The sequence below is a fragment of the Eumetopias jubatus genome, unplaced genomic scaffold, assembly GCF_037043125.1.
Source record: "Eumetopias jubatus isolate StellerSeaLion01/CBP00866 unplaced genomic scaffold, mEumJub1_p1.0 scaffold_11, whole genome shotgun sequence".
In the NCBI taxonomy this organism is placed as follows: domain Eukaryota; kingdom Metazoa; phylum Chordata; class Mammalia; order Carnivora; family Otariidae; genus Eumetopias; species Eumetopias jubatus.
Window position 1 is genome coordinate 74,372,645 of NW_028274817.1, and position 144,179 is coordinate 74,516,823.

The following is a 144,179-nucleotide window of genomic DNA, read 5'->3' on the forward strand; positions in this document are numbered from 1 at the left end:
GAATGGAAAAATTTAAGCTTTTTCAGGTATGTGCCTTTGTAGGAGTACCCATAAAAGCAGTGGGGCACTTGCCTGGCCTGGTAAAGAGACCATGATTCTTCAGGGAAGAGGAGAAGCACGTCCCACATTCTCGGAATTTAATTAGTAATCTGATACAAAGAAAATTTTTACAGATTACTTTGAGGTGGTCATACTGTTCAGCAGAGTGATTTATTTTCTTCTAAAGGTTGTGCAAAGCAATGCAATGATAGGTTTAGAAAAAAAAATCTTACCAAAAGAAAAAAGCCAAAGTTCAATATTTACTTGGTAAACATTAAGACCTCTCAGTCATTTGGTCTTTTGTTTGAGGCTAATAGCTAAGTATGTTGACTATTTTATTATCTATTTAGTGTGAACTGAGGACTTTGGGAAAACATTTGCTAGACTTATAAGTGTTTGATTCTTAAAACAATCCATACTACAGCCAGATTGTTTATACACCACACCAATTTAATCTCATCTTATTCCTTAGATATTCTCAGTTGCTTCTTTTTTTTAAGATTTTATTTATTTATTTGTCAGAGAGAGAGAGAGAGAGCATGAGCAGGAGGAGGGGTAGAAAGAGAAGCAGGCTCTCTGCTGAGCTAGGAGCCTGATGCAGGACTCGATCCCAGGACCCCAGGATCATGACCTGAGGTGAAGGCAGATGCTTAACCAACTGAGCCACCCAGGTGTCCCTCTCAGTTGCTTATTATCGCTTATCATTTTAAAATTAAACTCCTGGAGTAGCTGGGTGGCTCAGTTGGTTAAGTGTCTGCCTTCAGCTCAGGTCATGATCCCAGAGTCCTGGGATCCAGCCCCACGTTGGGCTCCCTGCTCAGCAATGAGTCTGCTTCTCCCTCTCCCTTTGTCCCTTCCCCCTTCTCATGTGCTCTCCCAAATTAATTAATTAACTAATTAATTAATTAATTAAATCTTTAAAAAATAAAATATAAGGAGATACTGCTTTACTTTGCCTAACTTACTCATTTCTTTGTTCCTATTTGTAGTCTCTGCTCCGGGTACATCATCTTCACCTTCAATTCTCTCTCTTTCTTTTGTTTTTTAACTCAACAGTCTTTACCAGTAGCCTGAAGTCTACTTATCTGGTTAACATAGAAGTGCCTGTCAATCTAACTTACTTTTGTTCATACTGCTTTGTGATACAATATGACATTGTGATGTTTTTACCTTGAATAGAACCACATAATTAGAGGGGCAGATATTTTTATTTTTGTAGCAGAAAAAATGATTCAAACACAAATTCATATATACACATATTTTACACAGTATTTCATACCTTTATGCACACATGTCTAGAAGCTGTGTTGCTTTTTTTATAGGGTCCAGTCTATCCTAAAGGAGAGGACAGTATGAAATGAATGCTAAGTTCTTTATTTTAATGTAATATGTGGAAAACATTATAGTGATGACACATTTTTTTTCAGTTTATGAGGTATTCTAGATTTACTCATACATATCAAAAGCCCAGTCCTGAGTAAAATGAAGTTTGGCCTTTATTAATAATTTTAAAGACTCTGCAAATCATTATATTTAAATTAAATGAACATGCTCTAAGATATGCTGACTGCAAAAAAAGTGACAAAATAATTTATTTCCTTTGAAATTGACTTTATTTGAGAGCTTATGGAAGCACATACAGAACTTTATAAAATAAAAGGAGCATAAAATAAGTAGATATATAAGGGGAGTATAGGGGCACCTGGATGGCTCAGTTGGTTAAGCGTCTGCCTTCAGCTCAGGTTATGATCTCGGGGTCCTGGGATCGAGCCCCACATTGGGCTCTCTGCTCAGCCGGGAGTCTGTTTCTTCTTCTCACTCTATACTCTCTTTCTCTCTCTCAAATAAATAAATAAAATCTTTAAAAAATCTTTAAAAAATAAGGGGAAAATAGATGGGAACAAAGGAGTAAGAAAGTGGTACTAACATATTTCTTAAAAAAATTAGCTTGAAGTTTTCATATTCACATTGTAAAGCTAAAATATTTTAAATGCTCCATTTATCAAATAGATTATCTAAATTCTAAGTGTGGTAGTGCCCACTGATTGGACAAATATGAATGCTGCTGCAGGAAAAGCTTATATAAATACTGTTTCAGGTTAATAAACACCATGATGTTACTTTTTATTTATTTTATTTTATTTTATTATGTTATGTTAGTCACAATACATCATTAGTTTTTGATGTAGTGATCCATGATTCATTGTTTTTGTATAACACCCAGTGCTCCATGTATAACACCATGTGCCCTCCTTAATACCCATCACCTTCCCTTCTAAAGCCCTCAGATTGTTTCTCAGAGTCCACAGTCTCTCATGGTTCATCTCTCCCTCCAATTTCCCCCCCTTCATTTTTCCCTTCTTTCTCCTAATGTCCTCCATGCGATTCCTTATGTTCCACAAATAAGGGAAAACATATGATAATTGACTTTCTCTGCTTGACTTATTTCACTTAGCATAATCTCCTCCAGTCCCATCCATGTTGATGTAAAAGTTGGGTATTCATCCTTTCTGCTGGCTGAGTAATATTCCATTGTATATATGGACCACATTTTCTTTATCCATTCATCTGTTGAAGGGCATCTTGGCTCTTTCCACAGTTTGGCTATTGTGGATATTGTTGCTATGAACATTGGGGTGCATATGGCCCTTCTTTTCACTGCATCTGTGTCTTTGTGGTAAATACCCAGTAGTGCAATTGCTGGGTCAAAAGGTAACTCTATTATTAATTTTTTGAGGCACCTCCACACTATTTTCCAAAGTGGCTGTACCAACTTGCATTCCCACCAACAGTATAAGAAGGTTCCCCTTTCTCCACAACCTCTCTAACATTTGTTGTTTCTTGCCTTGTCAATTTTTGCCATTCTAACTGGTGTAAGGTGGTATCTCAATGTGGTTTTGATTTGAATTCCCCTGATGGCTAATGATGATGAACATGTTTTCATGTGTCTGTTAGCCACTTGTATGTCTTCTTTGGAGAAGTGTCTGTTCATGTCTTCTGCCCATTTTTTGACTTGATTATTTGTTTTTGGTGTATTGAATTTGAGAAGTTCTTTATAGATCTTGGATACCAGCCCTTTATCTGTAGTATCATTTGCAAATATCTTCTCCCATTCTGTAGGTTGCCTCTTTGTTTTGTTGACTGTTTCCTTTGCTGTGAATAAAGAAAATTTGATGAAGTCCCAAAAGTTCATTTTTGCTTTTGTTTCACTAGCCTTTGGAAATGTTTCTGAAACATACTTAATTCTGAAAGAATTGTATATATCTCAGAGTGTACTTGAAGCAACTAGAAAGACTAGGGAGATGGGAGCTATAGTTGAGAAATGATTGACTGTGTATGTGTTCTATAAAACATAATAAGTCACTTGTTCTCAAATTTCCTTTTATCTCAGGGAAGAACTTAGCAAGAGTATGACTCTTGATTTTACACAAAGTTTAGGTGGGATTTAAGGCATTGATTAAAGAGAAAACTCTGGAGCAACAGATGACCACTGGTTTATAATAATAAGATTTTAGGAGGAATTAAGATGTTAAAGAAGTAGGGGGACCCTGGGATTTCCTCAACCCTTGAACACAGCTGTACTGAGGTCAGATCACTTGGAACACCTAAGAAATCAACTGGAGGATTGGAAGAAGGATCTCAATGGTTGGAGGGAGACAGTGTGGCAGGTGTTAGGTGCATGGAAGTGAATGGGGGGGAGAAAAACTGTAATGCTGCAGAGAGGAGGGAGCCCTTTCTTTGGGAAGAGAAAAGGGAGAGCAAAAGAGAGGGGTAGAGACAGTGCTGTGTTGGGTTTGCACAAGAAGAAAACCATTCTAGACCATGGACTGGGGAGCGAGGGTTACTGAGTGTCACAGATTTTTTGCAAACAGTGTGTGGAGCTCAAACTCTGGAGTTTTGGAAGTGTGCAACTTTTGCCAGACTGGTGCTCTGGTGTGAGCTCCTAGGGAAAATGGGGGCACAGGCCCAGGAGCATATAACATGGTGTAGGGAGTTCCTGGGTCGCACTGGAAGAGAATGTTGCCCTTTGTAAAGTGCATTTGGAAGAGGGTATATTGCCTTTCTAAGGACAAAAGACCCTGCAGGCACCAGCAAAAGGCCTTTCATCAGCAGGGGACAGAGGTACACAAAAAAGGATGGATAACCTGGTTGCTTCTTTTCCCTGTGCTACACCACAGATTCTGCACATTGGACAAGTGTGGGACTGTTTTACTTGGAAAAAGGACACCAGACACAGCAGGGCAGGCTCTACTCCAGAGGAGGGGAGCAGGTCCACATGGTTCCGGGTCCTTTAAAATTTGGAGTTTTGAATCTTAACCCTACACCAAAGATAAAATGCAGGACAGCTGTGGAACTGGGTGCACTGATGGCCCTTGCTATTCTGTGAGTTTCCTGAACAGCAAGAAGTGTGAGATCCCCTGTCTGGGGTTGAGATAGTGGGGTAGTGACATTTTACCCCAAGCCACCACCACAGACAGACTTCAGAGAACAACACAGCAGCCCCCAGTGGAGGCAGGAATGACTTATGGCTTACACCCAAACTCACCCCACCCTGCTGTGCCTGGCAAATGCATTTTTACTTGTGCAGGTCTCACTCTGAGCCAATGCAGTGGGCCTCTCCCCTAGAAGACCAGCACAGGCAGCACCTTGCATGCACCACAAGGCTTTACTTCCCCCCCCTTTGGAATCAAGCTTATAGTTTTCTGTTTGTTACCTTGTTTTTTCATTTCCTTTTCTCTCTCTCTCCCCCTTTTGGATCAGGCTCTCCCTCCCTTTTTGTTCCAGGTTTATTTTAACAAACACACAAAAGCACACCTAGCTAAAGGTCCAAGCACTCCTCACTGCAAGGAAGGAAGAACTCCACAAAGGATAGACAGTGGGAAAGAGCAGCCAAAACACAACAGCAGAATACACACAGCATACACCAGAAACATTTCCTGAAGTGCCAGGCTTTGACAGTGTATGACCCCTTTTTAATACAGCATTACTCTCAGGTGCAGGAAACAATAACAAACTTTCAAAACACGCAGAAGACAGAAATTTAGACAAAATAACAAGATGGAGGAAATCTCCCCAAAAGAAAGGTCAGGAAGATACCACAGCCAGGGACTTGCTGAAAACGGATATAAGCAATATATCTGAACAATATTTAGCAGTCCATAAGACTACTAGCTGGACTTGAAAATAAAAATAGAAGACACCAGAGAAACCCTGGCTTCAGTGATAAAAAACCTAAAAACTAGTCAGGCTAAAATAGCAAAAGTTATAACTGAGAAGAAAAACTGATGGGATATAAACACAAGGACTGAAAAAGCAGAGGAGACAAAAGGTGATAAAGAAGATAAAATTATGGAAAATAATGAAGTTGTAGAGAAGAGGGAAAGAAAATTGCTAGATCAAGAAGGTAGATTTAGGGAACCCAATGATTCCATAAAGTGAATTAATATCTGTGTCATAGGAGTCCCAGAAGAATGAGAGAAGTAAAAGGGGGCAGAAGGTTTATTTGAACAAATTATAACTGAAAACTTCCCTAATCTGGGGAAGGAAACAGGCATTCAATTCCTAAGAGGCACAGAGAACTCCCCTCAAAATCAACAAAAACAGGCTAACTCCATAATGTATCAGAGTGAAACTTGCAAAATGCAAAGATAAAGAATTCTGAAAGCAACTAGGGACGAATGTTCCTTAACCTACAATGGTAGACAAAAAAGTTTAGCAAGAAACCAGTCCACTGAAACGTGCGTGACAAGCCAGAAGAGAGTGGCAGGAAATATTCATCATGCTAAATGGGAAAAATATGCAGTCGAGAATACTTTATCCAGCAAGGCTGTAATTCAGAAGAGGAGAGATAAAAAGTTTCCCAGACAAACAAAAACCAAAGGAGTTCATGAACACTAAACCACCTCTACAAGAAATATTAAAAGGGACGCTTTGATTGCAAAAGAGAGACCAAAGCAACAAAGAATAGAAAGGAACAGAGGCAATCTACAGGAACATTGACTTTACAGGTAATACAATGGCACTAAATTGATATCTATAAATAATCACTCTGAATATAAGTGGACTAAATGCTCCAATAAAAAGGCATACAGTATCAGAGTGGTGCCTGGGTGGCTCAGTTCATTAAGCATCCAACTCTTGGTTTTGGCTCAGGTCATGATTTCAGTGTTATGAGATGAAGCCCTGTGTTGGGCTCTGTGCTCAGCAGGGAGTCTGCTGGAGATTCTCTTTCTCCCTCTCACTCTGCCCCTCCCCCCACTCAAGCAATCTCTCTCTTTCTCTAAAATAATCAAATAAATCTTTTTTAAAAGGCATAAGGTATCAGAATGGATAAAAGAGCAAGACCCATCAATATGCTGCTCATTTTAGACACAAAGACACATCGAGATTGAAAGTGAAGGGGTGAAGAACCATTTATCATGCTAATGGACATTAAAAAAAGCTGGAGAATCCATCCTTATACCAGGCAAATTAGATTTTAAACCAAAGACTGTTATGAAAGATGAAGAAGGACACTATATCATAACAAAGGAGTCTATCTAACAAGAATATCTAACAATCGTAAATATTTATGCCCTTAACTTGGGATCAGCCAAATACATAAATCAATAACAAACAAAGAAACTCAGTGACAATAATACAATAATAGTAGGGGATGTTAACACCCCCCTAAAAACAATGGACAGAAAATCAATAAGGAAACAAGGGCTTGGAAGGACACACTGGACCAGATGAACTTAGTAAATATATTCATCCTAAAGCAGCAGAATGTACATTCTTTTTTAAAATATATATATATATTTATTTATTTATTTGACAGAGAGAGAGAATGCATGCGAGAGAGCACAAGCAGAGGAGAAACAGGCAGAGAGAGAAGAAGCAGGTTCCCAGTTGAGCAAAGAGCCTGATGCCATACTCAATCCCAGGATCCTGGGATCATGACCTGAGCCTAAGGCAGACGCTTAACCAACTGAGCCTCCCAGGAGCACCAGAAGGCACATTCTTTCTGAGTGCACATGGGAAATTCTCCAGAATGGATCAAATACTGGGTTACAAATCAGGCTTCAACTGTTACAAAAAGATTGAGATCAACCATGCAAAATTTCAGACCACAATACTATGAAACTTGAAGTCAATCACAAGAAAAAATTTGGAAGAAGCGCAAATACATGAAGGTTAAAGAACATCCTATTAAAGAATGCATGGGTTAACCAGGAAATTAAAGAATATTTTTTTAGAAAGTACATGGAAGCAATGAAAATGAAAACACAACAGTCCAAAACCTTTCAGACATAACAAAGGCAGCCCCAAGAAGGAAGTATATAGCAATGCATGCTTTCCTAAAGAAGCACAAAAAGTGTCAAACACACAAGCTAACCTTACACCTAAAGGAGCTGGAAAAAGAACAACAAAAAAGCCTAAATTCAGCAGGGGAAAATCATAAAGATTAGAGTAGAAATCAATGATATTGGAACAAAAATAAAAAAAAAACAGTAGAACAGATCAGTGAAACTAGGAGCTGGTTCTTTGAAAGTATTAACAAAATTTATAAACCTCTAGAAGACTTATCAAAAAAAAAATGAAAGGACCCAAATAAAAAAAAATAATGAATGAAAGAGGACAGATCACAATGAACACCACAGAAATACAAACAATTATAAAAGAATATTATGAGCAAATATATGCCAAGAAATTAGGCAATCTGGAAGAAATGGATAAATTCCTAGATACATATAGACTACCAAAACTGAAACAGGAAGAAATAGAAAATCTGAACAGACCCATAACCAGCCAAGAAATTGAATCAGTAATAAAAAATTTTCAACAAACAAGAGGTCAGGGCCAATCAATTCCCAGGGGAATTGTACCAAACATTTAAAGAAAAATTAATACCTATTCCTCTGAAAATATTTGGAAGGGAAACTTCAAAACTCATTTTATGAGGCCAAAATTACTTTGATCACAAAACCAAAGACCCCACCAAAAAGGAGAATTATAAACCAACATCCCCAATAACATGTATGTAAAAATTCTCAATAAAACATAAGCAAATCAAATCCAACAGTGCATTAAAAGGATTATTCACCATGACCATTTATTCCTGGGCTTCAGAAGTGGTTCAACATCTGCAAATCAATCAAGCTGATATACCACATTAATAAAAGAAAAGATAAGAACCATATGATCTTCTCAATAAATACAGAAAAAGCATTTGACAAAATACAGCATCCTTTCTTGATAAAAACCCTCCACAAAGTAGGGATAGATGGAACATACTTGAATATTATAAAGGCCATATACAAAAGACTCACAGCGGCTCCTCCTCCCGAATCAAAGGCCCCAGCACAGCCCTCCTCTCACTGAGATTCACTTTCCATTCAGTCGGAAAAGAAAGCTGGGTGGCCCCGGTGGGTGGGAGGGGTCTGAGCCAATGAGGGAGGAGCGGCCTGCAATATAGTGCTAGGCGAGATGACTGGAGGACACAGTCACAGCTCCATGGCCCCTATGCCTTCTCTGCCGAGCTCAGTACCAGCGAGGCTAGAGAAGGTTTTTCTGAGTTTCCCTAGCATGGAACTTCACAGTGAAAGTTTGATGCTTCCATGGAAATTGAGAATATTGCCAGTGGTTGGTTTTGAGGTATGAAGCGGGGAGCTGTGATTCCCTGAGCAGATAACAGAAGATAAACAGAAGGGGGAGAGAACCTCTGGGATCCTGCACCAACAGAGCTCGAAGCCTCACATGATGGAGACCCAGCACAGACTCACAAAATGGTAGCAGTGGGGACGGGAATTTAGGGCAGCCCCCCAGACTGAAACCCGGAGCTGTGGGGGCATGCGTGTGAACTGGGGGTGGCTGGTGGTTTTAGAAGCACAAAGGGCAGATAGGTGCCTGGACCTGGAAGTGAGAGCTAGGAGTGCTGCTGTGGGGCACACAACCCAGGACACTGCACAGACAGAAACGGAGACAGTATGGCCTGGAGAGCTCACTGAAAAAATGCCATCTCTCTGTTCTGAAGAGGAAGGTTAGAAATGGTCACTTCTGCTCTGACTCTCAGAAGAGATGTGGAAAACCAACAGAGAAAGCCACCAGAGAACAAAAGCCCCCCAAAAATTGTTCTCACTGAGCCCAAACCACCCACAGGGGGCAAGGCAACTCTGCCCAAACAGGGTTGTCTGAGTAATGGTGCGGCATGCCCCTTCCCCAGAAGACAGGCTGGAAGAACAAGAGGCCGACAACCCTAAGGTCTCTATAACAGAGGTGCATCTTGCTTGGGTTGTGGTCAATAATTTGGACTCTGTACATACCCTCAACCACCCCTCAACAGAATCACTAAGAGGAGGAAACCCCAAATAGGAAAGACTCAGACTGTGACTTCTGCACAGATTTACAAATGGATATAGACATAAACAAGATGTCAGAAATAGACTTCAGGGTAACAATTATGAAGAAAATAGCTAGGATGGAGAAATTGATTAAGGCAAACTACAGTCTCGAGGGCAGAAATGAGAGGTGATCTGGCAGAATTTTAAAATGCTATCAATGAGATCCAATCTAATCTAGATACACAACAGCTAGGGTAAACGAGGGAGAATAACGAATTAATGATCTAGAAGACAAACTGATAAGAAAGAAGGAAAATGAGGAGGCCTGGGAGAAACAGATTAAAATCCATGAAAACAGAATGAGAGAAATAAGTGAAGCCATGAAACATTCCAATGTCATAATTATTGGGATCCCTGAGGGGGTGGAGAGAGAGAGGGAGGACTAGAAGATATATTTGAGCAAATCATAGCTGAGAACGTCCCTAATCTGGGGAATGAAACAAACATTCGTGTCCTAGAGGCAGAGAAGACCCCTCCCAAGATCAAGAAAAACAAGCCAATGCCCCAGCATGTAATAGTAAAACTCGTAAATCTTAGAACCAAGGAAACCATCTTAAGGGCAGTTAGGGGGAAGAGATTACTTAAAAACAGAGGGAGGAACATCAGCATAATGTAGGACCTATCCACAGAGACCTGGTAAGCCAGAAAGGGCTGGAAAGACATATTCAGGGTACTAAATGAGAAGAACATGCAGCCAAGAATATTTTATATGGCAAGGCTGTCATTTAGAATGGATGGAGCAATGCAGAGCTTCCAAGACCAGCAGAAACTGAAAGAATATGTGACAACTAAGCTGGCCCTTCAAGAAATATTAAGGGGGGTTCTTTAAAAAGAGAAAGACCCCAAGAGTGATATACAACAGAAATTTACAGGGACAATCTATAGAAACAAGGCAACATGATGACAATAAATTTATATTTCAATAATCACTCTCAAAGTGAACAGCCTAAATGCTCCCATAAAATGGCATAGGGTTGCAGATTGGATAAAAATACAGGACCCATCCATATGCTATCTACAAGAGACTCATTTTGAACCTAAAGATATATCCAGACTGAAAGTGAAGGGATGGAGATCCATCTTCCCCATGCCAACAGACCACAAAAGAAAGCTGGGGTAGCAATTCTCATATCATACAAATTAGATTTTAAGCTAAACACTGTAGTTAGAGACAGAGAAGGACACTATATCATTCTTAAAGGGTCTATCCAACAAGAGGATCTAACAACTGTAAATATCTATGCCCCCAACTTGGGAGCACCCAACTCCATAAGCCAACTGTTAACGAAAATAAAAAGTCATATTGATAACAATAAGTTAATTGTAGGAGACCTCAATACTCCACTCTCAGCAATAGATAGAACATCTAAGCAGAAAATCAACAAAGAAACAAGAGCTTTGAATGACACACTAGACCAGATGGACCTCATAAATATATACAGAACATTCCACCCTAAAACAACAGAATACTCATTCTCGAGAGCACATGAAACTTTCTCCAGAATAGTCACATACTGGGTCACAATCAGGTATTAACTGATACCAAAAGATTGAGATTGTTCCCTGCATATTCTCAGACCATAATGCTTTAAAACTGAAACTCAATCACAAGAAAAAAAGTGGAAGAAATTCAAACACTTGGAAGCTAAAGACCACTCTGCTTAAGAATGTTTGGGCCAACCAAGAAATCAAAGAAGAAATTAAACGATTCAGGGAAACCAATGAGAACAACATATTGGTCCAAATCCTATGGGATACTGCAAAGGTGTTCCTAAGGGGGAAAAATAAAGCTATCCATGCATCACTCAAAAAAAAAAAAAAATAGACAAATTCCGAATTCACCAACTTACGTTATGCATTAAAGAATTGGAGAAAAACAAAAAATGATGCCTAAGCCACACATTGGAACAGAAATAATTAAGATTAGAACACAGATCAATAAATTAGAAACCAGAAACACAGTAGATCAGATCAACAAAACTAGAAGCTGATTCACTGAAAGAATTAATAAGACTGATAAACCACTGGCCAGACTTCTCTAAAAGAAAAGAGAAAGGACCCAAATTAATAAAATTATGAACCAAAGGGAAGAGATCACGACTAACACCAAGGAAATAGAAACAATTATTAGAAATTACAGGGGTGCCTGAGTGGCTCATTCAGTTAAGCATCTGCCTTCAGCTCAGGTCATGATCCCAGGGCCCTGGGATTGAGCCCTGAATCGGGTTCCCTGCTCAGTGGAGAGCCTGCTTCTCCCTCTGCCTGCCACTCTCACTATCTGTGCACTCTATCTCTGTGTCAAATAAATAAATAAAAGCTTAAAAAAAAGAAAGAAATTATTATCAACAACTACATGCCAATAAATTAAGCAACGTGGAAGAAATGGATGCCTTCCTGGAAACCTATAAACTACCAAGACTGAAACAGGAAGAAATTGACAACCTGAATAGGCCAATAACCAGGAGTGAGATTGAAGCAGTGATCAAAAACGTCCCAAAAAAACAAGAGTCCAGGGCCTGATGGACTTCCTGGGGAATTCTACTAAAATTTCAAAGAAGAAATAATACCTATTTTCCTGAAGCTGTTTCAAAAAATAGAAACAGAAGGAAAGCTTCCAGACTCATTCTATGAGGCCAACATTACCTTGATTCCCAAAGCAGGCAAAGACCCCATCAAAAAGGAGAATTTCAGACCGATATCCCTGATGAATATGGATGCAAAATTCTCAAAAAAAGCCTAGCTAATAGGATCCAACAATACATTAAAAGGATCATCCACCACAACCAAGTGGAATTTATCCCCGGGATGCAAGGGTGGTTCAATATTTGAAAATCAGTCAATGTGAAAGATCACATTAATAAGAAGAGGGAGAAGAACCATATGGTCCTCTCAATTGATGCAGAAAAAGCATTTGACAAAATACAACATCCTTTCCTGATTAAAACTCTTCAGATTATAGGGATGGAGTGAATATTCCTCAATTTCATAAAATCCATCTATGAAAAACCCACATCGAATATTATTCTCAATGAGGAAAAGCTGAGAGCCTTTCCCTTAAGATCAGTAACATGATAAGGATGCCCTCTCTCGCCACTATTGTTCAAAATGGTAGTAGAAGTCCTAGCAACAGCAATCAGACAACAAAAAGAAATAAAATGTATTTAAATTAGCAAAGAAGAAGTAAAACTCTCTTCGCAGATGACATGATACTTTATGTGGAAAACCCAAAAGACTCCACCCCCAAATTTCTAGAACTCATACAGCAATTCAGTAATGTGGCAAGATACAAAATTAATGCACAGAGATCAGTTGCTTTCTTTTACACTAACAATGTAACTGTACAAAGAGAAATTAGGGAATCGATTCCATTTACACTGGCACCAAAAACGATAAGATAACTTGGAATAAACCTAACCAAAGAGGTAAAGGATCTATACTCTAAGAACTACACAACACTCATGAAAGAAATTGAAGAAGACACAAAAAGATGGAAAAATATTCCATGCTCACGGATCGGAAGAATAAACGTTGTTAAAATGTCTATGCTGCCCAGAGCAATGTGCACTTTCAGCGCCATCCCAATCAAACTACCAATGGCATTTTTCAAAGTGCTGGAACAAACAATCCTAAAATTTGTATGGAATCAGAAAAGACCCCGAATCACCAAGGAAATGTTGAAAAAGAAAAACAAAGCTGGGGGCATCATGTTGCCTGATTTCAAGCTATATTGCAAAGCCATGATCACCAAGACTGCATGGTACTGGCACAAAAACAGACACATAGACCAATAGAAAAAAATAGAGAGCCCAGATATGGGCCATCAACTCTATGTTCAAATAATCTTCAACAAAGTAGGAAAAAATATGCAATGGAAAAAAGACAGTCTCTTCAATAAATGTTGCTCAGAAAATTGGACAGTTATATACAGAAGAATGAAACTCGACCCCTCTCTAACACCATACACAAAGATAAACTCACGATGGATGGAAGACCTCAATGTGAGGCAGGAATCCATCAAAATCCTAGAGGAGAACATAATCAGTAACATCTTTGACATCAGCCACAACAACTTTTTCAAGACACATTTCCAAAGGCCAAGGAAACAAAAAACGAAAATGAACTTTGTGGACTTCATCAAGATAAAAAGCTTCCGCACAGCAAAGGAAACAGTCAACAAAACAAAGAGGTAACCCACGGAATGGGAGAAGATTTTTGCAAATGACATTTCAGACAAAGGGCTGCTATCAAAGTTCTATAAAGAACTTCTCAAACTCAACACCCAAAAAACAAATAATCAAGTCAAAATATGAGAAGACATGAACAGACACTTCTCCAAAGAAGACATACAAATGGCTAACAGACACATGAAAACATGTTCATCATCATTAGCCATCAGGGAAATTCAAATCAAAACCACATTGAGATACCACCTTCCACCAGTTAGAATGGTAAAAATTGACAAGGCAAGAAACAACAAATGTTAGAGAGCTTGTGGAGAAAGGGAACCCTCTTACACTGTTGGTGGGAATGCAATTTGGTACAGCCACTTTGGAAAACAGTGTGGAGCTGCCTCAAAAAATTAAAAATAGAGCTACCTTATGACCCAGGAATTGCACTACTGGCCATTTACCCCAAAGACACAGATGTAGTGAAAAGAAGGACCATATGCACCCCAATGTTCATAACAGCAATTCCCCAATAGCCAAACTGTGGAAAGAGCTGAGATACACTTCAACAGATGAATGGATAAAGAAGATGTGGTCCATATATACAATGGAATATTACTCAGCCAGCAGAAAGGATGAATACCCAACTTTTACATCAACATGGATGGGACTGGAGGAGATTATGTTAAGTGAAATAAGTCAAGCAGAAAAAGTCAATTATCATACGGTTTCACTTATTTGTGGAACATAAGGAATCGCATGGAGGACATTAGGAGAAGGAAGGGAAAAAATGAAGGGAGGGAAATTGGGTGGCTGGGGAGATGAACCATGAGAGACTATGGACTCCGAGTAACAAACTGAAGGTTTTAGGGGGAGGGGAGTGGGGGGTTGGGTTAGCCCAGTGATAGGTATTAAGGAGGGCAAATTTTGCATGGAGCACTGGGTGTTATACACAAACAATGAACCATGGAACACTACATCAAAAATTAATAATGCAGTGTATGGTGACTAACATAACATAACAAAATAAAAAAAATAGAAAAAAAATAAGATGATTTATGGGGATTAAAAACAAGACACACAGCTAATATCCTCAATGGGAAAAAACTGAGAGTTTTCCCTCTAAGGTCAGGAATATGACTATGATGTCCACTCTCACCACTGTTGTTCAACATAGTACTGGAAGTCCTAACCTCAGTAATCAGACAACAAAAGAAATAAATTGCATCCAAATAGGCAAGGAAAAAGTCAGATTTTTACTCTTCATGGACAACATGATTCTCAATGTAGAAAAACAAAAAGAGTCCATCAAAAAATTGATAGAACTGATAGAAGAATTCAGCCAAGTCACAGGATATAAAATGAATGCACAGAAATCTGTTGCATTTCTATGCACCAAAAATGAATCAGCAGAAAGAGAAATCAAGGAATCAATCGCATTTACAATTGTACCCAAAACCATAAGATACCTAGGAATAAATCTACCCAAAGAGGTAAAGGATCCATACTTTGAAAACTATAGAACACTTATGAAAGAAATTGAGGAAGATTTAGAGGATGGAAAAACATTCCATGCTCATGGATTGGAAGAACAAATATTGATAAAATGTCTATACTTACCCAAAAATATCTACATATTCAATGCAATTCTTACCAAAATAACACCAGCATTTTTCAGAGGTGGAACAAAGAATTAAATTTGTATGGAACCAGTAAAGACCCAGAATAGCCAAAGTAATGTTCAAAAGGAAAACCAAAGCTGGAGGCATCACAGTTCTGGACCTCAAGCTGTATTACAAAGCTGTAATCATCAAGGTTAGCATGGTACTGGCACAAAAACAGACACACAGATCAATGAAACAAAATAGAGAACACAGAAATATACCCATGACTATGTGGTCAACTAATCCTTGACAAAGCAGGGAAGAATATCCAATGGAAAAAAGACAGTCTCTTCAAATGGTGTTGGGAAAATTGGATAGTCACATGCAGAAGAACCAAACTGGACCACTTTCTTACACCATGCACAAAAGTAAATTCCACATGAATGAAAGACCTAAATGTGAGACAACATTCCAACAAAAACCTAGGAGAGATCACAGACAGAAACCTCTTTGACCTTGACCACCACAAGTTCTTACTAGACAGGTCTCCAGAGGCAAGGGAAAGAAAAGCAACAATGAGCTATTATCTTCATCAAGATAAAAAGCTTCTGCACAGTAAAGGAAACAAGAAAACTAACACACAACCAATGGAATGAAAGAAGATATTTGCAAATGACATATCACATAAAGGGCTAGTATCCAAAATGTATAAAGAAGTTATCAAATTTAACTCTCCAAAAATAAAAAAAAAAAATCCAGTCAAGAAATGGACAGAAGACATGAACAGATATTTCCCAAAAGAAGGCATACAAATGTCTAACAAACACACAAAAAGATGCTCAACATCACTCATCGTCAGGGAAATACAAATCAAAACCACAATGAAATACCACCTCACACCATCAGAATGACTAAAATTAACAACTCAGGAAACAACAGATGTTAGTGAAGATGTGGAGAAAAGGGGAACTCTATTGCACTGTTGGTGAGAAAGCAAGCTGGTGAAGTCATTCTAGAAAACAGTATGAAGGTTCCTCAAAAAATTAAAAATAGGGAGACATCTGCTTCCGGGGCTGTGGCCATCACATTCCCAGCCTCAGCAGGCCGCTGAGCTGCACCTGGTACCAGAAACAGACACCACCAATCTCTGAGTCCTGGCTGCCCTTGTGCCACTGTCAGCCTTCTCAGCCAGTCATGCTAGATCATCTGAGCTTGATGCCCACACAAATGGATTACAAGGGCCAGAAGCTTGAACAGATGTTTCAGGGAATTATTCTTTTTCCTGCAATAGTTCGATTTATCTATGGGTATGTGGCTCAACAGTTGGGGTGGACTATCTATATAGTTATGACAGGATTTGCTTTTTCATGTTTGTTGACACTTCCTCCATGGCCTATTTATCGTTGACATCCCATCAAGTGGTTACCTGTTCAAGACTCAGGCTCAGAAGACAAGAAACCAGGGGAAAGAAAAATTAAGAGCCATGCTAAAAATAACTAATTAGGGTTTTCATGATTTAGCTTTACTATTGCATCTGCTTTTGTTTTGTGTGAGATGAGGTCAAAACATGAGCTAAAACCCACCTCTGCTCTTTCAGCACAGTTGTGTAGATTTTGTTCCCTTTATATTTCACTTCTAACTCAGTTGGCTTTTTTTTTTTTTTGAAGGGAGACAGGAATTGCTTTTTATTGACTTGGTAGTGCGTTCTGCAGTAGAGCCCCTTCAGGTTTAAGGGCATTTTTTTCTGCTTCCTTTCTCCTTTCTGCAACTTCTCCTGCTGCCTAAGCTGCCATGCCTGTAATCTAGTATCCATTTCCTCTGACAGCAGTATAACTCATCTTCAAAACTTCTCCCTTTGGGCTTTTCTTTGAAGCTAGCCTTTCACTGGAGTGCAGGACAGCCATCTATGTAAGACCAGTTTGGGAACTCTGTAAGAGACCCTTAGCAGAGGAGTTGGCAGCCAGGCCCTGCCTGGGTGGAGAAAAACAGTTCAGTGAGGATTCAGCCCAGCTTCTGTCCCCCATTTCTCCCCAGACTGGTACTCACTGCAATTGTCACTGGTTGCCCACCTGAGCCACCACACTGCTGTGCAGCCTCGGGACACCTAAAGCAACCATGCTGAGGCCACAGAGCCAGAAGTGGGCATCAGTCCATTTATGTTTAAAATAATTATAGAGGGGCGCCTGGGTGGCTCAGTCGTTAAGCATCTGCCCTCAGCTCAGGTGATGATCCCAGTGTCCTGGGATCGAGCCCCGCATCGGGCTCTCTGCTCCACGGGAAGCCTGCTTCTCCCTCTCCCACTCTCCTTGCTTGAGTTCCCTCTCTCGCTGTGTCTCTCTCTTTCCAGTCTTCTCCATGCTTCTGTAACTAGCACTGCAACCAGGTCATAGGCTTCAGTAGCACACTGTTGTGTGATGTACAAGACATTCACCAGAGTATCATCATTCATGATTCCATTTGACTTGTAGCTAAATTATGAAGAGTAAGAAATTGGGGATGGTCTCTGATACATTCAACATTTTTTAAAAAGCTGGTCTTCTGCTTTTGAAACTGCCAAAGTATATTAAATGCACATTCCACTTGCTTTTCTGAAAGTATGGCTTTGTTTTTTTCAATAAGATCAAATACTTGCTCTTCATCTGTACACGTAATCATCTGGCTAATTTTGTGGTTTACAGCTGCAGGTTCGAAATTGAAACACTCTCCAGGAGAAGGGACAAATAGCTCTTAGGCGAAGCATATTTACAAACAATGAGTCTAAAAGGTAATTTTTCATTTACATCACAAATTTTCTTAGGTAATGAAAACCACTTGCAACTAGTAGTCAGGTGCAATACGCTGATAAAAAGGTAACTATTTTTCCTTCACGTATTTTGCTTCCATTACGATAACTCCAAATCCCATTCATTCCAACATGCAGCTTCTATCTTCTGACAATCCAGTCCCCAAACTGGGAAAAAATGCCCTTGATTTATAAATATTTTAGACTTTCTCTTCATAATCTTCCTCTGAGATGAGAACAGAAAACACAAGTATGCAAAGTTTCTTTCAGGTTTACAAACCTAATGATGAATAAATGCCTCATAAATGATAGTACAATTTAACTGTCAAAGTTTTGTAATTCATTAGGAGTGGTTAAATTGTTTTAATATTTTCAATTAAAACTCAATGCAAGCAAAAAAAAAAGTTAAAATAAAACTACCCTATGACCCAGGAATTGCATTGCTAGGTATTTATCCAAAGGATACAAACATAGTGATTTGAAGGGCATATGAACCCCAATGTTTATAGCAGCACTATGCACAATAGCTAAAACGAGGAAAGAACCCAAATGTCCATCGAATGGTGAGTGGATAAAGAAGATGTGGTATATATACAATTGAATATTATTCAGTCATCAAAAGATGAAATTTTGCCATTTGCAATGACATGGATGGAATTAGTGTATTATGCTAAGCAAAGTAAGTCAGTCAGAGAATGACAAATACTGTATGATTTTACTCATATGTGGAATTTAATAAACAAAACAGATAAACATAGGGGAAGGGAAGGAAAAATAAGACAAAAACAGAGAGGGAGGCAAATCATAAGACTCTTAAATATTGGGAACAAACAGAAGATTGCTGGGTGGGAGGGGGTGGGGGATGGAGTAAATGGGTGTTGGGCATTAAGGAGGGCATTTGTTATAATGAGCACTGGGTGTTATATGCAAGTGATGAATCACTAAATTCTACCCTTGAAACTAATACTACACTATATGTTAACTAATTTGATTTTAAATAAAATCTTGAATGAAAAAATATTTTATGTTGAAAATTGAACTCCACAGGAGTTACAAATTTTATAAATAATAAAATTAGATTTAATTTTAGTTTATTTATTTATAAAATTGTAAAATAAATGTACATGAAAATCTAGGAAAAACTTTTGTCCCATATTTTAAATACTAACAAAAATTCCTGCTTTTCAAAAACTGATCAGTTTCAGAAAACCTTGGAATAATAGAAGTCATTTGTTGTATGTAGAATCAACCTACATGCAATTGCAAATTATTTAGAAAACTGCCACACTTTTGGTGTTTAACACAAATTCCTGTTCTAGACATTATTAAGGTCTTAGAATATTGTTTAGAACTTTAAAAAAAACCTTTTTTATTCCCTCCAAATTTGATGTATTCCCCATCCTTTTTGTGTGGTCTTAATTGTCTCCTAGATATTAAATCTTGCTTGGGGGGGGGCGGAGCAAGATGGCGGAGGAGTAGGAGACCTGGATTTTGTCTGGTCTCAGGAATTCAGCTGAATAGGGATCAAACCATTCTGAACACCTACGAACTCAACAGGAGACCGAAGAAGAGAGTAGCAACAACTCTCTGAACAGAGAAGCGACCACTTACTGGAAGGTAGGATGTGTGGAGAAGTGAATCTGAGGCAATATTCGGGAGGATAGACGGTGGGGGAGGGAGCCTCCGTCGGCTGCTTCTGGCAAGTGATAGAGCCGTGGAACACAAAATCGGAACTTTTAGAAACCAGGGTCTGCTGAGAGACGTCATTCCAGTGGCTAAGCTGGGAGTGGAACCCTTGCGGGACAGTGTGGTCTCAGGACCCTCAGGGTCACAGAAAGACCGGGGGTACCTGAGTGCAGCAGAGCTCCCAGGTATCAGAGCAAGGAAGCCAGCTGCAGAGACGGAGACGAGGCGCAGGCTCTCAGCTGGGGGTTGCCATAAACTGTGATCTGCAGCGCAGTCGGGCCACTGCTCCTCCAGCAGGGACCCAACAAGCAGCAGATCCAGGGAGACTCCCCTCCCTCCCCTGGGAGGACTGGCGCGGGAGCACACCACAGGGATCTGCTGGGTTTGGAGACTCCACACAGGGTCGAGTGCCAGAGATAGAAATGCTCGGTCACAGGCCGGGTGAGCACGCAGTGTGGCAGGAGACCAGGGAGACGGGAGTGACTGCTTTTCTCTGGGGGCGCACTGAGGAGCAGGGCCCCAAGTTCTCAGCTCCTCCGAGTGGAGACTGGGAAGCCACCATTTTCACCCTGGTCCTCCAAAGCTGTACCAGAGCTTGCAGGGAAAAAAAGCCCCTGAGAGCAAACCCAGCAGCTTACTTAGCCCGGACCCACAAGGGTGGGGCAATTCTGCCTCCAGCAAAGACATTTGGGAACCACGGCAACAGGCCCCTCCCCCAGAAGATCAGCACGAACAGCCAGCAAGCCAAGACCAGGTTTACCGATCAAGGAGAACGGGAGAACTCCAGTGCTAGGGGAATACTGCACATAGAATTCATGGCTTTTTTTTACCATGATTCATTAGTTTTTCAAAGTTAACTTTTTAACTGTTTTTTTAATTTTTCTTTTTCCCTTTTTCAACCAAAATCTTATCAATCCCTTTTTTAAAAAACACATTTTTTATTTTTCATTTTTAGAGTCATATTTTATCCCTTCATAGTAGTTACCCTTATTTTTGGCATATATATATATATATATATATATATATATATATATATATATAATGTTCTCTCTTTAAAATTTGGAGATACAGTTTCTTCTAACAGATCAAAATATACCCTAAATCACTAGTGTATAGCTTTGTTCTAGTCTCCTGCCTGATCACATTCTCTCCCTTTTTTTTCCTTTTTCTTTATTTTTAAATCTTCTTTCTTTTTTCAAACAACTTTTATCTTATCAATTCCTTTTATAAAATCTTTTATAATTTTCATCTTTACAATCATCTTCCATCCCTTCATTGTATCAACCCTTATTTTGTACATATATAAGTCTTTCTTCCTTTAAAATTTTGGGAGGCACTTTTTTCTAACACACCAAAATATGCCCAAAATCTAGTGTTTGGCACTGATCTATGCACTAGCCTGATCATATTTGATCATATTCTGGTTTTTTATGTATTGTTCTGTTTTTGTTTTTATCTTTTCTTTTTTTTTTTTTTCTTTCTTTTCTCTTTCTTTATTCTTTGTTTCCCTTTCTTTTCCCCTGGTTTCAGGTCTTTTCTGATTTGTATACAGTATAATTGCTGGAGACGTTGTTGACCTGCTAGCATTTTGTTCTTTCATTCATCTATTCTCCTCTGGACAAAATGACAAGACGAAAAAAATCACCTCAGCAAAAAGAACAAGAGAGAGTACCATCAGCCAGGGACCTACTCAATACGGACATTAGTACGATGTCGGACCTACAGTTCAGAATCATGACTTTAAAAGATACTACCTGGGCTTGAAAAAAGCATGGAAGTTATCAGAGAAACCATTTCTGGAGAAATAAAAGAACTAAAATCTAGCCAAGTCAAAATCAAAAAGGCTATTAATCAGGTGCAATCAAAAATGGGGGTACTAACTGCTAGGATAAATGAGGCAGAAGAGAGAATCAGCGATATAGAAGACCAAATGATGGAAAATAAAGAGGCTGAGAAAAAGAGAGATAAACAACTACAGCATCACAAGGGCAGAATTCGAGAGATAAGTCATACGATAAGATGAAACAACATTAGAATAATTGGGATCCCAGAAGAAGAAGAAAGAGAGAGAGGGGCAGAAGGTATATTGGAGCAAATAATAGCAGAGAAATTCCCTAATGTGAGGAAGGAAACAGGTATCAAAATCCAGGAGGCATAGAGAACCCCTCTCAAAATCAATAAAAATAGGTCAACACCCCAACATTTAATAGTAAAACTTACGAGTCTCAGAGACAAAGAGAAAATCCTGAAAGCAACTCGGGAGAAGAGATATGTAACCTAAAATGGTAGAAATATTAGATTGCCAACAGACCTATCCACAGAGACCTGGCAGGCCAGAAAGGACTGGCATGATATCTTCAGAGCACTAAACGAGAAAAATATGCAGCCAAGAATATTATATCCAGCTAGGCTCTCATTGAAAACTGAAGGAGAGATAAAAAGCTTCCAGGACAAACAAAAACGAAAGGAATTTGCAAACACGAAAGCAGCCCTCCAAGAAATCTTGATAGGGGTCCTCTAAGCAAAGAGAGAACCTAAAAGCAGCATAGATCAGAAAGGAACACAGACAATATAGAGTAACAGTCACCTTACAGGCAATACAATGGCACTAAATTCATACCTTTCAATAGTTACCCTGAATGTAAATGGGCTAAATGCCCCAATCAAAAGACACAGGCTATCAGATTGGATTAAAAAACAAGACCCATCAATATGCTGTCTGCAAGAGACTCATTTTAGACCCAGAGACACCCCCAGATTGAAAGTGAGGGGGTGGAAAACCATTTACCATGCTAATGGACACCAAAAGAAAGCTGAGGTGGCAATCCTTATATCAGACAAATTAGATTTTTAAAAGAAAGACTGTAATAAGAGATGAGGAAGGACATTATATCCTACTTAAAGGGTCTATCCAACAAGAAGTTCTAACAATTGTAAATATCTATGCCCCTAACATGGAGCAGCCAATTATATAAGGCAATTAATAACAAAAGCGAAGAAACACATTGACAACAATACAATAATAGTGGGGGACTTTAACACCCCCCTGACTGAAACGGACAGATCATCTAAGCAAAAGATCAACAAGGAAATAAAGACTTTAGATGACACACTGGACCAAATGGACTTCACAGACATATACAGAACATTCCATCCCGAAGCAACGGAATACACATTCTTCTCTAGTGCCCATGGAACATTCTCCAGAATAGATCACATTCTAGGTCACAAATCAGGTCTCAACTGGTAACAAAAGATTGGGATTATTCCCTACATGTTTTCAGACCACAATGCTTTGAAACTAGAACTCAATCACAAGAGGAAAGTCGGAAAGCACTCAAATATATGGAGGCTAAAGAGCATCCTACTAAAGAATGAATGGGTCAACCAGGAAATTAAAGAAGAATTTTAAAAATTCATGGAAACCAAGGAAAATGAAAACACAACTGTTCATAATCTTTGGGATACAGCAAAGGCAGTCCTGAGAGGAAAGTATATAACAATACAAGCCTTTCTCAAGAAACAAGAAAGGTCTCAAATACACAACCTAACCCTACACCAAAAGGAGGTGGAGAAAGAACAGCAAATAAAGCCTAAACCCAGCAGGAGAAGAGAAATAATAGAGATCAGAGCAGAAATCAATGAACTAGAAACTAAAAGAACAGTAGAACAGATCAATGAAACTAGGAGCTGGTTCTTTGAAAAAATTAACAAGATTGATAAATCCTTGGCCAGACTTATCAAAAAGAAAAGAGAAATGATCCAAATCAACAAAATCATGAATGAAAGAGGAGAGATCACAACCAACCCCAAAGAAATACAAACAATTATAAGAACATATTATGAGCAACTCTATGCCCGCAAATTAGATAACCTAGAAGAAATGGATGCATTCCTAGAGATGTATCAACTACCAAAATTAAACCCGGAAGAAATAGAAAACGTGAACAGACCTATAACCACTAAGAAAATTGAAGCAGTCATCAAAAATCTCCCAACAAACAAAAGCCCAGGGCCAGATGGCTTCCCAGGGGAATTCTATCAGACATTTAAAGAATTAATACCTATTCTCCTGAAACTGTTCCAAAAAATAGAAATGGAAGGAAAACTTCCAAACTCACTTCATGAGGACACCATTACCTTGATCCCAAAACCAGACAAAGACCCCATCAAAAAGGAGAATTACAGACCAATATCCTTGATGAACACAGATGCAAAAATTCTCACCAAAATACTAGCCAATAGGATCCAACAGTATATTAAAAGGATTATTCACCATGACCAAGTGGGATTTATCCCTGGGCTGCAAGGCTGGTTCAACATCTACAAATCAATCAACGTGATAAAATACATTAACAAAAGAAAGAACAAGAATCATATGATCCTCTCAGTAGATGCAGAAAAAGCATTTGACAAAGTACAGCATCCTTTCTTGATCAAAACTCTTCAGAGTATAGGAATAGAGGGTACATATCTCAATATCATAAAAGCCATCTATGAAAAACCTACAGAGAATATCATTCTCAATGGGGAAAAGCTGAGAGCTTTTCCCCTAAGGTCAGGAACGCAGCAGGGATGTCCACTATCACCACTGCTATTCAACATAGTATTAGAAGTCCTAGCCACAGCAATCAGACAACAAAAATAATCAAAGGCATCCAAATCGCCAAAGAGGAAGTCATACTCTCACTCTTTGCAGATGATATGATACTGTATGTGGAAAACCCAAAATACTCCACCCCAAAACTGCTAGAACTCATACAGGAATTCAGTAAAGTAGCAGGATATAAAATCAATGCACAGAAAGCAGTGGCATTCCTATACACTAATAGCAAGACTGAAGAGAGACAAATCAAGGAGTCAATCCAATTTACAATTGCACCCAAACCCATAAGATACCTAAGAATAAATTTAACCAAAGAGGCAAAGGATCTCTACTCAGAAAACTATAAAATACTCATGAAAGAAATTGAGGAAGACACAAAGAAATGGAAAAACGTTCCATGCTCATGGATTGGAAGAACAAACATTGTGAAGACGTCAATGCTACCTAGAGCAATCTACACATTCAATGCAATCCCCATCACAATACCATCCACTTTTTTCAAAGAAATGGAACAAATAATCTTAAAATTTGTATGGAACCAGAAGAGACCCCGAACAGCCAGAGGAATATTGATAAAGAAAAGCAAAGCTGGCGGCATCACAATTCCGGACTTCCAGCTCTATTACAAAGCTGTCATCATCAAGACAGTATGGTACTGGCACAAAAACAGACACATAGATCAATGGAACAGAATAGAGAGCCCAGAAATGGACCCTCAACTCTATGGTCAACTCATCTTTGACAAAGCAGGAAAGAATGTCCAATGGAAAAAAGACAGTCTCTTCAACAAATGGTGTTGGGAAATTTGGACAGCCACATGCAGAAAAATGAAACTGGACCATTTCCTTACACCACACACAAAAATAGACTCCAAATGGTTGAAAGGCCTAAACGTGAGACAGGAGTCCATCAAAATCCTAAAGGAGAACACAGGCAGCAACCTCTTCGACCTCAGCCGCCACAACTTCTTCCTAGAAACATCGCCAAAGGCAAGGGAAGCAAGAGCAAAAATGAACTATTGGGATATCATCAAGATAAAAAGCTTTTGCACAGCAAAAGAAACAGTCCACAAAACCAAAAGACAACCGACAGAATGGGAGAAAATATTTGCATATTTGACATATCAGATAAAGGGCTAGTGTCCAAAATCTATAAAGAACTTATCAAACTCAACACCCAAAGAACAAATAATCCAATCAAGAAATGGGCAGAAGACATGAACAGACATTTTTCCAAAGAAGACAACCAAATGTCCAACAGACACGTGAAAAAGTGCTCAACATCGCTCGGCATCAGGGAACTCCAAATCAAAACCTCAATGAGATATCACCTCACACCCGTCAGAATGGCTAAAATTAACAAGTCAGGAAACGACAGATGTTGGCGGGGATGGAGAGAAAGGGGAACCCTCCTACACTGTTGGTGGGAATGCAAGCTGGTGCAACCACTCTGGAAAACAGTATGGAGGTTCCTCAAACAGTTGAAAATAGAGCTACCCTACGATCCAGCTATTGCACTACTGGGTATTTACCGCAACGATACAAATGTAGGGATCCGAAGGGGTACGTGCACCCCAATGTTTATAGCAGCAATGTCCACAATAGCCAAACTGTGGAAAGAGCCAAGATGTCCATCGACACATGAATGGATAAAGAAGAAGTGGTATATATACACAATGGAATATTATGCAGCCATCAAAAGGAATGAGATCATGCCATTTGCAATGACGTGGATGGAACTGGAGGGTGTTATGCTGAGTGAAATAAGTCAATCAGAGAAAGACATGTATCATATGACCTCACTGATATGAGGAATTCTTAATCTCAGGAAACAAACTGAGTGTTGCTGGAGTGGTGGGGGGTGGGAGGGATGAGGTGGCTGGGCGATAGACATTGGGGAGGGTATGTGCTATTGTGAGCGCTGTGAATTGTGCAAGACTGGTGAATCACAGATCTGTACTTCTGAAACAAATAATGCAACATATATTAAGAAAAAAGAAAAAGAAGAAGATACCAGGAGGGGAAGAATGAAGGGTAGTAATTTGGAGGAGGAGTCGAACCATGAGAGACGATGAACTCTGAAAAACAAACTGAGGGTTCTAGAGGGGAGGAGGGTGGGGGGATGGGTTAGCCTGGTGATGGGTATTAAAGAGGGCACAGTCTGCGTGGAGCACTGGGTGTTATGCACAAACAATGAATCATTGAACACTACATCAAGAACTAATGATGTAATGTATGGTGATTAACATAACAATAAAAAATTTAAAAACATCTTGCTTAGGCACTAGGAAGTAACAATTTAAGCCACATTTTTAAGTTATGGCATTTAACAGACAGAAGGAAATTCATCAGACAGCCAAAGGTAGTGGGATCCCTGTCTATTTTCCAGCAGGAGGCTGGATTGAGGGGGAATACAAAAATAAATTCAAGTGGAAATCTCAATTTTAGCACAATCTTCAGTAAAATTGGACACAGTGTTGAGAAACAACAAAGGGAATAGCTTGTACTGCCCAGTGATTTCTGCAGATATCTGGGGTTCAAACATTTCATTAAGATTTGCGACATATTCTGGTGGAGAAGGACCATTCAAGCCTATATAATCATGGTCATTTAAATTTGGTAAAACATTGAATGGGTTCTTCAGATCTTCCAAATTAGGTCATTGGAATCTTGATATCTTTCTCCAAAGTCACTTATCGGCACCTCATCAAACAGGAAATGCAGGGGAATTTTCGTGTATTGTACCATCTTCTTGTATGTAGAGGGATGTTTTTTATATATGATGTGGAAGAAAAAGGAGTTCAAGAGAAATTATATTTAACAAGTCCTACACTTCTAAATGTATCAGGACACAGGATTAGGGTTTTTCTATCACTCTTCTGAGTCACACTCTACAAAATGTCTCCTGGAAGAGTATCTCAACAATGAATAATGTATTCATCTCTGGCCTGAGAAGCTAACATCAGCCTTCCTTAATATAGCCACTATTTCAATCTTCTTATTTCCACAAAAGGATAAAAAAGATTTTTCATGTAAAAAAAAAAAAGATCTTTCATGTAATCACATCAACATCCACTGATTTTGGAATAGAGCTAAACACTATGGCATAGATCCCTGCAAGACCCACTTCTCATAAAATCTAAGGCAGACTGTGGAAGACTAGTCTCAGTAAGCAACAAAGGAGGTTCTTTCTAAGAAAGAACTTATTTGAATGGCATGTGCAAACCCGAATTTATTATAACACATCCCTTTGGTAATTTTTTCATGATTTTTGTCTTAAAATCAGAGACATCATAATATATTCTCTCAAGTTTATGTAACAGTTTTCAGGACTCTTCATATATATTATCTCATTTGATATTCACAATAACTCATGAAGCAAGAAAAGCAGTTATTATTATCCTTAGGCTACATATAAGTGAACTCAGATTCAAAGAGTTTAATTGCCTTGTCAATTAACTAGGTAGTAAGTGGTGTGGCTAGGACTAAGATGGTAAGTGTTCTGATTCTTCTGGAAGTATGCTTTCATACCTTTTTTCCCATCAACTTCAAGTGGATTTACCTCTCATTATTAATTTTTTTAATTAAATTTGTACTCTTGGTAGAAAGAGAGAGCACTGGTATATTTTTTAAATATTTTATGTATTTATTTTCAAAAGAAAGAGAAAGAGAGTATGCACGAGCATGGGGAGGAACAGAGGGGGAGGGCAGGAGAGGGGAGAAGAATCTCAAACAGACTCCATGCTGAGCACAGAGACTGATGTAGGGCTTGATCTCATGACCTGAGCCAAAACCAAGAGTTGGCTGCTCAACTGATTGAGTCACCTAGGGGCCCCAAGAGTACTAGTGTCTTTATCAGCCAATCATTCTTAGAGTTTAGTTAAATACTTTGAGTAAAAACCTATCTCTTGAGAGATTAACAAAATTGACAGAAGAGTATTTTCATTTACTTAATTTTCTAAAGATTGTAGTTTTCTTTACAAACTGTTCTTTATACAGGAAAGAGAAAATGGCACTACAGACAAAGGGCTGATATCCAAGATCTATAAAGAACTTCTCAAACTCAACACCCAAAAAACAAATAATCAAGTCAAAAAATGGGCAGAAGACATGAACAGACACTTCTCTAAAGAAGACATACAAATGGCTAACAGACACAAGAAAACATGTTCATCATCATTAACTATCAGGGAAATTCATATCAAAACTACATTGAGATATCACCTTACACCAGTTAGAATGCAAAAATTGGACAAGGCAAGAAACAACAAATGTTGGAGACATTGTGGAGAAAGGGGAACCCTCTTACACTGTTGGTGGGAATGCAAGTTGGTACAGCCACTTTGGAAAACAGTGTGGAGGTGCCTCAAAAAATTAAAAATAGAGCTATCCTATGACTCAGCAATTGCACTGCTGGGTATTTACCCCAAAGACACAGATGTAGTGAAAAGAAGGACCATATGCACCCCAATGTTCATAGCAGCAATGTCCACAATAGCCAAACTGTGGAAAGAGCCAAGATGCCCTTCAACAGATGAATGGATAAAGAAGATGTGGTCCATATATACGATGGAATATTACTCAGCCATCAGAAAGGATGAATACCCAACTTTTACATCAACATGGATGGGACTGGAGGAGATTATGCTAAGTGAAATAAGTCAAGCAGAGAAAGTCAATTATCATATGGTTTCACTTATTTGTGGAACATAAGGAATAGCATGGAGGACATTAGGAGAAGGAAGGGAAAAATGAAGGGGGGGAAATCGGAGTGGGAGATGAACCATGAGAGACTGTGTACTCCGAGTAACAAACTGAGGGTTTTAGAGGGGAGGGGAGTGGGGGGATGGGTTAGCCCAGTGATGGGTATTAAGGAGGGCAAATATTGCATGGAGCACTGGGTGTTATACACAAACAATGAATCATGGAACACTACATCAAAAACTAATGATGTACGATATGGTGACTAACATAACATTTTAAATATATATAAAACTTTAAAGCTCAACACCCTCTAAAAAAATTAAACTCCCAAAAAACAATCCTATAAAAAAATGGGCAGAAGACCTGAATAGACATTTTTTCAAATATGTACAGATGACTATCAGACACATGAAAAGATGCTCAAAAGCACTCATCATCAGGGAAATTCAAATCAAAACTACAATAAGCTACCACCTCACACCTTTGAGAATGGCTAAAATCAACAACAGCTGTTGGTGAGGATGTGGAGGAAGTAGGATTGCATTGCAATCCTCTTGCATTTTTGGTGGGAGTGCAAACTGGTGCAGCCATTCTAGAAAACAGTATGGAGTTCCCTCAAAAAGTTAAAAACGGAACTACCCTATGATCCAACTATTGCACTACTAGGTATTTAGCCAAATAATACCAAAACACTAATTCAAACAGATACATGCACTCTTATTTTTCTAGAGTATCATTTACAATAACCAAGATATGGAATCAGCCTGTGTCCATCAACTGATTAATAGGTAAAAGAAGATGTGGTATTTACATACAGTGGAATACTATTCAGCCATAAAAAATAATGAAATCTTGCCAGTTACAGTGATGTGGATGCAGCTAGAGACTATTATGCTCAGTGAAATAAGTCAGTCAGAGAAAGATAATACCATATGATTTCTCTCATATGTGGAATTTAAGAAACAAAACAGATGAACATAAGGGAAGAAAAGAAAGATCGGCAAACCAAGAAACAGACTCTTAACTATAGAGAGCAAATTGATTTACCAGATGAGAGGTGAGTGAGAGGATGCATTAAGTAAGTGATGGGGATTAAGGAGTCCACTTGTCATGATGATCACAGGGTGATGTATAGAACTGTTGAATTAGTATAGTGTACACCTGAAACTAATGTAACATTGTAAGTTAGCTAACTGGAATTAAAACAACAACTTAAAAAAAGTGATAATATTTAAAAAGTTAGGAATAGAACAACCTTATGATCCAGTAATTGCACTACTAGGTATTTACCCAAAGAATATTAAAACACTAATTTGAAGGGATACAGGCACCCCTATGTTTATAGCAGCATTATTTACAATAGCCAAGATATAGAAGCAGCCTAAGTGTTCACTGATTGAAGAATGATTAAGAGGATTATATATAAATATATAATATATAAATATTACATATTTAACCATATTCAGCCATAAAAAAGAATGAAATCTTGCCATTTGCAACAACATGGCTGGAGCTAGAGAGTATAATGCTAAATGAAATAAATCAGTCAAAGAAAGACAAATATAATATGATTTGCTTGTATGTGGAATTTAAGAAACAAAATAAGTGAGCAAAGGGAAGAATTTAAGAAACAAAATAAGTGAGCAAAGTGAGAGATAGAAGTCAAAAGCAGACTCTTAATTATAAAGAACAAACTGATGGTTACTAGAAGGGAGTTGGGTGGGTCAGGGTTAAATATGTGATGAAGATTAAGGAATGTACTTGCTGTGATGAGCACCAGGTTTGTATGGAAATGTTGAATAACCTTATTATGTACCTGAAACTAATTAACACTATATGTTAACTAATTGGAATTAAAATAAAAACTGCAAAAAAAGAAAGAGTACAATACTCACCATGAAAGATTGTAAGTACCAAATGAATTAATCCATGAAAAGTGCTTAGTGCAGTGCATGGAAGAGTAAAAGATCAAGAGATAGTGACTATCATTTTTATAGTTATTGTATGTATAGTGTAGTTTGATTTTTAAAAATCTTAAATGATGTAAACATCAAATCTAACAGTGCTCATGTTACAATTGGGGAAGCTGAAGTTCAGATTTAACTTGCTCAAATTCTCAGAATGAAGTAGATGCAGAGCTAGGCCCTTCTCTGTTTCCTGACTTCCTCTTCAATGTTCTTCTCAGTGCTACTGATCCCACAGCAGGATTGGAATTCTGCCCCAAAGAAATGTTGTGCATGTTTTCTGGGACACTTATCTTCACATCTAGAAAGTCTTAACAAGAGGCCAGAGGCAGTTCAAAAATACAGTCACCAGGTCAGACAGAAATTGACACTAGTCCAATGAGGTATGGGTTTTCAGCTTTTCATTAGGAAAGACCATAAAGGGGAGGTGTGCATGTGTGTGTGTGTCTGTGTGTGTCTGTGTCTGTGTCTGTTAGGGGTTTAGTTGTAAAATACCAAAAAGGGGGGGCTCTCCAAAGTTCAGGGTTCTTTGTGTGAAGAACCCAATGGAAAACAATGACTAGAAATTCAAATGAGGTGGACTGAATGAAATAACCAAAAATCAAGGACAGCCAGACAAGAGGGCTTGAATCTGGGAAGCAGAGGTGCTTGACAGAATTCCATGTAACAATGTCAGGGCCTGAGATGCTGTAGTCTTTGCTTAACCTTTTTCTAGTCCCAAATCATTTGTATATAACTACCCCTTGGCAAGCATGTGGAGGAGATACTGTCTGTCCTTGGGTCTCACTACCCCTTTCTACACAGCTCACCCCTCCCCTGACCAAGGCCTCTCTTATCCGTCCAATTAAAAAAAGAAGCCAAGCTTAGACTTTACTTACAGTTTGGTATGAATTTGTTGGATGTATTTCTCCTTCTGGAGGTGTTTATATTTTCAATGTTTAGTAGACTGTGAGCAGTGCCAAACCTAGGGGTAGACTGCTGGTGAACTTACGGTCACTCTGGGGCTTGTGAAGTGATGCAATTAAGCTTCTTAGTAAGCCTAATGCCTCTCTCTTGCTGATCACAGATATGTACCAATTAAAAGTCATTGAAAAGTTAACCTAATAGACATACCATTACCTGGTCAATAGACAAGTACACTGGATGTTAAACTTAATTTTCCCTTTAAGAAAAAAAATAATAGACCCCAAATGAGCACTAATGGGAACACTCTCCACCAAAGAGGTGGAGCTATTGGAGAAAGTGATTCAAAGATATGAGATATGGGAATATATATCCCCATAACAACTTCATCCATGGGCTTGCCAATTATTTAAGCTTTGATTTGTAGATAGCTCTTTCATACACTTAATCTCTTATACTCTGAAGCCCAGACACCCACTCCCATCACTCTGTTCATTTGCAAAAGTGTATCAGGCAGGAGTTAACAGTATGACTGCTGAATATTGCACAGGTCAGCAATGTTGATCTCTTCTCCCTAGGCCCACCAGAAAGGAAAATACCACCATACTGGAGTGAGACAACTCATCCCAAAGGTCACCCTCCTACCTCTGAGTCTTGTGGAAGAAGCCTAAAATAAACACAGCTTGGGATATCAAAGACCAGAGAACCCTACTGGCTCCATGGAAAGTCAAGTCAACACCGTGGGGCGGGGGGGATTTCTTCACTCACACTGAATGTCCAATCCCAGGCAGGGGAGGGAGGGGGTACTCACGTGACTTGTGCTGAAATAGGGAAGGAAGGAGAATGTGAGATGGGGCTGGGAATCCAAGTGAGAGATATAGAGAAGGAAGGGAAGTGAGCAAGCACAGACGCTGGCAGCCATCAGAAGTTCAAGCCTCTTTGACAACAGGAGGCGAGAAGAAAGGACAGAAGTGGTTCTGGCTACAATGGGGCTCTTACTGGGCCTCCTGCTCCTAGGCCACCTAACAGTGGTCACCTATGGTAAGGCAGCAAATGGGGGCCTGGTTTCCACCGCTGGCACCAGCAAAAGGCTGGGGGTTTGGGATTGAATGGCTACTGGGGAAAGCCTATTCCTGCTGAATAGGTGAATGTTCTCAGACTGTGCTGCAGACTCTCTAAGCTTTGGGTAGTTGAAGCCTGCTGAAGAAGCCAGGAGGTAAGTTTGGATGGAAATTAAAAAAGATCCTCTCTTGAAAAACATCCACATGATTTTCTAGTACTTGTCATATCTCAGAGACATTGAGGGTCCAATGCCATTCAAATTCCTCCTCCATCTTATTTCACTTGAAATTCTACCATTATACATTAACCCCTCTGTCTCCAGGTCTTGATCCCTGTTAATATATATAACCTTCAAAGAAGGAATGCTGTCTAAAAGCTAGATGGGACCTTAAAAGTAACCTAAACCTTTGCTGTTATGAACAGTGCTCAAAATATCTGTTCACATAACTTCCAGTGACTGAGAGTTGATGACATTTCCAGAGTATCTAGTCTATCCAGGGGTAGCTACAAATGTTAAGATGTTCTTCCTTGTGTTGAACTAAATACACTTCCTTGTGGCTTCCATCCTAAGGCCCTAGCTCTTTTTCTTAGAGACACATAGAACATATCTACTCCCTTGATGCTGTGACAGCCCTTTAGAGTTCTGAGGGCAGACATCATGTCCTCTTGATTCATCTCTTCTCCAAGTTAAACAAGCCCTAAACCAGGTGAAGGAGCTAAACCAGGTGAAGGAGTTAGGGTTTGTTTAACTTGGAGAAGAGATGAATCAAGAGGACATGATGTCTGCCCTCAGAACTCTAAAGGGCTGTCACAGCATCGAGGGAGTAGATATGTTCTATGTGTCACTTGTTTCTTACCATCTCCTGGGGTAACTCAGTTTCCTGTGAACATGGCCCAGTTTGTCCAGGCTACGTGTGGGAAATTAATGCTGAATACGTATCCGAAAAGAGGTCTTACTGTCCCATAGAAGCATTATTTCCTTGAGTATTCTTCCATCCTCTTTTATGTCCCTGAGAATTGAGATAGACTTTTAGGTAACTAAGCCTAAGTAATAACTAAGTGAGACCCAAGATACAGCAAAGGGATTCTTGCTGCATATATACGTGTTCCATATCTTTAGAGGGAGATGCCAGATATATGTTAGCTTGGTGTCCCTTATGTGGTCATAAAGAACTCAGCTTTTCATAGCTTACTCAAATTATGCTACTCTGTCCTGGGGCTCTGTGACCAATCAAATTCTAGAGCCTCAAAGCTAAAAGGGATACTAAATAAGTCACCTGAGAGGGAAAAGAATGTTCTCCAGGCCACAGAGCATTAGTGGCAGAGTTAATACTACTAAATAATAGAGTTTGTTTGTTTGTTTGTTTTACAAATACAATATTTTCATTCTCTAATATGTTATAGAGTGTCCCTTTCTATCTTCTCCAAATCTGTTGGTTTGAGCTGATATTTACAGAGGCAGGACTGGAGCTCAGGATAACATGCTGTACATGTCAAAGCTAAATCGTGTATGTGTACATATGAGTACTCTCATGTATATTGTTCCATCCTCAGCCTGTGAGTTCCCCTAGACCTGGAAACAGGTCTTCCTTTTGTGTGGAGTGTTTAACACTATAGACCTGAAGCTCAGGACATACTGAATGGCCAATGACACATTCCCTCTCCCTGGATCTCAGTGTCTCCAGCCTATTTGTACAGTGAGGAGATCAACTTGGCTGGCCTCAAATGGCCCCGCCAGCTGGACAGCTCTGTAGGACTGTAGCTTCACTTCTAAAAAGCTTCTAGGGGCCAGAATCAGCTGCTATGTCAAAGCACATGTTGAAATAATCATAATAAAATAAATCCTAAACATTTTTATTTTATAAACATTACAAATATTTTATTAACATTTATCATCTAAGCTAATCTATCCAGCACCTACTGAATGCCAGCCATTATTCTAGGTGCTTTCACACCTATAAGCTCATTTGATCTTCAAAATAACCCTCCATGGAAGGTATATTATTACCTCCATTTTATTGGTAATGGCCTAAAGCTCAGACAGGTTTAGCAATTTACTCAGGGTCACATAAAGGCATGGTGACATGGGTCATGTGTTAAGACAGACCTTGGACTTGGATTGGTGTTAATTCTTTTTACTACACCATGTGCTCCTTCACTATTCTCCTGATCTCACTAGGTGCTTCTATTCAGTGTTTCCCTAGGCTCTCTGAGAACCACAAGGATAGTTGGAAGGTATAAGTCAATTCTATTGAGGTTACCTTCACTTTGGAAATCAGAGTACAGAATATACAATGTCTTTTTTATGTGTGTGATGCCTCGTGCCTACCATAAACTGTCTCTTTGTGATACTAATGAAGCAGGAGGAGAAAGAGGAGAAAACAAGAAGGAAGAAGAATAGAAATTAGATGGAAGGATATGCTGAAGGAAGGAAAGAAGAAGGAAGGGGGGAAGTAAAGGGGGCAAAAACATGTAATTCTTTGAAGTCTGGTTACTAACTCTGTCCCATGCCCCTATTCTGGAATGGAGGAATCAAGCCTGACATAATTTTAGAAGTGACTTTCAAGATTGAGAAATTGAGACTGGCTATTCACATAATTGACAGACCAGAGTGGGCTATGTGAGAATCCCCAGGAAGTTCCCAGAGAGGGTAATGCAAACCAAGCTTTGCAGTTCCCCCAAGGCCAGAGGGAAGACATACATACACATAGACAAAGGCATTTTCAGCTGTTCCAGATGTCCTCACAGCAGAATGTTGTTTGTTGTTAGGAAAAGTATATGAGAATGCTTTTCAGAGGAGGGGCAGGAGATTTGTGAGAGCTGGAAGAAGATTAATGGGAAAGAGCACATTAAACTGAAAGGTTCAGATGGTTTTCATGGGGCTTAAGGCTGGTATGTGTGTGCTTGTAAGTGACACATGCATGTTCATGATGATGATAAGCTGCATCTGCATGCATATGGAGGCCTGAACTAGCAATAGTACAGTGACACTCATCACCATCTGGTGAAAGTTCACCACCAGCTAGAAAATGTAATTATTTAACTTCCATTTCCATTATAGCCTATTAGCATTGAATCATCTAGGATTGGAGGGGATCTTAAGGAGTAATGCTGTCCAAGACTTAAACAAAGTTCAGAACTTCTCCCAGACTGCTTAGTTCATCAATAAACAGCTCTAATTAATTATAAAGTTCATTGTTAGGGCAAACCAAAATCTGCCCCTATTGCACTCCCATTCATGGGTCTGAGTTCTGCTCCCTGCCTGATCTGAAACTCTCCAGAGACTATGTGGCGGATTTAGCAACACAGGCTCATGTTTATTTATTCTTTTCTAGTCAAGGCCAAATGTGCTAGTGATGTTCTGATGTTCTAAGAATCCCTAGTGAGGGCACAGGCTAGAGGCCTGACTTTAGTCTCCCCACTGATAGAAGCCCTGGTACTTGGTACTTGGCAATAAATTCTGGGAGCTAGAAGGCATACTCCCTCCCTACCATCTGTTTGATTGAAGCCTGAGAATCCTGGGCTACATAACAGGCTTTTATTCAGTGATATCTCACATTTTGAACCTCCTTCTTCTAGGACAGACATAAATAAATTGTCTACATAGAATCCCTCACTCCTGGCTGGAGTTAAATAAAACACAAAATCCTCAAAATATGAACTTATGAATGAAAATTTCTTTTTTTTAAGATTTTTTTTTTATTTCAGAAAGAAAGAGAGAGCATGAGAAGGGAGAGGGGCAGAGGGAAAGGGAGAAGCACGCTCCTTGCTGAGCAGGGAACCCGACACAGGGCTCAAACCCAGGACCCCAGGATCATGACCTGAGATGAAGGCAGACACTTAACTGACTGAGCCACCCAGGCACCCCGAATGAAAATTTCTAATAGGAAGTGATGCCTCTCTCAACACTCCCAATTCCTCTCCACCATGTTTCCCTCCCCAGCACACCAAGGAACAATCTCTTTTTGGTCCTACTACCATTCTTACCACAGACAGCTTTAGGATTTTATTCAGACCCTTTTCCTTTCCAGACATTTTCCTCTCCATTCCTCCTCAAGATGGAATTTTCCAATGTACCTTTGGTGAAATCTAAGAGAAACCAAAAGGGAAATAAAGATAAATCAGAAAAAAAAGTTCAGGTTTACAAAGTGCAGATTTCAAACTTAATAACTAATGATTTTGTTAAACAGGAGTACATTTCACACAAGTTTCCACCCTCAGAATTGCCCTGTGTCCTTCCTCCCTTCCAGAGAAGGGCTTAGGGTCAGGGACCCAAATACTGAGACTTTCTGAGGGAGCAATAAGGAATAAGTGGGGAATATGGCCCTTTCTTTCCTAGCCCTGCAGCCCCCACATTTCTCCAGGTATATAATTACATAATAAAATAGCCTAAACACAACTGTTCAGCATTTGCTCCTACATTTCTTTTGGAAAATACTGAAAGAAGATCTTTTTCATAGACTTACAGAACTTCAGAATTTAAAGAATCCCTAGAGATCATTCCATTCAAACTCTCTACATATAGATGAAGAAAATGGGTCCTCATGGTGGAAAGTGACTTATCCAGGGTCATCTCACAGCAAGGCAGTGACAGGAAAGGAACTTGAAACAGACAAGAGCCAAACAGTATTAAGAGTTTTCCTTCTGAGGACTGGTTCTGATTGATGGGAAGGCTGGCAGAGAACAAAAGGGCACATGGAATCCAAAAGTATGATGGAAGGAAATTTGAGAGGTGTTTCTCAGAAGTCTCTTGAGGTCTGCCACTGCCATCCTAGCTCCCAAGTGGGTGTGCTATCTATGTCCACTTTCTTCCTCCTTTTCAGGCCATCCCATCCTGGAAGCACCTGAGAGTGTGACAGGGCCTTGGAAAGGAGATGTGAATATACCCTGCACCTATGGTCCTCTGCAAGGCTACACTCAAGTCTTGGTAAAGTGGCTGGTACAACGTGGCTTGGACCCAGTCACCATCTTCCTACATGATTCCTCTGGAGACCATATCCAGCAAGCAAAGTACCGGGGCCGTCTGCAAGTGAACCATGAGGTTCCAGGAGATGTGTCCCTCCAACTGAATACCCTGGAGATGGATGACAGGAGCCACTACACATGTGAAGTCACTTGGCAGACCCCTAATGGCAACCAAGTGGTGAGAGATAAGATCATTGAGCTCCGTGTCCAGAAACGTGAGTGACTGTGATGATAGGAAAGCACTGAGTGACAAAGAACAAATAGAGGACTATAATACTAGAAAAGCTTTAGAAATCCAGAGAATTTTATTTACTTGTACACAGGCTTTCTTCAGTCATATGTGTTAATCAGGGGAAGTGGACAGGCAGAGGATCCTCAAGGTCATCACTCTTACAGTATAATTTAAGAAATGTTGGGAAGGGTTCCTGGCCTTCAAATCTCTACCCTTCAAGCATCCCAGAAATTCTAGCATCCACACCGTGGTTGCCCTCCTTGGGCTATGGGTCTTAAAACTCATAAAAATAAGTATATCCATCTTATCAGGGTATTGGAGAGTAAATAGATACTGACAGAGAAGATCTGGGGAAAGAGATATGGGGGTTAGCCAAGATACATTTTGCTGACTTGACAATTTTGTGAAAACCTGGCCCTGGTAATCCAAAACTGCAGATAATCCAAAATCTCTATCTACTAAAGCCTAAAATAATCTCTCTCTCTATATATATATATATATATTTTAAAATCAGTTGATTTGTAAATCCAGATAATCCAAAACTTTAGATAACACAAAACAGTACCTAATCTTCCAAAGGAAGCTATTTTTATTTACATTATCCTATTTCTTACCCCTCCCAAGTCAGGAGCCCCTTTTAGTTCCCTTTGCAGATATATAATTATCACTATACCCAGCAAGGATGACTCAGCCTTGTCTTCACATATTCTTGTAACTTCCCAGAGCCTCCTCTCTTGTCTTCCCTTTGCAGTCTCTGTTTCCAAGCCCACGGTGACAACTGGCAGTGGCTATGGCTTCACAGTACCCCAGGGAATGAGGATTAGCCTTCAATGCCAGGCTTGGGGTTCTCCTCCCATCAGTTATGTTTGGTACAAGGAACAGACCAACAATCAAGAACCCATCAAAGTAGCAGTCTTGAGTACCTTACTCTTCAAGCCTGCCACGGTGGCTGACTCAGGCTCCTATTTCTGTACTGCCAAGGGCCGGGTAGGCTCTGAGCAGCAAAGCAACATTGTGAAGTTTGTGGTCAAAGGTAAGCAACCCTTTCTCTTGGTGATCCTAGCAATGGACCACCTTGTACTGGAGATAACTCAGTAAAGTAGTGCCTTTATTCCAGAGAAGAGAGTTTGTGTGTGTGGAGAGAGGGGGTGTCCTGGGTTGTAATATCACAAAGAAAAATTCCAGACTGATTGTAATAAGGCTGGAGACAATACCTGTCATGTTATAGGTTAAGAAGATAAAGATGGTAAAGGGGAAAGTGACATTCACTAAGCAAATCATATTTGCCAGATACAATTCACAAGAACTCAACACACAGTCTGTAATTGAAACCCACATTTAACTCATGAGATAGCTATCATTACCCTCATTTTACAGAAGAAGAAACTGAAAATCAGAAAGGGAAGTTTTTTTTTGCCCAGGGGTTAACAGTTAGGAAGTTCAAGTTGGAACTTGCACACAGATCACATACTCTTTCCATTATGTCTGATTGCTTCTATGATTGAATCTTTATTAGCTCCTGGACACCATTTGGAATCTTTTTTGTTATTTTTTGAGTATAGTTGACACACAATGTTACATTAGTTTCAGGTACACCACATAGTGATTTGACAAGTTTATACATTATGCTATGTTCACCACAAGTGTAGCTACCATTATATCACTATTATAATATCATTGACTATACTCTTTTTTTACTGTGCCTTTTATCCCCTTTTATTCCCTAACTAGAAACCTATATCTCCCACATCTCCATACACATTTTGCCCATATCCCCACTCTCCTCCCCATCAGTTTGTTCTTTGAATTTATAGGTCTGATTCTACTTTTTGTTTATTCATTTACTTAGGTCCCACATAGGAGTGGAATCACATGGTATTTGACTTTATTTATTTATTTATTTATTTATTTATTTATTTACTTATTTGAGAGAAAGAACAAGAAAGCACAAGCAGGGGAGGGGCGGGGACAGAGGCAGAGGGACAAACAGATTCCCTGCTAAATGGGGAGTCTGACCTGGGGCTTGATCCCAGGACCCCAAGACCATGATCTGAGCCGAAGTCAGACACTCAACCAACTGAGCCACCCAGGTGTCACAATATTTGTCTTTCTTAGTCTGACATATATCACTTAACATAATGCCCTCTAGGTCTATCCATGTTTTCTCAAATGGCATGATTTTTTACTCCTGTATGGCTGTGTAATACTCCATTGTGTGTGTGTGTATATGTGTGTGTGATTTTTTACTCCTGTATGGCTGTGTAATACTCCATTGTGTGTGTGTGTATATGTGTATGTGTGTGTGTGTATATATATATATATATATATATATATATATATATATATAATCACATATTCTTATCCATTTGTCTATTGATGGACACTTAGGTTGCTTCCACATCTTGACTACTGTAAACAATGCTGCAATAAACATAGGGATGCATATATCTTTTTAAATTAGTGTTTTCATTTTTTTTAAATTTTATTAAGTTGTGTTAGTCACCATACAATACATCATTAGTTTTTGATGGAGTGATCCACCATCCACTGTTTTCATATAACACCCAGTGCTCCATGTAATACGTGCCCTCCTTAATACCCATCACCAGGCTAACGTATCCCCCCTCCTCCCTCCCCTCTAAAACCCTGTTTGTTGCTCAGAGTCCATAGTCCCTCATAGTTCATCTCTCCCTCCGATTTTCCCCCCTTCATTTTTCCCTTCCTTCTCCTAATGTCCTCCGTGCTATTCCTTATGTTCCACAAATAAGTGAAACCATATGATAATTGACTTTTTCTGCTTGACTTATTTCACTTAGCATAATCTCCTCCAGTCCCATCCATGTTGATGTAAAAGTAGTGTATCCACCCTTCCTGATGGCTGAGTAATATTCCATTGAATATATGGACCACATCTTCTTGATCCATTTACCTGTTGAAGGGAATCTCGGCTCTTTCCACAGTTTGGCTATTGCAGACATTGCAATATTGGGGTGCATATGGCCCTTCTCTTCACTACATCTGTGTCATTGGGGTAAATACCCAGTAGTGCAATTGCTGGGTCATAGGGTAGCTCAATTTTTAACTTTTTGAGGCACCTCCACACTGTTTTCCAAAGTGGCTGTACCAACTTGCATTCCCACCACCAGTGTAAGAGGGTTCCCCTTGCTCCACAACCTCTCCAACATTTGTTGTTTCTTTCCCTGTCCATTTTTGCAATTCTAACTGGTGTAAGGTGGTATCTCAATGTGGTTTTGATTTGAATTTCCCTGATGGCTAATGATGATGAACATTTTTTCATGTGTCTGTTAGCCATCTGTATGCCTTCTTCGGAGAAGTGTCTTTACATACCTTCTTCCCATTTTTTGACTTGATTATTTGTTTTTTTGGGTGTTGAGTTTGAGAACTTTATAGATCTTGGATACCAGCCCTTTATCTGTAGTATCATTTGCAAATATCTTCTCCCATTCTGTGGGTTGCCTCTTTGTTTTTTTGACTGTTTCCTTTGCTGTACAGAAGCTTTTTATCTTGATGAAGTCCCAAAAGTTCAATTTTACTTTTGTTTCACTAGCTTTTGGAGATGTATCTTGAAAGAAGTTCCTGTGGGCAATGTCCAAGAGGTTACTGCCTATGTTCTTCTCTAGGATTTTGATGGATTCCTGTCTCACATTGAGGTTGTTCATCCATTTTGAGTTTATCTTTGTGTATGGTGTTAGAGAATGGTCGAGTTTCATTCTTCTGCATGTGGCTGTCCAATTTTCCCAGCACCATATATTGAAGAGACTGTCTTTTTCCCATTGCATGTTTTTTCCTGCTTTGTCAAAGATTATTTGACCATAGAGTTGAGGGTCCATATCTGGGTTCTCTATTCTGTTCCATTGGTCTATATGTCTGTTTTTGTGCCAGTACCATGCTGTCTTGGTGATCACAGCTTTGTAATATAGCTTGAAATTGGGCAACATGATGTCCCCAGCTTTGCTTTCCTTTTTCAACATTTCCTTGGTTATTTGGGGTCTTTTCTGATTCCATACAAATTTTAGATTGTTTGTTCCTGCACTTTGAAAAATGTCACTGGAATCTTGATCGGGATGGCGTTGAAGGTATAGATTACTCTGGGTAGCATAGACATTTTAATGATGTTTATTCTTCTGATCCATGAGCATGGAATATTTTTCCATCTTTTTGTGTCTTCCTCAATTTCTTTCATGAGTGTTTTGTAGTTCCTAGAGTATAGATCCTTTACCTCTTTGGTTAGGTTTATTCCGAGGTATATTATGGTTTTTGGTGCTATTGTAAATGGAATGATTTCTCTAATTTCTCTTTCTACAGTTGTGTTGTTAGTGTATAAGAAAGCAACTGATTCTTTTGCATTGATTTTGTATCCTGCCACATTACTGAATTGCTGTATGAGTTCTAGAAATTTGGGGGTGGAGTTTTTTGGGTTTTCCAAATAAAGAATTATGTTGTCTGTGAAAAGAGAGAGTTTGAATTCTTCTTTGCTAATTTGAGTATCTTTTATTTCTTTTTGTTCTCTGATTGCTGTTTCTAGGACTTCTAGTACTATGTTGAACAATAGTGGCGAGAGTGGGCATCCTTGACGTGTTCCTGATCTGAAGGGAAAGGCTTTCAGCTTTTTCCCATTGAGGATGATATTCGCTGTGGGTATTTCATAGATGGATTTTATGAACTTGAGGAATGTTCCCTCTATCCCTATACTCTGAAGAGTTTTAACCAGGAAAAAATGTTGTATTTTCTCAAATGCTTTTTCTGCATCAATTGAGAGGACCATGTTTCTCCCTCCTCTTATTAATGATTGATTTGCAAAAGTTGAACCACCCTTACATCCCAGGGATAAATCCCACTTGGTCATGGTGGATGATCCTTTTAATGTATTGTTGGATCCTATTAGCTAGGATTTTGTTGAGGATTTTGGAATCCATATTCATCAGGGATATCAGTCTGAAATTCTCCTTTTTGATTGGGTCTTTGCCTGCTTTGGGGATTAAAGTAATGCTGGCCTTATAGAATGAGTTTGGAAGTTTTCTTTCTGTTTCTATTTTTTGAAACAGCTTCAGGAGAATAGGCATTATTCCTTCTTTGAATATTTGTTAGAATTCCCCAGGGAATCCATCAGGCCCTGGACTCTTGTTTTTTGGAGGTTTTTGGTCACTGCTTCGATCTCGTTACTGGTTATTGGCCTATTCAGGTTGTCAATTTCCTCCTGTTTCAGTCTTGGCAGCTTATAGGTTTCCAGGAAGGCCTCCATTTCATCCAGATAGCTGTTTATTGGCATATAGTTTTTGATAATAATTTCTAATAATTGTTTCTATTTCCTTGGTGTTAGTAATGAACTCTCCCCTTTCATTCATAATTTTATTAATTTGGGTCCTTTCTCTTTTCTTTTGGATAAGTCTGGCCAGTGGTTTATCGATCTTATTAATTCTTTCAAAGAACCAACTTCTAGTTTCGTTGATCTAATCTACTGTGTTTCTGGTTTCTAATTAATTGATCTCTGCTCTAATTTTAATTAGTTCTCTTCTAATGTGTGGCTTAGGCATCATTTTTTGTTTTTCTCCAATTCTTTAATGTGTAAGGTTAGTTGGTGAATTCGGAATTTGTCTATGTTTTTTTTTTTTTTTTGAATGATGCATGGATAGTTTTATTTTTCCCCCTTAGGAACACCTTTGCAGTACCCCATAGGATTTGGACCAATATGTTTTTCTCACTGGTTTCCCTGAATTGTTTAATTTCTTCTTTGATTTCCTGGTTGACCCAAACATTCTTAAGCAGAGTGGTCTTTAGCTTTCAAGTGTTTGAATTTCTTCCAAATTTTTTCTGGTGATTGAGTTCCAGTTTTAAAGCATTATGGTCTGAGAATATGCAGGGAACAATCTCGTTCTTTTGGTATCGGTTAATACCTGATTTGTGACCCAGTATGTGGTCTATTCTGGAGAAAGTTCATGTGTGCTCAAGAAGAATGAGTATTCTGTTGTTTTAGGGTGGAATGTTCTGTATATATCTATGAGGTCCATCTGGTCCAGCGTGTCATTCAAAGCTCTTGTTTCTTTGTTGATTTTCTGCTTAGATGATTCATCTATTGCTGAGAGTGGAGTATTGAGGTCTCCAACAGTTAATGTATTGTTATCAATATGACTCTATTTTGGTGAACAGTTGGCCTATGTAGATGGCTGCTCCCATGTTGGGGGGCATAGATATTTACAATTGTTAGATCTTCTTGTTGGATAGACCCTTTAAGAATGATATAGGGTCCTTCTGTGTCTCTAATTACAGACTTTTATTTAAAATCTAATTTGTCTGATATAAGAATTGCTACCCCAGCTTTCTTTTGAGGTCCGTTGGCATGGAAGATGGCTCTCCACCCCTTAACTTTCAGTATGGATGTATCCTTAGGTTCAAAATGAGTCTCTTGTAGGCAGCATATGGATGAGTCCTGTCTTTTTATCCAATCTGCAACCCTGTGCCATTTTATGGGAGTATTTAGGCCATTCACGTTGAGAGTGATCGCTGAAAGATATGAATTATTTGTCATCATGTTGCCTGTGAAGATGTTGTTTTTATAGATTGTCCTTGTAAATTTCTGTTGTATATCACTTTTGGGGTCTTTCTCCTCTTAAGAAAAACCCCTTAATATTTCTTGCAGGGCTGGCTTAGTGGTCACATATTCTTTCAGTTTCTGCCAGTCGTGGAAGCTCGGCATCTCTCCATCCATTCTAAATGACAGCCTTGCTGGATAAAGTATTCTCGGCTCCATGTTCTTCTCATTTAGTACCCTGAATATGTCTTGCCAGGTCTCTGTGGATAGGTCTGATGTTATTTTGATGTTCTTTCCTCTGTACGTAAGGAATCTCTTCCCCCTAACTGCCCTTAAGATGGTTTCCTTGATTCTAAGATTTGCAAGTTTTACTATTACATGCCAGGGCATTGGTTTGTTTTCCTTGATCTTGGGAGGGTTCCTCTCTGCCTCTAGGATGCAAGTGTTTGTTTCATTCCCCAGATTAGGGAAGTTCTCAGCTACAATTTGCTCAAATACATCTAGTCCTCTCTCTCTCTCCTCTCCCTCCAGGATTTCAATTATTCTGACATTGGAATGCTTCATGGTGTCACCTATTTCTCTGATTCTATTTTCTTGGATTCTGAGTTGTTTTCCCATGGCCTCCTCTTTTCCCTTTTTATCTATTATATTGTCTTCCAGGTCGCTTATTCATTCTTCTGCCTCACTTACCCTAGCTGTTAGATTATCTAGATTGGATTGGATCTCATTGATAGCATTTTAAGTTCTGCCAATTCAGCTTTCATTTCTGCCCTTAGAGACTCTATGTTGCCAGTAATTGATTTCTCCATTCTAGCTATTGTCTTCACAATTGCTAGCCTGAATTCCATCTCTGACACTTGGTTATATCTTCATCCATTTGTAAATCTGCACCATAAGTCATAATCACTGAGTCTTTTCTATTTGGGGGGTTTCTCCTCCTAGTCATTCTGTTGATTGGTGGTTGAAGGAATGTATAGAGTCCAAATTATTGACCAGAACCCAAGCAAGATGCACCTGTTTCTAGGGACCTTAGGATTGCTGGCCTCTTGTTTTCTCAGCCTGTCTTCTGGGGGATGGACCTGCCGCGCTGTTACTTAGGCAAACCTGTTTGGCCAGAGTTGCCCTGCCCCCCTGTGATGGGGGATGGGCTTAGTGGGTATCAGTTTTGTGGGCTTTTGTTCTCTGGCGGCTTTCCACGTCTCTTCCGAGAGTCAGAGCAGAAGAGAACATTTCCAACTCTCTGCCTCAGAGCAGAGAGTTCACAGTCTGTTCTTCAGTGAGCTCTCCAGGCCACACTGTCTCCGTTTCTGTCTGTGCTGCTATAAACTCTAGCGTCCTGGGTTGTGCGCCCCTCCACAGTGCTCCCAGTCTTGCCTCCAGATCGGGCACGTCTCTGCCCTTTGTGATTCTAAAACCTCCAGCCATTCCCAGTTCACACGTGTGACCCCACCACTCTGGGTTTCTGCCCTGGGGGCTGCCCTAAAGTCTTTCCCCGTCGCTACTGGTCTGCGAGTCTGTGCCCCGTCCCCAGCGAGCGAGGCTGTCACTCACTGGCAGTGTGGGATCCCCATCATGTTTTCATTTTCTATGAGTAAATTCCCAATAGCAGAATTATTGGATCATATAGTATTTCTATTTTTAATTTTTTTGAAAAACCTCCATACTGTTTTCCACAGTGGCTGTACCAGTTTACATTTTCACCAATAATCTATGAGGGTACCTTTTTCTCCACATATTCACCAACACTTATTACATCTTGTATTTTTTATTTTAGCCATTCTGACAGGTGTAAGGTGATATCTCGTTGCTCTTTTTGTCTGTTTTGTTTTGTTCAGCGAGGATTTTTTACTGTTATTTTATTGTTTGTGTTTGGTTTTGTTTCATGAAATAAAGCTCAGATATCTACATAGTTTCTTTAAATACCACCCCCAATCTTGTTCCTAAAGTCAAATGCAAGTTCTTATTGAGGTGTCAATGAAGATTGACTCTGGTTAATCAAGGTCTGGCTGTTTCTTACAGCATTATCCTGGGAGCACTACAAACTATGTATATGAAGACTGCAGGCTGGGGTTTTAATGAACAGCCCAACAGTGATACATCTAAGTGAATCTTGTTGGGGAGCCTGGGTGGCTCAGTCGTTAAGCATCTGCCTTCAGCTCAGGTCACGATCCCAGGGTCCTGGGTTCGAGCCCCATATCGGGCTCCCTGCTCAGCAGGAAGCCTGCTTCTCCCTCTTTCACTCTCCGAGCTTGTGTTTTCTCTCTCGCTGTGTCTCTCTCTGTCAAATAAATAAAATCTTAAAAAAAAAAAAAAAACCTAAGTGAATCTTGTTGCCTTCCAAGAGATTTCCTTGGAAGGGAAGACACTTATTCCAACAAGGTCACCATTGCCCAAAACATGTTGGGAACTAACTGCTTTTAGGGACTTATCCTCAGAGCCACCTGAAAATTACTATCCTCAGAATATAGTGCTGTATAAAGAAAATGAGCAAACTGGCTCTCACTATTTGGATTAGGAGGCTAATGTTGTTTTGAGACTCCTGTGTTTGCCTGGAAGCATTTGTTTCCCAAAGCTGAGCTGTAATGAGTATATGTGTGCTGTAGGTTCTGGTCTGCTAGTTGTTAAGGGAACAAGGGCAATCTCACTCTTAGAGAATTATATGGTTCAGTTCTCTGTAAGTTGACAATATGGTCAGGCAGAGGGGATATAGCATGGCCAGAAAGTTCAAGAATGTATACTTTATAAAGACGTAAGTTGAACATTCCCACCTTTCTGTGAGTTGGTTCTTAGCCCATCTGGGAAAGACCTTGCTTACAACCAATCAACCTGTCTATTCCTTATCAAAATTTAAGTTTACAGGCAACAAAGCTGTTAGGCAGTGCTTACCATTGCCCCTTACTGATGAAAAAGGAAACAGGCTCAGAGAAGTTACTCTCAGCTTTGTACCCTTCCCTGCTCTCTGAGCCTTCTCTTCCTTCTGTTATCTCAACCTGGTTCCATGATTCTGGTTCCCTGTTTCATCTCTGACCTACATAGCTCTCAATTGTCATCCTTTTGCCTTACCCTCTATGCTGTTCCTCAGTTCTGGGATGGCCCTGTATGCTTTGCCCTTCTTCACACTCTTGGACTGCTAAGTTTTCATAAAACAAACAAAAACAAACAGCAGCGATGTTTTGGTCTCAGTTTAGTTTCATGCTCTGTGATGTCAACTGATTATCTTCATGCTGCTTACCAACTTGCTTATTTTTGTCCCATTCCTGATAGCAGCTGTTCAGAACACTTTCACTTTATTTTAGGCCTCCACACCTGCTCTCAGAACATGAGGTCAATCTCCTCCTTCTTTGAGAACATCCAGAGCCCCTTCAGTTGTGAAGTCTATCAACTACCCTCTCTGCCTTGACATTTCTGTACCTATTCCTTCTTGCCTCAGAGTAAGATGTGCTTTTCTTCTCTCCACAGCAAACCCTCCACCTTTGTTTTTAACTTCAGCTAATCTAATTCCCTGACCCACCTATTATTCTATGGCTAAGCCTAATATGTATGTATGCATGTATTATAATATGTATGTGTTTAAATCTAATATACATATCTGTAAATAACATCTGCCACTCCATCTCTCTCCTATGACCACTACCAACCTTCTGAAAAAGAGTTTCCACCAGATGTCCCTCTTGATTCACTATAACATAACTTTATAAACTGGAGTCATCACTGACCTCCAAATTACCAACGCCCAAGACCCCTTCATTCACACCCATCTTCCTTAACATCAAGGTAACAGTTGACATTCCTTCCTCCTCAAAGCTCTTTCAATTTACACTATCAACACCAGCATTCTCTCTTGGTTTTCCTAAGACCTATCTGACTGATCCTTCTCAGGCCTCTTTGCTGGCTTTTCCCTAATTTATCTCTTGATCATAAGTGTCAAAGACTCAGTTTGAAGATTTGGCAATATCTAAGGCTCCCCCCCCCACTTTACCTCTCAAATAATCATCAATATCACCAAGTGCTGTGAATTCAACTACTAAATCAAGCTCTTATTAAGCTCTGTCTTTATTTTCCCATACCCTCATAGTTCCATTATCTTTTTTGCTGAACAATTTCAATAGCCTTTTAAATGACTTCTCTGTGTCCATCCATCCTCACCAAACCATCAACTTATTGAACATTTATTAAGTATCTATTTTATGTCACAAGTTATAAAATCCATCACTGGTTCTTGGTGGTCTTGAAAAGTACTTGGCACATAGGATGCACCTAATGAATATTTGTAAGTGAATGGACAAAATATGTCACTCCCTCCCCTTCAAAAACCTCACCACACTTGTCAGAATTATTTTCCCAAAACTTAGATTGGGCAATTTTTATTTCTTCTTCAGAAAACTTCTGTTACTCCCCATGGATTTTTCTACCAAAAAACAATGCCTAAGCTCCCTTAGTGTGTCCTCAACCTACCTATCTATCTTTATATCTCCACATCTGTAACATAAAATGCTGTTCTCCCTGCCTGCAATGTTCTTCCTCTTTCTTAGCCTAAAGAAATTACATAAACCTTTCATTGACATCTTTTTTAAATGAGATATACTTTCAATAATATAAAATTCAACATTTTAATATATATAATTCAGTGGTTAGGTTGGTTGTGCAACCATCACCATTATCTAATTCCAGAGCATTCTAACCACAAATAATCAAGTCAAAAAATGGGCAGAAGACATGAACAGACACTTCTCCAAAGAAGACATACAAATGGCTAACAGACACATGAAAAATGTTCATCATCATTAGCCATCAGGGAAATTCAAATCAAAACCACATTTAGATACCACCTTAACCCAGTTAGAATGGCAAAAATTGACAAGGCAAGAAACAACAAATGTTGGAGCGGTTGTGGAGAAAGGGGAACCCTCTTACACTGTTGGTGGGAATGCAAGTTGGTACAGCCACTTTGGAAAACAGTGTGGAGATGCCTCAAAAAATTAAAAATAGAGCTACCCTATGACCCAGCAATTGCAAAATTCTTCTGGTATTTACCTGGGTATTTACCCAAAGACACAAATGTAGTGAAAAGAAGAGCCATATACACCCCAATGTTCATAACAGCAATGTCTGCAATAGCCAACTGTGGAAAGAGCCAAGATGCCCTTCAACAGATGAATGGATAAAGAAGATGTGGTCCATATATACAATATTACTCAGCCATCAAAAGGATGAATACCCAACTTTTATATCAACATGGATGGGACTGGAGGAGATTATGCTAAGTGAAATAAGTCAAGCAGAGAAAGTCGATTATCATATGGTTTCACTTATTTGTGGAACATAAGGAATAGCATGGAGGACATTAGGAGAAGGAAGGGAAAATGAAGGGGGAGAAATCAGAGGGGGAAACAAACCATGAGACACTATGGACTCTGAGAAACAAACTGAGGTTCTTAGAGGGGAGGTAGGTGGGGGGATGGGTTAGCCCAGTGATGTGTATTAAGGAGAGCACATACTGCATGGAACACTGGGTATTATACGAAAACAATGAATCATGGAACACTACATCAAAAACTAATGACGTACTGTATGGTGACTAACATAAAATAAAATAAAATAAAATAAAATAATAAAGTAAAAAAATAAAAACAAAAGTAAAACCCATGTCTATTAAGCAGTCATTCTCATCCCCCATTCCTGCAGCCTCTAGGAATCACTAATCTACTTTCTGTCTCTGGATTTATCTATTGTGGGTGTTTGAAATTAATTGAACCATACAATATGTGACTTCTTGTATGTGGTTGTTTTATTTAGCATAATGTTTTTAAAGTTCATCCATGCTGTAGCATGCATCAGCATTTCATTCTTTTTATTGCCAAATAATATTCCATTGCATGGATATAACACATGTTATCATTCATTCATCAGTTGATGGGAATTTGAATTATATCTACTTTTTAGCTATTATGAATAATGCTGCTGTTAACAATCATGTAAATTTTTTCATGTGAATTTTTTTTCCAATTCTCTTAGGTACATGACTAAGAATGGAATTGCTGGGTCATACAGTCACTCTATGTTTAACTATTTGAGTAACTGCCAAACTCTTCTCCAAAGTGGCTGCATTATTTTACATTCTTATCAGCAATGTGTAAGGGTTGCAATTTCTCCCCACTCTCATCAATTTACTTTCTATTTTATTTATTAAATTATAGTAAACTAAGTGGGTGTGAAGTAGTATCACATTGTGGTTGCAGTTTGCATGGCCCTAATGACTAATGATGTTGAGTATCTTATCATGTGCTTAGTGGCCATTTGTATGCCTTCTTCAGAGAAGAAGTATTATTCAAATACTTTGCACATTATTTTTTATTGAAGTGTAGTTGACATACAATATTAGTTTTGGGTGTACAACATGGTAATTCAACATCTATAAACATTATGAAGTGATCGCCATGATAAATCTAGCTATCATCTGTTACCATACAAAGTTGTTGCATATTATTGCATGTTATTAACTATATCTCCCATGTTGTACATTGTATACCCATTCTTATTTTATAATTGGAAGTTTGCTCATTTTAAAATTTGATTGTTTACCTTTGTAAATGTTGAGTTGTAAGAGTTTGTTATATATTCTGAATGCTAGATTCTTTTCATATATATTGTTTGCAAATATTTTATCCCATTCAGTAGGTTGCCTTTCACTTTCTTGATAGTGTCCTTGGATGCACAAAAGTTTTTAATTTTGATGACGTCCAACTGATCTATTTTTTTTCTTTTTATGCTTGTACTTTTGGTGTCATATCTAAGAATCCATTACCAAACTCCAGGTCATACATATATACTCCTATGCTTTCTTTAAAGAGTTTTATAGTTTTAGCTCATATGTTTAGGTATTTGATTCATTTTGAATTAATTTTTTGTATATAGCATGAGATAGGGGCCCATTTCCATTATTTTATTGTCTGGTTGTCCCAGCATTATTATTTGAAGGAACTATGCTTTCCCACTGAATGGGAGCCTTTTCAAATATCAATGACCAGAGATATACAGATTTATTTCTGGACTCTCAATTGTTTTACATGATCTATGTATCTATATTTATACCAGTACCACATTGCTTGATTTCCATAGCTTTGTAGTAAATTTTGAAATTGTTGAGTCTTCAAATTTTGTTTTTCTTTTTCAAGATTGTTTTGGCTATTTAGGATTTGTGGCAATTACATATGGGTCTATACTGATCCATTCAGGATCAGCTTTTCCTTTCTGCAAATAGGTAATTGAGATTTTCATATGATTGAATTGATTCTGCAGATTTGGACAGTGTTACCACCTTAACAATATTAAATCTTTTAATCCATGAACATGAGATGTTTTTCCAGTTATCTGAATCTGCACTAAACAGTGTCTTGTAGTTTTCAGTATATTAAATTTGTTTCTTAGTAATTTATTATTTTTGATGCTAGTATAATAGAATTGTTTTCTTAACATAATTTTTGGACAGTTTGTTGCTTGTGTACAGAAGTACAACTAATATTTGTATATTGTTCCTAAATCCTTCAACCTTGCTAAACTTATTTATTAGCTCTAATCATCGTTTTATGAATTCTTTAGGATTTTCTATATATGATTATGTAATCTGAAAATATAAATATTTGTATTCTTCTTCTTCAATATGGATGTTTGTTATTTCTCATATAATTTCCCTGGCAAGTACCTACAGTACAATTGTAAATAAGGATGGTGATAGTAGACATAATTGTCTTGTTTTGGATCTTACACGAAAAGCATTCAGTCTTTTACCATTAAGTATACTATTCGTTGTGTGTTTTTTTAATTTAAATTCAATTAGCCAACATAGAGTACATCATTATTTTGAGATGTAGTGTTCAAGGATTCATCAGTTGCATATAACATCCAGTGCTCATCACATCATTTGCCCTCCTTAAGGCCCAACGCCCAGTTACCCCATTGCCCCACCCACCTCCCCTTCCAGAATCCTCAATTTGTTTCCCAGAGTCAAGAGTCTCTCATGGTTTGTCACCCCTTCTGATTTCTTCCCATTCAGTTTTACCTCCCTTCCGCTATGATCCTCTGCACTATTTCTTATATTCCACATATGAGTGAAACCATATGATGTGTCTTTCTCTGCCTGACTTATTTCACTTGGCATAATCCCCTCCAGTTCCATCCATGTCAATGTAAATGGTAGATATTCATCCTTTCTCATGGCTGAGTAATATGTCATTGTGGGTATGAACTACATCTTCTTTATCCATTCATCTGTTGAAGGGCATCTCAGTTTCTTCCACAGTTTGGCTATTGGGGACATTGCTGCTATGAACATTAGGGTGCATGTGCCCCTTCTTTTCACTACATCTGTATTTTTGGGGAAAATACTTAGTGCAATTGCTGGGTCCTAGGGTAGCTCTATTTTTAACGTCTTGAGGAACCTCAATACTGTTTTCCAGAGTGGCTGTACCAACTTGCATTCCCACCAACATTGTAAGAGGGTTCCCCTTTCTACACATCTTCACCAACATTTGTTGTTCCCTGTCGTGTTAATTTTAGCCATTCTAACTGGTGTAAAGTGTTATCTCATTGTGGTTTTGATTTGTATTTCCTTGATGGCTAGTGATGTAGAGCAGTTTTTCATGTGTCTGTTGGCCATTTATATGTCTTCTTTGGAGAACTGTTTTTTCATGTCTTCTGCCCATTTCTTGACTGGATTATTTGTTTTTTGGGTGTTGAGTTTGAGAAGTTTTTATAGATCTTGGATATCAGCCCTTTATCTGATATGTTATTTGAAAATATCTTCTCCCGTTCCATGGGTTGCCTCTTAGTTTTGTTGACTGTTTCCTCTGTTGTGCAGAGGCTTTTTAACTTGATGAAGTCCCAGAAGTTCATTTTTGCTTTTGTTTCCCTTGATTTAAAGATGTGTCTTACAAGAGGTTGCTGCAGCCAAGGTCAAAGAGGTTACTGCTTGTGTTCTCCCCTAGGATTTTGATGAATTCCTGTCCCACATGTAGGTCTTTCACCCATTTTGAGTGTATGGTGTAGGTCCAGCTTCATTCTTCTTCAGGTAGTGGTCCAATATTCCTAGCACCATTTATTGAAATGACTCTCTTTTTTCCATTGGATATTCTTTTCTGCTTTGTCGATTATTAGTTGACCATAGAGTTGAGGGTCCTTTTCTGGGGTCTCTGTTCTGTTGCATTGATCCATGGGTCTGTTTTTGTGCTGGTACCATGCTGTCTTAATGATCACAGCTTTGTAATAGAGGTTGAAGTCAGGCATTGTGATGCCCCCAGCTTTGGTTTTCTTTTCAACATTCCCCTGGTGATTCAGGGTCTTTTCTGGTTCCATACAAATTTTAGGATTGTTTGTTCCAGCTCTGTGAAAAAAAATGCCCATGGTATTTTGATAAGATTGCGTTGAATGTGTAGATTCCTCTGGGCAACACAAACATTTTAACAATATTTATTCTTCCAATCCAGGAGCATGGGCTGTTTTTCCATCTCTTTGTGTCTTCCTCAATTTCTTTCATAAGTGTTCTGTAGTATTTAGAGTACAGATCATTTACCACTTTCATTAGATTTATTCCTAGGCATCTTATGGTTTTGGGTACAATTGTAAATGGAATCGATTCCCTAAATCTGTATCTTCAGTCACATTGTTAGTGTATAGAAATGCAACTGATTTCTGTGCATTGATATTGTATCCTGCCACCTTGTTGAATTGCTGTATGAGTTGTAGCAATTTGGGGGTGGAGCTTTTTGGGTTTTTCACATAAACTATCATGTCATCTGCAAAGACAGAGTTTGGTTTCTTCTTTGCCAATTTGAATGCCATTTATTTCTTTTTGTTCTCTGATATGTGAGTCTAGGACTTCTAGTATTATACTGAACAACAGTGGTGAGAGTGGGCATTTCTGTCATAATTCTGACCTTAAGGGAAATTTCTCAGTTTTTACCCATTGAGAATGATATTTGCTTGGGGTTTCCATAGATGGCTTTTATGATATTGAGATATGTTCCCTCTATCTCTACACTTTGAAGAGTTTTAATCAAGAAAAGATGCTGTATTTTGTCAAATGCTTTTTCTGCATCAATTGAGAGGATCATATGGTTCTTGTCCTTTTTTTATTAATGTGATGTATCACGTTGATTGATTTGTGAATGTTGAACCACGCTTGCATCCCAGGAATAAATCCCACTTGGTTGTAGTGAATAATCCTTCTCCTGTACTGTTGGATCCTATTGGCTAGTATCTTGGTGAGTATTTTGGCATCCATGTTCATCAGGGATATTAGTCTGTAATTCTCCTTTTTGATGGGGTCTTTGTCTGATTTTTGGATCAAGGTAATGCTGGCCTCATAGGATGAGTTTGGAAGTTTTCCTTCCATTTCTATTTTTTGAAACAGCTTCAGTAGAATAGATATTATTTCTTCTTTAAATGTTTGGTAGAATTCCTCTGGGAAGCCATCTGGCCAAGGACTCTTGTTTTTTGGGAGGTTTTGATTACTGCTTCAATTTCCTTGCTGGTTATGGGTCTGTTCAGATTTTCTATTTCTTCCTGCCTCAGTTCAGGTAGTTTATAAGTTTTCAGGAATGCATCTATTTTTTTTTTTCCAGATTGCCTAATTTGTTGGCATATAGGTGCTAATAGGTTGTTCTTAAAAATTGTATTTCCTTGGTGTTGGTCATGATCAATCCCCTTTCATTCATGATTTTATTAATTTGGGTCCTTTCTCTTTTCTTTTGGATAAGTCGGGCTAGAGTTTATCAATCTGATTAATTATTTCAAAGAGCCAGCTTTCTAGTAGATCTGTTCTACTGATCTGGTTTCTATTTCATTGATTTCTGCTCTAATCTTTATGATTTCTCTTCCCTTTTTTGGTTTAGGCTTTATTTTTTGTTCTTTTTCCAGCTCTTTTAGGTGTAGGTTTGGCTTGTAAATTTGAGATTTTTCTAATTTTTTTGAGAGAAGCTTGTATTGCAATTTACTTCCCTCTTGTCTTTGCTGTATCCCAAAGGTTTTGAACAGATATGTTTCCATTGTCATTACTTTCCTTGAATTTTTTAAATTCTTCTTTAATTTCCTGGTTGACCCATCTTTAGCAGGATACTCTTTAACCTACAAGTGTTTGAGTTCCTTCCAAATTTCCTCTTGTGATTGAGTTCAAGTTTCACAGCATTGTGGTCTGAAAATATGTGGGGAAAAATCCCAGTCTTTTGGTATCGGCTGAGACCTGATTTGTGACCCAGTATGAGATGTATTCTGGAGAAAGTTCCACGTGCACTCAAGAAGAATGAGTATTCTGTTGTTTTAGGATGGAGTGTTCTGTATATATCTGTGAAGTCCATCTGGTCCAGTTTGTCATTCAAAGCCCTTGTTTTTTGTTGATCTTCTGTTTAGATGATCTGTCCATTGCTGTGAGTGGGGTGTTGAAATCCCCTATTAATGTATTGCTATCAATGTCTTTCTTTACTTCGGTTATTAATTGGTTTATATAAATAGTGCTCCCATGTTGGGAGCTCCCATGTTTACGATTGTTAGGTGTTCTTGTTAGATAGACCCTTTAAGTATGATATAGTGTCTATCTTCATCTCTTACTACAGTATTTGGTTTAAAATCTAATTTGTCTGATATGAAGATTGATACCCCCAGCTTTCTTTTGAGGTCCATTAGCATGGTAAATTGTTCTCCACCCCTTCACTTTCAGTCTGGAGGTTTCTCTAGGTTTAAAATGAGTCTCTTGTAGACAGCATATGGTTGGGTCTTGCTTTTTTATCCAATCTGATACCCTGTCTGATTGCAGCATTTAGCCCATTTACATTCAGAGTAACTATTGATAGGTATGAATTTAATGCCATTGTATTGCCTGTAAAGTCCCCGTTTCTGTAGATTGTCTCTGTTTCTTTCTGGTCTATGTTACTCTTGGAGTTTTGCTTCACTTACAGAATCCCCCTTAATATTTCTTGCAGGGATGGTTTAGTGTTAACAAATTCTTTTTTGTTTCTGTTTGTCTCTTTATCTCTCCTTCCATTCTGAATGACAGCCTTGCTGGATAAAGTACTCTCTTTTTTTAAAGATTTTATTTATTTATTTGACAGAGAGAGACACAGTGAGATAGGGGACACAAGCAGGGGGAGTGGGAGAGGGAGAAGCAGGCTTCCTGCTGAGCAGGGAGCTTGATGCAGGGCCTGATCCCAGGATGATGACTTGAGCCGAAGGCAGATGCTTAATGAATGAGCCACCCAGGCACCCCTGAATAAAGTATTCTTGGCTGCATGTTCTTCCATTTAGTACCCTTAATATAGCATGCCAACGTTTTCTGGCCTGCTGGGTTTCGGTAGATAGGTCTGATGTAGTCTGATGTTCCTCTGTAGGTAAGGAGCCCCTTGTCCCAGGTTGCTCTCAGGATTCACTTTTTCCCTAAAATTTGCAAGCTTCACTATTGTATGTCAAGATGTTGATCTATTTTTACTGATTTGGGGAAGGGTCCTCTCCGTCTCTTGGACATGAATACTTGTTTCCTTTCCCAGATTAGGGAAGTTCTCAGCTATGATTTGCTCAAATATACCTTCTGGCCCCCTCTCTCTCTTCACCTTCAGGCACCCCAATAATTCTGACATTGGTTCATTTCAGGGCATCATTAATATCCTGAAGCCTTTCTTCATGGGCTGTTAGGCTGTTTGCTCTTTCTCTCTTTTCTTCAACTTCCTTCCTTTCCATCAGCCCGTCTTCTAGATCACTTACTCTGTCTTCTGCCTCATTCACCCTAGGTGTTAGAGCATCCTATTTAGACCTCATCTCAGTTATTAAATTTTTACATTTGGCCTGATTAGATCTCATTTCTGCACTCAGAGATTCTCTACAGTCTTTTGTGCTTGTTTCAAACCCAGCTATTAACTTTATAGTTGCTATCCTGAATTCCATATCTGACATCTTACTTATATCCCTATTAGATCTCTGGCAGAAAACATCACCTCTGGTTTTTTCTTTTGTTGTGAATTCCTCCTTCTATTCATTCTACCCAGAGAAGGATGGGTGAGCAAGTGAGCAGATCAAAAATATCAACCATGACCAAGCAAAATACACATTGTTCTTCCAGTTTGTCTTCTGGGGGAGAGGTCTGCTGTACTGCTTCTCAGGTGTCTTTGCCTGGGTGGAGTTGCACCGCCCCTTGCCAGGAGGCTGGGCTCAATGTAAGCTGGTCCTCTGTGTGGCTTTTGCTCCCTGAAGGCTTTCCATGCCTCTTTATTGGACCAGAATAAAAATGGCTGTGCCCCAATCTCCAGCCCCAGAGCCAGAAGATTAGCACCTCCCCCCTTTAGTATATCCTCTGGGACAAACAGTCTTCACTTTTGTGTGTGCCAGACTCCACAGACTCCTGTGGTGCATGTCCAAAACAATCCTCCTGAGGTTATTCCAAGGGACCTGCCTTAATGCCCTTTATGTGCCCTGGAGCTGATAAGCGGTCGAGGGCTCTGCCACTCCCAGGGGATGTCTGAGTGTCACCCTACTGTCCTTTCCAGGGCTACCACCCTGAGAGCTGTTTTCCAGTCATGGAGGGGCCGGGGAGGGTCCATGCATTCCATCCATGGGCAAACGGTCCATACATTCCAGTCCTTTTCAGGGTGCTCAGGCTGAGAGTGGTCCCTCGACCAGCCTAGCTTATAGCTTATGGTGACCCAAGCTGAGAGTCCCCTCCTGAGCTGACTGACCATAACTAGTTTCCCTGATCCACTGCTTGGGCACTCTACTGGCTCAGGCACCCCCATTAGTTCTGTGACTCCTGAGATCCTGAGACCACACTGACCCATCTAGAATTCTGCCCTTTTCATTGTCTGAGCCCCTTTCAGACAGGGATGTCTGTTATTAGATTAGATTATTAAGGGTTCCAATTTTGTCCTCCAGGGCTATATCACTTTCTGGTAGCTGGCTTATGGATGCTCCCTCCCCTCTCCTTTTATCTTCTGATATCTCCCCTCAGATTCACGTCTCCACACCTCTTACCTTGCAAAAAGCAATTGCTTTTCTATTTGTAGAGTTCCAGATATATTTTCTTACATCTCAGGTTGAATTCATGGGTGTTCAGAATTATTTGATAGTTATCCAGCTAAATTCAAGGGACCAGATGAAATGAGGTCCCCTACTCTTCCACCATCTTGCCTCCATCCCCCTGAGTTCTAGCTAGGTGTTTTTTGTAAATATTCTTATATTACAAAAGTTGCTTCTATTCCTAGTTTGTTGATTTTTTTTTATAATTAAAGAGCATCAGATTATGTCAAGTGCATTTTCTGTGTCTATTAAGATGATTGTGTGTCCTTTATTCTATTAATAGAGTGTATTGCATTGACTTGTTTTCATATGTTGAACCAATCTTGCCTTCCTGGGATTAGCTCTAATGGTCATAGTGCATACTCCTTTTAATATGCTGCTGGATTTGATATGCTTGTATTTTATTAAGTAGTTTTACATCTACATTCATAAGGAATATTTGTTCTTAGTTTTCTTTTCTTTTCATGTCTTTTTCTGCTTTTGTATCAGGGTAATACTGGTCTCAAATATGAATTTGGGAGGGGTGCCTGGGTGGCTCAGTCGTTAAGCGTCTGCCTTTGGCTCAGGTCATGATCCCAGGGTCCTAGGATCGAGCCCCGCATCGGGCTCCCTGCTCAGCGGGAGGCTTGCTTCTCCCTCTCCCACTCCCCCTGCTTGTGTTCCCTCTCTCGTTGTCTCTCTCTATCAAATAAATAAATAAAATCTTAAAAAATATGAATTTGGGAAGTGTTACCTCACCCATTCTTTGAAATAATTGGTGAAGAATAGGCATTAATTTTTCTTGAAATCTTTGGTAGAATTCACCAGTGAAGCCACCTGGGCCTAGCTTTTACTTTGAGGGAAGGTATTTGATTAGAGATCCAATCTTTTTACTTGTTAATGTTCAGCCCATTCAGGTTTTCTATCTCTTCTTTAGTGTTTCAGTAATTTGTAAATTTCTAGGAATGTGTCTCCTATATCCACTATTTCATTTTCTTACTGTTGTATTCCCTTATAATTATTTTTTACTTCTACAAAGTTAATAGTAATGTCCCTTCTTTTATTAAAGATTTTAGCAATTTGAGTTTTCTTTCTTTTTTTATAGGTTGGTCTAGCCAAAGGCTTGCTAATTATGTTGATAATTTCTAATAACTAAATTTTGGTTTTGTTGATTTTCTCTATTAGTTTCTATTTACTATTTCATTTATCTCTGCTAAATCTTTATTTTCTTCCTTCTGCTCGTTTTCTGTTTAGTTTGCTTTTCTCTTTCTAGTTTTCTTTCTAAGTTGGAAGATTAGATTATTGACTTGAGAGCTTCCTTATTTTTTAATGTAGGTATTTACAGCTATTTTTTTTTCCTTTGAGTAATGCTTTCACTGCTTCCAATAAGTTTCAATATGCTGTTTTCATTTTTGATCATCTCAAAGTGTTTAATAATTTTCTAATGACTTTTTTTTAATTTTACCCACTGGTTAACTGGTAATGTGTCATTTAATTTCCACATATTTGTGAATTTCTCTAATTTTTATCTGTTAATTATTTTTAATTTTGTTTTACTGTGGTTGGAGAAAATACTCTGCATTATTTTAATTGTTTCAGATTTATTCAGCCTTATTTTGTGGCCCAACATATGGTCTATTCTGGATAACGTTCCATATGCACTTGAGAAGCGTGTTTATTATGCTGTTCTGTGGGGTGTACTGTATATGTTGTTTAGGTCCATTTAGTTAACAGTATTGCTCAAGTCTTCGATTTCCTTGTTGATCTTTGGTCTGGTTGTTCTACCCATAATTGAAACTAGAGTACTGAAGCCTCAAACTATTATTGTTGAATTATTGATTTCTCCCTAAAATTCTGTCAGTTTTGCTTCATGTATTTTGGTGCTCTTTTATTAGAAGCATATGTTTATAATTGTAACATCTTCTTGATGGATTTATTCTTTAAATTATAAAATGTCCTTCTTTATCTCTAATAACAATTTTTTCATTAAGTCTATTTTGTTTGATAGTCATATAGCTACTCCAGCTTTATTTTAGTTACTGTTTGCATGGTATATATTTTTCCATTCTTTTACTTTCAAACTATTTATGTGTTTGAATCCTAAATATACATAGCATGCAGTTAGATTGTTTTCTTTTTTATTCAAGTTGTCTTTTTAAACTTTGTTTTTTAATTTGGTTACCATTGACACATAATATTACATTAGCTTCAGGTGTACAGCAATATGATCCAACATCTCTGTATGTTATGCTATGCTCACCTCAAGTGTACCTATCATCTGCCAACATACAATGCCACTGAAATATCATTGACTATATTCCCTATATTGTATCTTTTATTCCCATGACATTCATTCCATAATTGGAAGCCTATATCTCCCACTGCCTTTCACCCATTTTGCCCTTCCCGCAACTCCCCTTCCCTTTGGCAACCATCAGTTTGTTCTCTGTATGTATACGTCTGCTTCTGTTTTTTGTTTATTTGTTCATTTGTGTTGGTTTTTAGATTCCACATAATTATGTTTTCTTATTCACTTTGCTAATCTCTACCTTTAAATTTGATCATTTAATCTATTCATATTTAATGTAATTGCTGACAAAATAGATTTATGTCTGCCATTTTGTTATTTCTTTTATATATATCTTCTTTTATATTTTATTTTTAAAAATTTTAATTTAAATTCCAGTCAGTGAACATACAGTATAATATTAGGTTCAGGTATACAAAATAGTGATTCGACACTTCCATAAAACACCTGGTGCTCATGACAAGTGCACTCATTAATCCCCAACACCTATTTAATCCATGCCCCCACCCACCTCCCTTCTGGTAACCATCAGTTAGTTCTCTACGGTTAAGAGTCTGTTTTATATATATCTTTTTCTTATTCCTCTATTGCTTTATTATTGTTGACTTTGGCATTAAATAGATATTATCTAGTGTACCATGTAATTCCCATGTTGTTTGTACCAATATATATTTTTAGTTATTTTCTAGATAGTTGCCTGGGGAATATCATTAATCCTTAATTTGCTACAATCTAGTTTGGATTCATACCACTTTAATTTCAATAATATATAAAAACTTTGTTTCTATATAACTCCATTTCCCATCCTTTATGCTATTATTGTAATAAATCACATCTTTATATATAATAATCACATCAACATTACTGTTTTATGTAGTTGTCATTTATTTTTTTCTTTTCATTTTTTATTTAAATTAAAGTTAGTTAACGTATATGGTAAAATTGGTTTGGTTTCAGGTGTAGAATTTAATGATTCATCACATCCATCTAACACTCAGTGCTCAGCACAACAAGTACCCTCCTTAATACCCATTACCCATTTAGCCAAGCCCCCTCGAAACTCCCTCCATCAACCCTCAGTTTGTTCTTGATAGTTAAGACTCTCTTATGGTTTGCTTCCCTCTCTCTTATTTTGGCCTTCCTATATGTTCATCTGTTTTCTTTCTTAAATTCCAGATATGAGTGAAATCATAGGTTATTTGTCTTTCTATGACTGACATTTCATTTAGCACAATACACTATTGCCCCATCCACATCATTGAAAATGGCAATATTTCATTCTTTTGATGGCTGAGTAATATTCCATTATATATATATATATATATATATATATATATATATATATATATATATTCTTTATCCATTCATCAGTCAGTGGACACTTGGGCTCTTTCCATGGTTTGGCTGTAGTTGATAATGCTGCTATGAACATTGGGATGTATATACCCTTTCAAATCTGTATTTTAGTATCCTTTGAGTAGATACCTAGTACTGCAATTGCTGGATCATAAGGTACTTATATTTTTAACTCATACAAGAAGCTCCATACTACTTTCCAGAGTGGCTTCACCATTTGCATTCCCATCACCAGTGTAACAGGTTTCCCCTTTTTCCTCATCCTTGCTAACATCTGCTGTTTCTTGTGTGTTATTTTTTAAGCTGTTCTGACAGGTGTGAGGCGGTATCTCAACGTGGTTTTAATTTGTATTTCCTTCATGATGAGTGATGTTGAGCATCTTTTCATGTGTGTTAGGCATATGGATGTCTTCTTTGGAAAAACGTCTATTAATATCTTCTGTCCATTTCTTAACTGGACTATTTGTTTTTCAGGTGTTGAGTGAAATATGTTATTTATGATTTTGGATAGTAACTCTTTATCTGATACGTCATTGTCAAATATCTTCTCTCATTCCATAGGCTATATTTTAGTTTTGTGGGTTGTTTCTTTTGCTGTGCAGAAGCGTTTTTATCTTTTTTTTAAATTTTATTTTATTATGTTATGTTAGTCACCATACAATACATCAGTAGTTTTTAATGTGGTGATCCATGATTCACTGTTTTCATATGACACCCAGTGCTCCATGCAGTACTTGCCCTCCTTAATAACCATCACCAGGCTAACCTATCGTCCCAACCCCCTCCCCTCTAAAACCCTCAGTTTGTTTCTCAGAGTCCATAGTCTCTCATGGTTCATCTCCTGCTCTGATTTCCGCCCCTTCATTTTTCCCTTCCTTCTTCTAATGTCCTCCATGCTATTCCTTATGTTCCACAAATAAGTGAAACCATATGATAATTGACTTTCTCTGCTTGACTTATTTCACTTAGCATAATCTCCTCCAGTCCCATCCATGTTGATGTAAAAGTTGGGTATTCATTCTTTCTGATGGCTAATATTCCATTGTATATATGGACCACATCTTCTTTATCCATTCATCTGTTGAAAGGCATCTCGGCTCTTTCCAGTTTGGTTATTGTGGACATTGCTGCTATGAACGTTGGGGTGCATGTGGCCCTTCTTTTCACTACATCTGTCTCTTTGAGGTAAATACCCAGTAGTGCAATTGCTGGGTCATAGGGTAGCTCTATTTTTAATTTTTTGAGGAACTTCCACACTGTTTTCCAAAGTGGCTGTACCAACTTGCATTCCCACCACAGTGTAAGAGAGTTCCCCTTTCTCCACAACCTCTCCAACATTTGTTGTTTCTTGCCATGTCAATTTTTGCCATTCTAACTGGTGTAAGATGGTATCTCAGTGTTGCCTCCAGAGACATGTCTACTAAGAAGTTGCTATGGCTGAGGTCAAAGAGGTTGCTGCCTGTGTTCTCTTTTAGGATTTTGATAGTTTCTTGTCTCAGATTTAGGTCTTTCATCCATTTTGGATTTATTTTTGTGTATAGTGTAAGGAAGTGGTCCAGGTTCATTTTTCTGCATGTTGCTGTCCAGTTTTCCCAACACCATTTGTTGAAAAGACTGTCTTTTTGCCATTGGATATTCTTTCCTGCTTTCTCGGAGATTAATTGACCATATTATTCTGGGTCATTTTCTGGGGTTTCTATTCTATTCCATTGATCTATGTGTCTGTTTGTGTGTCACTACCATATTGTTTTGATGACTACAGCTTTGTAAGATAGCTTGAAGTCTGGAATCGTGGTTTCTCCAGCTCTGTTTTGTTTCGGGATTGCTTTGGCTATTCAGAGTCTTTTGTGGTTCCATACAAATTTTAGGGAAATTCTAGCTCTGTGAAAAAATGCTATTGGTATTTTGATAAGGATTGCATTAAATGTGTAGATTGCCTTTGGTAATACAGGCATTTTTAAAATGTTTGTTCTTTCAATCCATAAGCATGGAATGTTTTTCTATTTCTTTGTGTCCTATTCAATTTCATTCATAAGTGTTTTGTAGGCTTCAGAGTGCAGATCTTTTACTTTTTTGGTTAGGTTTATTCCTAAGTATTTTACGGGTTTTGGTGCAATGGTAAATGGCATCAATTCCTTGATTTTTCTTTCTGCTGCTTCATTATTGGTGTATAGAAATGCAACAGATTTCTGTATGTTGATTTTATATCCTGTGACTTTGTTCAATTCATGTATTAATTCTAGCAATTTTTTGGTGTTTTTCAGGTTTTCTACATAGAATATCATGTCATCTACAAACAGTGAAAGTTTGACTTCTTCTTTGCCATTTTGGATGCCTCTTATTTCTTTTTTTTTGTCTGATTGGTGAAGCTAGGTTTTCTAGTACTATGTTAAATAATAATGGTGAGTGTGGACATACCTGTCTTGTTCCTGATCATAGAGGAAAAGCTTTCAGTTTTTCCCCATTCAGGTTGATATTAGTTGTGGGTCTTTTGTATATAGCCTTTATGATGTTGCAGTATATTCCCTCTATCCTTACTTTGTTGAGGGTTTTTATCAAAAATGGATGTCGTATTTTGCGAAATGCTTTTTCTGCATCTATTGAGAGGATACTATAGTTTGTACCCTTTCTTTTATTAATGTGGTATATCACATTAATTGATTTGTCACTATTGAACCACCCTGCAGCTCAAGGAATAAATCCCACTTGATCGTGGTGAATAATTCTTTTAATGTACTTTTGGATTCCATATGCTAGTATCTTGTTGCAAATTTTTGCATCAATTTTTGCATACATTTTTTGCATCCGGGATATTGGCCTGTAATTCTTGTTTTTAGTAGAGTCTTTGTCTGGTTTTGGAATCAAACTTGATTACTGATTCAATTTCTTTGCTGGTTATGTGTCTGTTCAAATTTTCTATTTCTTCCTGTTTCAGTTTTGGTAGTTTCTATGTTTCTAGGAATTTTTCATTTCTTCCAGATTGCTCAGTTTGTTGAAATGTGATTTTTCATAATATTCTCTTATGATAGTTTTTTCTGTGGTGTTGGTTGTGGTCTCTCCTCTCTCATTCATGATTTTATTTATTTGTGTCCTTTCTCTTTTCTTTTTGATAAGTCTGGCTAGAGGTTTATCAATTTTATCATTTTCTTCAAGGAAGTAGTTCCTGGTTTCATTGATCTATTCTACTGTTTTTTGTTTGTTTCTGTAACGTTTCTTTCTGTTCTAATCCTTATTATTTCCCATCTTCTGTTGGTTTTAGGCTTTATTTTCTGTTCCTTTTCTTGCTCCTTTAGGTGTAAGGTTAGATTGTGTATCTGATATTTGTCTTGCCTTTTGAGATAGACATGTACTGCTATATACTTCCCTCTTAGAATGTTCTTTAACCTCCATGTATTTGTGATCTTTACAAATTTTTTCTTGTAGTTGATTTCAAGTTTCATAACACTGTGGTCTGAAAATATGCATGGTATGATCTCAGTCGATTTGTACTTGCTGAGGCTTGATTTATGACCCAGTATGTGATCTATTTTGGAGAATGTTCCATGTGCACTTCAAAAGAATGTGTATTCTGCTGTTTAAGGATGAAATATTCTGAATTTATCTGTTATGTCTATCTAGTTCAGTGTGTCATTCAATCTCATTGTTCCCTTGTTGATTTTCTGCTTAGATGATCTGTCCATTGCTGTAAATGGGGTGTTAAAGTCCCCTACTCTCATTGTATTATTATCAATGAGTTTCTTTATGTTTGTTATTAATTGATTTATATATTTGAATGCTCCCAAGTTGGGGACATAAATATTTGCAATTGTTAGATCTTCTTGATTGATAGACTCCTTAATTATGATATAGTGCCTTTCTTCATCTATTGCTACAGTCTTTTGTTTAAAGTCTAGCTTGTCTGATATAAGTATGGCTATGCCAGCTTTCCTTTGATATCCATTAGAGTGATAGATGATAGATGGTTCTTCATCCCCTCCCTTTCAATCTGCAGGTGTCTTAGGTCTAAAATGAGTCTCTTGTGGTCACCATATAGATAGGTCTTGTTTGTTTGGTTGGTTGGTTGTTTTTCCATTCTGATATGTCTTTTGATTGGAGAATTTAGTCCATTTATATTCAGAGTGATTATAGATAGATATGAATTTAGTTCAATTATGTTAGTAAAATTGGTGTTTCTGTTGATGTTCTCTGTTCCTTTCTAGTCTTTGTTGCTTTTGGTCTATCTTTTCTACTCACAGAGTCCTGTTTAATATTTCTTGGATGGCTGGTTTAGTAGATATGAACTCCTTTACTTTTTGTTTGTCTGGGAAACTCTTTATCTCTCCTTGTATTTTGAATGACAGCCTTTCTGGATAAAGTATTTTTGGCTGCATATTTTTTTTTTCCAATTCAGCACACTGAATATATCATGCCACTTTTTTTCTACTCTGCCAATTTTCTGTGGAGAGATTTGTTGTGAACCTGATTTGCCTTAGGTTAAGAGATTTTTCTCCTTACAGCTCTCAGGATTTTTTCCTTGTCTGTGTATTTTGTGTACTTGTCTATGATATGTCTTGGTGTTGGCTGGCTTTTTATTGATTTTGATGGGAGGTCTCTATGTGTCTTGGATTTTGATGTCTGTTTCCTTCCCCAGTTTAGGGAAGTTTTCAGCTATAATTTGCACAAATAAACCATCTGTCCCTTTTCCCCTTTCTTCTTCTGGGACTCCGATGATTCAAATGTTATTATGCTTTGTGGAGTCACTGAGTTCCCTAAGTCTACATTTGTGATCCAATATTTTTCCCTCTTCTTTTCAGTTTCATTATTTTCCATAATTTTATCTTCTATTTCACTGACTTGTTCCTTTCCTTTATCCATCCTTGTTGTCAAAACGTCCAGTCGGTTTGCATTGTGGGTATAGCATTTTTTTTTTATTTCAGCCTGATTAGTTTATAAGTCTTTTATCTCTGGGTAAGGATATCTCTGGTTTCTTGTATACTTTTTTTCAAGCCCAGTTAGCATGTTTATGATTTTTTTAAAATTCTGCTTCAAACATATTACTTATTTATGTCTTTTATATTAGTTTCAGAGTAGAATTTAGTGATCCATCAATTGCATACAACACCAGTGCTCATTACATCAAGTGCCCTCCTTAATGTCCATCACCCAGTTATCCCTTTTCCCCAACCACCTCCCCTACAGCAACCCTCAGTTTGTTTCCTAGAGTTCAGCTTCTCTTATAGTTTGCTTCCCTCTCAATTTTCATCTTATTTTATTTTTCCTTCCCTTCCCTTATGTTCATCTGTTTTGTTTATAAATTCCACACATGAGTGAAGTCATATGTATTTGTCTTTCTCTGACTGACTTATTTCACTTTTCATAATACCTTCTAGCTCCATGTCATTGCAAATGGCAAGATGTGATTCTTTTTGATGGCTGAGTAATATTACACTATATATAGATATAGATAGATGACAGATAGATAGATAGATAGATAGATGATAGATAGATAGATAGATGATAGATAGATAGATAGATAGATAGATAGATAGATAGATAGATAGAGATATATCACCTCTTCTTTATCCATTCATCTGTCAATGGACGTCTGAGTTTTTTCTACAGTTTGGCTATTGTGAACATTGCTGCTATAAACATTGGTGTGCATGTGCCCCTTTGAATCACTACAAATGTATCTTTTGGATGAATATCAAGAAGTACAATTGCTGGGTCATAGGGTAGCTCTATTTTTAACTTTCTGAGGGACCTCCATATTGTTTACCACAGTGGCTATACCAGTTTGCATTCTGACCAAGAGCATAAGAGGGTTCCTTTCTCTGTGCACTCACCAACATCTATGTTTTCCTGAATTGTTGATTTTTGCCATTCTCATCAGTGTGAAGTGGAATCTCATTTTGGTTTTCTTTTGTATTTCCCTGATGCCCAGGGATGTTGAACATTTTTTCATGTGTCTGCCATTTGTATATCTTCTTTGGATAAATGTCTGTTCATGTCTTCTGCCCATTTCTTGACTGGATATTTTGTTTCTGGGATATTGAGTTTGATACGTTCTTTATAGATTTTGGATACTAGTCCTTTATCTGATAAGACATTTGTAAATATCTTCGCCCATTCCGTAAGTTGCCTTTTATTTTTTGTTGACTGTTTCCTTCACTGTCCAAAATATTTTACCTTGATGAGTCCCAATAGTTCATTTTTGCTTTTTTTTTTTCCTCTCTTGCCTTTGGAGACGTCTCTAGCAAGAAGTTGCTACAGACAAAGAGGTTGCTGCCTGTGTTCTCTTGTATGATTTTGATGTTTTCCTGTCTCATGTTTAGGTCTTTCATCCATGTTGAGTTTATTTTTGTGTATGGTGTAAGAAAGTGATCCAGTTTTGTTCTGCATGTGGCTGTCCAGTTTTCCCAGCACAATTTGTTGAAGAGATTTTCTTTTTTCCATTAGATATTCTTTCCTGCTTTGTCAAAGATTAGTTGAACATAGAGTGAAGGGTCCACTTCTGGGTCCTGTATTCTGTCCCTTGATCCATGTATCTGGTTTTGTGCAGTTACCATACTGTCTTGATGATTACAGCTTTGTAATACAGTTTGAAGTCTGGAATTGTAATACCTCCAGCTTTGGTTTTCTTTTTTAACATTCTTTGGCTATTTGGGGTCTTTACTTGTCCCATACAAATTTTAGATTGTTCCACCTCTGTGAAAAATGATAGTATTGTGATAGGAATATCATTGAATGTGTAGATTGCTTTGGGTAGCATAGACAATTTAACAATATTTGTTCTTCCAATCCATGAACATTGAATGTTTTCCCATTTTTTGTGTCTCTCAATGTCATTCATAAGTGTTCTACATTTTTCAGAGTACAGATGTATTACCTCTTTAGTTAGGTTTATTCCTGCTAATCTTATGGTTTTGGTGTAATTGTAAATGGACCAATTCCTTGATTTTTCTTTTTTCCACCTCATTTTTAGTGTACAGAAATACAAGTGACTCCTGTGCATTTATTTTATGTCCCACAGCTTTGCTGAATTCCTGTGTCAGTTTTAGCAAGTTTTGGTAGTCTTTTGGTTTTTCAACATAGAGTATCATGTCATCTGTGAAGAGTGAAAGTTTGAATTCTTCCTTGCCAATATGGATGCTTTTTATTTCTTTTAGTTGTCTGCTGAGGCTAGGGCTTCCAGTACTATGTTGAACAACAGTGGACAGCTCAGTCATGTTCCTGACCTTCGGGGAAAAGCTCTCAGTTTTTTCTATTCAGAATGATATTTGCTGTGGGTTTTTCCCATATGGCTTTTATGATATGAGGTATATTCCTTCTATCCCTATACTGTGGAGAGTTTTCATCAAGATAGAATACTGTATTGTGTCAAATGCTTTTTCTGCATCTATTGAGAGGATCATATGTTTTTTGTCATTTCTTTTATTAATGTGGTGTACCACATTGATTTGTTGATGGTGAATCACCGTTGAAGCCCAGGAATAAATCTCATTTGGTCATGGTGAAAAATCTTTTTAATGTACTTTTGAATCCTATCAGTTAGTATCATGTTGAGAATTCTTGCATCCATGCCCATCAGGGATATTGGTCTGTAATTCTTCTTTTTGGTGGGGTATTTGTCTGGTGTGGGGATCAAAGTAATGCTAGCCTCATTGGAGTTTGGAAGTTTTCCTTCCTTTTCTATTTTTTTGAAACAGTTTCATAAGAATAGTTATTAATTCTTCTTTAAAGGTTTGGCCAAATTCCTCTGGGAGGCCATAAAACACTGGACTCCTGTTTTGGGGAGACTATTCATTACTGATTCAAATGTTTTGCTGGTTATGGGTCTATTTAGGTTTTCTCTTTCTTCCTCTTTCAGTTTTGGTAGTTTATATGCTTCTAGGAATGCATCCATATCTTCCAGATAGCCTAATTTGCTCATACTATTGCTCATACTATTCTTTTTTATTTGTTTGTATTTCTTCACTGTTGGTTGTGATCTCTTCTCTTTCATTCATGGTTTTATTTATTTGATCTTATTTATTATTTATTTATTTATTCCTTTCTCTTTTCTTGTTGTTAAGTCTGGCTAGGCGTTAATTGATCTAAATAATTCTTTCAAGACCCAGCTCCTAGTTTTGTTGATCTGTTCTACTATTTTTTAATTTCTATATCATTGAGTTCTTATTATTTCTCTTCTCCTGCCTGGATTTATGCTTTATTTACTGTTCCTTTAAGTGTAAGGTTAGGCTGTGTATTTGAGACTTTTCTTGTTTCTTGAGAAAGGCCTGTATTGCTATATACTTCCCTTGTAAGACCACCTTTTCTTCTTCCCAAAGGTTTGAAATGTCATGTTTTCAGTTTCATTTGCTTCCATTTTTTTTATTCTTCTTTAATTTCTTGGTTTACCCATTCATTCTTTATTAGGATGCTCTTTAACCTCTTTTTATTTGTGTTCCTTCCAAATACATCTTGTGATTGACTTCAAGTTTCAAAGCATTGTGGTCTGAAAATAGGCATGGTATAATCTCAGTCTTTTGGTACTCGTTGGGACCTGATTTGTGACCCTATATGTGATTTTTTTTGGAGAATGCTCTATGTGCACTTGAAAAGAATGTGTATTCTGCTGCTTTAGGATGAAATGCTCTGAAAATATCTGTTAAGTCCATCTGGTCTAGTATGTCATTCAAAGCTCTTGTTTCCTTGATGATCTGCTTAGATGATCGGTCCATTGCTGTGAATGAGGTGTTAACATCCCTTACTCTTATTGTATTATTATCAATGAGTTTCTTTAATTTTGTTCTTAATTGATTTATATATTTGGCTGCTTCCAATTTGGGGGCATAAATATTTACAATTGTTAGATCTTGTTGGCTAGGCCCTTTCCTTATGATATGGTGTCCTTCTTCATCTCTTATTACTGCCTTTGCTTTAAAATCTAGTTCTACTGATATAAGGATTGCTACTCTAGTTTTTTTTATGTCCATTAGCATGTAAATTGTTCTCCACCCCCTCACTTTCAATCTAGAGATTTATTTGGGTCTAAAATGAGTCTCTTGTAGCCAGCATATTGGTGGGCCTTCCTTATTTATTTTTTAAATCCAATCTGATACCATATGTCTTTTGGTTGGAGTATTGAGTCCATTTACTTTCAGAGTAATTATTGAAAAATACGAATTTAGTGTCATTGTATTACCTGTGAAGTTGCCGTTCCTATAGATTCTGTCTGTTCCTTTCTGTTTTTTGTTACTTTTTGACTCTCTCTTCACTCAAAGGATCCCCTTTAATATTTGTTGCAAGGCTGATTAAGTGTTCAGAAATTCCTTTAGTTTCTGTTTTTTCCTGGAAATTCTTTATCTCTCCTTCTATTCTGAATGACAGCCTTGCTGGATAAAGTATTCTTGGCTGCATATTTTTCCCATTTAGCACCTTGAATATATCATGCCAGTCCTTTCTGGCCTGCCAGGTCTCTGTGGACGGGTCTGTTGCCAGCCTTATGCTTCTACCCTCCCTTGTAGGTTAAGGACCTCTTGTCCCAAGCTGATTTCAGAATTTTCTCTTTATCTTTGAAATTTGCAAGCTTCTCTATCTTATGTCAAGGTGTTGACCTATTTTTATTAATTTTGAGGGGGGTTCTCTGTGCCTCCTGGATTTGAATGCCTGTTTCCTTTCCCAAATTAGCTAAGTTCACAGCTATAATTTGTTCAAATAAGCCTTCTGCCCCTCTGTCTCTCTCTTCATCTTCTGGGACCCCTATTATCTGGATAGTAGTTTGCTTTATGGAATCACTGAGTTCTCTAAGTCTCCCTTTGTGATCCAGAATTTCTCTTTCTCTCTTCTTTTCAGCTTCCTTATTCCTCATCATTTTATCTGCTATATCACTGACTCTCTCTTCTGCCTCATTTATCCTTGCTATTAAAGCCTCCATTTGTGACTGCATCTCGTTAATAATATTTTTAATTTTGGCCTGAATAGATTTCAGTTCTTTTTTATTAAAGATTTTATTTATTTATTTATTTATTTATTTATTTATTTATTTATTTGACAGAGAGAGACACAGCGAGAGAGGGAACACAAACAGAGGGAGTGGGGGAGGGAGAAGCAGGCTTCCTGCTGAACAAGGAGCCCAATGCAGGGCTCAACCCAGGACCCTGAAATCATGACCTGAGCCGAAGACAGATGCTTAACTGACTGAGCCACCCAGGTGCCCCAAGATTTTAGTTCTTTTATTTCTACTGTAAGGGATTGTCTAGTGTCCTCTATGCTTTTTTCAAGCCCAGCTAGTATCTTTATAATCATTGTTTTAAATTCTAGTTCAGACATCTCCCTTGTATATATATTGATTAAATCCCTGGCAGTCAGTACTACCTCCTGTTCTTTCTTTTGGGGTGAATTTCTTCATCTTGTCATTTTATCTAGAAAAAAGTAGAAGAAAAAGAAAAGACAGTAATAAAAAGAACAACAGAGGAAAAAAACAGAAACCAAACAACAAAATAAGAAAGAATCAAACAAGAAACAAAACAGAATACAGAAAACTAGATCCTCAGTGTGTTTCAGTCTGCTTGTTAAAATAAACTAGATCCCAAAATAGGAAAGGAAGAAAAGAAAAACATATATATATATATATACACACACACATATATAAATTACAATGAAAGAAAATAAAAATAATATGTATATATATAAAACATTTATATAAAATAAAAATTAAAAAAAGAGTAAAAAAGAATTGAAATAAGAAAATAGCTGAAAATAATACTGAAGGACTAAAGAGTTTAAAGAAACCCACAAATGCCATATTCTGTTTTCCCCAGGAGCTGAAGTTTTGCAGTTCTCTATTACCTGTAAACTTTGTGCTAGTCAGTTGTTCCTGGTGGTCTTCTGCAGGAGGCGCCTGTTGAGCTGATTCTCAGGTGCCCTTGAAGTTGTGGAAATGTGCCTTCCTTGCCAGGGAGCCGGGGTCAGTGTAAGTGGCTTCAGATTCCACTATATGGCGCTGTTTTGCTCCCTGAAGGCTTTCAGGACCTATGGGAGGGATGAAAATGGCAGCACTCCACTCTCTAGCCCTGGAGCTGAAGGTTCACACCTCCCACTCTTCAGTGATCCCTCACAGAGAAGCAGTCAATCACCCTTGTCTCCCTGGTTTCTGTCTGAACTCCGTGTTCACCCAGCCTGTGATTGAGTGTTTTTATCTGAAGCACGCAACTGAGTTTCAAGACTACAATTTTTAGAGACTCCTGCAGCACAGACCATGTTCTTCCTCCCAGTAGAAGGGTGGGGGGGTATCTTGCCACACCTCTGCGTTTTGCTGGGCCCCTGACAGAAGAATGGTGGCATGACCATGCAGCGGTTTGCAGTTTATGGCAACACAGCACAGAAAGTCGGCACCTAGACTCACTCTTTTCATCTGGCTTCCTCACTTTTATGCCTGGGAACTCTGCCATACTCAGGCACCCCTTTCTTCTTGTGACCCCAGGAATCCTGAGACCATACTGTTCCACCTGGGATTCTGCTCTGATTTGCCACTTGAGCACCTGTAAGCCAGGAATGTCCCCCACTGAAGCAGACTTCTAAAAGTTCTTATTTTGTGCTCGGCTGTTTATCATCCTTTGTGGTAACCTCCTTAAGCCGGCTCCCTCCCCTCCACCATATCCTCAGATATATCACCCTGGATTCAAGTCTCTGGACATCCTACCTTCCAAAGAGTCATCACTTTCCTATTAGTAGAATTGCAACATTTTTATGTCGGATCTCTGATTTTTTAGGTGTTTGGAATGATGTGATAACTATTTAACTGAATTCCATGGTCCAGACAAACTTAGGGTCCCCACTCCTCCACCATCTTAACGCTTCACCCCCCACTCCCTACTTATATTTGTTTTGATTAGATCCCTGGACATGATGTCTTCCAGTTCTTTCTTTTGGAATGAATTCCTCCATCTTGGCATTTTGCCTAGACCTTTGTTTACTGTGTGTTAGGAAAAGCTGTTATGTTTCCTGCTCTTGAGAGTAATGGCTATATTAAGAAGAGGTCGTATACTGTCCAGAGCATGGTGCTTTAGGAAGGTTTTTTGGTGTATGCTGTGTGCACTCCACTCTTGTGCTTTGACTGCTCTTTCCTTCTGATCAGTCCTTTGCAGAGTTTCTTCTTGCTTGCAGTGTGGAGTGTTTGGACCTGGTCCAGTGTGTGGCAACTTTTAACGAGGTGTGTTTCAGTGTGCCTGTTAGAAAAGGCTAGGTCCTATTTCCCCTAGAACTGAAGCTTTGCAGCACTCTATGATCAGTAGACTTGGCACATGCAGGGGTGTTGGGCTGGTCTTCTGGGGCAGGGGCCTGCTGCACTGGTTCTCAGGCTACTTGTCCTTGTATAGATGTACCTGCAGTGTGCAGTAGGGTGGGACTTGGTGTAAGTTGTTCCAGCCTCCACTGGGAGTACTGTGTTGCTCACTGAAGTCTGTCCCTTCTGGTGGGCAGGGGGAAAATGGTGTCACTCTACTCTCTCAACCCCAGAAAGGGGAGTTTGCACCTGTTGCTGTTTAGGAAGCCCTCACAGAAGAGTGAACAATCTCCCCTCTTCTGTTCCCTCTCGTTGAGCCATCTGCCTACCTGGTGGCACTGTACTGCTGTGTCTATCTCAGGCATGTGGCTGAGTTTCAAAACTCCAAATTTGGGGGACCTGGCATAGACCAGACCTGCACTGATCCTCTGGGGGAGGGTCTCACCATGCTGTGGCTACTGCTGTTTTGTCCTAGAACACAGTCCCACGACCATGTGGGGCTAGGAGTTTACAGTAAAGAACAGCCAAAAACTGGCTTCCAGGTTAGTTGCCTTCAACAGTTGCCTCTGCTGCTATGCTAATTAATGGGACCACCAATAGCTCCCACCTTCTCTTTTGTTCCCTGAGAGGCAGTACCACCTCTCCCAAATGCACTCCAAGAAGGGGAACTGTTTCTCCACATGCAACCCAGGGGATCCTAAGCCCACACTATCTGCTCTTGGACCTCTGCCCTCCTTCCCCACAGAAGCACTGCTAAGCACACCAGGCACAACACTGTTGATGGTACGGACTTCTAAAACTTCAGACTTTGAGCTCCCCTGCTTATAAAAACTTGTGATAGTCAACCCCACTCCTTTTCCCAAACAATGGTTTGGGGAAGAGTTTTTGTTGTTTTTGTTCAGTCCCCTGCACACTGTTTTCATTCTTTCACTCTCTCTTTCTATCTCACTCCTCTCTCTGATCAGGGGTCCCTCACCTCTGCAGCACCCACAATTTTTTCCTCCCCCAAATCAAGTCTCTGCAGTACCTTCCACAGTGTAGCCATTTTTCTGGTTCTAGATGTGCAGTTTGTTCTCTCAGTCTTCAGATCAATTTCTTGGGTGTTCAGAATGATTTGACATTTATATGGCTGTGTTTGAGGGACAAAGCAACCATAGGGTCCCCCTACTACTCAGCTATCTGGAGACTATGTAGTTGTCTTTAAATCAGATAGAAGAAAAAAAGCTACTAACAAAAAACATTTATACCTTCTTTATATTTACTTATGTAGTTATCTTCACCGATGCTTTATTTCTTCATGTTGATTCAAGTTACTACCTAGTGTCCTTTTATTTGAGTTTGAGGAACTCTTTTTAGGATTCCTCATAGGACAATTTGGCTGGTGACAAACTCTCCCAGTTATTGTTTATCTTGGAATGCTTCAATTTCTCCTTTGTTTTTGAAGGACAGTTTTGCTAAATATAGAATTCTTGATTGATGGGATGTTTGTTTTAGAGCTTTGAATGTCATCTCAGTGTGTCAAAACTTCCATTGCTTCCAGTAAGAAATCAGCTGTAAATCTTTTTTTTTTCTTTAAAGATTTTATTTAAATTCAAGTTAGCTCACATATAGTGTAATATTAGTTTCAGGGGTAGAGTTTAGTCACTCATCAGTTGCATGTAACACCCAGTGTTCATTACATCAAGTGCCCTCCCTAATACCCAATTACCCCATCTTCCCCCACCTCCCTTCCAGCAACCCTCAGTTTGTTCCCTATAGTTAAGAGTCTCTTATGGTTTGCCTCACTCACTAGCTTTATCTTATTTTGTTTTTCCTCCCTTTCCCCCATGTTCATCTGTTTTGTTTTGTTTTGTTTTGTTTTGTTTCTTAAATTCCACATATGAGTGAAATCATATGGTATTTGTCTTTCTCTGACTGACTACTTTTGCTTAGCATAATACACTCTAGTTCCATCCACATCATCACAAATGCAAAATTTCATTCTTTTTGATGACTAATGTTCCATTATATATATATATACATATATATATGTATATATATATAATGGAATAAAATAAAATAAAAATAAAATTACATCTTATTTATCCATTCATCAGTTGATGAACATTTGGGCTCTTTCCATGTTTTAGCTATTGTAGATAGTGCTGTTATAAACATTGGGGTCCATGTGCCTCTTAAAATCAGTATTTTCTTTTCCCTTAGATTACTGCCTAGTTGTGCAAATGCTGGGTCATAAGGTAGTTCTATTTTTAACTTTTTGAGGAACCTCCTTCCTGTTTTACATAGTGAGAAATCAGCCATAAATCTTATTGAGAATCTCTTATACATGATGATATGCTTCTCTCTTGCTGCTTTCAATATTGTTTCATGGCTTTGGCTTTTAATTATGTGTCTAGGTATAGATTTTTTTTAATTTTCCTACTTAGAGTTCACTGAGCTTCTCATATTTGCAGAATAATGCTTTTCATCAAATTGGGACTTTTTTTGACATTATTTAAAAATAATATTCTGTCCTTTTCTATCCTGTATTTCTAAGACTTTTATTATGTGTACATTGGTACACTTGATGGTGTCCCACAAGTCTCTGAGGTACTGCTCATTTTTCCTCATTCTTTTTCTTTTCTGTTTTTGTGGCTAATTTCAATTGTCATCTTTTCAAGTTTATGGATTCTTTCTTTTGCCATTTTAATCAACTCTAGTAAATTTTTCTCCCCATCGTGATTTTTTTTCTTTTTGGTGATTTTACTTTTTAACTCCAGTATTTCTAGATGGTTCTTCTCTTATAATGTATGTCTCTTTATTAATATTCTCTATATGGTTTGAATCAGTTTCATTTTTTTTCAGTTCTTTAGGCATGGTTTCCTTTAGATTTTTATAACATATTTAAAATATTTTATTCAAAATCTTTGTTTAGCAAGTCTAATACCTGTGCTTCCTCAGAAACAGTTTTCATTTATTGATTTTTTTACCTGTTTATGAGCTTTCTAGTTTTTTTGAGTATCTCATATTTTTGTTGAAAACAAGTTTTTAAATAACATAATGTGACAATTATTGAAGTCTGATTTTCACTTTCTCCAGGGCTTCTTGTTGACATTGTTTGTTGTGTTATTTGCTGTTTGTTTATTTATTGACTTTTCTGAATTAATCCAGTATAGTTTTTTGTATTCTTTGTCATAGATGGCCAGTGAAGTCTCTACTATATTAGCTTAGTGGTCAGCTAATGATTGAATAGAGATTTCCTTAAATACCTAAAACTAATAAATCTTTTTTAAAGGTCTCTGTTGCCTGTTGAAATATGTCTTGAGCACTCACCCAGGCAGCTTATAACTGTGTCATAACCTTTACTCCTTGCTTACATGGAGTCTCAAGGCTAGCCAGAGGGAAAACCTTATGATCTTCTCATGTCTTTCCTGAACATGCACACAGCACTATACTTGGCAGTGACCTTCTAGATTCTTAGGAATGTGTCAGAGATTTTCAAAGCTTCTATTTCATTCTTCAGTTTTTCTTTTTAAGTTTTTTGGTCAGTCTCTTGTTTCCCTCAATTGTTATCCATTGTCTCAGGCAGCTATGTGACACATATACCCCTCTCTCAAGGGAGAGTTGTAGCACTGGATAACTAATAAAAACAAGCCTTTGAGTCAGGAAATCCACTGCACAGGTCAATAATGACAGTTATTTGGGAATTGATCTGTTCTGCTCAGTCAAAGCTACTATTGGCCTGGGGAGGAGTAATAGGGTTATGGAAATTCAAATGGCACCAAATTGCTGTTATTAACAACAGTGAAGTGTTTTGTTTTGTTTTGTTTTGTTTTCTAAAAAATGTTCCCTGGATTGATGGTGCAAACCTTTGGCTATTTTCTTTATAATTTTGGGGAAAAAATGTTGATTTTGAAAAATTTTGTCAGTTATTGTATTGCTTCTATGAAGAAACAAATATCCAGAAGTCATAACTCTACTATTCCCATTGACATCACCCACAGCCAACTTCTTTGTAATATTTTCTAAGTCCCTCTCAAGAAAATTAGTAGCTAAATTTCAGAAGGTAGTAAAAACAAAATGTCTTTCCAATTCATGTTGAAAGACCCTTTAGACTCTAGTTACACATTCCTTGGGGGTCTATGAACCCTAGTTTAATCTTATCTTGAAATGATGTGAAAGATGAACAGGTAATACCCAACTTTCCAGCATCATGAGAAAAGTGTTGAGAGAGGTTCAGGTATAGACCTGACTGGCTTTACTTACTTCCTCTTAGTTAGCTTTCTTACTCATTTACTAATTTCTCCAGGGCATTCAACTGTTCACTCAAGGGTGCCAGGGCCCTTGACTGGGCTCTCTTTTCCTTGCAGATTCCTCAAAACCACTCAAGCCTAAGACTGAAGCACCTACAACCATGAAATCTCCCTTAGAAGGTGAGTTTCACTATGGTTCGGGTGCAATAGAGTCCTGAAATGATGCCATGGAAGCCAAAGGAGGAGACTCCATGCCATTTTATGGGTAACAAGAGGTCACTGGGTTCCTCAGAGAAAACATGACAATAACAGAATGGAAATAAAAGAAAGGTAACAATGATTAAAAAGTTGCAAGAAAGTGGAAACATAAATATGTATACTCTTCTCTGTGAAAACTTCTGAGGCAAAAGTAAGAGAGAGTTGGAATACTCATGTGAGAAAAGAGAAAGCTCTGACTTTTGTTTTGCTCCTAATTTGACTTTCTGTGGGATTTTGGATATGTTGCACCACCCCCTCCAAGGGCCTCTTCCCACCACTAACAATAAGGAATTAAGATACCTCATCTCATAGTACTAATGATCAATACATGGCCAGGAATTCTGGAAAGCTCAGCATTGATGTCCGATGAAGGTACCCAAACTTTGCAGTCATGCTCTACCTCATAGTTCTTGGCTGGAAGAGAGGCCTCTGAGCCTAGTACTTTGTTCTCATAGCAACCTCTACAGTGAACCCGATTTGGAACTGGACCACTGAAGTGGATGGCTACCTTGGGAAGACCAGTGCTGAGCCAGGTAAGGAAAAGTCAGGATTTCTATCCTTCCTTCTTGGCTCTGAACTTTGCAACTGAAACTTTCCACAATACACACTGTTCTGTGGAATTTAATTCTTCAAAACTTTGCCACACAAAGCTCAAAGGCCCTGGAGATGAGCAGGGTTGGTGGTATGGAGAGGGAGAGATACAAATTCAGTAATGAGCAAAGTCAAAATGGGGTTAAGTGGTAGATGTGTTCTTAGCTAGTTCTCTGTTGTCATAGTAATACACCTCCCAGATACTCTAAGCAAGAAGAATGGGATCATGACCTCAGCCAACTCTCCTAGGGAGATGGGCATTGGACTACATAAGGGTATTTTCAGGGCCTCATTACTTGAGCTCTTAACCAGGGCTCACCAAGCAACTTGCAGCTGATTTCTGATTTCTCCAAAGTTTCAAGGATCCCTAAGTCATGATCTCAAAGATCCAAACCCCAAAGAGAAGCTTTTTTGTGTTTTACCTGGAGCTTATAGTCAGCTTGTATACCCTGATTTGACTGCATTGATGGTTAAAATAGTGAAAAAAATGTTATAGTAGTTGATAATTAGATGCTTTCCTTAGTCACTGAACAACCTATCATCACCTGAGCTGGTCTGCCTTATCCCTTAGAGCTCTCCAGACAACACATGGTCCTGCAACAAAAGTGTCGATGCCTAGTATAGCAGGGGGCTTCTGAGACTCCAGATTTACAGTAAGCATCTGTTTCAATTAGTTGATGCTAAATAGTGATGGCTATCATGACCGGTTTCATCCTTTAATTGTGTATCATTAATGGTGGATTTCTTAACTATTTTATTTTATTTTATTTTGGGGGAAGAGATAAGACCTTTATTTATTTGTTTGTTTTATTATGTTCAATAATTGTGGATTTCTTAATGCCCATGTACTTCTCCCCTGCTGGTTGCACAGCTTTTTGTCTATCTTTAGGTATAGTTCAAACCTGTTTTGTGAGCTACTTTTGGGTTGCCACCTTTGACTTAAAGGCTTCTATAATTCCATGCCTCTTGCAGAGCAACATCCAATGAAACAAGGGAGATTAGAAGATAATTTTTGGAGAGTTGGTTTGAGAAAATGTGAGGATAACCCAAGGGGAATGGAAATTCTCAGATATTTTGTGTGTGCCCAGCATCCTCCAACCGTTTTTGTTTTGTTTTGTTTTGTTTTGTTTTGTTTTGTTCACTACTTGGCTCCCTCCAAGGGGGATCCTTCCTTTAATCTCCATCAGTTTATAGCTTGGGTTCTCTCATTCCATCCAAAGCAGCAGAATACACATTCTTTTCCAAGTGCACATGGGTCATTCTCCAGAATAGATTACAACCTAGGTCAGAAATAAGGCCTCAGAATGTACAAAAAGATTGAGATCATACCAGGCATATTTTCTGTTTTGTTTTTTTTTAAAGATTTTATTTATTTATTTGAGAGAGAGAATGAGATAGAGAGAGAGCATGAGAGGGGAGAGGGTCAGAGGGAGAAGAAGACTCCCCGCCGAGCAGGGAGCCCGATGCGGGACCCGATCCCGGGACTCCAGGATCATGACCTGAGCCGAGGGCAGTCGCTTAACCAACTGAGCCACCCAGGCGCCCCAGGCATATTTTCTGACCACAACACTATGAAACTTGAAGTCAACCACATGAAAAAAAAATTTGGAAAAACCACAAATACATGGATGTGAAACAACATGCTACTAAACAATGAATAGGTCAATCAGGAAATCAAAGAAGAAATGTAGCTTGGGTTCTCTCAGCTCCAACCATAGTTCTGAGGATCACAAATATCAGATTTTTTAAATTTATTTTTTTAATTCAAGTATAATTAACACACAGTGCTATATTAGTTTCAGGTATATAATGTAATGATTCAACAATTCTATACATTGCTTAGCACTCATCATGATAAGTGTACTCTTAATCCCCTTCACCTATTTCACCCATCCCCCCATCCACCTCCCTGATGGCAATCACCAGTTCTCTATATTTAAGAGTCTGTTTTGTTGTTGTTGTTGTTGTTGTTGTTGTTTTCATGTTTTCTTTGTTCATTTGCTTTGGTTCTTAAATTTCACATATGAGTAAGGTCATATGGTATTTGTCTTTCTCTGACTTCTTTCACTTAGCATGATACCTTCTAGATTCATCCATGTTTTTGCAAATGACAAAAATCGCATTATTTTTTATGACTGAGTAATATTCCAGATTTCTAAGACAAAGTATTTTAGGGTATGGTAAAAATAAAGCCAGTTGCAGCAACAAATCCTAAGGGCAGTGGGATTCCTACCCCTCTCTATCCCCTGATCTCACCCCCTAGATTCAGAATACTGTAGCTACAAGTGCATTAGACATTATACAATCTTTTCATTGAACTTATGGGAAAACTAAATCCTACTCAATAATTTGAGTAGTCACTATTTATTTTTCTCTGAGGGCTATAAAAATTAGTGCCTTAAACTTAGTGCCTTAAAATAACACAAATGTATTATCATACATTCCTAGAGATCAGACATCTGACACTTTGAGCTAAGATCAAGGTATTAGCAGGGCTGTTTTTTCTGGAGGCTCTGAGGAAGAATCAGGTTCTTTGTTTTTTTCCAGCTTCTAGAAGCTACTCACGTTCCTTGGTTCTTGGCCCCCTTCCACCATTTTCAAAACTAGCAATGTAGCATCCTCAAGTCTCTCTCTAACTCTGATCTCCTTTGTTTCCCTCTTCCACTTTTAAATCACTCTTTTGATTACATTGAGCCTGCCCAGGTAATCAAGATAATCTCCCCATCTCATGCTCAGTTAATTAGCAAACTTAAATATATCTGCAACCTTAATTCCTCCTTATAATTTAAACTAAAATACTCACAGATCCCGGGGATTTGGATGTGAACATCTTTGGATAACCATTATTCTGTCTGCCACAGTCATACAAGTAAATAACAGATCCAGGACTAGAAGCCCAGTCCAGTGGTTTCCTTGAGTTTGTAGGCACAATGGGGATAGCTAACTCAGGAGACTCAGTGGACACATTTTTGAAGAAAAAGAAACCTGAGCACTTGCCCAGAGAGTGTGAATAAAGAATTATTTTCTTAATTTTTTAAAAATTTAATTTCAATTTAGTTAACATATAGTGTATTATTAGTTTCAGGGGTAGGATTTAGTGATTTATCAGTTGCATATAATGCTCAGTGTTCATTACAGAATGTGTCCTCCTTAATGCCCATCACCCAATTATGTCATCCCTCCACCCATATCCCCTCCAGCAACCCTCAGTTTGTTTCCTAAGTTAAGAGTCTCTTATGGTTTGCTTCCCTCTCTGTTTTTATCTTATTTTATTTTTCTTTATCTTCCCCTATGCTCATCTTTTTAAAAAAGATTTTATTATTTATTTGTCAGAGAGAGAGAGAGCACAAACAGGGGGAGTGGCAGGCAGAGCAGGCAGAACAAGCAGAGGGAGAAATGGGCTCTCCGCTGAGCATGGAGCCTGATGTGGGACTCAATCCCGGGATCCTGGGATCATGACCTGTGCCAAAGGCAGACGCTTAATCAACTGAGTCACCCAGGTGTCCTTATGCTCATCTTTTTTGTTTCTTAAATTACACATATGAATGAAATCATATGGTATTTGTTTTTCTCTGAGTGACTTATTTCACTTGGCATAATACCTGCTAGTTCCACCCACATCATTGCAGATGGCAAGATTTCATTCTTTTTGATGGCTGGGTAATATTCCATTGTATATATACATATACTACATCTTCTTTTTCCATTCATCTGTCAATGGACATCTGAGCTCTTTACACATTTTGGCTATTGTGGACATTGCTGCTATAAACATTAGGGTACATGTGCCCCTTCGAATCACTATGTTTGTAACCTTTGGATAAATACCTAGAAGTGCAGTTGCTGGGTTGTAGGGTAGTTCTATCTTTAACTTTTTGAGGAACCTCCATGATATTTTCCAGAGTGGTTGCACCAGTTTGCATTCCCACAGTGTAAGATGGTTTCCCAAGGGAAAGAAAAAAAAAGTTTTGGCTAGAAGTAATTGACCAGAATATCAATAAGGTAGCATTTTTTGAAGTGGGAAGTCAAGGTACTATTTTCTCTTAAGAGTAGGTGAAAAAAAAAAAAGGAGTAGGTGAAAATCTCTAGTCTTGGCCCCATGGAAAACATGGAGTACTAATTCAAATGCCCAGGCCAATCAGCCATCAATTAGTGGGTTTGGAAGAATGTGTTTATACATGGAGTCTCTAGCCTCTTTCCAGTCTTTCTCATAGGTCTGGGGTCTTGTTTGTCTCTCTGATTAGCTAATAAAGCTAGGAGAAAATTAAAAATGGGAAAAAAAAGAGTTATGGGCTAGTCTGGGCTGATCCTTGGAATCTCTGTTTCTGAACTCATTTTCAACCATATATCTCTTTGTCTTGTTTTGCCTCCTAGGAAAGGGCCTGCCTGTCTTTTCCATTGTTCTCATCATTTCCCTGTGCTGTATGGTGGTCTTCATCATGGCTTATATTATGCTCTGCCGGAAGACATCCCAGCAAGGTGAGTGATGAGTATGACTGAGTGACTTTGCTCATTAATTCATTCTGAGAGTATAGTTAAGCATAAATTCTGTGTCAGCCACTGTGCTGGGCACTTCAAAGTGCTCTTAGCACAGTTTGGGATTGAGGGCAGGGGTGCATGGAGGCAGACATGCAAGCCAACAATGGCAATATGATTTATTGAAGTTAATTCACAAATCCTTAGTACCAAGCCTAGTACAAGCCATCTCTGTAATGGATTGTCTAACGAGGTTGTAAGAGAAAGAGAAGTCACAATCTTTGGCCTCAAGTTGCTTAGAATTTATTTAGAAGATTCAAAGTAGAAACATAGAATTTATCAATATCCATACATAGCAATATAGGCTATAGACTCAAAACCTGGAGAAAACAATCAATGCTAAAGGTTTTCAGAGAAGAGAGTCAGGGCTGAAGTGATTAACAAGGGCTTGGAGGATGAAAACAAATTAGAAGTGATTAACCAGGCCTTGGAGGATGAAAACAAATTAGAAGGCAGCATTCCAGAAAGGAGGAACTATAAGAGTAAAGGTGCAAATGTTTAAAAGATGACTGTGAGTGGGGTCATCAATGTAGAAAATACATGGGTAAATGCAGGGGAAAAGAAAAGTTTACTCCTGATTATGAAGTGTCTTAAATAAGAGCCTAAGGAACTTGGAAATTTTTCTCTAGGCCTTGCAAAGGAACTCAAAGTCAACAATGTTTTTTTTTAAGCAAAGGAGTGACATTATGAAGGTGCAGTTGTCAGGACCATTTAACAACTGTGAGCCAACAGAGGAGGAAAAAGAGAGTTTGGATGTTGATTTCTAAGTAAAACCTAGCTACACCTCAATACCTGCTGCATTGGCCATTTTGCCTAACATTAGTGTCTTTTTCTCTGTAGTAGCTCCTATTCCCAAGTAACCTGGTTTCCACCATGATTTTCTCCAGCCAAAGGGGAGAAAGGAGCCCTGAGTATTTCCTTCTCCTGGGTCTTAAGTATAAGCTCTGGTCTTGGCCAGTTAGCATAGCTATGACTCATGAGGCTGAACTTGAAAGTAGAGATATCTCAAGTAGCCACAAATCCCAGGAATACTAAAGGAAAAATAGTCATCATGGTCTCAATGAGACTAGGTATAAACTGTAACCATATTTGATTGTTTCCCTCTCAAAAACCTTCCAGGGCTTCTCAGGGCCCAGGGGATAGAAGTCAAAATGTTGTATTCCATTTAAGGTCCTCTCTGATGTAGCCTATCCTCTTGACCCCCACCACTCCTTATTTTCATTTCCAATCACTGGAGTCAAAGGAGGATAGGCCATACACCTCATGGTCTTATGTTTTTTTCCCATCTAGATTGCCTTCCCAAAATTTCTATTATTTACCTCTCTATAAGAGAGAGATAGCCTTGGGCCATCAGTTCAATGTAATATGTAGTTACTGATTGCCTACTATGTGCCAGGCAGTGGGCATATAATAATGAAAAAGACAATCCCTCTGTTATGGGAACTACCAGGCCAATGGGGGAGGTAAGACATGGAAACACATGGCTGTATCACAAAGTAGAGGGTGTATGGCATGCTCTGTTTGCTTTGTTGTGGTTTAATGCATGCATTCCCAGTTGTATTCCTGTAAGATTATAAACTCTATAGAGGGCAGTACCAAGAGACATCTATCTTTGTACCAGGTTATTAGAGCCTTTAAGCCTTCACGGAATGTAGATAGTTCTCCTCCACAGACACTAGGGGGCAGTGGTGTTCTATTTAAAGACCTATCCTGGGTGCACCGTGGAGGTGAATGCATTTTGGCTTTGGTCATGGTCCCTGACAGATTAATTCAGACCCTTCTGCCTGGGCTCTGGCCTGGCCACCAAATTGCCACAAAAACTCCCTGGAATCTTTGGCAAGATTCCTGGGTGGGGAGTGGGTCCAGTTCCAATGTCCCTCCCCCACCACACCAAGCAACTGTTCCAGCCCAATGTCCTGAGTCAAGAGTATGCCAAAGAGGATAGTAACCAAGTGTGCTTCCTCTTCCTTTCTCTGAGAAATCTGTATCCTTGTGCTTCAGTTTACCTTCCCAATACCTCCCAATCCCCCCTTCTCTCTCCCCTTCCCTTACCCTTTGACTGGTAACCAGTGTCCACTTTTAACCCTTGTCCCCTCCCCATGGAGACTTCTGATTTGATTCTTCCTTCTTTTCTAGAGCATGTCTACGAAGTGGCCAGGTAAGACTGCCTCTTCTCTTCCAACTTCTGAACCCTTCCCTGCCCTCATTCTGTTAGTCACTGGCATGGAGGAAAAAGAGGTTGGCACAAACCCAGTTCTAAGCTCAGAGGCCTTCAGGGTCAGGACACTGCTTTCTTCCCTCTCTGAAGCACCTCCTAAGGTTTTTTCTTGGCTCACTGATCACACAGGATAATCCAGGTCCATCAACCTACTATTCCCAGAATCCCTTGATAAAGCAAAAACCTAAGGGTCAGTTGGCAAGAATTGGGACAGAAGTGTGGGAAACTAGAATCCCAGCCTCAATTCCTTCTTTACGGATGGTGGGATCTTGGGCCACAGGGCACATGCCAGGGAGGCCAGCAATTCTGGTGAAACCTGGAGAGTGGCCATTTTCACAAGTGGTTGCTCCAGCGAAGAGCCATCTTCCCAGACCCCAGGCAATGACTACTCCGAGGATCCCTGCCTGGGCCAGGAGTACCAGATCATCGCCCAGATTAACAATGACTATGCTCACCTGCTGCATACAGTTCCTCCAGACTATGAGCTTTTGGACACCAAGGACAAGGACGTCTGCTAAAAATGCCCTGCTAAGCCAGGGCCTGCTGATATAATTGCCTATTAAGCCCCTGTTTTCTGCATAGCCACCTTCCCTGCTACCTCTCTTCCTGGATGACCCAACATGTCTTCCCTGCCCAACACTGAGGTTCCTAAGAGTGATTGGTTTTACCTAAGAAGTTACCATATGCACTGCTACTGGGTAAGGTCTTAGACCCTTCTGTTTTCCCTTCTTCTACTGCTTCTCTTCGAACACCAGAGGGAAGTTCCCATAGCATTAAGACTTGGTCATCATGCCTCCAGATACCACGCAACTTTGGCTTCTTGCCACCAGAAGACCAGAGGGAAACTCAGCTTTGCCAGCTCAGGGGACCAGTTGTTTCCAGGATCACTTCCCTTTTTTTTAAGGGCCAGATAGCTTTTAAATAAGATTTGTAACTAACAGGTTAGGATTCAGTTTTGCTCCTGAACTGTGAGTCTAGTGCTCTGGTATTCTTTTGATGCTCAATAAATATCTAATCATGATAGCAACCTTGGTTGTATTGGTCTTCTCTCAAGTACCTACCAAGTGATTAAAGTGAGACTAGTTGAGGTGTTTGGGGACTTGGAATTAAAAATAGCACCTTTTCTTTTTTGGTCTTTCTCTTTCCTACCCATGCCATCTTTACCTTACTTCAGAGGTGGACCCATCTGGGATACAATGAATGTTTGGCAAGTTAGTACCCAACTGTCTTCCATCCCTTTCTCTGTAACCCTGCCAACTCCACCTGGATGACTCTCTTAAGTCAGTTGGAAACCTGAAAATGAAGGATCCCTTCTTCTGTTTCAGGGGACTGTGGATGCAGAGATAAAGGGCTCCTTTCTTTCCAAAGTATGGATATACCACCCTCAAAGATTTCTACCTCCTAGAATCCTAAAATCTTTGCAGTAGTTGTATTCATCATAAGTTATCTCTATCCCCTGGCATCTTCTTACAATGTAGAGTGAGGGTCAAAGCAAGGAAGTCTTTTTCATCAAGCATAAATGGGAAATAAGAGTGTAGGGGTGTGTGTGTGTGTGTGTGTGTGTGTGTGTGTGTGTGTGTGTGTTTGTCCATTTGTGTGTGTGCACACATGCATACAGCTTTATTTCAGTCTCCTCTGTGAGGACCTGTTCTAGGCTGGCTCAACACTACTTCCTTTCCCGCATATAATTCATATCAAATCAACCTCTTGCTCTTCGTGGAACCTGTTTTTGCTGCTTTTGATTCCAGTGCAGTCCTAAGGTCAGCTCAGGTTTCACCAAGAGCTTCTCTTTGGATGATTACAGAAGTCAAAATAGTACAAAGAAATGAACAAGAAAGAATCCTCTGCTTCACCACCATCTACCCACCAAGTCCATGATCAAAACCTCAGTGTTTTCCCCAATATGCCAGATTCACATAGCTGGTGAAAGGAGCAACTTATTCTTCCCCATCATGCTTATAAGCCTCTGAAACAAGGACCCACCCAGGCGAAACCTCAGCTGCCTTCACAAAACAGCTGTGTCCAGACGCCACAGCCTCAGGAAAAACAATTATCTCTTCCTACTACCCTTGGAGAAAGGAATGACTGGGGTTAAGAAGAGAATCCTAGGGCGCCTGGGTGGCTCAGTTGGTTAAGCAACTGCCTTCGGCTCAGGTCATGATCCTGGAGCCCCGGGATCGAGTCCCACATCGGGCTCCCTGCTCAGCAGGGAGTCTGCTTCTCCCTCTGACCCTCTTCCCTCTCGTGCTCTCTGGCTCTCATTCTCTCTCTCTCAAATAAATAAATAAAATCTTTAAAAAAAAAACATAGAAGCTATTTGCAATCCTAGTAAAAAGACAACCTAATTTAAAAAAAAAAGAAGAGACTCCTAACCATATGTCCATTAATAAAAGGAGCCCCAAACCCAGGGACACTCCCCTGTTACCCCCATAGAAGCTATGGACTCCCAGGGATATTTCAGAGTCTCTTGTCTTAAAAAGCTTAGAGATCATTGATTTTAATTCTCCCTTATTACAGGTGAGGAAATAAAGCCTAGAGAGGAACAGTAACAGTCTAAAGTCACACACATCAAGTCAATGACACAACAGAGATCAGAAAACAGGTCTGTGAACTCCTAGGAGCATATTCATTGCAGTAGAAAGCTTCTGGATATCATCTTTGCCCAAAAACTAATACTTTTTTTTCCATACAAGACAAGCCAGTAAGAGAGTCCTGGGTATAGAGCTAGCCCAACCCTGCAAGGTAAGCTAAATAAACATGGGATGATAATATATAATTGTTTTAAGCAGATGGCTAGTCAGGGAAAGCTGGAAGACTGAAAAAGATTCCCAAAAGAGAGAGAAGATACAAAGTCCCTCTAGGACAGTTTTCCAAGTTTTGTCCAAGAGATGGCCTACAGAAAAAAAATTCCACGATTAGATAGGCATGAGAAATGTTTCATTCTATAGCTCCCTATTGGAGATTTCCAATGCAACATTAGAATATTAAAGACTCTGAAAGTTCTGAAATAAAGCACCTGTACAACTTTGAGTTACCAAATAATTCCAAAACATATTTGTCCTCTGAGTCTACTTTTTTTGCCTTCCTCCTCCAGCCCTGACTCTATTTCTCAGGAGGAAAACCCCTCACATATCCTATAGCATTATGATGACCACAGTTTAATTTTTTTCACAAAATTCCTGGATGGCATTTTGATCCAAAACCAAGGATAATGGTCTAGTACAAAGTCAATCAATCAGTAAACATTTATTATTTTCTGTAACTAGAGTACTGATCTGCCTGCTTGGGTAGGGATGGAAAGGAGAGACAGCAATCAAGGAAACATAGTGTTGTCCTCACAATTTAGTGGGGAATTCAAAAATATCCCCTAGAAAAGTTTACTAACAGTTCAAGAGGTGCTATTAGGTGATAGGAGAAGAAAGGGGTACATATAAGGACCAAGGCAAGGAGTGTTCAAATGAAGAAGAAAAAAAGTGTAAGTTAACTTTCACAAGTCTTTGGAGACACTAGATTTTGGCTGGACCAGAAGTATGAGAAATAATTGAATAAGCAGGAAAAAAAATGGAGAAAGTATAACCAGAGGAAAAAAGACATGAAGAAGAAGAAATATAGATAAGGTCAAAATGCATTTCGATGTCAAGGCTGAGTATCAGGAAAGTGGGTTTCTAAGCCCTGTCATGAAGCTTGTGTGAAAATTCTGGTGTCCTTACTGGTAGACTCTGTAGCGGAATGTGAAGAAAGGAAATATGAATCAAAGAGCACTTCCATCCCTGGGCCCTATATACTTTTCAGGGTAGACCATTTGCCCCCCTCAGGCTCTGCCAATATAGAAACAATACAGGGCTATAGCTTCAAGAGTTGCCTCACTTTTCCCCTGGCAACCTCAGATACAATGCTTCAGCTCCCTCAGAGTCACCGAAAATAACTTGTGACAGATTAGTTCATGTTTGGCAAGTGATTGTGTATCCAGCTGGCAGTTTATTTGTTGTATCCCAACTGCCCTGGCCTGGAGCTGTTAGGCATGTGCCGCACTTGGGGTATTTGACAAACTGACACTCTACCACACGGAGTGTCCAACTCAGCTTGTCAAATACACGGAGCGTGGCACTGCAGGAGGCCAGGCCAGGGGCTTCAGTGGGGAGGCAAGATCTTCCTGGGAGATGTGGCCCTGGAGGGAAAGAAAGAAAAATGAGTCACACCCTGAACCCCAGAGAAACTGCTGAGGACAAGGAATAGCTGAAACACCAGAATAGGGAAGTGAACAAAATAAGGATAAGGCTCCCAACCAGAAGATGGATCCTAAGGGAAGGCCCAGTTGAGATCACAGATGAGGCCCCAGTGTTCAAGTTGGGGTCCTCAGGCCTGAGTACTATAGCTCTGGCATTTCTTAGGGTTCCAAGCTTCAGTGGACTCCTATATGCAGTAGGGAAAGAATTTGGTTATTGTCCTACCTCTCTGACCTCAGGAAAGGACTAGGCCCCAGAGTCAGTGTCCATGCCCGCCCTTCCTTACCCTCCCACAGTCTTGTGGTTATGAATATAGACTTTGAGGTTAAACATAGGCTTGAATTTTGGCTCTGTCACTAAGTAGCTAAGAAACCTCAGATAAATTATTCATCTCTCTGAGCTTGTTTTCCACATCCACAAAATGGGTATGAGTACCTACCTAATCAGTTATTCTGAAAATGGCATGAGGTAATGTATATAAAGCTTTTATTTCAGTATTTGATACATAAAAAAATGTTCAAAAAATGGTGCTTGTGCTACCAGAAGGAAAGCAAGGGCCATTGACAATTGATTTAACAGGGTCAGGACAGATGAAACAGGAATGCTTTATGGCCTCAGCCTTTCCTAACATGGTCTCCCTTGTCCCATCAGGACTCAAGAATGGCAGCTATAAAATGACCATCATCTAGTCTTACCCACTCATATTATAAATGCAGAAACAAAGGTTCATACTGAGGAAGAGAGTTGCTAAAATTTATACAAGCAGTACAGTTTGGGCTGTGCTCTATCACCCCATTGTGCCTTTCAGGTTTCCTCATTGGTTCTTTTACCTCCCTGTTATGAATATCTCTCTGAGAAAAGGGAGACACATCCACAAGGATGGCAAAAGACAAGCAGTAGGCTTGGCAGTTAGGCACTGGGATCTTTCCACCCACAGCCATTAGGGAAATGAGGAAGCGGCCAGCAGCATGGTCAGGTCTGGAACTTCTAGGGAAATTCCCTTGGTAACACCCAGATTCTGTTGATAAAAATTCCAGGTTGTCTGTGTCAAATGTCTCACCCTCCCTACTGTGGCAATTGATCTGTGAGAAAGTAGCTGGCCTATATTAAATACAGGCCACTTTTCGTAAAGTGGCAAACATTGCAAGATTTTCAGGAATAGAAAACTGCCCCATGAGGTCAGAATGCCCTGTCCCAGCTAAGACAAGGCAGAGGGACTTGTCTTTCAGGAACAACAACAACAAAAAGTAGTTTTTAAAAACAAAACAAAACCTCAATTCTTTTAGTTTAATGTATGTTAGTGAGAGGGTGACATGCTTCTCCAGTTTGAGATCTAGGAGTGACTTCAAATATAAGTCTATAAAGAGTTTTTCCCATCCTCTCACTTCCCTTATCTATTCAATCCACCTCAAGACACCCAGAATTGTGGTTCTTTCAGCCAAAGCAACAATCTTGGTCACCATATATGGTATAGTGCAAAGAATCATACAAACTTGGATTCTAACACTGCCTTAGGTACCAACTAACCAATCATGGCATTGGGCAAGTCTTTCTTTGAGCTTTAGTTGTCTTCTCTGGAAATGGGGACAAGACTTACCTGGCAGAATTGTTAGGAAAGTGGTGAGTTTTCCAGAGTTTCCCATATAGGTGGTCACAGGCACCTTGGCTCAGTCCCTGGAGCTGTGGGTGGAGGCCAGCCAAGAAAGCTGATTAATAGAGTTTGAGTTCAGGATGGCAAGACAGAGAGAACTGGACTGATGCCTTTTTCTATCATTACCCTTATTGGCTACCAGCTCCAGTGAGGACCTGGATAAACTGAAGATATCTGCAGCCTCCTGAAAGCCCTTGCTAACTTCATAAAAAAAGAGAGAGAAATATAAGATAGCTAAAGATTTCTTCTTAATACACTCAAAGTTGAAGAGCCTTAGAGACCATGTCACCCCAGTATTAATGGAAAGAGTCAGTGGCTAAGCTGAAACCAAATAGGTTTTATTTCCACTCTTGATGTTCTAGTCCATGCCTCTCCAAAAAAGTATATATAAGAAAAGTAAGTTCAGTTGAGAAAGGCTGGTCAGACCCATAGGAAGAAGATGTGAATAGCTAAATAGAGATATTAAGGAACTCTGAAAGCTCTTCTCTTGGTTCTGTCATACTAGACAAAACAACATCATTTGTCTCCTGACCTACCCTTGCAGGGTTAACACAACAAACAGCAGGACTTGCCCTGCACCTGATCCAGTTGGGCCTCCTCATACATACTGGAGGCAGTATGGAATTTTTTTAGGCATGGTTCATCCCCCCATTCAGCCCCACCCAGAGATATTTACTCAGCATCACTCTTATGTCCTTTCTCAACTGAGAGTTGACAACCATCAAAATAAGGGATATAAAAACAAAAAGAGTCTTTAGGTAAATGGCAAAATCAGGGCTGCTACTCAAATTTCCTGACCCCTGAGTCCAGAGAACATTCCACTTCCATGTGGCTATCTCTTAAAAAGCCTGTTTGAAGAAGAAATGTCATCCTCCTTTCTCACTATTAGAAGTTTCAGGATAGAAGACCACTGGGAACATTCTTCTCACCCACCCTTGACCCAGGATCCCTGAGGAGAGTATAAGGAGAATGGGAAAGGCAGGTCCAAGCCATGTTTGGTAGCCATGGACACTGCCCCAGCTTGGGAATCCAAGCAGAGAGGACAAATAGATATTATACCTGTTACTGGAGTGGTGTCTTGGTCTCAAAGGAGGCAAAAGTTTCCTGGTGATGAGCCAAACTGCAGGGGCCAGAGGTAACTGGGCTTTTTGCCTGGAGCAGGAAGGTCGTGTGTTTTGAAGGGCCTTTGGTGTCTTCAAGAGGAAACAGAAATGAGGAAGATAAGGCTGAGGTTAGCCAACGGAAATCTGGGTGCAAAATGACAAAACAGTGCTGTTGTGAAAGGGTTCGCTACTGCAGCAACAGTTCCCACTGCCATGCACCACCCCACCCCCCGCCCACTCGTAGCTGACCTCCAACAGATACTGGTTCTCCAGGCTGCAATGAGGGAGCTCCATGCTGCATTAACACTTTTCCCAATGTTAATGAGGGAATCCTGGGATGTCACAGCTGAGACATTATCAATTGAAAATCCACATTGTCAAAATTGAGAAACAGACCTTCTGAGAGACGAAAGAAAATTCCTGATATCAAAAAACAAATTAGTGGCATAGCTGGAATATAAATCCACTTCTATCAACTCCAAAGCATGGGTTCTTTCATTGTCAGAATGCCTCCTGGTCCTGAAATACCCTTTTTACTTCCCTTTGACATGGCTTCTCATCTGGCACAGCTGCATAATTTGCAGGGCCTAGTGCAAAATGTAAATGAGGGGCCTCTTATTAAAAAAAAATAAGAATTTCAAGATGGTGACAGCAGAACATTAACCCATATTGTGTGAGGTCTTCCTAAGCATGGAGACCTGGGAAACTTTACAGGTCACATGCCTATGAAGTGGGCCCTTGCTGGCACAGCTCTGGCCACAGATCACATTTTGGCATCCAGTCACTTACAGAAAGAAGGAAAGAAGGAAATTCACATCAATAATAAGATTATGTGCTTTACATGTATTATCTCATTTAATCATCAACTCTGTTATGGTATTACCATCCCTATGAGAGGATGAAGAAACTGAGGCACATAGAAGTAAAATGACTTGCCTATAAACACAAAACTAAGAATTAATGGAGAAGACAGAATTTGCATTCAGGTCTTTTTGACTCCAAATGTTAAGTGTTTTCTACTCTCCCACAATGGCCACAAGGAGAGAAGAAATAGTTGACCTTGAGAAGGAAAATATGGTGCCAGACCATTTTAAGTTCAACTGTGAGATTCAGCCTTCATGAAAAGTGTGAGAAGAAAGAGAGTGACTTCCTAGTGCCACATGTTTGCAATCCTTGGGCAGTCCCCATTCACAGTCTGGAAGACATTGGATTCCCATTAGGCAGTGCTCTACATCATGAATCCTGATAACATGGCAGAAGGGAGAGGCAATTTTTCAATGACTTTAGGGTATACTTGTGATTGCTTTCAATGATTGCAGTGCTCAAGTCCCAGTCCTTAATTTACATAACAGAAGTAGGACCCTATGCAGTGCTCAAACCCTGGTGAATAATCAATCTATCCAAGCTACATACAGTCTTATAAATTAAGGTTCAAGAGAAAAGACTATATGCTGGGAGCCAGGAGTCTGGTGCCCCAGTCCTAGACCTGTTAGGTCTGTTTCCTCCCTTAGCTTTGGTTTTCCATTTAATCAACAGAAGCTCAACTAGATGATCTTAGTGGCCTCTCCAACTCAAATATTCCTTGGTTTCTTTATAAATTGCTCTATCCCTGCCCCTCCCGCACTGTGGGCTTCCTTGTGGTTGCAGGGTCTAGAGACTAGGGACAGCTTGGGATAGAGATTCACTTGCAGTTACACTACTCTGCAGAAACTTCCTTCTACCAGAATATAATTTATTGGCTTTGTCCTTGAGACTAGTTTCCCCAGATATGGCTTCTAGAAAGATTCAGTTCCTTTTTATTTTTGGTTTCTGACTAAAAGCTTGGGGTGGAGTCAGGATTGTCCTGTGGGCACTTTCTTAGGGAGGGACTCCCTCCTTTCTACTTACTTCACAGAGATTGAGTAATTTCAGCTGCCCACTCCTTTTTTTTTTTTCACCTATCAGTTAATCTACTAGCTTTTTAACAGGGGCCTTTCAGAGACAATGTTTTTACCTAAAATAGTAATTAATAGTGATCACTTTGAACCACACAGTATGTCCATGAAAGAGAGCCTTGGGAGCCAGAAGGACCTGAAAATCATGCCATCTATGCAGAAGACCTGAATTAGAACAAAGATATTGGGATCCCTGAAGTTCCTCTTTACCTCATAAGCACAAAGCATGTTGAGAAGGGCCAACTTTGCAGCAACAGCACAAAGGGAACTTTCCTCTAGGTCTGTTGTCCAACCAAAAGACTCACAGTTCTCTCATTTTGGATGCTTTTTGACTTGGCTAAACCTATTAAGGGGGATGAGGAAGAAGAGAGTTGGATGGACAGAGCTGTTAGGCAGTGCTGGAGTCCCACACTGTAGACACATTCATTTATTCACTCAGTGCTGGAATGGAAAGAACAACTGAATTTTGAGTCAGAGTCATTGTGTCTTACATTGTAGGATTTAGCCCCTGAGTTATAGACCCACCTCTGTAACTCATTAACTATATGCCCTTGAAAAATCATGTACAGCCTATTTGAGCCTCAGCCACCACATCATATTGAAGGATTCTTGGAAGGCATGCACCCAAGGAACTATGTCTTTCTTCAGTATAAGATAATTTGACAAAAAATACAAAGTGCTGTCAGAAGAGTGTGACTGTTCTAGGGCAGGGGACAAGGAGGTGGTTCTTGGGAAGGTAGGATTTTAGCTATATCTTAAAAGATGGAGAGACAAAATAATGATGTTCATGGTCTCTGAAAAGCTTTCTCTGACCACCCTCCTCCCACTGAAAATAATTGCTCCCTGCTGTGCTTGTCTCTAGTGTCCAAAACCTGTTCATACTACACTTATGTGCTTGTCTCTCCCAAGAACTACCCAAAGTCAGACTCATGTCTGATCCCTTCTTTTCCTCACAGGGCCATACATGAAATAGTTACCCCAGAACTGCAAGTTGAATAAACTAATGTATCAGTGCACTAGCAAAAGAAGGAATCCTCATAGGAATCCCCACATTCCTTGGCTTACCTCATCTCCATGAAATCTTTCTTTTAATGTCAAGTTTATTTCCCTGCTCATTTAATCCCATCTTCTATTGGAAACCTGTCAAGAAAAGGCTCCAAGAACAATCGCAAAGCTGAGGCCACTTCCTGTGTAAGAGGCCAATGTCTACACACCACCTTAACCCCAGTGATTGCTGTGCATATGATTGCACTGGGGCTTCCTCTGAAAAGAAACCAAAGGCTGATGCAATTTATAGGGCACCTCCAGGCCAGGATGGAAAAACTTCATGTATACCTGGGCCTGGGCATAGAAGATTTACTGTGATGTTCCCCACAAGCCCAGTGACATTGACAAGAGAGGTGGCAGCAATTAACCTACCAAATACAGCTCAACTTTATTCAACAGGCTGTGTTGAGCCTTACTGGCTGCAAAGCTCTATGTTTGGTACAAAGAGGGAAAACTATACAAAAGACCAGTAATATATATCCAATAGAATATAATGTGAGCTCTAAATTTTCTAATAGCTACATTAAATTTTGAAAAATAAGTAGGTGCAAGTAATTTTCATAATATATTTTATTTAACCCAACGCATCCAAAATGTTATCTTAACCTATAAACAATGTAAAAATTTATTAATGAGATATTCTACATTTTTTGAAATGTAGTGTGCATTTTACACTTATAGTACATTGCAATTTGGACTAGCCATGTTTCCAGTTCAATTGCCACATGTAGCTAGCAGCTAATTGGATAGCACATGTTTAAGATGTGGTCCCTTCCCTCAACGAATTCACATAAGTATGTACAAGTAACAAGTACTGTAGTGGAGGTGCATGTATAGAAAAGAGAATTTCACCAGAAGTTAGAAATCCTGGGATACAGTCTTTTCTCTGCCACTGGTTCTCTGTGTGACATTGAGTAAATCCCTCTCCCTCTATGGGCCTCCATATTTTCATCTTTACAATGAGGCTGGACTAGATTTTTTCATTCAACAAACATATGTTGAATGTTTTGTAAGTATCAGGCATGGTGCAAGGCACTCAGGATACAGAGATGAACAAGACACATAACAATGCTTGCCTTCTTGAAACTTGCAGTGTGGTGGAAAGTAGTTATTAAACAAACAGTTGTGGGTAAATATGACAAAAAAGGTGGAAGCACAGAAGGCTGGGAGAACACATAAGAAGAGAAATATAATCCACCAGGCTTGGATAGGTCAAGGAAGCCTCTCAAAAGAAGTAACTTTTGAAGACTATCTGCAGAATGAGAAGACGTGAACCAAATGAATAAGTGGTGAAAGGCCATTCCAAGCGGAAGAAACAGCATGTTTAAAAGGCTCCATGATGGCAAAGAATGTGTTATATTCCAGGAACATAAGGAGACTCATGTGGCCTAGAACTGAGTGAGCAAAGGAAAGAATAACTAAAAAAATGGTAGTAGGATAGGTAAGAGGGGACCAAAGTGGGAAAGGTCTTATATACTATGTTGAGGGTTTGAAATTTATCCAATGAGTCATGAATAGCCAGAGAAGGTACAGGTGATGCCATGACTTCTCATCTCCAAGACAAGGAATTTTGAAAGTTAGGCCATGAAAAGAAAAGTTTATTCCAACAAGCTGGACAAGAAACTTCACAGAAGAGGCAATGTTTTAAAAGACTCTTTTAGGGGAACCCTCTTACACTGTTGGTGGGAATGCAAGTTGGTACAGCCTCTTTGGAAAACAGTGTGGAGGTTCCTCAAAAATTTAAAAATAGAGTGACCCTATGACCCAGCAATTGCACTACTGGGTATTTACCCCAAAGACACAGATGTAGTGAAAAGAAGAGCCATATGCACCCCAATGTTCATAGCAGCAATGTCCACAATAGCCAAACTGTGGAAAGAGCCCAGATGCCCTTCAACAGATGAATGGATAAAGAAGATGTGGTCCATATATACAATGGAATATTACTCAGCCATCAGAAAGGATGAATACCCAACTTTTCCATCAACATGGATGGGACTGGAGGAGATTATGCTAAGTGAAATAAGTCAAGCAGAGAAAATCAATTATCATATGGTTTCACCTATTTGTGGAACATAAGGAATAGCATGGAGGACATTAGGAGAAGGAAGGGAAAAATGAGGGGGGAGATTTGGAGGGAGAGATGAACCGTGAGAAACTATGGACTCAGAGAGACAAACAGGGTTTTAGAGGGGAGGGGGGAGGGCGGATTGGTTAGCCTGGTGATAGGTATTAAGGAGGGCACATAGTGCATGGAGCACTGGGTGTTATACGAAAACAATGGATCGTGGATCACCACATCAAAAACTAATGATGTATTGTATGGTGACTAACCTAACATAATAAAATTAAAAAATTAAAAAATTAAAAAATAAAACACACACACACAAAAGAAATATTACAATCTAAACATCATTTTCTATTTCATTATGATTTCATATTATTGTTTCATTAAGTTTTTTGTTTTAATTCCAGTATAGTTTGTAAGGGAAGAAAAATAGTTTTTAAGAATAAAATGATCGGATGGGTTACAAGAACATCAGGCTATTCTTTGACTTTGGTACTTTCAATTTTTAAAAATGTTTAAGAATAAAATTTTAAATGCAAAGTAAAAAAAATAAGACTCTTTTTAAAAATTTTTTCATTATGTTCAGTTAGCCAACATAAGGGATAATAAGATCAGTAGTCAGAGAAGTCTTCCAGGCAGAGGAGAGAGCATAAGTGTAAACATGCAGAGATGGGAAATAACATGGTGAGCTTGTGTGAACGGAGGGACGACTTATGTAACAAAGTAAATATTAGCCTAAGGATATCTTTTAGTTTCTACAGATGTCCTAGAGTAATAGAAGCCCAAAGTCCTATCCAACATGCTAAATATGTTCTGGGAGAAACCAGACAAAGATCTTGGACCTACAAAGAGGTTAATTTTGTATGATTATCATCATCATCACATTGCATGAACTTACTAAGTAACAGGCATTATCTCAAGGCCTTTACATGTATTAGTTTATGTAATTTCATCACAATTACTTTATGAGGAAGATACTATAATTATCTCCCTTTAACAGATGAGGAGTTGTAACTTGCCTAAGTTAAACAGCTAGTAAATGGCAGAGGCAGGATTGAAATACCATGCAACAATTTATGAAGGGTAGGGGTTTTGAAGCGGTCTACAAAAATATATTATATGGTTCTGGCTAACAAATATGAAATTCAGACCAGCTATCATCATAATCTACAAGGGCAGTTTTATCCAGAAAAGAACTCAATTTCCAATAAATGATCATTAGGCAGGCTGAGCTGAAGCTGATCTTTGCTTAACTTCTTAGAAATAAAAATAAATGAAATAAATAAGATAGGAGTCCCAGAAAGTTGTTTAAAGACTTAGAAAAACAAACTGGTTCCACTCTTAACTCCCTGTACCTTACTCCCAGACCCCTTCAGAAGTTTCCATCTATGACAGAAGTAATTGGAGAGCCCTTGCCAACCATCCCCATCTATTTTCTAGAATGGTCCATCTAAGGGAAAAATCCATAGGCAACAGTTTTTTTTTTTTTTTTTTATGTTCAATTAGCCAACTAGTACATCGTTAGTATTTGGTGTAGTGATCAACGATTCATTAGTTGTGTATAACACCCAGTGCTCATCACAACACATGCCCCCCTTAATATCCATCACTCAGTTACCCCATTCCCCCAGCCCTTCCCTTCTGTAACTCTCAGTTTGTTTCCCAGAGTCCAGAGTCTTTCATGGTTTGTCTCCCTCTCTGATTTCTTCCCATTCAGTTTTCCCTCCCTTCCCCTATGGTCCTCTGCACTATTCCTTATGTTCCACATAGGAGTGAAACCATATGATAATTGTCTTTCTCTGCTTGACTTATTTCACTTATAATCCCCTCCAGTTCCATCCATGTCGATGCAAATGTTAGGTATCCATTCTTTGTCATGGCTGAGTAATATTCCTTTGTATATATGAACCACATCTTCTTTATCCATTCATCTGTTGAAGGACATCTTGGCTCCTTCCACAGTTTTGTGAAATATTAGCCTATATTGTGGATATTGTTGCTATGGACATTGGGGTGCATGTGCCCCTTCTTTTCACTACATCTGTATCTTTGGGGTAAATGCCTAGTAGTGCAATTGCTGGGTCAGAGGGTAGCTGTATTTTTAACATCTTGAGGAAACTCCATACTGTTTTCCAGAGTGGCTATACCAGCTTGCGTTCCCACCAACAATGTAAGAGGGTTCCCCTTTCTCCACATCCTTGCCAACATTTGTTGTTCCCTGTCTTGTTAATTTTAGTCATTCTAACTGGTGTAAGGTGGTATCTCATTGTGGTTTTGATTTGTATTTCCTTGATGGCTAGTGATGTTGAGCCTTTTTAAAAAGGATTTTATTTATTTGACAGAGAGAGACACAGCGAGAGAGGGAACACAAGCAGGTGGAGTGAGAGAGGGAAAAGTAGGCTTCCCGCTGAGCAGGGATCCTGATGTGGGACTCGATCCTGGGACCCCGGGACCCTGGTACCATGACCTGAGCCAAAGGCAGAAGCTTAATGACAGAGCCACCAAAGTGCCCATGTTGAGCATTTTTTCATGAGTCTGTTAGCCATTTGTATGTCTTCTTTGGGCAAGTGTCTGTTCATGTCTTTTGCCCATTTCTTGACTGGATTATTTGTTTTTTGGGTGTTGAGTTTGATAAGTTCTTTATACAACTTGGATACCAGCCCTTTATCTGAAATGTCACTTGCAAATATCTTCTCCCATTCCGTGGTTTGCCTTTTAGTTTTGTTGACTGCTTCCTTTGCTGTGCAGAAGCTTTTTATCTTGATGAAGTCAGAAACAGACACATAGATCAATGGAACACAATAGAGACCCCAAAAATGGACCCTCAACTCTATGGTCAATTAATCTTCAACAAATCAGGAAAAAATATCCAGTGGAAATAAGACAGTCTCTTCAATAAATGGTGCTGGGGAAACTGGACAGTCACATGCAGAAGAATGAAACTAGACCATTCTATCACACCATACACAAAGATAAACTCAAAATGTATGAAAGATCTCAATGTGAGACAAGAATCCATCAAAATCCTAAAGAAGAACATAGGCAGTAACCTCTTCAACATTGGTCACAGAAACTTCTTTCAAGACACATCTCTAAAGGCAAGGGAAACAAAAGCAAAAATGAACTTTTAGGCAACAGTTTTGAATGGATGGGGAAGGAAGGAAGGGAGGAAGGACGAATTAACTTGTGATAAACTATCACATATATTTGGAAGGAACAAAGCTGCATTTCTTTAAAATATATATTCTTTGATTAAGAATGGGGTGGGTTCCCCTATTGTCTTTGATATTATACACACAGACTGTTTCCATCTTCCTAGTATATCCTCTGGTAAAAGGAAGGGCAAAAATAGTGCATTTGGGGAGGATAAAGGGCCAAACCCTTGAGCTTACTCTACAACTAAACATCTTCTAGAACCAGGATGCTAGAACTTGGTTTAGCACTGATTTAGGGGGCAGTTAATTCCTACATACTTCTCTCTAGGGTTAGTTACCGTAACACTTTTCCTTAATGTTCTCATCCTGTATTTGCATATGTCAGTTTCTGTAGGCTCATCTAAAGAGTGTCAACCATCATAATTTGTATGATAATAGGTAGTTCAGAATCTCCAATGTATAAACTGAGCTTTTCTAACCTAAAAGCAGATGTTATGATGTAGATGGTCAAATGTCTCACTGTTGAGGAGTGCCACAACTGTGTTAAGTGGGAAAAAAATATCAAAGAGAGGGGCGGAGCAAGATGGCAGAGGAGTAGGAGACCTGGATTTCGTCTGGTCCTAGGAATTCAGCTGGTTAGGGATCAAACCATTCTGAACACCTACAAACTCAACAGAAGATCGAAGAAAAGAATAGCAACAACTCTCTGAACAGAAAAGCGACCACTTTCTGGAAGGTAGGACGTGCCGAGAAGTGAATCTGAGGTGATATTTGGGAGGATAGACGGTGGGGGAGGAGGCTTCTGTCCACTGCTTCTGGCAAGTGATAGAGCCATGGAGCACAAAATCAGAACTTTTAGAAGTCGGCTCTGCTGAGGGATGTTTCTCCAGTGGCTAAGCGGGGGGTGGAAACCTTGAGGGACAGTGTGGTCTCAGGACCCTCTGGGTCACAGAAAGACCAGGGGTGCCTGGGACGCCTGGGTGGCTCAGTCAGTTAAGTGTCTGCCTTCGGCTCAGGTCGTGATCCTGGGGTCTGGGATCAAGTCTCACATCGGGCTCCCTGCTCAATGGGGAGCCTGCTTCTCCCTCTGCCTGTGCTCCCCCTGCTTGTGCTCTCTCTCTCTCGGAAAATAAATAAATAAAATCTTAAAAAAAAAAAAGACCAGGGGTGCTTGAGTGCAGCAGAGCTCCCAGGTATCAGAGCGGGGAAGCCGGCTGCAGAGACAGAGCCAAGGAGCGGGCTGTCACTCAGGGTTGCCATAAACCATGATCCACGGCACAGTCAGGCCACTGCTCTTCCAGCAGGGACCCAACAAGCGGCAGATCCGGGGAGACTCCCCTTACTGCCCCGGGAGGAGTGGTGCAGGAGCACACCGCAGGGATCTGCTGGGTTTGGAGACTCCACACAGGGTCGTGTGCCAGAGAAAGGAACGCTTGGTCACAGACCGGGTGAGCACAGAGTGCGGCCAGAGACTGGGGAGACGGGAGTGATTGACTGCTTTTCTCTGGGGGCTCACTGAGGAGTGGGGCCCCAAGTTCTTGGCTCTTCTGGGGTGGAGATTGGGAGGCTGCTGTTTTCACTCTCGTCCTCCGAAGCCAAAGGAAAAGCTTGCAGGGAACAGAATCTCCTGAGAGCAAACCCGAGCAGATTACTTAGCCCAGACCCAGCAAGGGCGGGGCAATTCTGCCTCCGGCAAAGACATTTGGGAACCATGGCAACAGGGCCCTCCCCCCAGAAGATCAACAAGAACAACCAGCTAAGACAAAGTTTACCAATCAATGAGAACTGCAGAACTCCAGTGCTAGGGGCATACTGCACATAGAATTCGTGGCTTTTTTACCATGATTCTTTAGTCTTTCAAAGTTACTGGATTTTTTTTAGCTTTTTATTCTTTTTAAAATTTTTCTTTTTCCCTTTTTCAACCAACGCCTTATCAATCCCTTTTTTAAAAAACATTTTTATTTTTCATTTTTAGAGTAATATTCTATCCCTTCAGAGTAGTTACCCTTATTTCTGGCATATATATATAAGTTGTTCTCTCTTTAAAATTTTGAGATACAGTTTCTTCTAAACAAATCAAAATATACCCTAAATCTCTAGTGTATGGCTTTGTTCTAGTCTCCTGCCTGATCACATTTTCTCCCTTTTATTTCTTTTCTTTTTTTTAATCCTCTTCTTTCTTTTTTCAACAACTTCTTATCAATTCCTTTTATAAAATCCTTTATAATTTTCATCGTTACAGCCATATTCCATCCCTTCATCGTATTAACCCTTATTTTTGTACATATATAAGTTTTGTTCATTAAAATTTTGAGAGGCACTCTATTCTAACAGACCAAAATACACTCAGATTCTAGTGTGTGGCACTGATCTATGCACCAGCCTGATCATATTTGACCATATTCTGTTTATTTTTGTTTTGTTCTGTTTTTGTTTGTTTTTATCTTTTTCTGTTTTTTTTCTTTTTCTTTCTTTCTTTCTTTCCCGTTCTTTATCATCAGTTTCAGGTATTTTCTGATTTGTTTAGAGTATATTTTCTAGGGACGTTGTTACCCTGTTAGCATTTTGTTCTCTCATTCATCTATTCTCCTCTGGACAAAATGACAAAACGGAAAAAATCACCTCAACAAAAAGAACAAAAGGTAGTACTGACTGCCAGGGACCTACTCAATATGGACATTAGTACAATGTAGAAACTAGAGTTCAGAATGATGATTTTAAAGACACTGGCTGGGCTTGAAAAAAAGCATGGAAGTTATTAGAGAAAGCGTTGTTGGAGAAATAAAAGAACTAAAATCTAACCAAGTCGAAATCAAAAAAGCTATTAATGAGGTGCAATCAAAAATGGGTGCTCTAACTGCTAGGATAAATGAGGCAGAAAAGAGAATTAGTGACATAGAACACTACAACATGAAAAACAAAGAAGCTGAGGAAAAGAGAGTTAAACAACTACTGGATCACGAGTGCAGAATTTGAGAGATAAGGGATACCATAAGAAGAAACAACATTAGAATAACTGGGATCCCAGAAAAAGAAGAAAGAGAGGGGGGCAGAAGGTATGTTGGAGCAAATTATAGCAGAGAACTTCCCTAAACTGGGGAGGGAAACAGGCATCAAAATCCAGGAGAATCCCTCTCAAAAATGAATAAAAATAGGTCAACACCCCGACATCTAATAATAAAACTTATGAGTCTCAGAGACAAAGAGAAAATCCTGAAAGCAGCTCGGGAGAAGATATCTGTAACCTACAATCGTAGAAACATTAGATTGGCAACAGACCTATACACAGAGACCTGGCAGGCCAGAAAGGACTGCCATGATATATTCAGAGCACTAAATGAGAAAAATATGCAGCCAAGAATACTATATCCAGGTAGGCTGTCATTGAAAATAGAAGGAGAGATAAAAACTTCCAGGACAAACAAAAACTAAAGGAATTTGCAAACACGAAACCAGCCCTACAAGAAATCTTGAAAGGGGGTCCTCTAAGCAAAGAGAGAGCCTAAAAGCAGCATAGATCAGAAAGGAACACAGACAATATAGAGTAACAGTCACCTTACAGGCAATACAATGGTACTAAATTCATATCTTTCAATAGTTACCCTGAATGTAAATGGGCTAAATGCCCCAATGAAAAGACACAGGCTATCAGATTTGATAAAAAAAGCAAGACCCATTGATATGCAGTCTGCAAGAGACTCATTTTAGACCCAAAGACACCCCCACATTGAAAGAGAAGGGGTGAAAAAATATTTACCATGCTAACGGACACCAAAAGAAAGCTGGGGTGGTGATATTTATATCAGAAAAATTAGATTTTAAACCAAAGACTATAATAAGAGATGAGGAAGGACACTATATTCCTACTTAAAGGGTCTGTCCAACAAGAAGATCTAACAATTGTAAATATCTATGCTTCTAACATGGGAGCAGCCAATTATATAAGGCAATTAATAACAAAAGCAAAGAGACATATCAACAACAATACAATAATAGTGGGGGACTTTAACACACCCCTCACTGAAATGAACAGATCATCTAAGCAAAAGATCAACAAGGAAATAAAGACTTTAGATGACACACTGGACCAAATGGACTTCACAGATATATTCAGAACATTCCATCCCAAAGCAACAGAATACACATTCTTCTCTAGTGCCCATGGAACATTCTCCAGAATAGATCACATCCTAGGTCACAAATCAGGTCTCAACTGGTACCAAAGGATTGGGATCATTTCCTGCATATTTTCAGACCACAGTGCTTTCAAAATAGAACTCGGTCACAAGAGGAAAGTTGGAAAGAACTCAAATACATGGAGGCTAAATAGCATCCCACTAAAGAATGAATGAGTCAACCAGGAAATTAAAGAAGAATTAAAAAAATTCATGTAAACCAATGAAAATGAAAACACAACTGTTCAAAATCTTTGGGATGCAGCAAAGGCAGTCCTAAGAGGAAAGTATATAGCAATACAAGCCTTTCTCAAGAAACAAGAAAGGTCTCAAATACACAACCTAACCCTACACCTAAAGGAGGTGGAGAAAGAACAGCAAATAAAGCCTAAACCCAGCAGGAGAAGAGAAATAATAAAGATCAGAGCAGAAATCAATGAAATAGAAACCAAAAGAACAGTAGAACAGATCAACGAAAGTAGGAGCTGGTTCTTTGAAAGAATTAACAAGATTGATAAACCCCTGGCCAGACTTATCAAAAAGAAAAGAGAAAGGACCCAAATCAACAGAATCATGAATGAAAGAGGAGAGATCACAACCAACCCCAAAGAAATATAATTATAACAACATATTATGGGCAAGTATATGCCAGCAAATTAGATAACCTGGAAGAAATGGATGCATTCCTAGAGATGTATCAACTACCAAAACTGAACCAGGAAGAAATAGAAAAGCTGAACAGACCTATAACCACTAAGGAAATTGAAGCAGTCATCAAAAATCTCCCAACAAAAAAAAAAAGCCCAGGGCCAGATGGCTTCCCAGGGGAATTCTACCAAACATTTCAAGAAGAATTAATACCTATTCTTCTGAAACTGTTCCAAAAAATAGAAATGGAAGGAAAACTTCCGAACTCATTTTATGAGGCTACCATTACCTTGATCCCAAAACCATACAAAGATCCCATCAAAGGGGCGCCTGGGTGGCTCAGTCATTAAGCATCTGCCTTCAGCTCAGGTCATGATCCCAGGGTCCTTGGATCGAGCCCCGCATCGGGCTCCCTGCTCCGCGGGAAGCCTGTTTCTCCCTCTCCCTCTCCCACTCCCCCTGCTTGTGTTCCTTCTCTCGCTATCTCTCTCTGTGTCAAATAAATAAATAAAATCTTTAAAAATAAAAAAGACCCCATCAAAAAGGAGAATTACAGACCAATATCCTTGATGAACACGGATGCAAAAATTCTCACCAAAATACTAGCCAATTAGGATCCAACATTACATTAAAAGGATTATTCACCACGACCTTGTGGGATTTATCCCTGGGCTGCAAGGTTGGTTCAACATCCGTGAATCAATCAATGTGATACAATACATTAATAAAAGAAAGAAAAACACCCATATGATCCTCTCAATAGATGCAGAAAAAGCATTTGACAAAGTACAGCATCCTTTTTTGATCAAAACTCTTCAGAGTATAGGGATAGAGGGTACAAACCTCATTATCATAAAAGCCATCTATGAAAAACCCACAGCGAATATCATTCTCAATGGGGAAAAACGGACAGCGTTCCCCCTGAAGTCAGGAACACGTCAGGGATGTCCACTATCACCACTGCTATTCAACATAGTATTAGAAGTCCTAGCCACAGCAATCAGACAACAAAAAGAAATCAAAGGCATCCAAATCGGCAAAGAAGTCAAACTCTCACTCTTTGCACATGATATGATACTTTATGTGGAAGGCCCAAAAGACTCCACCCCAAAACTGCTAGAACTCATACAGGAATTCAGTAAAGTGGCAGGATATGAAATCAATGCACAGAAAGCAGTGGCATTCCTATACACCAACAAGACAGAAGAAAGATAAATTAAGGAGTTGATCCCTTTTACAAGTGCACCCAAAACCATAAGATACCTAGGAATAAATTTAACCAAAGAGGCAAAGAATCTGTACTCAGAAAACTATAAAATACTCATGAAAGAAATTGAGGAAGACACAAAGAAATGGAAAAACATTCCATGCTCATGGATTGGAAGAACGAATATTGTGAAGATGTCAATGCTACCTAGAGCAATCTACACATTCAATGCAATCCCCATCAAAATACCATCCACTTTTTTTCAAAGAAATGGAACAAATAATCCTAAAATTTGTATGGAACCAGAAAAGACCTTGAATAGCCAGAGGAAGCTTGAAAAAGAAAAGCAAAGCTGGCGGCATCACAATTCCGGACTTCAAGCTCTATTACAAAGCTCTCATAATCAGGACAGTATGCTATTGGCACAAAAACAGACACATAGATCAATGGAACAGAATAGAGAGCCCAGAAATGGACCCTCAACTCTATGGTCAACCAATTTTTGACAAAGCAGGAAAGAATGTCCAATGGAAAAAAGACAGTCTCTTCAACAAATGGTGTTGGGAAAATGGGACAGCCACATGCAGAAGCATGAAACTGGACCATTTCCTTACAACACACACCGAAATAGACTCAAAATGGTTGAAAGACCTAAATGTGAGACAGGAGTCCATCAACATCCTAATGAAGAACACAGACAGCAACCTCTTCGACCACAGCTGCAGCAACTTCTTCCTAGAAACATCGCCAAAGGCAAGGGAAGCAAGGGAAAAAATGAACTATTGGGACTTCATTAAGATAAAAGGCTTTTGCACAGCAAAAGAAACAGTCAACAAAACCAAAAGACAACCAACAGAATGAGAGAAGGTATTTGCAAATGACATATCAGATAAAGGGCTAGTGTCCAAAATCTATAAAGAGCTTCTTAAACTCAACACCCAAAGAACAAATGATCCAATCAAGAAATGGGCAGAAGACACGAACAGACATTTTTCCAAAGAAGACATCCAAATGGCCAACAGACACATGAAAAAGTGTTCAACATCGCTCGGCATCAGGGAAATCCAAATCAAAACCTCAATGAGATCCTACCTCACACCAGTCAGAATAGTTAAAATTAACAAGTCAGGAAATGACCAACAGATGTTGGTGGGGATGTGGAGAAAGGGGAACCCTCCTACACTTTTGGTGGGAATGCAAGCTGGTGCAGCCACTCTGGAAAACAGTATGGAGGTTCCTCAAAAAGTTGAAAATAGAGCTACCATATGACCCAGAATTGCACTACTGGCTATTTACCCCAAAGATACAAATGCAGGGATCCAAAGGGATATGTCCACCCTGATGTTTATAGCAGCAATGTCCACAATAGCCAAACTATGGAAAGAGCCAAGATGTCCATTGAGAGACAAATGGATAAAGAAGAAATGGTATATATATACAATGGAATATTATGCAGCCATCAAAAGAATGAAATCTTGCCGTTTGCATTGATGTGGATGGAACTGTAGGGTATTTTGCTGAGCGAAATAAGTCAGAGAAAGACATGTATCATATGACCTCATTGATATGAGGAATTCTTAATCTCAGGAGACAAATGGAGGGTTGCTGGAGTGGTGGGTGGTAGGAGGGACCGGGTGGCTGGGTGATAGACATTGGGGAAGGTATGTGCTATGGTGAGTGCTGCGAATTGTGCAAGACTGTTGAATCACAGATCTGTACCTCTGAAGCAAATAATACATTATATGTTAAGAAGAAGAAGAAGAAGAAGAAGATAGCAGGAGGGGAAGAATGAAGGGGGGAAATCAGAGGGGAAGACAAACCATGAGAGACTATGGACTCTGAAAAACAAACTGTGGGTTCTAGAGGGGAGAGGGGTGGGAGGATGGGTTAGCCTGGTGATGGGTATTAAAGAGGGTACATTCTGCATGGAGCACTGGGTGTTATATGCAAACAATGAATCATGGAACACTACATTAAAAACTAATGATGTAATGTATGGTGATTAACATAACATAAAAAAATATCAAAGATACTAAAGTGGGCTCTTGCCTGGTGACAATTATTTCAGGTTGTCATGTGAGGCCTTGTGCTATAGTGACAAAAGCATTGAGTGTGCAGTTCAAAGACCTGGATTTGAATTCCAATTTACCACTTCCCAGCTGTAGAGGCTTGGGTAAATTACTAATATTTCTGACTATCCATTTCCCCATTTCAAATTAAGCAAAGAAATAGGTACCTCATGAGATTTCAGGGAAGTGATAAACCTAAGAACTTTTGGTCAAAACTAGATAATACAAGGTAAGAAGCAAAAAAAAAAAAAAAAAAGACTAAAGAAAAAAACCCCTACATGTTGTCACAATAAGGGGTACTGCTCCTCTATTCTCAGTTTTAGGAAGAATAAGAAATGGAAAATGGGAGGGGAAAAAGTTTATTAGTGCTTATTATACTAAGTATTATCATATCTATTACATCACTTATTCTTCTCAACAAACTTACAGAATAAGGATCATTCCCATATCAAAAATTGGGACACTGAAACTCAAAGACATTAAACAATTTCCCTCCAAGTCACATATTTAGTAAGTGGCAGAGCTGAGATTCAGACTTTTAGTAGCTATGCCCCTAAAAAGACATGAGAGGGGCTACTCAAGAACTCAACATTTCCGGGGGCAGAGCAAGATGGCGGAGGAGTAGGAGACCTAGATTTCGTCTGGTCTCAGGAATTCAGCTGAATAGGGATCAAACCTTTCTGAACACCTACGAACTCAACAGGAGATCGAAGAGGAGAGTAGCAACAACTCTCTGAACAGAGAAGTGACCAGTTTCTGGAAAGTAGGACGTGCAGAGAAGTGAATCCGAGGCGATATTCGGGAGGATAGACGGTGGGGGAGGGGGCCTCCGTCGGCCGTTTCTGGCAAGTAATAGAGCCGCAGAGCACATAATCAGAACTTTTAGAAGTCGGCTCCGCTGAGGGATGTCGCTGCAGTGGCTAAGCAGGGGGTGGAATCCTCCCGGGACAGTGTGGTCTCAGGACCCTCGGGGTCACAGAAAGACTGGGGGTGCCTGAGTGCGGCAGAGCTCCCAGGTATCAGAGCGGGGAAGCCGGCTACAGAGACGGAGCCGAGGCGCGGGCTCTCAGCTCGGAGTGGCCATAAACTGTGATCCGCGGCCCAGGCGGGCCACTGCTCCTCCAGCAGGGACCCAACAAACGGCAGATCCGGGGAGACTCCCCTCCCTCCCCCGGGAGGAGTGGCGCGGGAGCACACCACAGGGATCTGCTGGGTTTGGAGACTCCACACGGGGTCGGGTGCCAGAAATAGAAATGCTCGGTCACAGGCCGGGTGAGCGCGGAGTGCGGCCGGAGACCAGGGAGACAGGAGTGACTGCTTTTCTCTGGGGACGCACTGAGGAGTGGGACCCCGAGTTCTCAGCTCCTCCGGGTGGAGTTTGGGAGGCCACCATTTTCACCCTGGTCCTCCAAAGCTGTACGAGAGCTTGCAGGGAACAAAAGCCCCTGAGAGCAAACCCGAGCAGCTTGCTTAGCCCGGACCAACAAGGGCGGGGCAATTGAGCCTCCGGCAAAGACATTTGGAAACCACGGCAACAGGCCCCTCCCCCAGAAGATCAGCACGAACAGCCAGCATGCCAAGACCAAGTTTACTGATAAAGGAGAACGGGAGAACTCCAGCGCTAGGGGAATACTGCACATAGAATTCATGGCTTTTTTTTTTACCATGATTCATTAGTTCATCAAAGTTAATTTTTTTAACTGTTTTTTTAATGTTTCTTTTTCCCTTTTTCAACCAACATCTTATCAATCCCTTTTTTAAAAAAAAACATCTTTTATTTTTCATTTTTAGAGTCATATTTTATCCCTTCATAGTAGTTACCCTTATTTTTGGCATATATATATATAAGTTGTTCTCTCTTTAAAATTTTGAGATACAGTTTCCTCTAACAGATCAAAATATACCCTAAATCACTAGTGTATGGCTTTGTTCTAGTCGCCTGCCTGATCACATTCTCTCCCTTTTTTCTTTCTTTTTTTTTAAATCTTCTTCTTTCTTTTTTCAAACAACTTTTATCAATTCCTTTTATAAAATCTTTTCTAATTTTCATCTTTACAGTCATCTTCCATCCCTTCATTGCATCAACCCTAATTTATACATATATGTCTTTCTTCCTTTAAAATTTTAGGAGGCACTTTTTCCTAACAGACCAAAATACGCCCAAAATCTAGTGTGTGGCACTGATCTATACACTAGCCTGATCATATTTGATCATATTCTGCTTTTTTTGTATTGTTCTGTTTTTGTTTTTATCTTTTTTTTTCTCTTTCTTTTTTCTTTCTTTCCCTTTCTTTTCCCCTGGTTTCAGGTCTTTTCTGATTTGTATACAGTATATTTGCTGGGGACGTTGTTAACCTGTTAGCATTTTGTTCTCTCATTCATCTATTCTCCTCTGGACAAAATGACAAGACGAAAAAAATCACCTCAGCAAAAAGAACAAGAGAGAGTACCGTCAGCCAGGGACTTACTCAATACGGACATTAGTACGATGTTGGACATAGAGTTCAGAATCATGACTTTAAAGACACTAGCTGGGCTTGAAAAAAGCATGGAAGTTATTAGAGAAACGCTTTCTGGAGAAATAAAAGAACTAAAATCTAACCAAGTCAAAATCAAAAAAGCTATTGATGAGGTGCAGTAAAAAAAGGGGGCACTAAGTGCTAGGATAAATGAGGCAGAAGAGAGAATCAGAGATATAGAAGACCAAATGATGGAAAATAAAGAAGTTGAGAAAAAGAGAGAGAAACAACTACAGGATCACGAGGATAGAATTTGAGAGATAAGTGATATGATAAGACGAAACAACATTAGAATAATTGGGATCCCAGAAGAAGAAGAAAGAGAGAGAGGGGCAGAAGGTATATTGGAGCAAATAATAGCAGAGAACTTCCCTAATGTGAGGAAGGAAACAGACATCAAAATCCAGGAGGCACAGAAAACCCCTCTCAAAATCAATAAAAATAAGTCAACACCCCGACATCTAATAGTAAAACTTACGAGTCTCAGAGACAAAGAGAAAAGCCTGAAAGCAGCTCGGGAGAAGAGATATGTAACCTACAATGGTAGAAATATTAGATTGGCAACAGACCTATCCACAGAGACCTGGCAGGCCAGAAAGGACTGGCAAGATATCTTCAGAGCACTAAACGAGAAGAATATGCAGCCAAGAATACTATATCCAGCTCGGCTGTCATTGAAAATAGGAGAGATAAAAAGCTTCCAGAACAAACAAAAACTAAAGGAATTTGCAAACACGAAACCAGCCCTCCAAGAAATATTAAAATGGGTCCCCTAAGCAAAGAGAGAGCCTAAAAGCAGCATAGATCAGAAAGGAATACAGACAATATACAGTAACAGTCACCTTACAGGCAATACAATGGCACTAAATTCATACCTTTCAATAGTTACCCTGAATGTAAATGGGCTAAATGCCCCAATCAAAAGACACAGGCTATCAGATTGGATTAAAAAACAAGACCCATCAATATGCTGTCTGCAAGAGACTCATTTTAGACCCAAAGACACCCCCAGATTGAAAGTGAGGGGGTGGAAAACCATTTACCATGCTATTGGACACCAAAAGAAAGCTGGGGTGGCAATCCTTATATCAGACAAATTAGATTTTTAAACCGAAGACTATAATAAGAGATGAGGAAGGACACTATATCCTACTTAAAGGGTCTATCCAACAAGAAGATCTAACAATTGTAAATATCTATGCCCCTAACATGGGAGCAGTCAATTATATAAGGCAATTAATAACAAAAGCAACGAAACACATTGACAACAATACAATAATAGTGGGGGACTTTAACACCCCCCTCACTGAAACGGACAGATCATCTAAGCAAAAGATCAACAAGGAAATAAAGACTTTAGATGACACACTGGACCAAATGGACTTCACAGACATATTCAGAACATTCCATCCCAAAGCAATGGAATACACATTCTTCTCTAGTGCCCATGGAACATTCTCCAGAATTGATCACATCCTAGGTCACAAAACAGGTCTCAACCGGTACCAAAAGACTGGGATTATTCCCTGCATATTTTCAGACCACAATGCTTTGAAACTAGAACTCAGTCACAAGAGGAAAGTCGGAAAGAACTCAAATATATGGAGGCTAAAGAGCATCCTACTAAAGAATGAATGGGTCAACCAGGAAATTAAAGAAGAATTAAAAAAATTCATGTAAACCAATGCAAATGAAAACACAACTGTTCAAAATCTTTGGGATGCAGCAAAGGCAGCCCTGAGAGGAAAGTATATAGCAATACAAGCCTTTCTCAAGAAACAAGAAAGGTCTCAAATACACAACCTAACCCTACACCTAAAGGAGGTGGAGAAAGAACAGCAAATAAAGCCTAAACCCAGCAGGAGAAGATAAATAATAAAGATCAGAGCAGAAATCAATGAACTAGAAACCAAAAGAACAGTAGAACAGATCAATGAAACTAGGAGCTGGTTCTTTGAAAGAATTAACAAGATTGATAAACCCCTGGCCAGACTTATCAAAAAGAAAAGAGAAAGGACCCAAATCAACAGAATCATGAATGAAAGAGGAGAGATCACAACCAACCCCAAAGAAATACAAACAATTATAAGAACATATTATGAGCAACTCTATGCCAGCAAATTAGATAACCTGGAAGAAATGGGTGCATTCCTAGAGATGTATCAACTACCAAAATTGAACCAGGAAGAAATAGAAAACCTGAACAGACCTATAGCCACTAAGGAAATTGAAGCAGTCATCAAAAAATCTCCCAAGAAACAAAAGCCCAGGGCCAGATGGCTTCCCAGGGGAATTCTATCAGACATTTCAAGAAGAATTAATACCTATTCTTCTGAAACTGTTCCAAAAAATAGAAATGGAAGGAAAACTTCCAAACTCATTTTATGAGGCCAGCATTACCTTGATCCCAAAACCAGACAAAGACCCCATCAAAAAGGAGAATTACAGACCAATATCCTTGATGAACATGGATGCAAAAATTCTTACCAAAATACTAGCCAATAGGATCTAACAGTACATTAAAAGGATTACTCACCACGACCATGTGGGGTTTATCCCTGGGCTGCAAGGCTGGTTCAACATCCGCAAATCAATCAACGTGATACAATACATTAACAAAAGAAAGAACAAGAATCATATGATCCTCTCAATAGATGCAGAAAAAGCATTTGTCAAAGTACAGCATTCTTCTTTGATCAAAACTCTTCAGAGTATAGGGATAGAGGGTACATACCTCAATATCATAAAAGCCATCTATGTAAAACCCACAGTGAATATCATTCTCAATGGGGAAAAGCTGAGGGCTTTTCCCCTAAAGTCAGGAATGCGGCAGGGATGTCCACCATCACCACTGCTATTCAACATAGTATTAGAAGTCCTAGCCACAGCAATCAGACAACAAAAAGAAAGCAAAGGCATCCAAATTGGCAAAGAGGAAGTCAAACTCTCACTCTTTGCAGATGATATGATACTTTATGTGGAAAGCCCAAAAGACTCCACCCCAAAACTGCTAGAACTCATACAGGAATTCAGTCAAGTAGCAGGATATAAAATCAATGCACAGAAATCAGTGGCATTCCTATACACCAACAACAAGACAGAAGAGAAACAAATCAACAAGTTGATCCCATTTACAATTGCACCCAAAACCATAAGATACCTAGGAATAAATTTAACCAAAGAGGCAAAAGATCTGTACTCAGAAAACTATAAAATACTCATGAAAGAAATTGAAGAAGATACAAAGAAATGGAAAAACGTTCCATGTTCATGGATTGGGAGAACCAACATTTTGAAGATGTCAATGCTACCTAGAGCAATCTACACATTCAAAGCAATCCCCATCAAAATACCATCCACTTTTTTCAAAGAAATGGAGCAAATAATCCTAAAATTTGTATGGAACCAGAAGAGACCCCGAATAACCAGAGGAATATTGAAAAAGAAAAGCAAAGCTGGTGGCATCACAATTCTGCACTTCCAGCTCTATTACAAAGTTGTCATCATCAAGAGAGTATGGTACTGGCACAAAAACAGACACATCGATCAATGGAACAGAATAGAGAGCCCAGAAATGGACCCTCAACTCTATGGTCAACTTCTCTTTGACAAAACAGGAAAGAATGTCCAATGGAAAAAAGACACTCTCTTCAACAAATGGTGTTGGGAAAATTGGACAGCCTCATGCAGAAGAATGAAACTGGACCATTTCCTTACACCACACACAAAAATAGACTCCAAATGGTTGAAAGACCTAAACGTGAGACAGGAGTCCATCAAAATCCTAAAGGAGAACACAGGCAGCAACCTCTTCGACCTCAGCCACAGCAACTTCTTCCTAGAAACATCGCCAAAGGCAAGAGAAGCAAGGGCAAAAATGAACTATTGGGATTTCATCAAGATAAAAAGCTTTTGCACAGCAAAAGAAACAGTCCACAAAACCAAAAGAGAACCGACAGAATGGGAGAAAATATTTGCAAATGACATATCAGATAAAGGGCTAGTATCCAAAATCTATAAAGAACTTATCAAACTCAACACCTAAAGAACAAATAATCCAATCAAGAAATGGGCAGAAGACATGAACAGACATTTTTCCAAAGAAGACATCCAAATGGCCAACAGACACATGAAAAAGTGTTCAACATCGCTCAGCATCAGGGAAATCCAAATCAAAACCTCAACGAGATACCACCTCACACCAGTCAGAATGGCTAAAATTACCAAGTCAGGAAATGACAGATGATGGCGGGGATGTGGAGAAAGGGGAACCCTCCTACACTGTTGGTGGGAATGCAAGCTGGTGCAACCCCTCTGGAAAACAGTATGGAGGTTCCTCAAACAGTTGAAAATAGAGCTACCATACGATCCAGCAATTGCACTACTGGGTATTTACCCCAAAGATACAAATGTAGGGATCCGAAGGGGTATGTGCACCTCAATGTTTATAGCAGCACTGTCCACAATAGCCAAACTGTGGAAAGAGCCAAGATGTCCATCGACACATGAATGGATAAAGAAGAAGTGGTATATATACACAATGGAATATTATGCAGCCATCAAAACGAATGAGATCTTGCCATTTTCAACGACGTGGATGGAACTGGAGGGTGTTATGCTGAGTGAAATAAGTCAATCAGAGAAAGACATGTATCATATGACCTCACTGATATGAGGAATTCTTAATCTCAGGAAACAAACTGAGGGTTGCTGGAGTGGTGGGGGTGGGAGGGATGGGGTGGCTGGGTGATAGACATTGGGGAGGGTATGTGCTATTGTGAGCGCTGTGAATTGTGCAAGACTGTTGAATCACAGATCTGTACTTCTGAAACAAATAATGCAACATATGTTAAGAAAAAAGAAAAAGAAGAAGATAGCAGGAGGGAAATAATGAAGGGGAGTAAGTCAGAGGGGGAGATGAACCATGAGAGACGATGGACTCTGAAAAACAAACTGAGGGTTCTAGAGGGGAGGAGGGTAGGGGGATGGGTTAGCCTGGTGATGGGTATTAAAGAGGGCACATTCTGCATGGAGCACTGGGTGTTATGCACAAACAATGAATCATGGAACACTACATCAAAAACTAATGATGTAATATATGATGATTAACATAATAATAAAAAAATTAAAAAAAAAGAACTCAACATTTCCTCTGGTTCCTTAAAACCATGCAGGCCAGCCACTCCCTCAGCCTTAGAGAAAAAGGAATTATTCCACGTGATTACAAGCTCAGTGAGAACAAGAACAATGTCTATTATGCCCAGTCTTTTTTATTAAGTTGCTGTTTTTTTCCTAAATTTATTTTGGGAGTTCTTTACATATTAGAGAAAATTTCCCTTTGTATAAGAATTGCAAATATTTCCACTAGTTTATCATTTGCCTTTTGACTTTGCTTCTAGAATTTTGTACTTTTGTTTATTGCCAGTGTCCTCCACCAAGCTTTATAAGGGTTGTGATTTTATCTTATTTATAATATCCCTAATGACTAGAAATATGCCTTGTTTATACTAGGTGCTTGATAAATATTTATTGATGAAAAATATTTCTTCCTGTTGCACAAGTCTGAAGATGAAGTGACATCTAAATACTGAATGTCATGGTCTTCCCTTGGCACTGGTTCCTGATCATCTGGGACCTGGAATTGACCAGAATTGAAGATTGATTGAATAAAGACCTAGACAAAGAGTATCAGGAGACCTGAGTTTCAGGCCTAGCTATGCCATGCCTTTTTGTATGACCTTGAGAAAATCCCTTCTTTGTTCTTCTTTATAAGGATAGAAGACTAGATGGCCTTTCAGAGCTTTTTTCTTGCATTCATAAATTTTCCAAATGGTCTGGGTGATAAAAATACCAAAGATAATATGACTAACTAAGACCTTGCCCTCCTGGAACTCATGTTCTAATGAGGGAAAGAGGCACTCACCAAACAATCTCACAATAAAAATATGTTATGGAAGATAATATAGGGTGTTATGAGAGAAAATAATAGTAAATCTAATCTGGTATAAGAGTTAAAGGAAGTCTTTCTTCAAAACTGTCTAAAATTAAGAACTAAAAGATGATCCAGACTATATAAAATTCTCTGGGTCTGGATTCTTTAATATATATATAAAGTTCATTATATCATATGTATTTATATTATATATTATATTGTTTGTTGTATTACAAATAATACTTGTTATATATATTTTTATTATAAACAGCGTATTTTTATGTATTTATTTACTTTATTATGTTATGTTAATCACCATACATTACATCATTAATTTTTGATGCAGTTTTCCATGATTCATTGTTTGCATATGACACCCAGTGCTCCATTCGGTACGTGCCCTCTTTAATATCTATCACCAGGCTAACACATCCCCCACCCCCCTCCCCTCTAGAATCCTCAGTTTGTTTCTCAGAGTCCATAGTCTCTTATGGTTTGTGTCCCCGTCCGATTTCCCCCCCTTCATTTTTCCTTTCCTGCTATCATTTTTTTTTAACATATAATGTATGTGTTTTAGAGGTACAGTTTATTTTTAAAGATTTTATTTATTTATTTATTTATTTATTTATTTATTTAAGAGAGAGAGAGAGAGAGAGAGAGAGAGAGAGAGCAGAAGTAGGGGGAGTGGCATAGGGAGAGGGAGAAGCAGACTCTACACTGAGCAGGGAGCCTGACATGGGGTTTTATCTCAGGAACCTGGGATCATGACCTGAGCCAAAGGCAGACACAACAGACTGAGCCAACCAGGTGCCCCTAAACAGTATATTAATATACTTATATACTTATAAGTATAAACACATGTGTATATATACATATATTTATATTTATATTTATATTTATAAATCTTTACTTAACATGTGAAGAAAGATTTTTAGACTGTAAAATAATAAAAAAATGTGAGGGATGTCTTTTTTCATGTGGCTGGGGATTTTTCTGGACCTGCTTTAGGACACCGTAGGCAGCCCTCACTTCAGGGCCCTTTGAAGCTGGACCTGAGCCTGAACCCAGTCTCCATGGGACTTGTAGGGGGATCCGCTACTGCTTTCAATAGTGTGAAAGAGATACTCTCAGCTCTGAAGATCAAAAATATGTTTCAGAGCCTGAAAGTGTCTCTAACTAAATATTATGCCCATTTCTCTGACCCACTGATGCTGTCAGACATCATGGAAGCTGCCTGGTTTGTCTCAATCCTTGGTAATGGAAGTAAGAGGAGGGGTGTTGTGCAGTCCTGTCTGGTCAGCTTGACTCTGTCCAGGAGATGATCAGCTCTTGGACATTGTGGCATGTATTACCAGAATCCACAGGTTTTTCCATATTCTCATTATCTATTAAAAACAAAAATGGTGAAGAAAAGGGCAAGACATCTGGGGACTCCAGCACACTGTGTTGATAGGACTGGGGAAAAGGAAGTGAAGGATGAGAGCCAACAGTCAACTAATGGTTACTATGTCTCAGGCAATGGTGCTAGATATTTTATGCACATCCTCTCATGTAATCTTTCTAACTATCCTAGGAAGTAGAAGTTGTTTTTCCCTTTCCACAGACGAGAAAAATGAAGTCCAGAGTGCTCAAATTACTCCCAAGTCACTCAGTAAGCAACTGAGCTGGAGTTCAAACTAATTTTCCTACTTTCTTCTATACCACATGACACTTGGAAGAATCATTTTAGTATATTCCACTACCTCCAGGCTGGATCATATCAATTTTTATTCCAAAGAAGAGGGATAATTATAAATTTTAGGGAATTGCAAATACAGAGATCCTCTCATTTCTCTTGCCATGAGTTATGCTCCTCTGGTATGAAGTTGATCTCATCTCATCTGAACCATGCCTGTTGTGGTTTAAGTCAACTTCCTGTCCCTTTATCCTACTTCTCCTCCAAACATTTTCCTCTGAGTTGCATGCTTCAGCTTCTATATTCTAGTGCCTCTTTTGAACCTCCCATTTTGACCCCTAAGCCAAGCAAAGGGGTTTCAGAACTGAGATTAGGACCACTTCCACCACCTACTTCCACTACTCCAATTTCACTCAGTTCATCAACTTTGGCCTCTTTTCAAATGTCATTCTATTTGGTCCTTCACTTATTGATACTTCAGCCTATAAACATAGTCAACTTACAACCAACCCCCCCAAAAAAAACATCTTTCCAATGTTTACCCCATCATTCTTCAATACATTGACTACAACCTTCTTGGAAAGTATTTTCTAAACTCTTAACTTCCTAATCTACCATAACTTAGTTTTTTTTTTTTTATTTGTTCCTATTTCTGCACTGACCCTGGTATCTGGTGTCATCAAATTACCATGAACTCCTAATCAACAAAGTCAAAAGCCTCTTTACTAGCCCTCATCTCCCTCAATGTCTCTGCAGAAGATAACTCTGTTGGCCATTACTTCTTTCTTAAAGCCCTGTCATCAACTGGTTTGTAGGATATCCTCCCTCTTCAGACTGAATTCTATCATCAGAAGCCACACAAGCATGGCTTAGATGAGATGTAAAGATCAGTTTCCTGCCAAAGGATCATAGCTCATGGCAGTGACTGCCTTCTTCATTTGCTTCTCTAGTGCCTAACTCAGAACCTGGTCCAGGGTACTGTTTAGTGATAATTGTTAAATATGTTTACCAACACTCTCCTAATTCACATATCTTCCTGATCATTCTTCTTGGTTTTCTTCATGGGCGCTTCTTTCTTTTCTTGCTCCTCATTACTTGTCAGTGTTTCCCAGAGCTCTGTATTTTTCTTTGTGTATACATATGTGTGTCTGCATGCTTGTTCACTCTTCCCCACATCCAGAACAGTAGATTAAATTGATATTGAACATATCTTCCTGAATGTCTAAGTCTTCCTGTCCTAAAACTTACACCTCAAACAAACCTGCCCATCATCCTGGAGGGAATCTATATCTCCATGGAAGGAATCTAAGATATAAAAATAAGTCATCTTTGGCCGCCATTATGTATTTTTATATATAATATTTTTTATAACTTTAATTAATACTTTAATTATAACACTTACTACCTTTTAACATGATATTTTATGCTTTGCTCTTCCATCATTATATCCAGGGGTTCCCTTAAAGACAAGGGTCTCTGTATAAATTAATTTCTACATCCCCATTTTTTTTGGCACAGAGCAAGTTACTGTTTAGGAAATGTTGGCTGAATGGAAAGCAATGAGGTCAGCTCCAAGAGTGCCTATATTAAGAGGGACAATGACCTTGTTCCTAATGATTAAGAAGAAAATGAAAAAAATATATATATAAACATAATCTTCATTTTCAGTCAATAACATCTTTCTCCTTATTTGGTATTTATTGCCAGGATTATTTCTTAATACAGTTCTTTTTTTTTTAAGATTTATTTATTTATTTGAGAGAGTGAGAATGAGAGAGAGAGAGAGAGTACATGAGGGGGGCGGGTTAGGGGGAAAAGCAGGCTCCCCGCTGAGCAGGAAGCCTGATGCGGGACTCGATCCTGGGACTCCAGGATCATGACCTGAGCCGAAGGCAGTCGCTTGACCAACTGAGCCACCCAGGCGCCCCAACAATACAGTTCTGATGGTGTTATTCCAGTGCTTATAAATTGATCAGAGTTTTCCCATTTCCTGAAGTTAGAAGTTCAAAATTCCTCAGTCAGGAAGTCAGGACCCTTCACAATCTGTCTGTAACCTAAGTTTTCATCATTTTCCACCTATCCTATATTCCAGATACAACACATCTTATACTCTAATACACCTCTGACCTTTCCACATGCCTCTCTGTGGACCGGGAAAGTTTCCTTGACCTCTCATATCTGTCTTGACAAGAGACTTGGTGTTGTTCTTCAAGCCCAGCTCAATTATAACCTCCTCTGAGAAACCTCTTCTGCCCTCCCAAAGGCTCTTGTACTTTGTATATCCCTCATTTATAGACTGATCACATTGCATTTAGGTTATCTGTTTACATGGTTAGAAGGTGAGCTCTACCAAGCAGGAGCCTTGACTTACTTGTTTTGGGATTCTCAGATCCTAGAGTAAGTTCCACTATGAAGCAGACTTTCTATAAATTCTTGTTAAATCTGATTAAAAGACCCATTGAAAAATCATTTTCGTACATGTTTAGTCTCCAACGGCAGCCCTACCCCAATCCAAATCTCTTCATATGGCAAGAGTCTCTTCTTTTCTTAGGCTCCATACTTACCACACAGTAGGCTCTCAGTGAAAGATCTAGAATCAGGATCTGTCTAGAGGTGAATAGGATGGCACAGCAACTGAGTTGTCTTCCAAACCTCTACTTTCTTCCCATGAACAAACTGAGATAAAATTTGATAAGAAACACAGTTTCAATCAGGGTTACATTCCTGTCACCTTAGGTAAGGAAAAGGAGGAAATGAAAATCAGAAAGAAGCGGAAAAGCTGGGGTGGAGCTGGAAGGAGAGAATCTCTCATCTAAAATCAAAAGGCAAAGTTGTAAATAGACCTCAGTCCTTGGGTAGGTACTAGAAAAATAACTGTGTTCAATTTATTTAATGACTATTTTTCTTAGAATTCACAGAATTCCTGATCCCATATTAAAAACTAAGAAAGAGTTTACAGAAGTAGACATAGAATGGTGTAGGACAAGAGCTGAGGTAAGATAAAGCTATGACTCAGGTTTAGATTCTGGCTTTGCCACTGACCCACTTAAGCAAGTTTCTTTCCCTTTCTGGGCTTCAGTGCTCTCAAGTGAAAAATAAGGAGATTGGTTCCTTGACATTACAGAGTGAGACAGAAATGCTTTTGAAAAATGTGGACTTACTTCTAAAGCAGAGATCTCTCACCATGGGACACAAGTTTTGGTTTCAGATAACCTCCAACCACCATTTTTGAGAAGACACCTAGAGTTAACTTGATTGTATTCCATGAACTGACTTATGCAATTCAAATTCACAGGGAGGAGATGTAATACAGAGGGGGTTTGTTTGTTTGTTCATTTGTTAATTTCAGAGCAAATATAAACCCTAAACAACTGGGAATGCTCATATTAGCTGAAAAATTCTCTCTTGCTCAGAAATATCCATTCTGGAAGCCAAATTAATCAGAAAGTTGTTTGGTAAGAACACAGATATGACAAAGGAGACCAGGCAAACTTAATGAATTCTTCCTTTCTTCAAATCTCTTCATCCAAGAAGGGGTGAAAACGAGGATCGGAATCATCTATTTTTTTTTCTCTGTCCCTTTGATACTACCATGAATACAATTACCACTTTCAGTTCTTGGTGCTGTTTTTTTCTCCCCCCCTAGTGTTCATGCAGAACCCCCACCCACCCTTTGTTATTTCTGAAGTTGGGCTAATCCTGTTGATGAGGCTTCTACAACTTCTTTAACATTTAGTCAGACCTCTTGAGATTCCATCTTAATTAGATTTCTGATTTCTGTGATGCCCTGTTCTTTCCTACTCTGATAACTGGAACTCCTGTTCCCTTAAGGACTTCTCCAGATAGTTAATCTATTGTATGCTGATTTTACTGGGTGAAATCTCAGGAGAACCTTTTGCCTTAGGTGGATGAGATGACAGAAGAGGGCCTCACTTTGCACCTACTCTTAGGTACAAACAGCTCTGCTCTCTCCTCTGGTAGAAATAAGGGTGGACTTGAGGGACTCAGGAAGATTCAGGGGATTTGCAGATACACTTAATTTTTTGTTGAGGTTGTTGATTGAAAAGTTTGGTAACCAAACTGCTGTGTTCTTATCAGGGTCAAATACAATTTTATGGGAAAAGCCTTAGGCCCTAGAGAAGTTACTTCCATGATGAGGCAAGATTGGTGAGCGTACTAGTCAAAGAGGTCATCCTCTCCTTCCTCCTGTTCCCCTTTTCTTTCCTTCTTCTTTTACTCACCTCTCTCCTATATTGTCTCCTATTATCCCCCTACCTTTTTTTTCTTTCCTCATCTCCTTCACCTTTTCCTATTCTCTTTTTGATGTTGGGATAGATTTTAGGACTAGTGGTGGGATAAACCTGAGACTGATCCTTGGATTATAACTGGGTATAGCCACTATGAGCACTTTGAGTTGCAGAGGAAAGAAGAAGAAGGAGAAGGAGAAGGAAGGAAAAGGAGAAGGAGAAAGAAGAAGGAGGAGGAGGAGGAGGAGGAGAAAGGAGGAGGAGGGGGTGAGGAGGAGGAAGAAGCAGAAGAAGCAGAAGCAACAGCAAAGAGGGCTATTGGAAGCAAATGATAATGGATTTGAAATGCCAGGTCCCCTCTCAGGAAAACACATAGATTTTGGACATTATTTAAGCTCCTTCCAAGACCTCTGCCCCAAACAGGATAAGCCTTATCCACCCAAAACACTGTGCTGTAGGTTCTGTTCTTGGAAATATCTTCTGCTAAGAAAAGCTTTGCTGGCATCCAAAGGCACAACCATACTGTCAAAGGGCTCACAAGATGACTTCCTCCTTCTGCATCTAAGATGGAGTCCCTCCATTTGCACCTTCTTCCTGGGCAGTGCCAAGAGTCTGGTGTGTCCATTTATTTTTAGTTCAAATGAGACTGTTTCAGACCTACCTTATTCAATCAGGCTTAGAGTTGAAAAGAGATGTACTTATTCATTGGACAAACTGAGGCAGAAGTACTTCATCTCCCAGAACTTCAGCTGCCTAAGAAAGATGGGATCATAGATAGTCTAATCTCTCCAAGCTATAACAGTCCTTAGAAACCAAATATCCTCACCTCCTTTTTATACAGATAAGAATGCTGAGACTGAAGGAAATAAAAAATTCATGTGGGAAAGGGACTAGCTTGTGCATGGCACATAGTAGACGCTCAGTAAATATCAGTTCCTTTCTGCTCCATTTAAAAAATTCTTTTTTTGACAGGAATTGAATTAAAACTATAGATTTCTTTGGGCAGTATAGACATTTAAAAAATATTTATTCTTCTAATCCATGAGCATGTAATGTCTTTCCATTTGTTTGTATTGTCTTCAATTTTGTTCATCAGTGTTTTATAGTTTTCAGAGTACAGGTCCTTCACATCTTTGGTTAGATTTATTCCTAGGTATTTTATTTTTTTGTGTAATTGTAAATAGAAATTTCTTAATTTCTCTTTCTGCTTCTTCATTGTTAGTGTACAGAAATGCAACAGATCACTTGTGATGAGCACAGGATGATGTATGGAACTGTTGAATTGCTATATTGTATAGTGTTATTACTATAACACTGTATGTTAACTAACCAGAATTAAAAAGTTAAAAAAAAAGAAATGCGATAGATCTGATAAAGGGTTAGTATCCAAAATATATAAAGGTCTTATAAAACTAAACACTCAAAAAAAACAAATAATCTAATATAAAAATGGGCAGAAGAAATGAACAAACATTTCTCCAAAGAAGACATCCAGATGGTTAACAGATACATGGAAAGATGCTCAACATCACTCATCATCAGGGAAATACAAATCAAAACAACACCTCACACCTGTCAGAATGGCAAAAATCAGTGACACAAGAAACAACAGGTGTTGGCAAGGAAGTGGAGAAAAAGGAACCTTCTTGCACTGTTAGTGGGAAAGCAAACGTGTGCAGCCACTCTAGAAAACAGTATTGAGGTTCCTCAAAAAGTTAAAAATAGAACTACTTATGATCCAGCAATCACACTACTGGGTATTTACCCAAAGAATACAATAACATTAATTCAAAGAGATACATGCACCCCTATGTTTATAGCAGCATTATTTACAATAGCCAAAATATGGAAACAGCAAAGTGACCATCAGTTGATGAATAAAGAAGATGTGATATATATATTGGAATATTACTCAGCCATAAAAAAAGAATGAAATTTTGTCACTTGCAACAACATGGATGGAGCTACAGAGTATAATGCTAAGTGAAATAAGTCAGAGAAAGACAAATACCATATAATTCCACTCACATTTGGAATTTAAGAAACAAAAGAAGCAAAGTAAAAAGAGAGAGAAGAGACAAGGCAAGAAACAGACTCATCTATAGAGAACAAACTGATGGTTACCAGAGGGGAGGTGGGTGGGGGGATGGGTGATATATGTGGTGGAGATTAAGGAGAGCACTTGTGATGAGTACTGGGTGATGTATGAAATTGTTGAATCACTATATTGCACACCTAAAACTAATACAATACTGTATGTTAGCTATACTGGAATTAAAATAAAAGAAAAAGAAAAAGAAAACAAACTCTTAGCAGGAGATTTCTAATATTGCAACCAGTGTCCTTCCTGCATACTACACTACCTCCAGATGGCAATCAACCCTCTGGATGGCTGGGCTATGTACACCTTTGGTGATTTTTTACCTCCAAGCCTTTTTTAAAAAAATATTTTAAATTCTAGCATAGTTAACATACAGTTTTATATTAGTTTCAGGTATACGATATAGTGATTCAACAATTCCATGCATTACCCAGTGCTCATCACTACAGGTGCCCTCCTTAATCCACATCACCTATTTCACCCATCCCCCCAACTTATCTCCAAACCTTTGAACTTCCCTACAACTGACTGACTCCTTCTCATCCCTCAGATCTTAGCTTAAAATATTCTCTTCATGGAATGGCTTCCCTTTAAATCCTAGCTAAATAAAGTAGCTCTCCTTACCCATTTTCCCTCACACACTTAGAACCCTATGGATTTCCTTCAGAGTACTTCCTACCATTTGGGATAATTTATATTTTGGTCAATTTACATGTTTATTGCTGATCACCTCTCTAGTTCTGGATGCTACATTTTGTGATTGGGAATTCTGTAAAATAAACAAGAACTGTGTTTCATTCATAGATATATTAGCTTAGCATAGTACCTGGCACATGGTAGGAAATACTAAATAATATTTAGTGAGTAAATGACTGGTGCCCCTGATACAACATAAGTCAAGATGAGAGGAGATGGTGTTACTGGCATCATTTTTGTGATTAGGCTGAAACAGAGAAGCTGAAGGCATGGTAAGGCCAAAGAACTGTTAAGTTGGATGGACATAAAGCTCTAGTAACAGCAGAGCTCAGGTTCTGGCCATGGGTAGTAGAGTAGGGAAAGAGGCTGCCTCATGGCCCATATCTCTAGGCCTTGACATCCTCAAGTGTAAAACAGAGGTCATGATCTTTTCCTGGCCTAAATTACAGAGCTATTGTCAGATCTAATGTAATAACAGATGTGAAGGAAGAAAGTAGGATGGGGAGGGAACTCATGAGTGGGTGGCTTATCTGCCACCACCCCTAGCCCAGGCTTGGCCTAAGGTAGCCTATGTAACCACCTCTCCAGCCTATAAATTGCAGAGTCATTGTGAAAAGGAAGTGCTAGCAGCAACAATCTGGACTTCTAGCCCATACCTCCGCAGTTGCTCAAGAATGACAGTTGGCTTTTGCATCAGTCCCTCTGTACCATTCTGCCCCCAACCCCACCCCCCATACTGCCTCCCCAAAACCTGTGTGGCAATTTCCAGCCTGGCATTTCCCCACCACTGTGGCAATGTTCCGATCTCCCAAAGTCTCAGGGACCCTGGAGTGGTTAAGGGGGTGGGAGGAACCAGGTTTTCTGGACTCCTCAACATAACACCTGATCTATCTGGGAACATGTCTATCAAGCCATCCTATACTCCCCTCAAGTACTTACACTTTTGGGGGTTTAGGTTAATTTGACCACCTGATTTGGTCTTTTTAGGGTCCAGCATTAGAAATGAAGCTTAGATCAGAACAGATCCCATAACTGGTAAAATAAGCTAGAAGCCTAGGCTAAGTTGTACCTCTACCCCACTCTCATGATCTTAATCACAGAAATCATGTTGATCATGTTAGAGGATGGGAAAGGGAAGGCATTCATCCTTAGCAGTGTCCTTTTCCAATTCTTTCATTTATTCAATTAACAAACACATGAGTACTTACTCTGAGCTAGGTCCCTGTCTAGTGCAGAAGATAGCCAAATAAACAGACTTCCAATTAGCCCAATGTGCTCATTACTATAATATGTTCAAGGAAAATATGTACTATGTTATGTTTAACCTACAACGGCAAAACAGGAGTAATAAACTTTCTGGGGAGGACAAGAACAGTTTCACAAAGAAGATTTGAACTGAGACTTAAAGATAAATAAGATAGAAAGCAATTTATAGGGAGGACTGGTGGGGGGGGAAGGCATCATATGCACTCTAAAGAGTATCCTATGACGGCGTGTGTAAAGATGTGGATATATAAAACAGACAGGTAGTTTGGGGTGACTAAAATTCTATATGGTTTGAATGCAAGATTTATGTTGAGGAGTGACAGGAGATAAAACTGAATAGATGTATAGGTCTACATCGCTGAAGACCATGAATGTCATGCTGAGTTTAGAATTTGTCTTCAAATCAATGGGAAGTATTTGAAAAGAATGCTAAAATCCATTTAGCATCTCCCCAAAGTATATTTTCTGAACCCAGATTTGAACAACCAGTCTGGAAAAATGTGCATGTTGTTATGGGAGCAACAGGACAAAATTTTTGGACCTGAAGCTATCTTGGGAAATCTAAAATCTATGTGCACCGTATTTATGATTAACACTGCCTAAAGATAGAACTGTCTGTTTCCATTTCTGAATTAAATATCTATAAATATAGGCCAAATTCTCATTTTGCTTATTTCTAGAAAGGAAGTCAAGAGCCCCAATTTTTCTCAAGTGGTCAAATATTGGCCAAAACGGAGAAAAGAAACAGTTCCTCAGAAAAAAACAAGATTCTGCTAGCAAGAGAACAATGGGTGGTTGCCAAGCATCCCTGAAGTTCTAGGGGAAAGAGTTGTAGATAGTAATTGCAATTAATATCCTTGATCCTTCCCACCCATATCCATTATCTCATATCTTATTTTTTTCTTTTCTTTTCTTATTCTGTTCAATTAGCCAACATCATTAGTTTTTGATATAGTGTTCAACAATTCATTAGTTTTGTATAACACCCAGTGCTCATCACATCATATGTCCTCCTTAACACCCACCACCTGGTTACCCTATCCCCCTAATCCCCTCCCTCTGTAACCCTCAGTGTGTTTCCCAGAGTCCAGAGTCTCTCATGGTTTGTCACCCTCGCTGATTAATCCCATTCAGTTTTCCTTCCCTTCCCCTATGGTCCTCTGTGCTATTCCTTATATTCCACATATTAATGAAACCATATAATAATTGTCTTTCTCTGCTTGACTTATTTCACTTAGCATAATCCCCTCCAGTTCCATCCATGTCGATGCAAATGGTAGGTATTCGTCTTTTCTGATGGCTAATATCCCACTGTGTATATGAACCGTATCTTCTATATCCATTCATCTGTTGAAGGACATCTCAGCTCCTTCCACAGTTTGGGTATTGTGGACATTGCTGCTATGAACATTGGGGTACAGGTGCCCCTTCTTTTCACTACATCTGCATCTTTGGGGGTAAATACCTAGCAGTGCAATTGCTGAGTCATAGGGTAGTTCTATTTTTAACTTCCTGAGGAACCTCCATACTGTTTTCCAGAGTCGCTGTACCAGCTTGCCTTCCCACCAACAGTGTAAGAGGGTTCCCCTTTCTCCACATCCTCGTCAACATTTGTTGTTCCCTGTCTTGTTAATTTTAGCCATTCTAACTGGTGTAAGGTGATATCTCATTGTGGTTTTGATTTGTATTTCCCTGATGATGAGTGATGTTGAGCATTTTGCATGTGTCTGTTAGCCATTTGTATGTCTTCTTTGGAGAGTGTCTTTTCATGTCCTCTGCCCATTTTTTGACTGGATTATTTGTTTTTTGGGTACTGAGTTTGAGAAGTTCTTTATATATCTTGGATATCAGCCCTTTATTTGATAGGTCATTTGCAAATATCTTCACCTATTCCGTGGGTTGCCTTTTAGTTTTGTTGACAGTTTCCTTTGCCGTGCAGAAGCTTTTTATCTTGAGGACGTCCCAAAAGTTCATTTTTGCTTTTGTTTCCCTTCCCGTTAGAGATGTGTCTTGAAGGAAGTTGCTGTGGCCGATGTTGAAGAGGTTACTGCCTATGTTCTCCTCTAGGATTTTGATGGATTCCTGTCTCACATTGAGGTCTTTCATCTGTTTTGAGTTTATCTTTGTGTATGGTGTAAGAGAATGGTCCAGTTTCATTCTTCTGTGTATAGCTCTCCAATTATCCCAGCACCATTTATTGAAGAGACTGTCTTTTTTTCCATTGAATATTCTTCTTGTTTTGTCGAAGTTTAGTTGACCATAGAGTTGAGGGTCCATTTCTGGGGTTTCTACTCTGTTCCATTGGTCTATGTGTCTGTTTTTGTGCCAATACCATACTGTCTTGATGATCACAGCTTTGTAATATAGCCTGAAGTCAGGCATTGTGATGCCTCCAGGTTTGGTTTTCTTTTTCAACATTCCCCTGGAGATTCGGGGTCTTTTTTGGTTCCATACAAATTTTAGGATTGTTTGTTTCAGCTCTGTTAAAATATGTCGATGGCATATCTTATTTATGCATTTTTAATGCATCTGTTCTTTATTTATTTAAACCTATGAGGTGGACTTGTTCCAGCCCAACCTCTAAGGAAGAGAATACAATGTTATGGGCTAAGTTGTGTCTCCTCACCAAAATTCCTATACTAAAGTCCCCAGAACCTCAGAATGTGATTGTATTAGGAGATAGGGCCTTTATTTTTTTAAAGATTTTATTTATTTATTCATGACAGACAGAGAGAGAGAGAGAGAGAGAGGCAGAGGGAGAAGCAGGCTCCCAAGGAGCAGAGAGCCCGATGTGGGACTCTGGGATCATGACCTGAGCCAAAGGCAGACACTTAACCATCTGAGCCACCCAGGCGCCTGAGATAGGGCCATTAAAGAGTTGATTTTAACTTAAGATATGACTATATTCCAATCTGACTAGTGTCCTTGTAAGAAGAGGAAATTTGGACACAAAAGAGACACCTGGTATATGTGTATGCAGAGGAAAGACCATGTGAAGATACAGTGAGAAGGTGGCCATCTACAATCCAGGAAAGAGGCCTCAGAAGAAACAAAACCTGACAACACTTTAATCTTGGAGTTCTAGCCTCCAGAACTATGAGAAAATAAATTTCTGTTTTTTTGTTTTTTGTTTTTTGTTTTTTGTTTTTAAGCTATGCAGTCTGTGTCTTTTGTTATGGTGGCCTTAGAAAACTAATACAGGCAGGAATCATTTTTTTACTCTACTTTACACTGATATCCCTCTTAAGGCATCAAGAGTGCCTGGCAAGGCAAGGCCTTCTTAATGGTCTGGTAAGGTCTCCCTCTGCCTCTTTAACTAGCATGACCAGGACACCTCATTGGCAGAAGAGCCTAAGCACTAAGACCAGTTTCTTGCATCCTTTACATCAGGTCTGAACAAGGTACAAGTGATTTTTGTCATTGGAACATTTTGTTTCCTCTTTGAGGTCCACAAAAGTGGCCAGAGATAGGAAAGTCCTGGCAGGAAGAGCATAGATGGAATATCTCACCAATTTTTAGGTAAGGCCAAATGGAAAGGCAGAAAAGCCTATGAATAAAGAAACCTTCTGTGTACTATAAGTTGTCTATAGGCTAATTGAATTTAAATTTTAAAAAAAGGAAAGCTTCTGTGTTCAGCTCTGTTCTTAACTAGTTGTATAACTCTAAGCCCTTAGTGTCTCTAAACCTTGGCTTTCTCATAAATAAACAGATGATAATGTGTGTCTCATGGGTCTCTTATAGTGATTAAATGAAATATTATGTAAGAGCTGATTATTATAAATTCTGGAGGAGTTGGAACTTGGATAGTTACTATGAAGTCATGCCAAATCCCACAAGGGGCACACCCTCCATCCAATCCCAGCTCCTCTACTTACTCATGAAGAGGCCAAGTTAGACCAAATTTAATTTGGTTTGGAAACTGGCCCAAACAGAGTCAATAAGAAGCATATGAGCTGAACCCTCTGCAGAAAGAGTTGAGCTTGTAAAAAGAATTTGTACCCAAATTACTAATATAATGGTAATTGAACATAATCCTAGTCTCCATCAAGGGACCTAAGTTGAATCTTTAAAGAAGACATATCAGGAATGGAATTTGGTATACAGAAAACAGTAAACTACTCAATTATGTTGTAACTTAGCTGAAGTTACTGTTGTGTTGTCATAACAGAGAGGAGGTTGGTGGGGGGGGGGGGAGTTGTCCATGCCTCCTCTAGAGAAAAAGGAGACAAAAACAGAATGTATCGATGTGGTACTGACACTATCCACGGAGAGAGCCCACTGAGTCTATGGCTCAACCTGTGCCACAGGAACAGATCTAGGTAATTCAGCTTTGTTCGTGGTGAATAGGAATTAGTGCCTCTGTGCCTGATCAACTATGGATGAGGTTTCTGGTCTCACCAAGCTAAATCCAGACCTTGAACTTATTGTGATCCTTTTCTGAAGCCCACTCTCTGCCAGTGGTCATCTCTTTGTAATAACACTTAACTAATTGGTGGAGCTTTTTGGATCAGAAGTTCTTACACAGTTCTGAATTCTTCCCAGCCTTCTTTGTCTCTTCTCCCCAAACTTCCTTCTCACACACACACACACACACACACACACACACACACACACACACACACACACAATGGAGGAGATATGGCCTAGAAATGGCCTAGAATCAGCATGTGTAATCCAGCTTAAGGATTTGGGTAGATAGTTAGCTCAATATGTGTCAGTTGTGAGATGTGGTGGCCAAAAGTTAACACCATCTTTGACTGCATTGGCAAAAATGCAGTTGCAGTGTCTGGAACCAGGAAGGTGACAGTCTTGTTCTACTTAGCACTGGTCATACCACAGAACATTTTCCCTTATGGGCACCACACTCTGAGGAACATTGATAAATGGGACAGCCTCAGCCTCCACATTTCCCTAGATATGGTTGTGGGTTCACAGTTCCCCCAAAGCAACATTATCCTGCAAGCTCACCACAACCCAGCCCTGCGTGCAGCCTAGCTTCAAGCCATATCAGGAAGCTCTCATCAGCCAGAGAGCCATGAGTCCTGAAGACTTTGAGGTCTTATATTTTTCTGCCTCTCAAGCATTAGGGACTTAAAATCAAGAGTCAATTCAAGTAAAGGCTATTCTATTTTATTATAAAGCATCATACATAGAAGACATTCAGGCCAGTGACACCCACCATAGGCCAAACTATTTTCTGCTTTAGGAAGACTTCCTTAGGTCCCAAGCCTATGTAGGTATCTCACAGTCAAACATAAAAAAAGTGGAAATGTGAAGGTACAGAACAGATGAAATGGACTACTTCCCCCAAATTCTTTGGACTTGCACACATTATAAACAGTTTGGAGCAGTTCTTGCTTAGTATTGTGGTTTTCCTAATGGTGGATGGTGTCTCTCCAGTGGATTCCTGGAATTTAATGGATCACTCTGGGGCCATACTTTACCCTCCATTTCACGGCTCCTGAAGCTGGAGATGGTTTCTCACTGCAGACCATGGCAGCAGTTATAAGCATCTTTGAGCATGGTATTACTGTTTTCTTGAAAGAGTAGGTACAAAAATGTCTGAGATGTCCTTATAATCCTGTTGATGTGGTTGACGTTCTTGCCTTAGTTGATGTTGTTGCTCTTGTTCTTATAGATCTTGATATTCCTACTATTGCTCTGAGTTTTCATGTTACTAGTATTGTTGCTTCTGCTGGTGTGAATAGTGCTATAAATCCAGTAGCACACAGTCCTACTGGATTTCCCGGTTTCTTCAGAAGGTACTTACTCTATCCATTGCATGTTTTTATTGGCTTCCCTAGAAAGATTCTAGCAGTGGACTTGCCCTGGGGATACAGAGAATATTCTCAGACTCATTTTTGGCCAAAGATTAATACTGAAGCACTAGATCACACATTCAACCAGTGTTTTTACAGCTAACTCTATTTCATAAAACAATACCTTCCAAGCAGACTGTGACACTAAAGCAATGAGAAACAGACTTAAAGGGTGAATGTATTCAGGAGATGAGGTATTCTTTCTTATTGGTTCTGAGCCTTTGAATGGGAGCAACTGCTACTCACCCTTTTTCTATTCCAACCTACCCAATGGTCCACCAGCCTGGCTACCTCAAGCCTTTTAGTCAGGGTACTTTTATTTTACATAATTACTTGTAACTATATATTTATATGTGTGGCCATTTAATTAATGTCAATCTCTCCCACTTAACTAATCATAATTTTTATAAGGGTAGGAATTCTCTGAAGTGTAGAAAATAAAAGGTGTTCAACAATTAGATAAACAAAAGAATCAATGGATGCTAAGAAAAGTCCACTTGCCTCTCAACATTAAAAATGCTAAACACAAGCTAACATTGTATACACTTATTATGTATCATTTCATTCATAAACATTTAATTTGATTCATAAAAGGACAAACCAAAATGGAAAAATCAGCAAAGGATTTGAACAAGAATTTCACAGAAGAGGAAAAACAAATAGTTGTTAAGTATATAAAAAGATGCACAACTTCATTACTAATCAGGTTATTGCAAATTAAAACAATAATACAATATTATTTCTGATTAGCAGAATTTTAAAGTTTGATAATTTCAAATTTGGCAAAGGTATTGAAAATGGGCAACCTCAAACACTAATGATGGGAATATGAATTGGTATAGACATTTTGGAGGCAATTTGTCAGCATAAACTGAATTTCAAAATAAGCATCCAGATGATATTATTTACTTTAAAATGATCCAATGTGTATGGGGGGGTGGAGTTTAGATGAAACAAGATTGGCTATGTGTTGATAAATGTTGAAGATAAGTGTTATGCATCCCATGACCTACTAATTTCTCTCTGGGTATCTATCCTAAAGGAACATCCCTACCCATATGCACAAGGAGGCATGTCAAGGATATTTATCTCAGTGCTGTAGGTAATAGTGAAAAATTAGAAACAATTTAAACCTATATCAGTAGTGATGTAGTCAAATAAATGATGGTACATCTATACCACACATCAGTTAAATAGAATGAAATTCATCTAGATATTCAAGTCATGTTATTGAGTGAGAAAAGTAAATTGCAGACTAATATGTTCAACATGATACCATTTATATAGAAAATAAACACCATGATGACCACTCAAAATAATGTCATATATCGGGGCGCCTGGGTGGCTCAGTTGTTTAAGCGACTGCCTTCAGCTCAGGTCATGATCTCAGGGTCCTGGGATTGAGCCCCGCATCGGGCTCCCTGCTCGGCGGGAAGCCTGCTTCTCCCTCTGACCCTCTCCCTGCTTGTGTTCCCTCTCTCGCTGTCTCTCTCTCTCTCTGTGTCAATTAAATAAATAAATAAAATCTTTAAAAAAATAATGTCATATATTGTCATTATGTCTTATACACACACACATACAGGGAGAGAGAGAGAGACAGAGACATGATAGATACATAGATACATAGATGATAGATAGAAATCTTCAGAGACAGCATTGATCTTACCAGTACATTTTATATATTTCAATTTTTACAAGGGGAGTACATTAAAATGTTGAATACCTTAAAGAAACTTTTTAAAGATCCAAAAATAAAAATGTTTAATAACCTGGAAAGATGTTTATGTTAAGTTGCTAAGTGAAAGGAAATAGGTTACAAAAAAACATAATTATGTTGCAAGAATAAATACACAGAAAAATGTCTGAATGGGTATACACCAAAATGTATACAGGGTTATCTTTAAGTGGTGGTGGTGGAATTGCAGGTAGTTTCATTCATTCATTCATTCATTCATACTTTATTTATGTTGTATTTGCAAACCTGTATTTTTACATTTTACTGTAATAAATATATAACATTTGTATAAGAAAATAAAAACAAGCTAAAAATAAAATACTATAGTCATTGAGTTTGCTTATATAAGAAAACAGCCTCCATTTAAAAAGAAAGAAAAAAAAAAACAGTGAAGCAGAGGAAAAGCCTAGAAAGAAACCTCTAGGTAGAAGGGCCTCTATCTCTTTGCCACTCAATGTTCCCATCAACAAACACTGAAACACAGCAGTTTATTCTGTGTTAGGCCCTGTTTAGGGTATGGAGAGTAGGGCAGAGTTGAGGGGATGGAGGAAGTGGTAGGATGAAAACCAAATTTCTGTCCTAAGTCTGAACTTGAGCTTGAGGCTCTGTCACTATACCTCCCACTGCTACCACCTTGCCCAGGCACCTACCTTCTCCTTCCTAACCCCTACCATTACAGAGAATACAAACACGGAAAATTTGCTTTCAATATACCCATTTCAGGTTCTAAATTCCTTCTGAAAAGTAACCAAAGAGCTCCAATTCTTTAAATAGCTATTTTCAGCTTCCCATTGGGCTGCTCTAACCTTGGTTGCATTCCTTCTCTTCCAGTCCCCTAGTGCCAAGAATCTTATCTCATTAGTGTTCTTCCACCCCTATTCCCAAACACACACACACACACACACGCACACACACACACACACAACCTGTAAAATATTTTTTCTTTTTTTCTTGCTATTATAAAAGTAAAAGATACTGAAAATAGAAAACTTTAAGAGTACAGAGAACAGGTTTTTTGGTTGTTGTTGTTGTTGTTGTTGTGTGTGTGTGTGTGTGTGTGTGTGTGTGTGTGTGTGTGTGTGTTGAGTTTCTAAATATATATTGGGTATTAACCCCTTATTGGATAAATCATTTGCAAATATCTTCATCCATTCAGTAGGTTGCCTTTTTGTTTTGTTGATGGTTTCTTTCACTGTGCAAAAGCTTTTTATTTTGATCTAGTCCCAATAGTCATTTTTGTTTTTGTTTCTCTTGCCCCAGGAGACATATCTAGAAAAATGTTGCTACTGCCAATGTCAGATAAATTACTGCCTGCGTTCTCTTCTAGGATTTTTATGGTTTCAGGTCTCACATTTAGGTTTTTAATTTACACTGAGTTTGTTTTTGTGTATGGTGTGAGAAAGAGGTCCAGTTTCATTCTTTTATTATAGTTATCCAGTTTTCCCAACACCATTTATTGAAAAGATAGTCTTCTCCTTACTATATTTTTTTAGCCTCCTTTGTCATAGATTAATTGACCATATAAATGTGGGTTTGATTCTGCACTCTCTATTCTGTTTCATTGATTTATGTGTCTATTTTCATGTCAGCACCATACTGTTTTGATTACTACAGCTTTGTAGTATTCTTGAAATCTGGGATTGTGATACCTCTTGCTTTGTTTTTTAGTTTTGTTTGGTTTTCTCAAGATTGTTTTGGCTATTCAGGGTCTTTTGTGGTTCCATACAAAGTTTAGTATTATTTGGTCTTGCTTTGTGAAAAATATTGCTGGTATTTTGATAGGGATTACATTGAATCTGTTCATTGTTTTGGGTAATGTGGCCATAACAATGTTAATTCTTCCAATCCATGAGAAAACAGCTTTTCATTTGTTTGTGTCATCTTCAATTTTGTTCATCAGTGTTTTATAGTTTCAGAGTACAGATCTTTCATCTCCTCGGTTAAGTTTATTCCTAGGTATTTTATTATTTTTGATGCAATTATAAATGGAATTGTTTTTTTAATTTATTTTTTCTGCTGCTTAGTTAGTGTATAGAAATGCCACTGATTACTGGATTTTAATTCTGTATCCTACAGCCTCACTGATTTCATTTGTTACTTTGTTTTTTTTAAGGTATTTGCATTTCATTTTATTTTTTTTATTATGTTCAGTTAGCCACTGTATAGGAAATCATTAGTTTTTAATGTAGTGTTCAATAATTCATTTTAGTTGCATATAACACCCAGAGTTCATCACAACACCTGCTCTCCTCAATACACATAATCTGGCTACCCCATCGCCCCATGACCCTCCCCTCTGGAACCATCAGTTTGTTGCCCAGAGTCCATAATCTCTCATGTCATCTTCCTCTCTGACTTCTCCCCCTTCAGTTCTCCCTCCATTCCCCTATGGTTCTCTGTGCTATTCCTTATATTCCACATATAGTAAAACAATATAATTGTCTTTCTCTGCTTGACTTATTTCACTTAGCATAATCCTCTCCAGTTCCATCCATGTTGATGTAAATAGTAGGTATTCATCCTTTCTGATGGTTGAGTAATATCCCATTGTGTACATGAACCATATCTTCTTTATCCATTCATCTCAGCTCCTTCCACAGTTTGGGTACTGTGGACATTGTTGCTATGTACATTTGGGTGCATGTGCCCTTATTTTCACTACATCTGCATCTTTGGGGTAAATACCTACTAGTGCAATTGCTGAGTTATAGGGTAGCTCTATTTTTAACTTCCTGAGGAACCTCCATACTGTTTTCCAGAGTCGCTATACCAGCTTGCCTTCCCACCAACAGTGTAAGAGGGTTCCCCTTTCTCCACACCCTTGTCAACATTTGTTGTTCCCTGTCTTGTTAATTTTAGCCATTCTAACTGGTATAAGGTGGTATCTCACTGTGGTTTTGATTTTCATTTCCCTGATGATGAGTGATGTTGAGCATTTTTTCAAGTGTCTGTTAGCCATTTGTATGTCTACTATGGAGAAGTGTCTTTTCTTGTCCTCTGCTCATTTTTTGACTGGATTATTTGTTTTTTGGGTGCTGAGTTTGAGAAGTTCTTTATACATCTTGGATACCAGCCCTTTATTTGATATGTCATTTGCAAATATCTTCGCCTATTCCGTGGGTTGCCTTTTAGTTTTGTTGACAGTTTCCTTTGCCGTGCAGAAGCTTTTTATCTTGAGGACGTCCCAAAAGTTCATTTTTACTTTTGTTTCCCTTCCCTTTAGAGATGTGCCTTGAAGAAAGTTGCTGTGGCCGATGTCGAAGAGGTTACTGCCTATGTTCTCCTCTAGGATTTTGATGGATTCCTGTCTCACATTGAGGTCTTTCATCTGTTTTGAGTTTATCTTTGTGTATGGTGTAAGAGAATGGTCCAGTTTCATTCTTCTGTATATAGCTCTCCAATTATCTCAGCATCATTTATTGAAGAGACTGTCTTCTTTTCCCCATTGGATATTCTTCCTGCTTTGTTGAAATTTAGTTGACCATAGAGTTGAGGGTCCATTTCTGGGGTCTCTACTCTGTTCCATTGGTCTATGTGTCTGTTTTTGTGCCAATACCATACTGTCTTGATGATCACAGCTTTGTAATATAGCTTGAAGTCAGGCATTGTGATGCCTCCAGCTTTGTTTTTCTTTTTCTTTTTTTTTCAAGAGAATATTAAATCGTTTATTGATTACACATGATAATGGATGATACACAAGCTTTAATCCCATCTATAATTTTATCTGATACCATAATTCAATTTAGATATATTGCATAGGATGTGCCAACAATCATATTAATAACCAAATAAACTCCAGGACTTTCCTTGGGTGACCCTTTTAATGGTGAACTCCAGGTCACAACACATTAACTGTCAGTTCAACTACACCAAGGTTTGTGGAGACAATGGCTTCTGTGCCCAAGCAGTTTGCAAATCAATTTCGAATGGAACCTGGCATCACCCTGAAGGAATTCTAACTTCACACTGTTGGGGTAGTATACCAAGATGGCTTCAGAGTAGACTAACTTTACACTGCACATTTAAAAAAAGACACATTTATTCAGCGTCATGATCAGACTATTACATTTAGCAATCAACAGCATGGGTGCAAAAAAAAAAAATCTACATTAAAACCCTTTGTTGGAATGCTTTACACTTTCCACAGAACAGAAACTAAAATAACCTGTTATACAATTAGTCACAAATACAGTCCTCGAGTTTTTTGCCCATACACATGAGTATTGTCTAAAACATGTCTTCTTTGTAGCAGCTAGGCCCTGCCACCACTGTGCTTGGCTGAGTTCACAAATCTGTTGTAACCTGTAGCTTCCCTGTCACTTCTCTGACTCTTCTCTCCTGCTAAGCTTTGTTTCCTGGCAGTAATTAAAACCTTCTGCCACTGCCATAGCTACTGCTGCTGCTGGAACCACCATAGCCACCTTGGTTTCATGGTTTGGCAAAGTATTGGCCTCCACCACCATAGGGGCCAGAGCTTCTGCCTCCAAAATTTCCTCCTTTCATGGGTCCAAAATTTGAGGATTGATTGTTGTAATTGCCAAAATCATTATAGCTTCCGCCACCTCCAAAGTTGCTTCCATCATTACCAAATCCGTTATAGCCGTCCCCACGGCCACCATATCCACCACCACCTCGACTGCCACCAAAGCCACCTCGACCACTGAAGTTCCCTCCACGACCAAAGTTGTCATTCCCACCAAAACCACCTCCACAACCACCACCAAAGTTTCCAGAACCACTTCGACCTCTTTGGCTGGATAAAGCACTAGCCATCTCTTGCTTAGATAGGGTTTTCCTTACTTCACAGTTGTGGCCATTCACAGTATGGTATTTTTGAATGACAATCTTGTCTACAGAGTCATGGTCATCAAATGTTACAAAAGCAAAACCTCTCTTTTTGCCACTGCCTCGGTCAGTCATGATCTCAATCACTTCAATTTTCCCATACTGTTCAAAATAATCTCTTAGGTGATGTTCTTCAGTGTCTTCTTTAATGCCACCAACAAAAATCTTTTTCACAGTTAAGTGGGCACCAGGTCTTTGAGAATCTTCTCTTGAGACAGCCCTCTTTGGTTCCACAACTCTTCCATCCACCTTGTGTGGCCTTGCGTTCATGGCTGCATCCACCTCCTCCACAGTGGCATACGTGACAAACCCAAAGCCTCTGGAGTGCTTGGTGTTTGGATCTCTCATTACCACACAGTCCGTAAGCGTTCCCCATTGCTCAAAATGGCTCCTCAGACTCTCAACGGTTGTTTCAAAGCTCAAACCTCCGATGAAGAGCTTCCGCAGCTGTTCAGGCTCTTTGGGAGACTCTGACTTAGACATGACGGCGGTGGGAGGGGAGACTTAAACGATGCTTACTCTGCGGCGTCCACGGGCAGAAAGGAACTGTTTTTCTTTTTCAACATTCCCCTGGTGATTCAGGTGTTTTTGGAGTCCATTCAAATTTTAGGATTGTTTGTTCCACCTCCTGAAAAATGCCAATGGTATTTTAATAGGGAGAGCATTGAAAGCATAGATTGCTCTGGGCAGCATAGATATTTTAACAATCTTTATTATTCCAATCCATGAGCATGGAATGTTTTTCCATCTCCTTGCGTCTTCCTCAATTTCTTTCATAAGTGTTCTGTAGTTTATAGAGTATAGATCCTTTACCTCTTTAGTTAGGTTTATTCCTAGGTATCTTTTTTTTGTGCTATTGTAAATGGAATAGATTCTTTAATTTCTATTTCTACAGTTATATTCTTAGTGTATAGAAAAGCAACTGACTTCTGTGCATTGATTTTGTATCCTGCCACCTTGCTGAATTGCTGTATGAGTTCTAGTAATTTGGGGGTGGAGTCTTTTCGGTTTTCCACATAAAGTATCATGTCATCAGCAAAGAGAGGGAGTTTGCTGCTTTGCCAATTTGGATGCATTTTTTTCTTTTTGTTCTCTGATTGCTGAGGCTAGGACTTCTAGCACTATGTTGAACAATAGTGGTGAGAGTGGACATCCCTGTCATGGGTATTCCTGATCATAAGGGAAAAGGTCTCAGCTTTTCCTCATTGAGAATGATATTCACTGTGGGGCCTTTTCATAGATGGTTTTTTGGATATTGAGGAATATTCCCTCTATGCCTACACTCTGAAGAATTTTAATCAGGAAAGGATGTTGTATTTTGTCAAAAGTCTTTTCTGCATCAATAAAGAGGATCATATGGATCTTGTCTTTTCTTTTATTAATGTGCTCTATCACATTGATTGATTTGCGAACATTGAACAACCTTGCATCCCAGGAATAAATCCCACTTGGTCGAGATGAATAATCCTTTCAATGTACAGTTGGATCTTATTGGCTAGGATATTGGTGAGTATTTTGGCATCCATGTTCATCAGTGATATTGGTCTGTAATTCTCTTTTTTGATGGGGGCTTTACCTGGTTTTGGGATTAGGATAATGCTGGCCTCATAGAAGAAGTTTGGAAGTTTGCCTTCCATTTCTATTTTTTGAAACAGCTTCAGTAGAGTAGGTATTATTTCTTCTTTAAATGTTTGGTAGAATTCCCCTGGGAAGCCCTCGGGCCCTGGACTCTTGTCTTTTGGGAGGTTTTTGATTACTGCTTCAATTTCATTATTGGTTATTGGTCTATTAAGATTGTCTATTTCTTCCTGTTTCAATGTAACTAGTTTATAAGTTTCCAGGAAGGCATCCATTTCTTCCAGGTTGCTTAATATGTTGACATATAATTGCTGGTAATAATTTCTAATAATTGTTTCTATTTCCTTGGTGTTAGTCATGATCTCTATCCTTTCATTCATGATTTTATTAATTTGTGTCCTTTCTCTTTTCTTTTGGATAAGTCTGGCCAGAGGTTTATCGATCTTATTAATTCTTTCAAAGAACCAGCTTCTAGTTTCTCTAATCTGTTCTACTGTTTTTTGGTTTCTATTTCATTGATCTCGGCTCTAATTCTCCTGTTTGGTTTAGGTTTTATTTGCTCTTCTTTCTATAGCTCCTTTAGGTTTGAGGTTAGCTTGTGCATTTGGGATTTTTCTAATTTTATGAGAGAAGCTTGGATGGCTATATATTCCCCTCTTAGGACCACCTCTGCAGTATCCTATAGGTTTTGGACCAATGTGTTTTCATTATCATTAGTTTCCATGAATTGTTTAAGTTCTTCTTTCATTTCTTGGTTGATCCAATCATTCTTTAGCAGGATGCTCTTTAACTTCCAAGTGTCTGAATTCCTTCCAACTATTTTCTTGTGCTTGAGCTCCAGTTTCAAGGCATTGTTGTCTGATATCATGCAGGGAATAATCTAGGTCTTTTGGTATAAGCTGAGACCTGATTTGTGACCCAGTATGTGGTCTATTTTGGAGAAAGTTCTGTGTGCATTCCAGAAGAATGAGTATTCTGTTGTTTTAGGGTGGAATGTTCTGTATATATCTGTGAAGTCCATCTGGTCCAGTGTGTCATTCAAAGCTCTTGTTTCTTTGTTGATTTTCTCCTTAGATGATCTGTCTATTGCTGTGAGTGGAGTGTTGAAGTCTCCTACTATTAATGTATTGTTATCAATATGATTTTTTTTTTTTTTTTTTGGTTAACAGCTGGCTTATGTAGTTGGCTGCTCCCATGTTGGGGGCATAGATATTTACAATTGTTAGATTTTCTTGTTGGATAGACCCTTTAAGTATGATATAGTGTCCCTCTACATCTCTTACTACAGTTTTTGGTTTAAAATCTAATTTGTCTGATATGAGAATTGTTACCCCAGCTTTCTTTTGAGGTCCGTTGGCATGATAAATTGTACTCCATCCCCTCACTTTCAGCCTGGGGGTGTCTTTAGGCTCAAAATTAGTATCTTGTGGACAGCATATGGATGGGTTCTGTCTTTGTATCCAATCTGTAAACTTGTGCCTTTTTGTGGGAGCATTTATGCCATTTACATTGAGAGTAACTACTGAAAGATATGAATTTAGTGCCGTCATATTGCCCGTAAAGTCCCTGTTTCTATAGACTGTCTCTGTAAATTTCTGGTCTATATTACTCTTGGGGTCTTTCTTCTTTTATAGAATCCCTCTTAGTAATTCTTGCAGGGCTGGCTTGGTGGTCACATATTCTTTCAGTTTCTGCCGGTCTTGGAAGCTCTTTGTCTCTGTCTGTTTTGAGTGACAGCCTTACTGGATAAAGTATTCTTGGGTGCATGTTCTTCTCATTTAATACCCTGAATATGTCTTCCAGCCCTTTTTGTCTTGCCAGGTCTCTGTGGATATGTCTGATGTTATTCTGATGTTCCTCCCTCCATATGTAAGAAATCTCTTCCCCCTACCTCCTCTCAGGATAGCTTCCTTGGCTCTAAGATTAGGAAATTTTACTATTATATGCTGGGGTGTTGTTGTTGGTCTATTTTTATTAAGCTTGGGAGGAGTTCTCTCTGCCTCTTGGACATGAAAGCTTGTTTCCTGCCCCAGATTAGGGAAGTTCTCAGCTATCATTTGC

At 39.0% G+C, this 144,179-nt stretch overlaps 1 protein-coding gene, 2 long non-coding RNA genes and 2 pseudogenes across 7 annotated transcripts; 2 read left to right on the plus strand and 3 right to left on the minus strand.

Moving 5' to 3' along the window:
- Window positions 1-2,200: 2,200 nt before the first annotated feature.
- Window positions 2,201-73,331, minus strand: LOC148163085 (uncharacterized). Its single transcript, XR_015769461.1, has 3 exons — window positions 73,153-73,331; window positions 36,886-36,987; window positions 2,201-3,192 (listed from the first exon to the last, which is right to left on the minus strand). It is a non-coding gene; the product is annotated as an uncharacterized LOC148163085 (long non-coding RNA).
- On the plus strand, window positions 16,387-16,692 carry LOC114226486 (signal peptidase complex subunit 1 pseudogene; annotated as a pseudogene).
- On the minus strand, window positions 16,878-17,309 carry LOC114226458 (large ribosomal subunit protein mL52-like; annotated as a pseudogene).
- On the plus strand, window positions 32,730-87,206 carry VSIG4 (V-set and immunoglobulin domain containing 4). Its single transcript, XM_028126567.2, has 8 exons — window positions 32,730-32,877; window positions 37,722-38,078; window positions 38,847-39,128; window positions 78,937-78,999; window positions 79,533-79,610; window positions 84,043-84,147; window positions 86,341-86,362; window positions 86,703-87,206. The coding sequence occupies exons 1-8, from the start codon at window positions 32,823-32,825 to the stop codon at window positions 86,938-86,940; spliced, it is 1,200 nt and encodes a 399-aa protein (XP_027982368.1). The 5' UTR covers window positions 32,730-32,822; the 3' UTR covers window positions 86,941-87,206.
- On the minus strand, window positions 84,425-114,775 carry LOC114226470 (uncharacterized). 5 transcript variants are annotated; one of them, XR_015769459.1, is made up of 6 exons: window positions 114,761-114,775; window positions 95,547-95,679; window positions 93,652-93,822; window positions 93,359-93,546; window positions 92,246-92,328; window positions 84,425-90,590 (listed from the first exon to the last, which is right to left on the minus strand). It is a non-coding gene; the product is annotated as an uncharacterized LOC114226470 (long non-coding RNA). The 5 variants fall into 5 exon arrangements; XR_003612764.2 differs by lacking the exon at window positions 114,761-114,775 and adding an exon at window positions 96,402-96,528; XR_003612765.2 differs by lacking the exon at window positions 114,761-114,775 and adding an exon at window positions 96,402-96,527 and having other exon boundaries at window positions 93,652-93,801.
- Between the last annotated feature and the right edge of the window lie 29,404 nt (window positions 114,776-144,179).

Bases quoted from the DNA above. Each gene is read 5' to 3' on its own strand.
- VSIG4 (XM_028126567.2), top strand. From the start codon at position 32,823: ATGGGGCTCTTACTGGGCCTCCTGCTCCTAGGCCACCTAACAGTGGTC. The intron at 79,611-84,042 runs GTAAGGAAAAGT...TTTGCCTCCTAG, and splicing joins GAAGACCAGTGCTGAGCCAG to GAAAGGGCCTGCCTGTCTTT. The intron at 86,363-86,702 runs GTAAGACTGCCT...CTTGGGCCACAG, and splicing joins CATGTCTACGAAGTGGCCAG to GGCACATGCCAGGGAGGCCA.